At 45.2% G+C, this 132,748-nt stretch overlaps 1 protein-coding gene and 1 long non-coding RNA gene across 4 annotated transcripts; both read left to right on the top strand.

The window, feature by feature from the left end:
• Positions 1–35,827: 35,827 nt before the first annotated feature.
• On the top strand, positions 35,828–82,102 carry LOC127344015 (uncharacterized). 2 transcript variants are annotated; one of them, XR_007877687.2, is made up of 5 exons: positions 35,828–36,016; positions 36,151–36,232; positions 36,314–36,618; positions 36,717–36,800; positions 82,002–82,102. It is a non-coding gene; the product is annotated as an uncharacterized lncRNA (long non-coding RNA). The 2 variants fall into 2 exon arrangements; XR_007877686.2 differs by having other exon boundaries at positions 35,829–36,016; positions 36,314–36,800.
• A 26,547-nt stretch (positions 82,103–108,649) lies between these two features.
• Positions 108,650–111,730, top strand: LOC127338622 (protein SOSEKI 1). Of its 2 annotated transcripts, XM_051364664.2 has the most exons (6): positions 108,652–108,961; positions 109,052–109,121; positions 109,333–109,481; positions 109,595–110,096; positions 110,184–110,306; positions 111,287–111,730. In XM_051364664.2, the coding sequence occupies exons 1-6, from the start codon at positions 108,820–108,822 to the stop codon at positions 111,468–111,470; spliced, it is 1,170 nt and encodes a 389-aa protein (XP_051220624.1). In that variant the 5' UTR covers positions 108,652–108,819; the 3' UTR covers positions 111,471–111,730. The 2 variants fall into 2 exon arrangements, with proteins under 2 accessions (XP_051220623.1, XP_051220624.1); XM_051364663.2 differs by having other exon boundaries at positions 108,650–109,121.
• Positions 111,731–132,748: the final 21,018 nt, after the last annotated feature.

Raw genomic sequence — 132,748 nt, 5'->3', positions numbered from 1 at the left:
TGCTATGGACCCATAGTCCAAGGATGAACTACTCACGCATCAGTCCGGAGGCGGGTGATGCGTGTAGTTGACACGTCCGTTGGGAACCCCAAGAGGAAGGTGTGATGCGCACAGCGGCAAGTTTCCCTCAGTAAGAAACCAAGGTTTAATCGAACCAGTAGGAGTCAAGAAGCACGTTGAAGGTTGATGGCGGCGGGATGTAGTGCGGCGCAACACCAGAGATTCCGGCGCCAACGTGGAACCTGCACAACACAACCAAAGTACTTTGCCCCAACGAAACAGCGAGGTTGTCAATCTCACCGGCTTGCTGTAACAAAGGATTAGATGTATAGTGTGGATGATGATTGTTTGCAGAAAACAGTAGAACAGTATTGCAGTAGATTGTATTTCAGTATAGAGAATTGGACCGGGGTCCACAGTTCACTAGAGGTGCCTCTCCCATAAGATAAACAGCATGTTGGGTGAACAAATTACAGTTGGGCAATTGACAAATAGAGAGGGCATGACCATGCACATACATATTATGATGAGTATAGTGAGATTTAATTGGGCATTACGACAAAGTACATAGACCGCTATCCAGCATGCATCTATGCCTAAAAAGTCCACCTTCAGGTTATCATCCGAACCCCCTCCAGTATTAAGTTGCTAACAACAGACAATTGCATTAAGTATTGCGCGTAATGTAATCAGTGACTACATCCTCAAACATAGCACCAATGTATTATCCCTAGTGGCAACAGCACATCCATAATCTTAGAGGTTCTTGTCACTCCTCCAGATTCACGGAGACATGAACCCACTATCGAGCATAAATACTCCCTCTTGGAGTTACTAGCATCAACTTGGCCAGAGCATCTACTAATAACGGAGAGCATGCAAGATCATAAACAACACATAGACATAACTTTGATAATCAACATAACAAGTATTCTCTATTCATCGGATCCCAACAAACGCAACATATAGAATTACAGATAGATGATCTTGATCATGTTCGGCAGCTCACAAGACCCGACAATTAAGCACAATGGGGAGAAGACAACCATCTAGCTACTGCTATGGACCCATAGTCCAGGGGTAGACTACTCACACATCACTCCGGAGGCGACCATGGCGGCGTAGAGTCCTCCGGGAGATGATTCCCCTCTCCGGCAGGGTGCCGGAGGCGATCTCTGAATCCCCGAGATGGGATTGGCGGCGGCGGCGTCTCTGGAAGGTTTTCCGTATCGTGGCTCTCGGTACTGGGGGTTTCGCGACGGAGGCTTTAAGTAGGCGGAAGGGCAGGTCAGGGGGCCACACGAGGGCCCCACACCACAGGTCGGCGCGGCCAAGGGCCAGGCCGCGCCGCCCTATGGTGTGGCCGCCTCGTGGCCCCACTTCGTCTCCTCTTCGGTCTTCTGGAAGCTTCATGGCAAAATAGGACCCTGGGCGTTGATTTCGTCCAATTCCGAGAATATTTCGTTACTAGGATTTCTGAAACCAAAAACAGCAGAAAACAGCAACTAGCACTTCGGCATCTTGTTAATAGGTTAGTTCCAGAAAATGCACGAATATGACATAAAGTGTGCATAAAACATGTAGATATTATCAATAATGTGGCATGGAACACAAGAAATTATCGATACGTCGGAGACGTATCAGCATCCCCAAGCTTAGTTCTGCTCGTCCCGAGCAGGTAAAACGATAACAAAGATAATTTCTGGAGTTACATGCCATCATAACCTTGATCATACTATTTGTAAAGCATATGTAGTGAATGAAGCGATCAAACAATGTATATGACATGAGTAAACAAGTGAATCATATAGCAAAGACTTTTCATGAATAGTACTTCAAGACAAGCATCAATAAGTCTTGCATAAGAGTTAACTCATAAAGCAATAATTCAAAGTAAAAGCATTGAAGCAACACAAAGGAAGATTAAGTTTCAGCGGTTGCTTTCAACTTGTAACATGTATATATCATGGATATTGTCAACATAGAGTAATATAACAAGTGCAATATGCAAGTATGTAGGAATCAATGCACAGTTCACACAAGTGTTTGCTTCTTGAGGTGGAGAGAAATAGGTGAACTGACTCAACAATGAAAGTAAAAGAATGGTCCTCCATAGAGGAAAAGCATCGATTGCTATATTTGTGCTAGAGCTTTGATTTTGAAAACAAGAAACAATTTTGTCAACGGTAGTAATAAAGCATATGTATCATGTAAATTATATCTTACAAGTTGCAAGCCTCATGCATAGTATACTAATAGTGCCCGCACCTTGTCCTAATTAGCTTGGACTACCGGGATCATCGCAATGCACATGTTTTAACCAAGTGTCACAAAGGGGTACCTCTATGCCGCCTGTACAAAGGTCTAAGGAGAAAGCTCGCATTGGATTTCTCGCTATTGATTATTCTCAACTTAGACATCCATACCGGGACAACATAGACAACAGATAATGGACTCCTCTTTTATGCATAAGCATGTAGCAACAATTAATAATTTTCTCATTTGAGATTGAGGATATATGTCCAAAACTGAAACTTCCACCATGGATCATGGCTTTAGTTAGCGGCCCAATGTTCTTCTCTAACAATATGCATGCTTAACCATAAGGTGGTAGATCACTCTTACTTTAGACAAGACGAGCATGCATAGCAACTCACATGAAATTCAACAAAGAGTAGTTGATGGCGTCCCCAGTGAACATGGTTATCGCACAACAAGCAACTTAATAAGAGATAAAGTGCATAATTACATATTCAATACCACAATAGTTTTTAAGCTATTTGTCCCATGAGCTATATATTGCAAAGGTGAATGATGGAATTTTAAAGGTAGCACTCAAGCAATTTACTTTGGAATGGCGGAGAAATACCATGTAGTAGGTAGGTATGGTGGACACGAATGGCATAGTGGTTGGCTCAAGTATTTTGGATGCATGAGAGGTATTCCCTCTCGATACAAGGTTTAGGCTAGCAAGGCTATTTGAAACAAACACAAGGATGAACCGGTGCAGCAAAACTCACATAAAAGACATATTGTAAACATTATAAGACTCTACACCGTCTTCCTTGTTGTTCAAACTCAATACTAGAAATTATCTAGACCTTAGAGAGACCAAATATGCAAACCAAATTTTAGCATGCTCTATGTATTTCTTCATTAATGGGTGCAAAGCATATGATGCAAGAGCTTAAGCATGAACACAACAATTGGCAAGTATCACATTATCCAAGACATTATAGCAATTTACTACATGTATCATTTTCCAATTCCAACCATATAACAATTTAACGAAGAAGAAACTTCGCCATGAATACTATGAGTAGAGCCTAAGGACATACTTGTCCATATGCTACAGCGGAGCGTGTCTCTCTCCCATACAGTGAATGCTAGGATCCATTTTATTCAAACAAAACAAAAACAAAAACAAACCGACGCTCCAAGAAAAGCACATAAGATGTGATGGAATAAAAATATAGTTTCAGGGGAGGAACCTGATAATGTTGTCGATGAAGAAGGGGATGCCTTGGGCATCCCCAAGCTTAGACGCTTGAGTCTTCTTGATATATGCAGGGGTGAACCACCGGGGCATCCCCAAGCTTAGAGCTTTCACTCTCCTTGATCATATTGCATCATACTCCTCTCTTGATCCTTGAAAACTTCCTCCACACCAAACTCAAAACAACTCATTAGAGAGTTAGTGGACAATAAAAATTAACATGTTCAGAGGTGACACAATCATTCTTAGCACTTCTGGACATTGCATAAAGCTACTGGACATTAATGGATCAAAGAAATTCATCCAACATAGCAAAAGAGGCAATGCGAAATAAAAGGCAGAATCTGTCAAAACAGAACAGTTAGTATTGACGAATTTTATCGAGGCACCAGACTTGCTCAAATGAAAATGCTCAAATTGAATGAAAGTTGCGTACATATCTGAGGATTACTCACGTAAATTGGCATAATTTTCTGAGTTACCTACAGAGAAAACAGCCCAGATTCGTGACAGCAAAGAAATCTGTTTCTGCGCAGTAATCCAAATCTAGTATGAACTTTACTATCAACGACTTTACTTGGCACAACAAAACACTAAACTAAGATAAGGAGAGTTTGTTACAGTAGTAAACAACTTCCAAGACACAAAATAAAAACAAAGTACTGTAGGTAAAAACATGGGTTGTCTCCCATAAGCGCTTTTCTTTAACGCCTTTCAGCTAGGCGCAGAAAGTGTGTATCAAGTATTATCAAGAGACGAAGTGTCAACATCATAATTTGTTCTAATAATAGAATCAAAAGGTAACTTCATTCTCTTTCTAGGGAAGTGTTCCATACCTTTCTTGAGAGGAAAATTGATATTTAATATTACCTTCCTTCATATCAATGATAGCACCAACGGTTCGAAGAAAAGGTCTTCCCAATATAATGGGACAAGATGCATTGCATTCAATATCCAAGACAACAAAATCAACGGGGACAAGGTTATTGTTAACGGTAATGCGAACATTATCAACTTTCCCCAAAGGTTTCTTTGTAGAATGATCAGCAAGATTAACATCCAAATAACAATTTTTCAGCGGTGGCAAGTCAAGCATATTATAGATTTTCTTAGGCATAACAGAAATACTTGCACCAAGATCACATAAAGCATTACAATCAAAATCTTTGATCTTCATCTTAATGATGGGCTCCCAACCATCCTCTAGCTTTCTAGGAATAGAGGCTTCGCGTTCTAGTTTCTCTTCTCTAGCTTTTATGAGAGCATTTGTAATATGTTGCGTGAAAGCCAAATTTATAGCACTAGCATTAGGACTTTTAGCAAGTTTTTGTAAGAACTTTATAACTTCAGAGATGTGGCAATCATCAAAATTCTAACCATTATAATCTAAATCAATGGGATCATCATCCCCAATGTTGGAAAAAAATTCAGCAGTTTTATCACAAGCAATTTCAGCAGTTTTAGCAGTTTCAGGCAGTTTTGTACGCTTTGCACTAGGAGTAGAAACATTGCCAACACCAATTATTTTACCATTAATAGTAGGAGGTGCAGCAACATGTGAAGAATCAACATTACTTGTGGTGGTAATAGTCCAAACTTTAGCTACATTTTTCTCTTTAGCTACTTTTTCATTTTCTTCTCTATCCCACCTAGCACGCAATTCAGCCATTAATCTTATATTCTCATTAATTCTAACTTGGATGGCATTTGCTGTAGTAACAATTTTATTTTCAATATCCCTATTAGGCATAACTTTCGATTTCAAAAGATCAACATCAGAAGCAAGACTATCAACCTTAGAAGCGAGAATATCAATTTTATTGAGTTTTTCCTCAACAGATTTGTTAAAGGCAGTTTGTGTACTAATAAATTCTTTAAGCATAGCTTCAAGTCCAGGGGGTGTGTTCCTATTATTGTTGTAAGAATTCCCATAAGAATTACCATAGCCGTTGCCATTATTATAAGGATATGGCCTATAGTTATTACTAGAATTGTTCCGATAAGCATTGTTGTTGAAATTATTATTTTTAATGAAGTTTACATCAACATGTTCTTCTTGTGCAACCAATGAAGCTAACGGAACATTATTAGGATCAACATTAGTCCTATCATTCACAAGCATAGACATAATAGCATTAATCTTATCACTCAAGGAAGAGGTTTCTTCGACAGAATTTACCTTCTTACCTTGTGGAGCTCTTTCCGTGTGCCATTCAGAGTAATTGATCATCATATTATCAAGAAGCTTTGTTGCTTCACCAAGAGTGATGGACATAAAGGTACCTCCAGCAGCTGAATCCAATAAATTCCGCGAAGAAAAATTTAGTTCTGCATAGAAGGTTTGGATGATCATCCAAGTAGTCAGTCCATGGGTTGGGCAATTTTTAACCAAAGATTTCATTCTTTCCGATGCTTGTGCAACATGCTCAGTATCTAATTGTTTAAAATTCATTATGCTACTTCTCAAAGATATAATTTTAGAAGGGGGATAATATCTACCAATAAAAGCATCCTTGCATTTAGTCCAGGAATCAATACTATTCTTAGGCAGAGATAGCAACCAATCTTTAGCTCTTCCTCTTAATGAGAAAGGGAACAATTTTAATTTTATAATGTCACCATCTACATCTTTATATTTTTGCATTTCACATAGTTCAACAAAATTATTAAGATGGGCAGCAGCATCATCAGAACTAACACCAGAAAATTGCTCTCGCATAACAAGATTCAGTAAAGCAGGTTTAATTTCAAAGAATTCTGCTGTAGTAGCAGGTGGAGCAATAGGTGTGCATAAGAAATCATTATTATTTGTGGTTGTGAAGTCACACAACTTAGTATTTTCAGGGGTGGCCATTTTAGCAGTAGTAAATAAAGCAAACTAGATAAAGTAAATGCGAGTAACTAATTTTTTTGTGTTTTTGATATAGTAAACCAGATAGCAAATAAAGTAAAACTAGCAACTAATTTTTTTGTATTTTGATTTAGTGCAGCAAACAAAGTAGTAAATAAAATAAAGCAAGACAAAAACAAAGTAAAGAGATTGGGAAGTGGAGACTCCCCTTGCAGCGTGTCTTGATCTCCCCGGCAACGGCGCCAGAAATTTGCTTGATGCGTGTAGTTGACACGTCCGTTGGGAACCCCAAGAGGAAGGTGTGATGCGCACAGCGGCAAGTTTCCCTCAGTAAGAAACCAAGGTTTAATCGAACCAGTAGGAGTCAAGAAGCACGTTGAAGGTTGATGGCGGCGGGTTGTAGTGCGGCGCAACACCAGAGATTCCGGCGCCAACGTGGAACCTGCACAACACAACCAAAGTACTTTGCCCCAACGAAACAGCGAGGTTGTCAATCTCACCGGCTTGCTGTAACAAAGGATTAGATGTATAGTGTGGATGATGATTGTTTGCAGAAAACAGTAGAACAGTATTGCAGTAGATTGTATTTCAGTATAGAGAATTGGACCGGGGTCCACAGTTCACTAGAGGTGCCTCTCCCATAAGATAAACAGCATGTTGGGTGAACAAATTACAGTTGGGCAATTGATAAATAGAGAGGGCATGACCATGCACATACATATTATGATGAGTATAGTGAGATTTAATTGGGCATTACGACAAAGTACATAGACCGCTATCCAGCATGCATCTATGCATAAAAAGTCCACCTTCAGGTTATCATCCGAACCCCCTCCAGTATTAAGTTGCTAACAACAGAAAATTGCATTAAGTATTGCGCGTAATGTAATCAGTGACTACATCCTCGAACATAGCACCAATGTTTTATCCCTAGTGGCAACAACACATCCATAATCTTAGAGGTTCTTGTCACTCCTCCAGATTCACGGAGACATGAACCCACTATCGAGCATAAATACTCCCTCTTGGAGTTACTAGCATCAACTTGGCCAGAGCATCTACTAATAACGGAGAGCATGCAAGATCATAAACAACACATAGACATAACTTTGATAATCAACTTAACAAGTATTCTCTATTCATCGGATCCCAACAAACGCAACATACAGAATTACAGATAGATGATCTTGATCATGTTCGGCAGCTCACAAGACCCGACAATTAAGCACAATGGGGAGAAGACAACCATCTAGCTACTGCTATGGACCCATAGTCCAGGGGTAAACTACTCACACATCACTCTGGAGGCGACTATGGCGGCGTAGAGTCCTCCGGGAGATGATTCCCCTCTCCGGTAGGGTGCCGGAGGCGATCTCCTGAATCCCCCGAGATGGGATTGGCGACGGCGGCGTCTCTGGAAGGTTTTCCGTATCGTGGCTCTCGGTACTGGGGGTTTCGCGACGGAGGCTTTAAGTAGGCGGAAGGGCAGGTCATGGGGCCACACGAGGGCCCCACACCACAGGTCGGCGCGGTCAAGGGCCAGGCCGCGCCGCCCTATGGTGTGGCCGCCTCGTGGCCCCACTTCGTCTCCTCTTCGGTCTTCTGGAAGCTTCGTGGCAAAATAGGACCCTGGGCGTTGATTTCGTCCAATTCCGAGAATATTTCTGTAGGATAACGTTGCATAGAAAACAAAAAATTTCCTACGGCGAACACGCAATCCAAGCCAAGATGCAATCTAGAAGACGGTAGCAACGAGGGGGTATCGAGTCTCACCCTTGAAGAGATTCCAAAGCCTACAAGATGAGGCTCTTGTTGCTGCGGTAGACGATCACTTGCCGCTTGCAAAAGCGCGTAGAAGATCTTGATCACGATCGGTTCCGGCGCCACGAACGGGCAGCACCTCCGTACTCGGTCACACGTTCGGTTGTTGATGAAGACGACGTCCACCTCCCCGTTCCAGCGGGCAGCGGAAGTAGTAGCTCCTCTTGAATCCGACAGCACGACGGCGTGGTGTCGGTGGCGGTGTGATACGTCTCCGACGTATCGATAATTTCTTATGTTCCATGCCACATTATTGATGTTATCTACATGTTTTATGCACACTTTATGTCATATTCGTGCATTTTCTGGAACTAACCTATTAACAAGATGCCGAAGTGCCGATTCTGTTTTCTGCTGTTTTTGGTTTCAGAAATCCTAGTAAGGAAATATTCTCGGAATTGGACGAAATCAAAGCCCAGGGGCCTATTTTCTCACGAAGCTTCCAGAAGTCCGAAGGAGAGACGAAGAGGGGCCACGGAGGGGCCACACCCTAGGGCGGCTAGGCCCCCCCCTTGGCCGCGCGGCCCTGTGGTGTGGGGCCCCCGTGCCGCCTCTTGACCTGCCCTTTCGCCTATAAAAAGTCTCCGTGACGAAAACCCCAGTACCGAGAACCACGATACGGAAAACCTTCCAGAGACGCCGCCGCCGCCGATCCCATCTCGGGGGATCCAGGAGATCGCCTCCGGCACCCTGCCGGAGAGGGGAATCATCTCCCGGAGGACTCTACGCCGCCATGGTCGCCTCCGGTGTGATGTGTGAGTAGTCTACCCCTGGACTATGGGTCCATAGCAGTAGCTAGATGGTTGTCTTCTCCCCATTGTGCTATCATTGTCGGATCTTGTGAGCTGCCTAACATGATCAAGATCATCTATCTGTAATTCTATATGTTGCGTTTGTTGGGATCCGATGAATAGAGAATACTTGTTATGTTGATTATCAAAGCTATGCTTATGTGTTGTTTATGATCTTGCATGCTCTCCGTTATTAGTAGATGCTCTGGCCAAGTTGATGCTAGTAACTCCAAGAGGGAGTATTTATGCTCGATAGTGGGTTCATGCGTCTGTGAATCTGGAGGAGTGACAAGAACCACTAAGGTTATGGATGTGCTGTTGCCACTAGGGATAAAACATTAGTGCTATGTTCAAGGATGTAGTCACTAGTTACATTACGCGCAATACTTAATGCAATTGTCTGTTGTTAGCAACTTAATACTGGAGGGGGTTCGGATGATAACTCGAAGGTGGACTTTTTAGGCATCGATGCACTTGGATGACGGTCTATGTACTTTGTCGTAATGCCCAATTAAATCTCACTATACTCATCATGATATGTATGTGCATGGTCATGCTCTCTTTATTTGTCAATTGCCCAACTGTAATTTGTTCACCCAACATGCTGTTCGTCTTATGGGAGAGACACCTCTAGTGAACTGTGGACCCCGGTCCAATTCTCTTTACCGAAATACAATCTACTGCAATATCGTTTCATCGTTTTCTGCAAACAATCATCTTCCACACAATACTTGCGGTTAATCCTTTGTTACAGCAAGCCGGTGAGATTGACAACCTCACTGTTTCGTTGGGGCTAAGTACTGTGTTAGTGTTGTGCAGGTTCCACGCTGGCGCCGGAATCTGGTGTGTTGCGCAGCACTACATCCCGCCGCCATCAACCTTCAACGTGCTTCTTGGCTCCTCCTGGTTCGATAAACCTTGGTTTCTTTCTGAGGGAAAACTTGCTGCTGTGCGCATCATACCTTCCTCTTGGGGTTCCCAACGAACGTGTGAGTTACACGCCATCAAGCATATTTTCTCGGCGCTCGTTGCCGGGAGATCAAGACACGCTGCAAGGGGAGTCTCCACTTCTCAATCTCTTTACTTTGTTTTTGTCTTGCTTAGTTTTATTTACTACTTTGTTTGCTGCACTAAATCAAAATACAAAAAAATTAGTTGCTAGTTTTACTTTATTTGTTATCTTGTTTGCTATATCAAAAACACAAAAAATTAGTTTACTTGCATTTACTTTATCTAGTTTGCTTTATTTACTGTTGCTAAAATGGCCAACGCTGAAAACACTAAGTTGTGTGACTTCACAACCACAAATAATAATGATTTCTTATGCACACCTATTGCTCCACCTGCTACTACAGCAGAATTCTTTGAAATTAAACCTGCTTTACTGAATCTTGTTATGCGAGAGCAATTTTCTGGTGTTAGTTCTGATGATGCTGCTGCCCATCTTAATAATTTTGTTGAACTATGTGAAATGCAAAAATATAAAGATGTAGATGGTGATATTATTAAACTAAAATTGTTCCCTTTCTCATTAAGAGGAAGAGCTAAAGATTGGTTGCTATCTCTGCCTAAAAATAGTATTGATTCATGGACTAAATGCAAGGATGCTTTTATTGGTAGATATTATCCCCCTGCTAAAATTATATCTTTGAGGAGTAGCATAATGAATTTTAAACAATTAGATACTGAACATGTTGCTCAAGCTTGGGAAAGAATGAAATCTCTTGTTAAAAATTGCCCAACTCATGGACTGACTACTTGGATGATCATCCAAACCTTCTATGCAGGACTAAATTTTTCTTCACGGAATTTATTGGATTCAGCTGCTGGAGGTACCTTTATGTCCATCACTCTTGGTGAAGCAACAAAGCTTCTTGATAATATGATGATCAACTACTCTGAATGGCACACGGAAAGAGCTCCACAAGGTAAGAAGGTAAATTCTGAAGAAACCTCTTCCTTGAGTGACAAGATCGATGCTATTATGTCTATGCTTGTGAATGATAGGACTAATATTGATCCTAATAATGTTCCATTAGCTTCATTGGTTGCACAAGAAGAACATGTTTATGTAAACTTCATTAAAAATAATAATTTCAACAACAATGCTTACCTAACAATTCTAGTAACAACTATAGGCCATATCCTTATAATAATGACAACGGCTATGGTAATTCTTATGGGAATTCTTACAACAATAATAGGAGTTCACCCCCTGGACTTGAAGCCATGCTTAAGGAATTTATTAGTACACAAACTGCTTTTAACAAATCTGTTGAAGAAAAGCTTGGGAAAATTGATATACTTGCTTCTAAAGTTGATAGTCTTGTCCTGATGTTGATCTTTTGAAATCGAAAGTTATGACTAATGAGAATCATCATAATAAAATTACTACTACAGCAAATGCCATTCAAGTTAGAATTAATGAGAATATAAGATTAATGGCTGAATCCATGCTAGGTGGGATAGAGAAGAAAATGAAAAACTAGCTAAAGAGAAGAATATAGCTAAAGTTTGGACTATTACCACCACTAGTAATGCTAATGCTACACATGTTGCTGCACCTCCTACTCATACTAATAAAAGAATTGGTGTTAGCAATGTTTCCACTTCGAATGCAAAGCGAAAAACTGTCTGAAACTGCTAAAATCACTGAAACTGCCTCGTGATAAAGCTGCTGAAATTTTTTCCAACATTGGGGATGATGATCCCATTGCTTTAGATTATAATGGTTTGAATTTTGATGATTGCCACATCTCTGAAGTTATAAAGTTCTTGCAAAAACTTGCTAAAAGTCCTAATGCTAGTGCTATAAATTTGGCTTTCACGCATCATATTACAAATGCTCTCATAAAAGCTAGAGAAGAGAAACTAGAGCGTGAAGCCTCTATTCCTAAAAAGTTAGAGGATGGTTGGGAGCCCATCATTAAGATGAAGATTAAAGATTTTGATTGTAATGCTTTATGTGATCTTGGTGCAAGTATCTCTGTTATGCCTAAGAAAATTTATAATATGCTTGACTTGCCACCGCTGAAAAATTGTTATTTGGATGTTAATCTTGCTGATCATTCTACAAAGAAACCTTTGGGTAAAGTTTATAATGTTCGCATTACCATTAACAATAACCTGGTTCCCGTTGATTTTGTTGTCTTGGATATTGATTGCAATGCATCTTGTCCCATTATATTGGGAAGACCTTTTCTTCGAACTGTTGGTGCTATCATTGATATGAAGGAAGGTAATATAAAATATCAATTTCCTCTCAAGAAAGGTATGGAACACTTCCCTAGAAAGAGAATGAAGGTACCTTTTGATTCTATTATGAGAACAAATTATGATGTTGACACTTCATCTCTTGATAATACTTGATACACACTTTCTGCGCCTAGCTGAAAGGCGTTAAAGAAAAGCGCTTATGGGAGACAACCCATATTTTTACCTACAGTACTTTGTTTTTATTTTGTGTCTTGGAAGTTGTTTACTACTGTAGCAACCTCTCATTATCTTAGTTTTGTGTTTTGTTGTGCCAAGTTAAGCCGTTGATAGAAAAGTAAGTACTAGATTTGGATTACTGCACAGTTCCAGATTTCTTTGCTGTCACGAATCTGGGTCCACCTCCCTGTAGGTAACTTAGAAAATTAAGCCAATTTACGTGCATGATCCTCAGATATGTACGCAACTTTCATTCAATTTGAGAATTTTCATTTGAGCAAGTCTGGTGCCATTTTAAAATTCGTCAATACGAACTGTTCTGTTTTGACAGATTCTGCCTTTTATTTCGCATTGCCTCTTTCGCTATGTTGGATGAATTTCTTTGATCCACTAATGTCCAGTAGCATTATGCAATGTCCAGAAGTGTTAAGAATGATTGTGTCACCTCTGAATATGTCAATTTATATTGTGCACTAACCCTCTAATGAGTTGTTTCGAGTTTGGTGTGGAGGAAGTTTTCAAGGATCAAGAGAGGAGTATGATGCAACATGATCAAGGAGAGTGAAAGCTCTAAGCTTGGGGATGCACCCGGTGGTTCACCCCTGCATATATCAAGAAGACTCAAGCGTCTAAGCTTGGGGATGCCCAAGGCATCCCCTTCTTCATCGACAACATTATCAGGTTCCTCCCCTGAAACTATATTTTTATTCCATCACATCTTATGTGCTTTTTTTCTTGGAGCGTCGGTTTGTTTTTGTTTTTTGTTTTGTTTGAATAAAATGGATCCTAGCATTCACTTTATGGGAGAGATACACGCTCCGCTGTAGCATATGGACAAGTATGTCCTTGGTTTCTACTCATAGTATTCATGGCGAAGTTTCTCCTTCGTTAAATTGTTATATGGTTGGAATTGGAAAATGATACATGTAGTAATTGCTATAAATGTCTTGGGTAATGTGATACTTGGCAATTGTTGTGCTCATGATTAAGCTCATGCATCATATGCTTTGCACCCATTAATGAAGAAATACATAGAGCATGCTAAAATTTGGTTTGCATATTTGGTTTCTCTAAGGTCTAGATAATTTCTAGTATTGAGTTTGAACAACAAGGAAGACGGTGTAGAGTCTTATAATGTTTTCAATATGTCTTTTATGTGAGTTTTGCTGCACCGGTTCATCCTTGTGTTTGTTTCAAATAAGCCTTGCTAGCCTAAACCTTGTATCGAGAGGGAATACTTCTCATGCATCCAAAATACTTGAGCCAACCACTATGCCATTTGTGTCCACCATACCTACCTACTACATGGTATTTTCCGCCATTCCAAAGTAAATTGCTTGAGTGCTACCTTTAAACAATTCAAAATTTATCACCTCTGATTTGTGTCAATGTTTTATAGCTCATGAGGAAGTATGTGGTGTTTATCTTTCAATCTTGTTGGGCAACTTTCACCAATGGACTAGTGGCTTCATCCGCTTATCCAATAATTTTGCAAAAAGAGCTGGCAATGGGATTCCCAGTCCCAAATTAATTAACAAAAATAGACACTCCTCCATGGTATGTGATTGTTGGACGGCACCCGAAGGATTCGGTTAGCCATGGCTTGTGTAAGCAAAGGTTGGGAGGAGTGTCATCATAATAAAACTAAAATAAAAAGGCACTCCTTCATGGTATGAGATTGTTGGCAGGCACCCGAGGATTCGGTTAGCCATGGTTTGTGAAAGAAAGGTTGGAAGGAGTGCCACCCAAAATAAAATAAAATGGGAGCCGCTCTTTGAAGGTTTGTCTGGCAAGGGGGTTAGAGTACCCGCTACCATTCGTTGACAACAACATACACCTCTCAAAACTTTATTTTTATGCTCTCTTTATGTTTTCAAAATCAAAGCTCTAGCACAAATATAGCAATCGATGCTTTTCCTCTATGGAGGACCATTCTTTTACTTTCGGTGTTGAGTCAGCTTCACCTATTTCTCTCCACCTCAAGAAGCAAACACTTGTGTGAACTATGCATTGATTCCTACATACTTGCTTATTGCACTTATTATATTACTCTATGTTGACAATATCCATGAGATATACATGTTACAAGTTGAAAGCAACCGCTGAAACTTAATCTTCTTTTGTGTTGCTTCAATACCTTTACTTTGAATTATTGCTTTATGAGTTAACTCTTATGCAAGACTTATTGATGCTTGTCTTGAAGTGCTATTCATGAAAAGTCTTTGCTATATGATTCACTTGTTTACTCATGTCATATACATTGTTTTGATCGCTGCATTCACTACATATGCTTTACAAATAGTATGATCAAGATTATGATGGCATGTCACTCCAGAAATTATCTGTGTTATCGTTTTACCTGCTCGGGACGAACAGAACTAAGCTTGGGGATGCTGATACGTCTCCGACGTATCGATAATTTCTTATGTTCCATGCCACATTATTGATGTTATCTACATGTTTTATGCACACTTTATGTCATATTCGTGCATTTTCTGGAACTAACCTATTAACAAGATGCCGAAGTGCCGCTGTCAAGTCATTGCTGTTTTGGTTTCAGAAATCCTAGTAAGGAAATATTCTCGGAATTGGACGAAATCAAAGCCCAGGGCCTATTTTCTCACGAAGCTTCCGTAAGTCCGAAGGAGAGACGAAGAGGGGCCACGGAGGGGCCACACCCTAGGCGGCGCGGCCCCCCCTTGGCCGCGCGGCCCCGTGGTGTGGGGCCCCGTGCCGCCTCTTGACCTGCCCTTTCGCCTATAAAAAGTCTCCGTGACGAAAACCCCAGTACCGAGAACCACGATACGGAAAACCTTCCAGACGCCGCCGCCGCCGATCCCATCTCGGGATCCAGGAGATCGCCTCGGCACCCGCCGGAGAGGGGAATCATCTCCCGGAGGACTCTACGCCGCCATGGTCGCCTCCGGTGTGATGTGTGAGTAGTCTACCCCTGGACTATGGGTCCATAGCAATAGCTAGATGGTTGTCTTCTCCCCATTGTGCTATCATTGTCGGATCTTGTGAGCTGCCTAACATGATCAAGATCATCTATCTGTAATTCTATATGTTGCGTTTGTTGGGATCCGATGAATAGAGAATACTTGTTATGTTGATTATCAAAGCTATGCTTATGTGTTGTTTATGATCTTGCATGCTCTCCGTTATTAGTAGATGCTCTGGCCAAGTTGATGCTAGTAACTCCAAGAGGGAGTATTTATGCTCGATAGTGGGTTCATGCCTCTGTGAATCTGGAGGAGTGACAAGAACCACTAAGGTTATGGATGTGCTGTTGCCACTAGGGATAAAACATTAGTGCTATGTTCAAGGATGTAGTCACTAGTTACATTACGCGCAATACTTAATGCAATTGTCTGTTGTTAGCAACTTAATACTGGAGGGGGTTCGGATGATAACCTGAAGGTGGACTTTTTAGGCATAGATGCAGTTGGATGACGGTCTATGTACTTTGTCGTAATGCCCAATTAAATCTCACTATACTCATCATGATATGTATGTGCATGGTCATGCTCTCTTTATTTGTCAATTGCCCAACTGTAATTTGTTCACCCAACATGCTGTTCGTCTTATGGGAGAGACACCTCTAGTGAACTGTGGACCCCGGTCCAATTCTCTTTACCAAATACAATCATCGCAATCTGTTCTACTGTTTTCTGCAAACAATCATCTTCCACACAATACGGTTAATCCTTTGTTACAGCAAGCCGGTGAGATTGACAACCTCACTGTTTCGTTGGGGCAAAGTACTTTGGTTGTGTTGTGCAGGTTCCACGTTGGCGCCGGAATCTCTGGTGTTGCGCCGCACTACATCCCGCCGCCATCAACCTTCAACGTGCTTCTTGGCTCCTCCTGGTTCGATAAACCTTGGTTTCTTTCTGAGGGAAAACTTGCTGCTGTGCGCATCATACCTTCCTCTTGGGGTTCCCAACGAACGTGAGAGTTACACGCCATCACGGTGAAGAAGTCCGGCGGAGCTTCGCTAAGCTACGCGGGAGATATGGAGGAGAGGGGGGCGGCTAGGGTTTGGGAGGGGGTGGCCGGCCACTTCAATGGGGCGGCCAGCTTGTGGTCTTGGGGTGGCCGGCCCCCTCCCTTGGCCCCTCATTATATAGGTGGATCCCCAAGTGTTGGTGTCCAAGTCTTCGAATAAGACCCGAACCAAAACCTTCCATAAGAGGGGAAACCTAGCCCAACTAGGACTCCCACCAAAAGGTGGGATTTCCACCTCCCATGTGGGGGGTGGCCGGCCCCCTATGGAGGAGTCCACTTGGGACTCCTCCCCATCTAGGGTTGGCCGGCCATGGAGGTGGAGTCCCATGTGGACTCCACCTTCCTTGGTGGTTTCTTCCGGACTTTTCTAGAACCTTCTAGAACCTTCCATAGAACCTTCCGCGACATTTTATTTCACATAAAATGACATCCTATATATGAATCTTATTCTCCGGACCATTCCGGAACTCCTCGTGATGTCCGGGATCTCATCCGGGACTCCGAACAAATATTCGAACTCCATTCCATATTCAAGTACTACCATTTCAACATCCAACTTTAAGTGTGTCACCCTACGGTTCGTGAACTATGCGGACATGGTTGAGTACTCACTCCGACCAATAACCAATAGCGGGATCTGGAGATCCATAATGGCTCCCACATATTCAACGATGACTTTAGTGATCGAATGAACCATTCACATACATTACCAATTCCCTTTGTCTCGCGATATTTTACTTATCCGAGGTTTGATCTTCGGTATCACTCTATACCTTGTTCAACCTCGTCTCCTGACAAGTACTCTTTACTCGTACCGTGGTATGTGGTCTCTTATGAACTCATTTATATGCTTGCAAGACATTAGACGACATTCCACCGAGAGGGCCCAGAGTATATCTATCCGTCATCGGGATGGACAAATCCCACTGTTGATCCATATGCCTCAACTCATACTTTCCGGATACTTAATCCCACCTTTATAGCCACCCATTTACGCAGTGGTGTTTGGTGTAATCAAAGTACCTTTCCGGTATAAGTGATTTACATGATCTCATGGTCATAAGGACTAGGTAACTATGTATCGAAAGCTTATAGCAAATAACTTAATGACGAGATCTTATGCTACGCTTAATTGGGTGTGTCCATTACATCATTCATACAATGACATAACCTTGTTATTAATAACATCCAATGTTCATGATTATGAAACTAATCATCCATTAATCAACAAGCTAGTTTAAGAGGCATACTAGGGATTTCTTGTTTGTCTACATATCACACATGTACTAATGTTTCAGTTAATACAATTCTAGCATGATATATAAACATTTATCATAAACATAAAGATATAAATAATAACCACTTTATTATTGCCTCTAGGGCATATCTCCTTCAGTCTCCCACTTGCACTAGAGTCAATAATCTAGATTACATTGTAATATACCTAACACCCATGGCATTCTGGTGTTGGTCATGCTTTGCCCTAGGGAGAGCTTTAGTCAACGGATCTGCTACATTCGGATCGGTGTGTACTTTGCAAATCTTTACTTCTCCATCTTCGATGTACTCGCGAATCGAGTGGTAACGCAGCTTGATATGCTTCAGCCTCTTGTGTGACCTTGGCTCTTGTGCATTGGCGATGGCACCCATGTTATCACAAGAAATGATTAATGGGTCCAATGCACTAGGAACCACACCGAGCTCTACAATGAACCTCTTCATCCATACCGCTTCGATGAAGCCTCCAAGCCGCTATGTACTCGATTCTGTTGAAGACTTCGCCACCGTGCACCGCTTCGAGCTTGCCCAGCTTATCGCAGCACCATTCAATATAAACACGTACCTGCATTGTGACTTAGAGTCATCAGGATCAGTGTTCCAACTTGCATCGGTGTAACCGTTTACAACGAGCTCTTGGTCACCTCCATAACAAAGAAACATATCCTTAGTTCTTTTCAAGTACTTCAGGATATTCTTGATCGCTGTCCAGTGTTCCATTCCTGGATCACTTTGATATCTGCTAGTCAAACTAACAGCATGTGCTATATCCGGTCTAGTACATAGCATGGCATACATGATAGATCCTACTGCCGAGGCATAGGGGATATTACTCATCCTTTCTCTTTCTTCTGCCGTAGCCGGTCCTTGAGTCTTACTCAATACCTTGCCTGGTAACATAGGTAAGAACCCTTTCTTACTTTCGTCCATTCTAAACTTCTTTAGAATCTTGTCCAGATATGTACTCTGTGATAGCCCTATTAGGCATCTTGATCTATCTCTATAAATCTTGATGCCTAATATATACGATGCTTCACCAAGGTCTTTCATTGAAAAACTATTATTCAAATAACCCTTAACACTGCTTAATAGTTCTATATCATTCCCGATCAATAATATGTCATCTACATATAATATCAGGAATGCTACAGAGCTCCCACTCACTTTCTTGTAAATACAGGCCTCTCCATGACACTGTATAAACCCGAAGTCTTTGATCACCTTATCAAAGCGTCGGTTCCAACTTCTTGATGCTTGCTTCAGTCCATAGATTGAACGCTGAAGTTTGCATACTTTGTCAGCATTTTTAGGATCGACAAAACCTTTGGGTTGTACCATATACAACTCTTCCTCAATGTCTCCATTAAGGAACGCCGTTTTGACATCCATCTGCCAAATCTCATAATCGAAAAATGCAGCTATTGCTAACAAAATCCTCACAGATTTTAGCTTCGCTACGGGTGAGAAAGTCTCATCGTAGTCAACTCCTTGAATTTGTCGGAAACCCTTTGCGACAAGTCGAGCTTTATAGACAGTAATATTACCATCAAGATCTCTGTTTTTCTCTTGAAGATCCATTTATTCTCGACAGCCTTTCGGCTATCAGGTAAGTCTACCAAAGTCCATACTTTGTTATCATACATGGATCCTATTTCGGATTTCATGGCTTCTTGCCATTTGTTGGAATCTGGGCTCATCATCGCTTCTTCATATGTCGCAGGGTCCTCATCATTGTTATCCACAATCATGACATTTAGACAAGGATCATACCAATCAGGAGTGGCACGTTCCCTTGTCGATCTGCGAGGTTCAGTAGTTTCCTCGTTCGAAGTTTTATGATCATTATCATTAGCTTCCTCTGTTGCCGGTTGATACGTCTCCGACGTATCGATAATTTCTTATGTTCCATGCCACATTATTGATGTTATCTACATGTTTTATGCACACTTTATGTCATATTCGTGCATTTTCTGGAACTAACCTATTAACAAGATGCCGAAGTGCCAGTTGCTGTTTTCTGCTGTTTTTGGTTTCAGAAATCCTAGTAAGGAAATATTCTCGGAATTGGACGAAATCAAAGCCCAGGGGCCTATTTTCTCACGAAGCTTCCAGAAGTCCGAAGGAGAGACGAAGAGGGGCCACGGAGGGGCCACACCCTAGGGCGGCGCGGCCCCCCCCTTGGCCGCGCGGCCCTGTGGTGTGGGACCCCCGTGCCGCCTCTTGACCTGCCCTTTCGCCTATAAAAAGTCTCCGTGATGAAAACCCCAGTACCGAGAACCACGATACGGAAAACCTTCCAGAGACGCCGCCGCCGCCGATCCCATCTCGGGGGATCCAGGAGATCGCCTCCGGCACCCTGCCGGAGAGGGGAATCATCTCCCGGAGGACTCTACGCCGCCATGGTCGCCTCCGGTGTGATGTGTGAGTAGTCTACCCCTGGACTATGGGTCCATAGCAGTAGCTAGATGGTTGTCTTCTCCCCATTGTGCTATCATTGTCGGATCTTGTGAGCTGCCTAACATGATCAAGATCATCTATCTGTAATTCTATATGTTGCGTTTGTTGGGATCCGATGAATAGAGAATACTTGTTATGTTGATTATCAAAACTATGCTTATGTGTTGTTTATGATCTTGCATGCTCTCCGTTATTAGTAGATGCTCTGGCCAAGTTGATGCTAGTAACTCCAAGAGGGAGTATTTATGCTCGATAGTGGGTTCATGCCTCTGTGAATCTGGAGGAGTGACAAGAACCACTAAGGTTATGGATGTGCTGTTGCCACTAGGGATAAAACATTAGTGCTATGTTCAAGGATGTAGTCACTAGTTACATTACGCACAATACTTAATGCAATTGTCTGTTGTTAGCAACTTAATACCGGAGGGGTTCGGATGATAACCCGAAGGTGGACTTTTTAGGCATAGATGCAGTTGGATGACGGTCTATGTACTTTGTCGTAATGCCCAATTAAATCTCACTATACTCATCATGATATGTATGTGCATGGTCATGCTCTCTTTATTTGTCAATTGCCCAACTGTAATTTGTTCACCCAACATGTTGTTCGTCTTATGGGAGAGACACCTCTAGTGAACTGTGGACCCCGGTCCAATTCTCTTTACTGAAATACAATCTACTGCAATACTGTTCTACTGTTTTCTGCAAACAATCATCTTCCACACAATACGGTTAATCCTTTGTTACAGCAAGCCGGTGAGATTGACAACCTCACTGTTTCGTTGGGGCAAAGTACTTTGGTTGTGTTGTGCAGGTTCCACGTTGGCGCCGGAATCCCTGGTGTTGCGCCGCACTACATCCCGCCGCCATCAACCTTCAACGTGCTTCTTGGCTCCTCCTGGTTCGATAAACCTTGGTTTCTTTCTCGAGGAAAACTTGCTGCTGTGCGCATCATACCTTCCTCTTGGGGTTGCCCAACGAACGTGTGAAATACACGCCATCAAGCATATTTTCTGGCGCCGTTGCCGGGGAGATCAAGACACGCTGCAAGGGGAGTCTCCACTTCTCAATCTCTTTACTTTGTTTTTGTCTTGCTTAGTTTTATTTACTACTTTGTTTGCTGCACTAAATCAAAATACAAAAAAAATTAGTTGCTAGTTTTACTTTACTTGTTATCTTGTTTACTATATCAAAAACACAAAAAAAATTAGTTTACTTGCATTTACTTTACTTATTTCATCATGTTTCCTTTTAATTTTACCACAAAAGACATACCGGTAGGACGTGGGTCTATAGTTGGGAGAAATAATATAGAAGAATTTTTCAATCATGTTAGTACTATTGAAAATTTTGAAGATAGACACTTGGTAGACCTTGCGCCTACTTATGAAATTGCTGCTGCACATTTAGTTCGCTTGTTGGAAACTAAATTTGTTAATCTTAATCCTATAATCCAACACATGTTCTTCACACTTGGCGATATGGAAGAAGGGGAAAAGAAAGATTTTGTATTAGAAACCCTTCTTAGAGAATTTGGTGGTTTAGCAAGAGAAGCTAGAAAGGTGTTTGCTAAATTCAATATGCTTGGTTCTCCTACTAATTTTGTTAGTCTCCTTGAAAAGATGGATATGGATAGAATAAGATTCACTAATAATATTGATGATAGAGGGGAGATCAAAGCACCAATACCATGTAAGCTCCTGGCTATGAATGATGCACTAGAAAATAACTATGCTTGGCTAGTTCCTGAAAATTTGTTTGATGAGAATAGCACGCCTAAGACTAATGAAAAGGGAGATGCTGAAACTTATGTATCCAATATACTATGCCTAGTTGAGAAAACCCCACACCCCGCTGTAGAAGTACCACCCTTCGATAATACTTGATACACACTTTCTGCGCCTAGCTGAAAGGCGTTAAAGAAAAGCGCTTATGGGAGACAACCCATGTTTTTACCTACAGTACTTTGTTTTTATTTTGTGTCTTGGAAGTTGTTTACTACTGTAGCAACCTCTCCTTATCTTAGTTTTGTGTTTTGTTGTGCCAAGTTAAGCCGTTGATAGAAAAGTAAGTACTAGATTTGGATTACTGCACAGTTCCAGATTTCTTTGCTGTCACGAATCTGGGTCCACCTCCCTGTAGGTAACTCAGAAAATTAAGCCAATTTACGTGCATGATCCTCAGATATGTACGCAACTTTCATTCAATTTGAGCATTTTCATTTGAGCAAGTCTGGTGCCATTTTAAAATTCGTCAATACGAACTGTTCTGTTTTGACAGATTCTGCCTTTTATTTCGCATTGCCTCTTTCGCTATGTTGGATGAATTTCTTTGATCCACTAATGTCCAGTAGCATTATGCAATGTCCAGAAGTGTTAAGAATGATTGTGTCACCTCTGAATATGTCAATTTATATTGTGCACTAACCCTCTAATGAGTTGTTTCGAGTTTGGTGTGGAGGAAGTTTTCAAGGATCAAGAGAGGAGTATGATGCAACATGATCAAGGAGAGTGAAAGCTCTAAGCTTGGGGATGCACCCGGTGGTTCACCCCTGCATATATCAAGAAGACTCAAGCGTCTAAGCTTGGGGATGCCCAAGGCATCCCCTTCTTCATCGACAACATTATCAGGTTCCTCCCCTGAAACTATATTTTTATTCCATCACATCTTATGTGCTTTTTCTTCGAGCGTCGGTTTATTTTTTGTTTTGTTTGAATAAAATGGATCCTAGCATTCACTTTATGGGAGAGAGACACGCTCCGCTGTAGCATATGGACAAGTATGTCCTTGGTTTCTACTCATAGTATTCATGGCGAAGTTTCTCCTTCGTTAAATTGTTATATGGTTGGAATTGGAAAATGATACATGTAGTAATTACTATAAATGTCTTGGGTAATGTGATACTTGGCAATTGTTGTGCTCATGATTAAGCTCTTGCATCATATGCTTTGCACCCATTAATGAAGAAATACATAGAGCATGCTAAAATTTGGTTTGCATATTTGGTTTCTCTAAGGTCTAGATAATTTCTAGTATTGAGTTTGAACAACAAGGAAGACGGTGTAGAGTCTTATAATGTTTTCAATATGTCTTTTATGTGAGTTTTGCTGCACCGGTTCATCCTTGTGTTTGTTTCAAATAAGCCTTGCTAGCCTAAACCTTGTATCGAGAGGGAATACTTCTCATGCATCCAAAATACTTGAGCCAACCACTATGCCATTTGTGTCCATTATACCTACCTACTACATGGTATTTTCCGCCATTCCAAAGTAAATTGCTTGAGTGCTACCTTTAAACAATTCAAAATTTATCACCTCTGATTTGTGTCAATGTTTTATAGCTCATGAGGAAGTATGTGGTGTTTATCTTTCAATCTTGTTGGGCAACTTTCACCAATGGACTAGTGGCTTCATCCGCTTATCCAATAATTTTGCAAAAAGAGCTGGCAATGGGATTCCCAGTCCCAAATTAATTAACAAAAATAGACACTCCTCCATGGTATGTGATTGTTGGACGGCACCCGAAGGATTCGGTTAGCCATGGCTTGTGTAAGCAAAGGTTGGGAGGAGTGTCATCATAATAAAACTAAAATAAAAAGGCACTCCTTCATGGTATGAGATTGTTGGCAGGCACCCGAGGATTCGGTTAGCCATGGTTTGTGAAAGAAAGGTTGGAAGGAGTGCCACCCAAAATAAAATAAAATGGGAGCCGCTCTTTGAAGGTTTGTCTGGCAAGGGGGTTAGAGTACCCGCTACCATTCGTTGACAACAACATACACCTCTCAAAACTTTATTTTTATGCTCTCTTTATGTTTTCAAAATCAAAGCTCTAGCACAAATATAGCAATCGATGCTTTTCCTCTATGGAGGACCATTCTTTTACTTTCAATGTTGAGTCAGTTCACCTATTTCTCTCCACCTCAAGAAGCAAACACTTGTGTGAACTATGCATTGATTCCTACATACTTGCTTATTGCACTTATTATATTACTCTATGTTGACAATATCCATGAGATATACATGTTACAAGTTGAAAGCAACCGCTGAAACTTAATCTTCTTTTGTGTTGCTTCAATACCTTTACTTTGAATTATTGCTTTATGAGTTAACTCTTATGCAAGACTTATTGATGCTTGTCTTGAAGTGCTATTCATGAAAAGTCTTTGCTATATGATTCACTTGTTTACTCATGTCATATACATTGTTTTGATCGCTGCATTCACTACATATGCTTTACAAATAGTATGATCAAGATTATGATGGCATGTCACTCCAGAAATTATCTCGTGTTATCGTTTTACCTGCTCGGGACGAGCGTAACTAAGCTTGGGGATGCTGATACGTCTCCGACGTATCGATAATTTCTTATGTTCCATGCCACATTATTGATGTTATCTACATGTTTTATGCACACTTTATGTCATATTCGTGCATTTTCTGGAACTAACCTATTAACAAGATGCCGAAGTGCCAGTTGCTGTTTTCTGCTGTTTTTGGTTTCAGAAATCCTAGTAAGGAAATATTCTCGGAATTGGACGAAATCAAAGCCCAGGGGCCTATTTTCTCACGAAGCTTCCGTAAGTCCGAAGGAGAGACGAAGAGGGGCCACGGAGGGGCCACACCCTAGGGCGGCGCGGCCCCCTTGGCCGCGCGGCCCGTGGTGTGGGGCCCCGTGCCGCCTCTTGACCTGCCCTTTTCGCCTATAAAAAGTCTCCGTGACGAAAACCCCGCATCGAGAACCACGATACGGAAAACCTTCCAGAGACGCCGCCGCCGCCGATCCCATCTCGGGGATCCAGAGATCGCCTCCGGCACCCTGCCGGAGAGGGGAATCATCTCCCGGAGGACTCTACGCCGCCATGGTCGCCTCCGGTGTGATGTGTGAGTAGTCTACCCCTGGACTATGGGTCCATAGCAGTAGCTAGATGGTTGTCTTCTCCCCATTGTGCTATCATTGTCGGATCTTGTGAGCTGCCTAACATGATCAAGATCATCTATCTGTAATTCTATATGTTGCGTTTGTTGGGATCCGATGAATAGAGAATACTTGTTATGTTGATTATCAAAGCTATGCTTATGTGTTGTTTATGATCTTGCATGCTCTCCGTTATTAGTAGATGCTCTGGCCAAGTTGATGCTAGTAACTCCAAGAGGGAGTATTTATGCTCGATAGTGGGTTCATGCCTCTGTGAATCTGGAGGAGTGACAAGAACCACTAAGGTTATGGATGTGCTGTTGCCACTAGGGATAAAACATTAGTGCTATATTCAAGGATGTAGTCACTAGTTACATTACGCACAATACTTAATGCAATTGTCTGTTGTTAGCAACTTAATACTGGAGGGGGTTCGGATGATAACCTGAAGGTGGACTTTTTAGGCATAGATGCAGTTGGATGACGGTCTATGTACTTTGTCGTAATGCCCAATTAAATCTCACTATACTCATCATGATATGTATGTGCATGGTCATGCTCTCTTTATTTGTCAATTGCCCAACTGTAATTTGTTCACCCAACATGCTGTTCGTCTTATGGGAGAGACACCTCTAGTGAACTGTGGACCCCGGTCCAATTCTCTTTACTGAAATACAATCTCTTGCAATCGTTTCTACCTGTTTTTCTCGCAAACAATCATCTTCCACACAATACGGTTAATCCTTTGTTACAGCAAGCCGGTGAGATTGACAACCTCACTGTTTCGTTGGGGCAAAGTACTTTGGTTGTGTTGTGCAGGTTCCACGTTGGCGCCGGAATCTCTGGTGTTGCGCCGCACTACATCCCGCCGCCATCAACCTTCAACGTGCTTCTTGGCTCCTCCTGGTTCGATAAACCTTGGTTTCTTTCTGAGGGAAAACTTGCTGCTGTGCGCATCATACCTTCCTCTTGGGGTTGCCCAACGAACGTGTGAAATACACGCCATCACCGGTGTAGGCGGTACAGGTACAATTTCCGGTACTGCGCTACTCTGATCAACGAGTATAGATTCATCAATCTCATCGAGTTCTACTTTTCTTCCAGTCACTTCTTTAGTGAGAAATTCTTTCTCAAGAAAGGTTCCGTTCTTAGCAACAAAGATTTTGCCTTCGGATCTGTGATAGAAAGTGTACCCTATAGTTTCCTTAGGGTATCCTATGAAGACGCATTTCTCCGCTTTGGGTTCTAGCTTGTCCGGTTGTAACTTCTTTACATAGGCTTCGCAACCCCAAACTTTCAGGAACGACAGCTTAGGTTTCTTATTAAACCATAATTCATACGGTGTCGTTTCTACGGATTTTGATGGTGCTCTATTTAAAGTGAATGCGGCTGTCTCTAATGCATAACTCCAAAATGATAACGGCAAATCAGTAAGAGACATCATACTACGAACCATATCTAAGAGAGTTCGATTACGACGTTCGGACACACCGTTTCGTTGAGGTGTTCCCGGCGGTGTCAATTGTGAAAGTATTCCGCATTTCTTTAAATGCATGCCAAACTCATAACTCAGATATTCACCTCCACGATCAGATCGTAGAAATTTGATCTTCTTGTTACGTTGATTTTCTACTTCACTTTGAAATTCCTTAAACTTCTCGAAAGTTTCGGATTTATGTTTCATGAAATAGATATACCCATATCTACTCAGATCATCTCGTGAAGGTTAGAACATAACGATAACCACCGCGCGATGCTACACTCATTGGTCCACATACATCGGTATGTATGATTTCCAATAAGTCTCAGAGCTCGCTCCATCATACCGTAAAATGGAGTCTTTGTCATTTTTCCCATTAGACATGCTTCGCATCTATCAAGTGACTCAAAGTCAAGTGATTCAAGTAATCCATCAAGATGGAGTTTCTTCATGCGTTTCACTCCAATATGACCAAGACGACAGTGCCACATATAAGTAGAATTATCATTTAGTTTAATTCGCTTAGCATCAATGTTATGTATATGCGTATCACTACTATCGAGATCTAACAGAAATAAGCCATTCTTTTGTGGTGCTCGACCATAAAAGATATTATTCATAAAAATAGAACAACCATTATTCTCAGACTTGAATGAATAACCGTCTTGCATTAAACAAGATCCAGATATAATGTTCATGCTCAACGCGGGTACAAAATAACAATTATTTAGGCTTAAAACTAATCCCGAAGGTAGATGTAGAGGAAGTGTGCCGACAGCGATCACATCGACTTTGGATCCATTTCCAACGCGCATCGTCACTTCATCTTTCAGTAGTCTTCGTTTATTCTTTAGTTCCTGTTTCGAGTTACGTATATGAGCAACCGAACCAGATCAAATACCTGTGTACTAGAACGAGAACCATGAGATAAACATCTATAACATGTATATCAGATATACCTTCTTTCTTCTTCTTGACAAGGCCGCTCTTCAGATCAGCCAGATACTTGGAGCAATTACGCTTCCAGTGTCCCTTCTCCTTGCGATAATAGCACTCAGCATCGTGCTTAGGGCCGTTCTTAGGTTTCATAGGAGGCGTGGCAGCTTTCTTGCCACCCTTCTTGAATTTTCCCTTAGACTTGCCTCTGTTTCTTGAAACTGGTGGTCTTGTTGACCATCAACACTTGGTGCTCTTTCTTGATCTCAATCTCAGCAGCTTTTAGCATGCCAAAGAGTTCAGGTAACTCCTTGTTCATGTTCTGCATATTGTAGTTCATCACAAAGTTCTTGTAACTTGGTGGCAGTGATTGAAGGACACGATTAATCCCCAGTCTGTTAGGAATCACTATTCCCAAGTCACTGAGTTTCTTCGCATGCCCGGTCATGGCGAGCATGTGCTCACTAACGGAGCTGCCTTCTTCCATCATACAGCTGAAGAAATGTTTCGATGCTTCATAGCATTCCACAGCCGCATGAGTCTCGAATATAGCTTTCAGCTTATTCATCAACTCATGAGGATCGTGGTGCTCAAAACGTTTTTGAAGATCGGATTCCGCATCGCACAGATGGCACACCGAACTTGAGAGTACCGAAGTTTTCCGAGTCGCGTAAACAGCTTTTACTTCATCGGATTCATCTTCTGCAGAGGGTCACCTAGCGGTGCATCAAGCACAAATTGCAGATTTCCGCCGTAGAGGAAGATCCTCACATGACGGAACCAATCGGTGAAGTTGCTACCGTTGCTCTTAAGTTTCTCTTTCTCTAGGAACTGATTAAAATTGATTGGGGACGCCATCTCTACAACATATATTTGCAATAGTTTAGACTAAGTTTATGACAAATTGAGTTCAAATTTTAATTCAACATAATTAAAAATCTAGGTGAACTCCCACTCAAAACAATATCCCTCGCATTGTCTTAGTGATCACACGAACCAAATCCACCGCACCTAAGCCCGATCATCACGAGAAAAGGTGTGACTTCAATGGCGAACACTCAAAGTGTTCATCATATCAACCATATGATTCATGCTCTACCTTTCGGTATCACGTGTTCCGAGACCATGTCTGTACATGCTAGGCTCGTCAAGGCCACCTTAGTATCCGCATGTGCAAACTGTCTTGCACCCGTTGTATGCACTTGTTGATTCTATCACACCCGATCATCACGAGATGCTTCGAAACGACAAGTCTTGGCAACGGTGCTACTAAGGATGAACACTTTATTATCTTGAGATTTTAGTGAGGGATCATCTTATAATGCTACCGTCGCGATCTAAGCAAAATAAGATGCATAAAAAGGATTAACATCACATGCAGTTCATATGTGATATGATATGGCCCTTTTGTCTTTGCGCCTTTGATCTTCATCTCCAAAGCACGGACATGATCTCCATCATCTTCGGGCATGATCTCCATCATCGTCGGCGTAGCGTCAAGGTCAATGGCGCCGTCTTCATGATTGTCCTCCATGTAGCAACTATTACAATTACTTTGAAATACTACTCAACATGAAATTTAAAGACAACCATAAGGCTCCTGCCGGTTGCCACAATACAATAATGATCATCTCATACATATTCATCATCACATTATGGCCATATCACATCACCAAACCCTGCAAAAACAAGTTAGACGTCTCTAATTTGGTTTGCATATTTTACGTGGTTTAGGGTTTTCGAGAGAGATCTAATCTACCTACGAACATGAACCACAACGTTGATACTAATGTTTTCAATAGAAGAGTAAATTGAATCTTTACTACAGTAGGAGAGACAGACATCCGCAAAGCCTCTTATGCAATACAAGTTGCATGTCGAACGAGGAACAAGTCTCATGAACGCGGTCATGTAAAGTTAGTCCGAGCCGCTTCATCCCACTATGCCATAAAGATGCAAAGTACTCAAACTAAAGATAACAAGAGCATCAACGCCCACAAACCATTGTGTTCTACTCATGCAACCATCTATGCATAGACACGGCTCTGATACCACTGTAGGATAACGTTGCATAGAAAACAAAAAATTTCCTACGGCGAACACGCAATCCAAGCCAAGATGCAATCTAGAAGACGGTAGCAACGAGGGGGTATCGAGTCTCACCCTTGAAGAGATTCCAAAGCCTACAAGATGAGGCTCTTGTTGCTGCGGTAGACGATCACTTGCCGCTTGCAAAAGCGCGTAGAAGATCTTGATCACGATCGGTTCCGGCGCCACGAACGGGCAGCACCTCCGTACTCGGTCACACGTTCGGTTGTTGATGAAGACGACGTCCACCTCCCGTTCCAGCGGGCAGCGGAAGTAGTAGCTCCTCTTGAATCCGACAGCACGACGGCGTGGTGTCGGTGGCGGTGAAGAAGTCCGGCGGAGCTTCGCTAAGCTACGCGGGAGATATGGAGGAGAGGGGGGCGGCTAGGGTTTGGGAGGGGGTGGCCGGCCACTTCAATGGGGCGGCCAGCTTGTGGTCTTGGGGTGGCCGGCCCCCTCCCTTGGCCCCTCATTATATAGGTGGATCCCCAAGTGTTGGTGTCCAAGTCTTCGAATAAGACCCGAACCAAAACCTTCCATAAGAGGGGAAACCTAGCCCAACTAGGACTCCCACCAAAAGGTGGGATTTCCACCTCCCATGTGGGGGGTGGCCGGCCCCCTATGGAGGAGTCCACTTGGGACTCCTCCCCATCGAGGGTTGGCCGGCCATGGAGGTGGAGTCCCATGTGGACTCCACCTTCCTTGGTGGTTTCTTCCGGACTTTTCTAGAACCTTCTAGAACCTTCCATAGAACCTTCCGCGACATTTTATTTCACATAAAATGACATCCTATATATGAATCTTATTCTCCGGACCATTCCGGAACTCCTCGTGATGTCCGGGATCTCATCCGGGACTCCGAACAAATATTCGAACTCCATTCCATATTCAAGTACTACCATTTCAACATCCAACTTTAAGTGTGTCACCCTACGGTTCGTGAACTATGCGGACATGGTTGAGTACTCACTCCGACCAATAACCAATAGCGGGATCTGGAGATCCATAATGGCTCCCACATATTCAACGATGACTTTAGTGATCGAATGAACCATTCACATACATTACCAATTCCCTTTGTCTCGCGATATTTTACTTGTCCGAGGTTTGATCTTCGGTATCACTCTATACCTTGTTCAACCTCGTCTCCTGACAAGTACTCTTTACTCGTACCGTGGTATGTGGTCTCTTATGAACTCATTCATATGCTTGCAAGACATTAGACGACATTCCACCGAGAGGGCCCAGAGTATATCTATCCGTCATCGGGATGGACAAATCCCACTGTTGATCCATATGCCTCAACTCATACTTTCCGGATACTTAATCCCACCTTTATAGCCACCCATTTACGCAGTGGTGTTTGGTGTAATCAAAGTACCTTTCCGGTATAAGTGATTTACATGATCTCATGGTCATAAGGACTAGGTAACTATGTATCAAAAGCTTATAGCAAATAACTTAATGACGAGATCTTATGCTACGCTTAATTGGGTGTGCCCATTACATCATTCATACAATGACATAACCTTGTTATTAATAACATCCAATGTTCATGATTATGAAACTAATCATCCATTAATCAACAAGCTAGTTTAAGAGGCATACTAGGGATTTCTTGTTTGTCTACATATCACACATGTACTAATGTTTCGGTTAATACAATTCTAGCATGATATATAAACATTTATCATAAACATAAAGATATAAATAATAACCACTTTATTATTGCCTCTAGGGCATATCTCCTTCAATTTCGTTACTAGGATTTCTGAAACCAAAAACAGCAGAAAACAGCAACTGGCACTTCGGCATCTTGTTAATAGGTTAGTTCCAGAAAATGCACGAATATGACATAAAGTGTGCATAAAACATGTAGATATTATCAATAATGTGGCATGGAACACAAGAAATTATCGATACGTCGGAGACGTATCAGCGGGCATGGTGATGTAGAGTCCTCCGGGTGATGATTCCCCTCTCCGGCAGGGTGCCGGAGGCGATCTCCTGAATCCCCCGAGATGGGATTGGCGGCGGCGGCGTCTCTGGAACTTTTCTCGTATCGTGGCTCTCGGTAATAGGGTTTTCGCGACGGAGAGAATATATAGGCGAAGGGGGAGAGTCGGGGGACGCTCGAGGGGCCCACCCCATAGGGCGGCGCGGCCAGGGGTGGGGCCGCGCCCCCCTATGGTGTGGCCGCCTCGACGCCCCTCTTCGTCTCCTCTTCGGACTTCTGGAGGCTCCGTGGAAAATAAGACCGTGGGCTTTTGTTTCGTCCAATTTCGAGAATACTTCCTGTGTAGGATTTCTGAAACCAAAAACAGCAGAAAACAGGAACTGGCGCTTCGGCATCTTGTTAATAGGTTAGTGCCGGAAAATGCATAAAAATGATATAAAGTGTATATAAAACATGTGAGTATTGTCATAAAACTAGCATGGAACATAAGAAATTATAGATACGTTTGAGACGTATCACGGCGCCCCGCGTGTGCCGCTCCTTCCTCGACCATCTCCTGCCAGTTGTGTGGCGAGGTGCTGCCAGGGGTAGGCCGGTGGTGCTACTGGCGGTGCATGGTGGTGCTGCAATAGTGCACGCTGCGGACAAGGTGGCACGGCAGTGCTACAAGCCGGGGCGGAAGGAGTTTTGCTAACAAGGTGGTACTCCTCTGATTCGTCAGGAGTTTTGCTGCCTTAGACTTGTGTTGTTGCTACCTGTGGATACCGATTTTGCTATCTGAGGTCTCCAGCATTGCTACCGGGAGAGGGAAAATTTTTGCTACCGGCGGAGGCCTACTTTGCTCCCCTAGGCGTAGGGCGTTGCTACTAGCGGCTTTTGGTTTTGCTATCTTGGGCGGATGGAGTTGCTGCAAGCCTACAACCTCAGACGGCGCTGTTGTCTGCTACAGGCGAGGTCTTCGTTGATGTCTTATAGGATTTGCAACATATGAATAAACAAATTTGCTACAATTTATTTGCGGTTTTGCTACATGTGCACAATATGTTTGCTAGGGGTATATGGCGAGATGTCCGGTGAGTTCTCCGGCAAGTTCCCCCTTGATGTCTCCGACGATATCTTTTTTCGCTACAATAGCATATTTTGTTTGCTACAAGCTTTCCGGCGAGGTCTCCGGCGAGTCTCCGGTGTGTGTCCGGCGAGCTCAGCCTTTTTTGTTTTATTTTTGTGGGTGAACCATTTTTTGCTACACTGAAGCAAGATCGAGATTTTTTGCTACCTGGCAGCAAAAAGGACACGTGTCAGCATGGGAACCCGGGGGCTGGGAAATCAAATCCCCCGGGGGACGTCTAGCACTATCCAAAAAAGAAAAGGAGAATCAAGTTTGTGAAACGGTTAGTTTGTCACAGTCAGAAGAAGGCCCACCCAACCATAATAAAAGAAAAAACTAGGAGCGGTCTTAAACCCTAAATCTTCAAAATGAAATTGAAATGCTTCAATTTGATAATGGTGCCAAGGAAATACCGATGAAAGAATTATTCATTGAATCATTCAGTTCTATCAATTTGCGAGTTCAATAAAAAAAAGGCGGGGATATACAAGGCCTTCCCCGCATTTGGCTTGACAAATTATTTTTTTAGGGTTGTATCTAAGGTTTTGCATTTAAGGATTTTGGCCTCATACTTGCATAAATTTCTTTTACATATGATTATGTGCAAAATTCGTATGGTAGCTAAGATAAAACATTGTTATTTTCTGATACTGTATAAAGAAACAAGAATTGGGAGAGGCCAACAAACCAAAACTCACTAAATTCCTAAAGAAGGTAATCAATGTACCTTTACCTCTACAAGGTGATTGAGGATTAGAGGAAAAGATTGAACATTTTAAAGTAAATGAAGATCATATTGAGTGTTCAAATTTTAGCACACGGAGCAATCAAGTTGCCAACCATTGTATTTTTGATCGACATTGGATGGCAATTGACACGCTGGGCCATTGCCACGTGGCAATTTCTAGATATGTATACGCTCCATAGAACGTCCCTCCATATATATCGGAGTCCAAACATTGCAATTACAAGTTAGATGTATACACACACACGCACAAGAGTTTGCCTAAAAAAGCAAGAACCTGTTTTACAGAATAGTATTTTAAGGTTTTTTTAATAAATAAAATGTCATTTGCATACTGAAGGCAATAATGCCTCCATAAGTGGCAAAAGAATGAGAAACTCGAATTAGATCATGGCATCTGAGAGCATGTCTAACATGCCCCTTATAACCCACCCACCCCGTAAAATTCCGGCGAGATACGGGGCAGGTGCGGTTTGGGCCGTCTAGCAGGCCCCGTATTCGGGCCGCCCCGTTTCGGCGGAATACGGGGCCCAGGAAATCGGACCCGCCGCCCCCTACTTATACTGGGCGCAGGTGCGAGTGAGGGGTTAACCCCTCACTCGCAACCCTAGCTCCGCCGTGCGCCGCCGCCTCCTCCATCCTGCTCCGGCGAGAAATTCCTCGCTCCCCCGCGCCGCATTCCACCCCATCACCGGCATGGACTCCCGCCGCCGCAGTACCGCCTCGCCGGTGAGCGGATCGAAGTGATCCCGCTCGCCGGACAACGTGGAGGATGCCTGGCGGCTTCAATGCAAAAGATCCGCCGCCGGGAGCCGCCGCGCGGCCTGCAAGTACGACGTCGGCGTGTTCGTCCCGTCGAAGCTCCGTGACTTCACGCGGGGCGGCCGCTGGTACCACGAGGACCCGCCGCTCAAAACGATGAGCGGCCCCAAGTTCGAGGCGTGGCGCGCCGAGTGGGAGCGCCAACGCCGGGTGGCCGAGGCATGGAGGGCGACCATCGGGAGCACCAGCGGCGGAGGTGCTCCGCTCGCCGGCGAGGAGGAGGAGGAAGACGAGGACCAGGACCCCGCCTTCTTGAAGGCGATTGAAGAGTCCCTCAAGGACGCCGACGAGAGGAAGAGGGCGGAGGAGGAAGATAGGGCGGCGGCCATCGCCGCCGTGAAGGAGGCGGAGGCGCGGGAGGCGGAGGCGGAGGCCGACGGGTTCATCATCGACCTCTCCGACTAGAAGTCGCGATCCATGATCGCGCATTTTGTATGTAGGTATGTCGATTCCTATGTATGATCGACAAACTATGAATGAACTAGTTTCCCGGGGTTTTAAATTTACAAATATACGGGGTCAAATACGGGGTCTACTAGACGGAGCGGTGTATCTACGAGCATTTTTTTTATACGGGGCGAAAAAGCGACGAAATACGGGGCAGAAAAATAAGGCGCCTGCTAGACATGCTCTGATAACATTTTTATTCTACATAGATCCGTTTTGCTGTTGAGGCCACACGACTTGATGTTGTCTCCAGAATCCGATTCATCTTAGTTTATCCGACGAGTCAAATTCCGGTGCATTCTGAACAAAGAGATGGCGTTGATTTTGATTTTATGTTTGGCAAAATTGATGAGTTCCTAACAGGTTTTGAGCTACCTTCTCTAGCCCAGAGAACTCTGCCGGCCAGAAAATTCCGGTGGTTATCTGAACTCTTTTGTTGGTTCTGAAAAAAAGAAATTCTTAAGTTGATTTAGGCATTTAGTTCTTGTGCACGGCAAATCGCACTATATGCACCACGCGTCACTCCAATGTGGCCCTATGTCATACTCACTGAGAACTCTACAAAACGGTGATCTGGCCGGCATCAATCGTGTGAAAGAAACAAAGAATCCAGCATCTGCATGCTGATCGTAGCTCATTCAGAGGTTCAGATGACAGGATGAGGCAGTAGCTCTCACGAGAGCCAAATGTGTGCTGCCACGAATCCGTCGATCCATTTCTGGTGTTTTCACCGGATCATTCACCTCGTCTCGCCAATCCACATCTCTGAATTCTCGAGGAATCCCTAGCTTTACTTACCTCTCGCGAAGAAGATTCACACGTACTGCAAATTAAAGATTCGCACGTGACAAACCTACTTCGAGCAGCAGCACTTATCTCCACAAGTCTCCAATTAGTATTCGTTCTAGGCTAATTTTTTTTCCTTTTTGTACAGTTTTTTTTTTCGGCAGCAGTCCTGGCCACAGCAAACAGGTTACAGTATGTGAATGATCTTTCATTATTTCCTTGAAGCTAAAGATAGGAATAATGATGCCAAAGGTCAAAAAGTGGGCAAAGAGATAACGATGAGCTTTATTCGTTTCCTGCTGCAACCTTGGATCGATGAGCTGCTGACAGCGGCGCGAGCAGAATGTTTTAGATGCTTTAAGCACCACGTAAATTGTAATCCGCGGCAATATAGCAAACTACTCGATCTGCGCTTTGCAGCCGCTATTTATACTCTCCCCGGCTCAAGACTGCGCCATCTTCTCCTCCATGGGATATAGCACAGCCATCTGAACTCTTTTTGTCTCCATTTTAAGATAGACACCATCTGAACTTGAACTCGGAGTCAGTGACCAGCATGAGTGATCGCAGGTATGGGTACTCGTACCCGCAAAACCAAGGTAACCGCAGTTTGCGCATAACTACAGTTTCCCACGCATGACAGAGACACGAAAGATACATGTCTCTGTGCTTTCCTTGCATTGCACTCCTTTTTTTCTGCTCATGTGTGGAATGGGAACACCCGTATACGCAGGGTACTACAACGGACCGCCGGTGATGGCGCCGCCGCAGTACGCCCCGCCACCGAGACGGCAGACGGGCTTCCTCGAAGGATGGTAACTATTAAAAGGAGCATCATCACATTTCACTCCTCTGCGCTCTATTCTTGTTATTTACATGCGTGCTGTTTTTATTAGCCTTGCCGCTCTGTGCTGCTGCTGCCTCGTCGACGAGTGCTGCTGCGACCCATCCATCATATTCGTGACCTGACCTCGCGCCAGATGGCGGCCGACGAGCGATCCGGCCTGAGCTATATGCCTATACATGTGTACTGTGTACATGAATGAGTGAGTATATGTGTGTTTGTCTTTCGTTGTTGTACGTTTTCAGCCTATGTATGCATCACAGTAGAGAAAAAGTCAAGCAACGGCAGTTGCGCACAGGGTCTCCAGGACGACGAAGAACTAGACAGATGCTCACCAGCCCATGGCCTGATCCGATAGTAGGTGGTGTTGTTGACTGCTTGCACTACACATCTACATATGCTGTGCACTATATAGCTAGTTGCGTAGTCTCTAATCTGCAATAATGAATACACAGGACGATAAGTCTGTATATGCTGTACTACAAATAAGACGATGCAGTGTCTGTCTACAAATAAGATGAGGCGAAAGAGAAGTTCATGTTGAAATATTGGGCCCATTTTTAGTGGCCCAAATTAGGTTTCAGTTTTTCCTATAAATCTCAAAGCCCACATAGTGGCAGCCTTGTGAGTTAGAGTCCAAGTTGGTGGCAGCTCACTAGGGAGTGGCAAGAGGTGGGAAGTTTAGTCCCACATGGAAAGTTGGGAGGAAGTTAGACCACCTTATTATAAGGTGGGTTGTTTCACCACTAGTAAGTGAGTGAGAATAGGAGTGCTACACGCGCTCGTCTCGTCTCGTCTCGACGCGCCGCGCTCGTGGTGAGTGGATTGAGCCTCGAGCCGAGACTTTCCTTACTTTTTGCAGCTCAGGAAAACGAACAGAGTCCTAGACGGACGCGTTTCCCGAGCCTACATAACCGCAGAAACACATCATATATACGAGTTAGGGTTTCCACCTCTCTCTGCTTGCGCCGCCATCGTAGCTTACTCCATCCCGCGCGCCGACGTGCATCGGCGAACGGGAGAGCAGGTCTCCGAAACCGCTCGTCCTTGCGATCCTGTACGGGAGAGGGCGAATTAGGTTTTTGGGAAGCGCTCTGCGCGACTGCTCAACCTCTTCATCACGGGTCGCCTTCCGTCCAAGTCGGGCGGTGCTGCCTACCGTCGTCTTCAACGCCGTCTACTTCGACCCGTCGTCCCCGTCGTCAACAACGTTGTCATCAACAACGTTACTGCCGCGACATCATCTGCTACACCTCCACCGCCACCTCCACCAGATCGGTACGTGCGACATATCTCGATCTGTTTAGCGATGGATGCTTTACCGTTTGCGCTGCTGCTACTCATGTTGATTAATGCATCTAGTATGTTTGAGTTTCACATGTTGCTAGTTGCTGCCATCATGTTTTATATTCTGGAATTAATCATGAAAATTGTGCCTAATTATTCAACAATCCAAAAACCTAATTGTAGGCAATTTCCTGAGTTAACTATGGCTGGTTTTTTCGATGCACTGAGGCCGGATAAGTTTACCGGTGTGCACTTTAAGAGGTGGCAGTATAAGGCCATGCTCTGGCTTACTCATCTGAAAGTGTTCGATGTTGCTAAGGGTTTACCTGAAGGAACTATATCTGACCAAGATCAGAACAAGTTCAAGGAAAACAATACTCTCTTCGTCGGATGCGTTCTAAGTATTCTTGCTGATCGTCTGTGTGATGTGTACATGCACATAACAGATGGTAAAGAGCTCTGGGATGCACTGAATGCTAAGTTCGGTGCAACCGATGCAGGCAGTGAACTGTACATCATGGAGAGCTTCCATGACATCAGGATGGTTAACAACCGTTCTGTAGTCGAACAAGCTCATGAGATACAGTGCATTGCGAAAGAGCTTGAACTCCTTAAGTGTGCCTTACCTGACAAGTTTGTGGCTGGATGCATCATCGCTAAGTTGCCCCCTTCATGGAGGAACTTTGCCACAACTCTCAAACACAAGAGACAGGAGATATCAGTTGAAAATCTGATAGCATCTCTTGATGTTGAGGAGAAAGCTCGGGCTAAGGATAATACTGAGAAAGGAGAGGGTCAGTCTAGCGCCAACATGGTGCAGAAGAAACCCTACAGCAAGAACAAAGGGAATAACAAGCCCTCCTTCAATAAGCCTATGAAGACTACAACCTTCAAGAAGAAGAAGATGATAAACAAAGCAGATCTGAGCTGCTTTACATGTGGAGAGACTGGCCACTTTTCTAAGGACTGTCCAGAGAGGGCAGACCGCAAGAAAAAGGCGAGGCAAGTCAACACGGTGACCGCTAGCAATGCTGATGGGTACGGTAATCTCTTTACTGTTCTTTCGGTATTTCAATCTCCATGTTGGTGGATTGATACAGGTGCTAATGTTCATGTGTGTGCTGACATATCCATGTTCACTTCTTACCAGGTCGCCCGGGATTCTTCCGTCTTGATGGGGAATGGGTCACATGCTTCTGTTCGTGGTGTTGGCACGGTAGATCTGAAGTTCACTTCGGGGAAGATCGTGCAGCTGAGGAACGTGCAGCATGTCCCTACTATGAACAAGAATCTCGTTAGCGGCTCCCTTCTATGCAGAGATGGGTTTAAGGTTGTTTTAGAGTCGAATAAAGTAGTTGTTTCCAAGTTTGGACAATTTATTGGTAAAGGCTATGAGTGCGGAGGCTTGTTCCGCTTTTCGCTTTCTGATTTCAGTAATAAGTCTGTGAACCATATATGTGGCAATGTTAGTGATGATACCAGTGTTTGGCATTCTCGTTTATGTCACATTAATTTTGGTTTAATGTCTCGGCTATCCAGTTTAAGTTTAATTCCGAATTTCACCATTGCCAAAGGTTCTAAGTGCCATAGTTGTGTGCAATCAAAGCAACCTCGGAAGCCTCACAAGGCGGCCGAGGAGAGAAACTTGGCACCTCTAGAACTCATACATTCTGATCTATGCGAGATGAATGGTGTGTTGACAAAAGGTGGAAAGAGATATTTCATGACATTGATTGATGATGCGACTAGATTTTGCTATGTTTATTTGTTGCGAACTAAAGATGAAGCTTTAGACTACTTTAAAATTTATAAGGCTGAAGTTGAAAATCAACTAGAGAGAAAGATCAAGCGTCTTAGGTCGGATCGTGATGGCGAATATTTTCCTAAAATCTTTGATGAATTCTGTGAGGAACATGGCATTATTCATGAGAGGACGCCTCCCTATTCACCCCAATCAAACGGGGTTGCCGAGAGGAAAAACCGCACGCTGACTGACTTGGTGAATTCCATGTTAGCTACTGCTAGTTTATCAAAGGCATGGTGGGGGGAGGTTTTGTTGACTTCATGTCATGTCCTGAATAGAGTTCCTAACAAGAATAAAGATAAAACCCCTTACGAGGAGTGGGCTGGGAGAAAACCATCACTTTCGTATTTGCGCACATGGGGATGTTTGGCGAAAGTCAATATTCCAATTACTAAGAAGCGCAAACTTGGACCAAAGACAGTGGATTGTATCTTTCTAGGTTATGCTCCTCGGAGTGTAGGATATAGATTTTTAGTAGTTCAATCCGAGGTACCTGATATGCATGTTGATACTATTATGGAATCTCGTGATGCAACATTTTTTGAGAATATGTTTCCTATGAAAGATATGCATAACATTGCTAGAATTTCTACTGAGATAATTCCTGAGTCCAGTACATCTAATGAGTATTTTGAACAATCACATGAGAATGTTACTGAGAAGGATGACAATGAAGCTCCTAAACGGAGCAAGAGACGAAGGATTGAAAAATCCTTTGGTGATGATTTCATTGTGTACCTTGTGGATGATACTCCCACGTCCATTGCAGAGGCATATGCATCTCCAGATGCAGATGACTGGAAAGAAGCTGTCCATAACGAGATGGACTCGATCCTTTCTAATGGAACTTGGGAGCTATCAGAACGACCCCATGGATGCAAGCCTGTGGGCTGCAAATGGGTGTTCAAGAAGAAGCTAAGACCTGATGGTACTATTGAAAAGTACAAGGCGCGGCTTGTAGCGAAAGGCTACACACAGAGAGAAGGCGAAGATTACTTGACACCTATTCAATTGCCGCTAGACTTACCACCATTCGAGTACTACTATCCATGGCTGCCTCCTATGGTCTTATCGTTCATCAAATGGACGTAAAGACAGCTTTCCTTAATGGAGAGTTGGAAGAGGAAATCTATATGGATCAGCCTGATGGGTTTGTAGTAAAAGGTGAAGAAAGAAAGGTGTGCAAGTTGCTGAAATCTTTATATGGCCTGAAACAAGCACCTAAGCAATGGCATGAGAAGTTTGACAGAACTTTAACTTCTGTAGGCTTTGTTGTCAATGAGGCTGACAAGTGTGTTTACTATCGCTATGGTGGGGGCGAAGGTGTTATACTATGTTTGTATGTGGATGATATTCTGATCTTTGGTACAAACATGAGAGTAATATACGAGGTCAAGTCTTTCTTGTCAAAGAGTTTTGATATGAAAGATCTGGGAGAAGCTGATGTGATTCTGAACATCAAGCTGATTAAGAACGAGAGTGGGATTACTCTAACGCAATCCCATTATGTTGAGAAGATTTTGAGCCGGTTCGGCTATATTGATAGCAAGTCTTCTCCAACACCTTCTGATCCCAGTGTGACACTACGCAAGAACCGGAGGATTGCCATAGATCAATTGAGATATTCTCAGATCGTTGGCTCACTCATGTACTTAGCGAGCGCGACTAGACCCGACATCTCTTTTGCTGTTAGCAAGTTGAGTAGGTTCATGTCAAACCCGGGTACTGATCATTGGCATGCACTTGATAGGGTCATGCGCTACCTATGTGGTACAATGAGTTATGGGATTCACTATTCAGGGCACCCAGCTGTGCTTGAAGGATATAGTGATTCGAATTGGATCTCAGATGTAGCTGATCTGTATGCCACAAGTGGGTATGTATTTACCTTTGGAGGTGGCGCAGTATCATGGAGATCTTGCAAGCAAACCATATTGACGAGTGTCGTCGTGGTGAACAGACAGATGCCATGGGATGGCTTATGTTGGGGCCGAATGTGCGCTAGAGGATTCGGGGGAGGGTTTTCGATTAGATTGGACGAACTTCCGGATGCTTTCATCAAGAACACAACCAAAGGCCGCAATACAAGAAGAAACACACAAGGAAGAACTCTGCTCTAGATCTTTCTCTTTATTGATCTCCACAGGATAAAAGTTTTTGGATACAAGGTTTCTCTCCTATTGCGTATCGTACATGCCCGTGTAATGGGCTACCCCCTCTCCTTATATAAGGGAGAGGTGGCTTACAGAGCAAGGAACCCTAATGGCATCTTTGACTAGACAAACTACTTTTACAAAGTAACTTTAATCATAAACAGCGACGCCGGCTTCTTTAATCAGGGAGGCTGACGTCCTGCGGCTGCTTTTGGCGTCACCCTCCTCTTTGGTGTCAGGGCCTCGTTTAAAGCTACTTTGCTTAGCTCATCTTTGTCCTCTAGCTCTGAAGAGAATCTTTGACCAGTCTTGCCTACGTGTTACAGTGCAGCTTGTACCGCTACCCCGGTAGCTTCTTAGCCGGTTCCGGTATACCCCTCCTGGGATACCGGTATGTTTTACTATCGGAACATTATCATCCGGAATAATCTTTGAACCGGTACTTTGACGGCCCAAACCATCCGGTTTGGCATGCCTTTGGCATACCGGGGGTCATCCCCCCAACATTAGTCCCCGAAGCTGGTATAGTCCGGTGGATCCTATCCAACGGACCATGCCAGGTTCTATTTTCTCAAGGTACCGGTTTAAACCTTCCGGTTTCCATTTAGACTCATCCGGCTCCTTGCCGAACCCACTTAGCTGAACAACCATCATCGAACATCTCCGGCTTCTTTCTGCCAGTTCCTTGGTCTTTAATGCTTGTCTCGACGAAGTCCAGAATACCTCGAAACTTGTGCCTGTCAGAGACATGCGCACTGTACCTGGCGCGCCATCATCGGGCTTCAAATCCTTCGTCTCCCTCGCGCAGTTAATGTGGCGCACCGGATCCATGTGACCCTTCCGGAACTTGGGCCGCCGATTCCGGCTATGACGACAATGACTGTGTTGTGCTTGAGGTATTTACGTCACTTGCGTTATCTTGTGCTTTCTTTGTGGCGCCGGTTTCAGCTGACCGGTAACCCCCGGTGCTAGAGCACGTGACTCCCATCGATGCTGAAGTAGGAGATCCCCCGGCCTCCAGAGTGCGTAAGGCTCCGGCTTCCGATGCCGGCAGCAGCGATGCTCCGGCTGCCAAGTGCTGGAAGGTATCGAGTTCCGTTCCCTCAGGCCGGAAGGGGAAGAAACAGATGGCGGTCTCCTCCGGGTAAACCTCATCACCACAGCCTTCCGGTTTAGTGGTGCCATCGCATGTTTGTGTCTCGGGGCAACTGAAAGTTGCGCACTGGTGGTTCTTCCCTCATGACCCGGGGGCCAAAGCACTTTGGGCTTGGTGGTCCCTCGGACTTGATCACTTCGGACAGATACACCCCGTCTAGCCTGTGCCTCGCATCCCAGTCTGGCAGGCATCTTTCTCCGACACGCTCCCCCAATGGGTTCCGGTAAGCTCGTTCCATTCCGGAATCGGCTTCATCATACCGGTTTGGCACTGCGACATTACGCCTTGCGTACCTTGGCGGCCTTTCGTCACCGGCATACGCCGCTCTGGATGCGCGATAACTTTGCCCGGTCTTGCCTCTTCCGGCATCATTTTTTCCGGCATAGCCATTTTCGGCCTACCTCGCCCCTTGGCTTTTCCTACCGGCATCATGTTGCCCGGCGTGTTGCTTTCCGGCCAGAACCGGATCATACACAGTCATCTGCTATGCATTTGCATCTTTTTCTTTTCTTCTGTCCGGATGAGGGGACGAGGCCTGCCCGTGCGACTTGCTTTCGGCATCCCTTGCCGAACGCATGGATTGAGATGCCGCTTTGTTATTGCGTGCCATCTCTGCATTTGTGCCTCAATTGTATCAAGTAGCTCTTTTACCCTAGCCTGCTGTTTCATCCGAAGCTGGTGCGGGTCAGCGGTATCAGTCGATGGGCCGTACCAGGTTCACTCAAACTCCATACCAGATTAGTTACTCCGGTATCTATTTTTACCACTCCGAACATCGTCTGCGTTTTTCCAACGCAGGACCGCACCTACCCGGAACATTCATAACTTATCTGGTATCTTATGCCGGTTTTCACATGAAATCCGATGTATATACTCACAGTCCCCGAGTTTTGGGTTAAGCACGCAGTGCTTGGCACGAAACTTGTCAAAAAATCAGCATAGCCAGTCCCCGAGTTTCGGGTTAAGCACACAGTACTTGGCGCGAAACCTGCCAAGAAACCGGCATAGCCAGTCCCCGAGTTTCGGGTTAAGCACGCAGTACTTGGCGCGAAACTTGCCAATGGTTAGCTCTTGTTATCATCTCCTTCTTTTACCGACATCTTTTTACCATCTTGGCATGTTTGACATTTTGCCCTCTTGGGCTTGCCACATACCGGTGTATAGCCTTCTTGGCGTATACCGGATTGAAATTTTGCCATCTTGGCATGTTTGACATTTTGCCCTCTTGGGCTTGTCACATACCGGTGTATAGCCTTCTTGGCGTATACCGGATTGAAATTTTGCCATCTTGGCACGTTTGACATTTTGCCCTCTTGGGCTTGTCACATACCGGTGTATAGCCTTCTTGGCGTACACCGGATTGAAATTTTGCCATCTTGGCACGTTTGACATTTTGCCCTCTTGGGCTTGTCACATACCGGTGTATAGCCTTCTTGGCGTATACCGGATTGAAATTTTGCCATCTTGGCACGTTTGACATTTTGCCCTCTTGGGCTTGTCATATACCGGTGTATAGCCTTCTTGGCGTATACCGGATTGAAATTTTGTCATCTTGGCACGTTTGACATTTTGCCCTCTTGGGCTTGTCATATACCGGTGTATAGCCTTCTTGGCGTATACCGGATTGAAATTTTGCCATCTTGGCACGTTTGACATTTTGCCCTCTTGGGCTTGTCACATACCGGTGTATAGCCTTCTTGGCGTACACCGGATTGAAATTTTGCCATCTTGGCACGTTTGACATTTTACCCTCTTGGGTTTGTCACATACCGGTGTATAGCCTTCTTGGCGTACACCGGATTGAAATTTTTGCCATCTTGGCACGTTTGACATTTTTCCCTCTTGGGCTTATCATATACCGGTGTATAGCCTTCTTGGCGTATACCGGATTGAAATTTTGCCATCTTGGCACGTTTGACATTTTGCCCTCTTGGGCTTGTCACATACCGGTGTATAGCCTTCTTGGCGTACACCGGATTGAAATTTTTGCCATCTTGGCACGTTTGACATTTTTCCCTCTTGGGCTTGTCATATACCGGTGTATACCCTTCTTGGCGTATACCGGATTGAAATTTTGCCATCTTGGCACATTTGACATTTTGCCCTCTTGGGCTTGTCACATACCGGTGTATAGCCTTCTTTGCGTATACCGGAATAAACAGCAATCTGGGATATTAGATGGTGCCATGATAAACGGCGATCTGAGAGTTTGGATGATGCCATGATAAACGGCGATCTGAGAGTTTGGATGATGCCATGATAAACGACGATCTGAGAGTTCGGATGATGCCATGATAAACAGCGATCTGAGAGTTTGGATGATGCCATGATAAACGGCGATCTGAGAGTTTGGATGATGCCATGATAAACAGCGATCTGAGAGTTTGGATGATGCCATGATAAACGGTGATGTGAGACAAACTGTATGATGTCAATATATATGATGAGCTAAGAAGGTTAACGATAGCAATGAATTCTCATCCGAAAATAGTTGTGCCTAAAGACAAGGTTAGTCAATGCATATACATCACAAATACTTAACCTTAGTAGCAACTCTACGCATATGAATGTCGGCTCGGCTTCGTTCGAGCCAAGCTGCCCCTGAGCAAGCCCCAGAAACACCTGCTACTGCCATCCAAGCCCCGGATAGCTCATTTCCACTTTACCTGTGAAAACTCTGTTCCTGTCTCATGACAAATAATCTTGTGAAATTTCCCCCGGTATGCCGTGGTGAGAAGATGTAAGATACAATTTAAGACTCTTTGGTTGTGTTGAACTGAAGTAGCTTTTAGGTTTGCATGCTTGACTCTTAAGCTTATTATGCTAAACCGGTAGTCTTGGTTTGTTTGACACCTTTCAGTTCGTTCTGCTTTTTTATCTTGCACGGTGAACACTCCGGATTCATTCCCGAGTTCAATCCGATGCACGCTTGGTTCTTTTGCTTTGGCTCTACCTACCTCTCTGGGTTTTTTGGCGTATGAGTCACAAAGTTCTTTTGCCAAGTAAGCACTTTCTTGAACTTAGAAATAATTCGAGATTTTTCACAAAAAAAAACGGTATAACCGGGGTTAATTAGATTTTCCGGATTGTTTGTTCCCATTTCCTCTTTTCGTGGTTCGCGTGCTTAGTTCCTACCGGTTTATCTTGCTTGCCATGAAGCCGGGTTTCGGACAGCAGCAAAGTCGAAGACTCCGGTAGGTTTAGCATGCTACTATACCGGAAAAAGAAGATGTCCAACAATCAAACCGGTATACTGAGAAAAGAAACACATTGCATGCGATTCCGGTAGAGGCAGTCCCCGAGATTCATTCGAGGTGTCGGCATATTACTGATAGCAAATAAGGTACGCAAAAGAACTCCTTACATTACCGGGGTTGATAGCGATGGGCGTGGCTAACGAGCTCATGGCGGCCTGCAGTAGGGTTGCCGCCGGTGGCGCGGTAGAGGTGCCGGGGTGACCCCGTAGGGCTCCGTTGGAGGCTTTGCCATGCGCCCAAACTTGGCGGGCCCAGCACCCTCCTCAGCTGCCGCTTCGCCAACACCTCCTGCGCCGACCATCATAACCTCGACGCTGCCGGCTGCGCGGTTGGAGCGCAGCCCGCGAGTTGGTGAAGATCTTGGCGGGTCTGGCGCCACCAGTACCGGCGAGAGGTACTGGCGCTCCAGGACGGTGCCGAGGTAGACGCGGTGGCTGCCAAGCTCCATGACACGGCCGTTCTTGGGAAACTTACCGCCATTGGCGAAGCAGCCCGTGTTATCGTTGATGAAGTCCATGGAGAAAACACGGTCGACAAGCGCGGTGACGACACGCTCGCCGGCGATGGTGAGGAGGCCCGCCCGAATATGAACTCCAGCAAGCACAGCTGCTGGCCCCACGGTGGGCGCCAACTGTCGTCGTGGTGAATGTACGCATGCCATGGGATGGCTTATGTTGGGGCCGAATGTGCGCTAGAGGATTCGGGGGAGGGTTTTCGATTAGATTGGACGAACTTCCGGATGCTTTCATCAAGAACACAACCAAAGGCCGCAATACAAGAAGAAACACACAAGGAAGAACTCTGCTCTAGATCTTTCTCTTTATTGATCTCCACAGGATAAAAGTTTTTGGATACAAGGTTTCTCTCCTATTGCGTATCGTACATGCCCGTGTAATGGGCTACCCCCTCTCCTTATATAAGGGAGAGGTGGCTTACAGAGCAAGGAACCCTAATGGCATCTTTGACTAGACAAACTACTTTTACAAAGTAACTTTAATCATAAACAGCGGCGCCGGCTTCTTTAATCAGGGAGGCTGACGTCCTGCGGCTGCTTTTGGCGTCACCCTCCTCTTTGGTGTCAAGGCCTCGTTTAAAGCTACTTTGCTTAGCTCATCTTTGTCCTCTAGCTTTGAAGAGAATCTTTGACCAGTCTTGCCTACGTGTTACTGTGCAGCTTGTACCGCTACCCCGGTAGCTTCTTAGTCGGTTCCGGTATACCCCTCCTGGGATACCGGTATGTTTTACTATCGGAACATTATCATCCGGAATAATCTTTGAACCGGTACTTTGACGGCCCAAACCATCCGGTTTGGCATGCCTTTGGCATACCGGGGGTCATCCCCCCAACATTAGTCCCCGAAGCTGGTATAGTCCGGTGGATCTTATCCAACGTACCATGCCAGGTTCTATTTTCTCAAGGTACCGGTTTAAACCTTCCTGTTTCCATTTAGACTCATCCGGCTCCTTGCCGAACCCACTTAGCTGAACAACCATCATCGAACATCTCCGGCTTCTTTCTGCCGGTTCCTTGGTCTTTAATGCTTGTCTCGACGAAGTCCAGAATACCCCGAAACTTGTGCCTGTCAGAGACATGCGCACTGTACCTGGCGCGCCATCGTCGGGCTTCAAATCCTTCGTCTCCCTCGCGCAGTTAATGTGGCGCACCGGATCCATGTGACCCTTCCGGAACTTGGGCCGCCGATTCCGGCTATGATGACAACGACTGTGTTGTGCTTGAGGTATTTACGTCACTTGCGTTATCTTGTGCTTTCTTTGTGGCGCCGGTTTCAGCTGACCGGTAACCCCCGGTGCTAGAGCACGTGACTCCCATCGATGCCGAAGTAGGAGATCCCCCGGCCTCCAGAGTGCGTAAGGCTCCGGCTTCCGATGCCGGCAGCAGCGATGCTCCGGCTGCCAAGCGCTGGAAGGTATCGAGTTCCGTTCCCTCAGGCCGGAAGGGGAAGAAACAGATGGCGGTCTCCTCCGGGTAAACCTCATCACCACAGCCTTCCGGTTTAGTGGTGCCATCGCATGTTTGTGTCTCGGGGCAACTGAAAGTTGCGCACTGGTGGTTCTTCCCTCATGACCCGGGGGCCAAAGCACTTTGGGCCTGGTGGTCCCTCGGACTTGATCACTTTGGACAGATACACCCCGTCCAGCCTGTGCCTCGCATCCCAGTCTGGCAGGCATCTTTCTCCGACACGCTCCCCCAATGGGTTCCGGTAAGTGATGCGTGTGGTTGACACGTCCGTTGGGAACCCCAAGAGGAAGGTGTGATGCGCACAGCGGCAAGTTTCCCTCAGTAAGAAACCAAGGTTTAATCGAACCAGTAGGAGTCAAGAAGCACGTTGAAGGTTGATGGCGGCGGGATGTAGTGCGGCGCAACACCAGAGATTCCGGCGCCAACGTGGAACCTGCACAACACAACCAAAGTACTTTGCTCCAACGAAACAGTGAGGTTGTCAGTCTCACCGGCTTGCTGTAACAAAGGATTAACCGTATTGTGTGGAAGATGATTGTTTGCAGAAAACAGTAGAACAAGTATTGCAGTAGATTGTATTTCAGTATAGAGAATTGGACCGAGGTCCACAGTTCACTAGAGGTGTCTCTCCCATAAGATAAACAGCATGTTGGGTGAACAAATTACAGTTGGGCAATTGACAAATAAAGAGGGCATGACCATGCACATACATATCATGATGAGTATAGTGAGATTTAATTGGGCATTACGACAAAGTACATAGACCGCCATCCAGCATGCATCTATGCCTAAAAAGTCCACCTTCAGGTTATCATCCGAACCCCCTCCAGTATTAAGTTGCTAACAACAGACAATTGCATTAAGTATTGCGCGTAATGTAACTAGTAACTACATCCTTGAACATAGCACTAATGTTTTATCCCTAGTGGCAACAGCACATCCACAACCTTAGAACTTTCTGTCACTGTCCCAGATATCAATGGAGGCATGAACCCACTATCGAGCATAAATACTCCCTCTTGGAGTTACAAGCATCTACTTGGCCAGAGCATCTACTAGTAACGGAGAGCATGCAAGATCATAAACAACACATAGACATAACTTTGATAATCAACATAACAAGTATTCTCTATTCATCGGATCCCAACAAACGCAACATATAGAATTACAGATAGATGATCTTGATCATGTTAGGCAGCTCACAAGATCCGACAATGAAGCACAATGGGGAGAAGACAACCATCTAGCTACTGCTATGGACCCATAGTCCAGGGGTAGACTACTCACACATCACTCCGGAGGGGACCATGGCGGCGTAGAGTCCTCCGGGAGATGATTCCCCTCTCCGGCAGGGTGCCGGAGGCGATCTCCTGGATCCCCCGAGATGGGATCGGCGGCGGCGGCGTCTCTGGAAGGTTTTCCGTATCGTGGCTCTCGGTACTGGGGGTTTCGCAACGGAGGCTTTAAGTAGGCGGAAGGGCAGGTCAGGAGGCGGCACGAGGGCCCCACACCACAGGGCCGCGCGGCCAAGGGGGGGGCCGCGCCGCCCTAGGGTCTGGGCACCTCGTGGCCCCACTTCGTCTCCTCTTCGGACTTCTGGAAGCTTCGTGGCAAAATAGGACCCTGGGCGTTGATTTCGTCCAATTCCGAGAATATTTCGTTACTAGGATTTCTGAAACCAAAAACAGCAGAAAACAGCAACTGGCACTTCGGCATCTTGTTAATAGGTTAGTTCCAGAAAATGCACGAATATGACATAAAGTGTGCATAAAACATGTAGATAACATCAATAATGTGGCATGGAACATAAGAAATTATCGATACGTCGGAGACGTATCAGCATCCCCAAGCTTAGTTCTGCTCGTCCCGAGCAGGTAAAACGATAACACAGATAATTTCTGGAGTGACATGCCATCATAACCTTGATCATACTATTTGTAAAGCATATGTAGTGAATGCAGCGATCAAAACAATGTATATGACATGAGTAAACAAGTGAATCATATAGCAAAGACTTTTCATGAATAGCACTTCAAGACAAGCATCAATAAGTCTTGCATAAGAGTTAACTCATAAAGCAATAATTCAAAGTAAAGGCATTGAAGCAACACAAAGGAAGATTAAGTTTCAGCGGTTGCTTTCAACTCATAACATGTATATCTCATGGATATTGTCAACATAGAGTAATATAATAAGTGCAATAAGCAAGTATGTAGGAATCAATGCACAGTTCACACAAGTGTTTGCTTCTTGAGGTGGAGAGAAATAGGTGAACTGACTCAACATAAAAGTAAAAAAGAATGGTCCTCCATAGAGGAAAAGCATCGATTGCTATATTTGTGCTAGAGCTTTGATTTTGAAAACATGAAACAATTTTGTCAACGGTAGTAATAAAGCATATGTATCATGTAAATTATATCTTACAAGTTGCAAGCCTCATGCATAGTGTACGAATAGTGCCCGCACCTTGTCCTAATTAGCTTGGACTACCGGATCATCACAATGCACATGTTTTAACCAAGTGTCACAAAGGGGTACCTCTATGCCGCCTGTACAAAGGTCTAAGGAGAAAGCTCGCATTGGATTTCTCGCTATTGATTATTCTCAACTTAGACATCCATACCGGGACAACATAGACAACAGATAATGGACTCCTCTTTTATGCATAAGCATGTAACAACAACTAATAATTTTCTCATATGAGATTGAGGATGTATGTCCAAAACTGAAACTTCCACCATGGATCATGGCTTTAGTTAGCGGCCCAATGTTCTTCTCTAACAATATGCATGCTTAACCATAAGGTGGTAGATCGCTCTTACTTCAGACAAGACGAACATGCATAGCAACTCACATGAAATTCAACAAAGAGTAGTTGATGGCGTCCCCAGTGAACATGGTTATCGCACAACAAGCAACTTAATAAGAGATAAAGTGCATAATTACATATTCAATACCACAATAGTTTTTAAGCTATTTGTCCCATGAGCTATATATTGCAAAGGTGAATGATGGAATTTTAAAGGTAGCACTCAAGCAATTTACTTTGGAATGGCGGAAAATACCATGTAGTAGGTAGGTATGGTGGACACAAATGGCATAGTGGTTGGCTCAAGTATTTTGGATGCATGAGAAGTATTCCCTCTCGATACAAGGTTTAGGCTAGCAAGGCTTATTTGAAACAAACACAAGGATGAACCGGTGCAGCAAAACTCACATAAAAGACATATTGAAAACATTATAAGACTCTACACCGTCTTCCTTGTTGTTCAAACTCAATACTAGAAATTATCTAGACCTTAGAGAAACCAAATATGCAAACCAAATTTTAGCATGCTCTATGTATTTCTTCATTAATGGGTGCAAAGCATATGATGCAAGAGCTTAAACATGAGCACAACAATTGCCAAGTATCACATTACCCAAGACATTTATAGCAATTACTACATGTATCATTTTCCAATTCCAACCATATAACAATTTAACGAAGAAGAAACTTCGCCAACTATGAGTAGAAACTAAGGACATACTTGTCCATATGCTACAGCGGAGCGTGTCTCTCTCCCATAAAGTGAATGCTAGGATCCATTTTATTCAAACAAAACAAAAACAAAAACAAACCGACGCTCCAAGCAAAGCACATAAGATGTGATGGAATAAAAATATAGTTTCAGGGGAGGAACCTGATAATGTTGTCGATGAAGAAGGGGATGCCTTGGGCATCCCCAAGCTTAGACGCTTGAGTATTCTTGATATATGCAGGGGTGAACCACCGGGGCATCCCCAAGCTTAGAGCTTTCACTCTCCTTGATCATGTTGCATCATACTCCTCTCTTGATCCTTGAAAACTTCCTCCACACCAAACTTAGAACAACTCATTAGAGGGTTAGCGACAATAAAAATTAACATGTTCAGAGGTGACATAATCATTCTTAACACTTCTGGACATTGCATAAAGCTACTGGACATTAATGGATCAAATAAATTCATCCAACATAGCAAAAGAGGCAATGCGAAATAAAAGGCAGAATCTGTCAAAACAGAACAGTTCGTATTGACGAATTTTATCGAGGCACCAGACTTGCTCAAATGAAAATGCTCAAATTGAATGAAAGTTGCGTACATATCTGAGGATCACTCACGTAAATTGGCATAATTTTCTGAGTTACCTACAGGGAAAACAGCCCAGATTCGTGACAGCAAAGAAATCTGTTTCTGCACAGTAATCCAAATCTAGTATGAACTTTTCTATCAACGACTTTACTTGGCACAACAAAACACTAAACTAAGATAAGGAGAGGTTGCCACAGTAGTAAAAAACTTCCAAGACACAAAATAAAAACAAAGTACTGTAGGTAAAAACATGGGTTGTCTCCCATAAGCGCTTTTCTTTAACGCCTTTCAGCTAGGCGCAGAAAGTGTGTATCAAGTATTATCGAAGGGTGGTGCATTCTCAGCGGGGTGTGGAGTTTTCTCAACTATGCATATTATATTAGATACATAAGTTTTAGCATCTCCCTTTTCATTAGTCTTAGGCGTGCTACTCTCATCAAACAAATTTTCAGGAACAAGCCAAGCATAGTTATTTTCTAGTGCATCATTCATAGCTAAGAGTTTACATGGTATTGGTGCTTTGATCTCCCCTCCATCATTAATATTATTAGTGTACTTTATTCTATCCATATCCATCTTTTCAAGGAGACTAACAAAATTGGTATAAGAACCAAGCATATTAAATTTAGCAAAGACCTTTCTAGCCTCTCTTGCTATACCACCAAATTCTCTAAGAAGGGTTTCTAAAACAAAATCTTTCTTTTCCCCTTCTTCCATATCACCAAGTGTGAGAAACATGTGTTGGATTATAGGATTGAGATTAACAAATTTAGTTTCCAATATGCGAACTAAAGCAGCAGCAGCAATTTCATAGGTAGGGGCAAGGTCTACCAAGTGTCTATCCTCAAAATCGTCAACGGTACTGACATGGTTGAAAAATTCCTCTATATTATTTCTCCCAACTATAGACCCACGTCCTACCGGTATGTCTTTCGTGGTAAAATTAAAAGGAAACATGATGAATCAAGTAAAGTAAATGCAAGTAACTATTTTTTTTGTGTTTTTGATATAGCAAACAAGATAGCAAATAAAGTAAAACTAGCAACTAATTTTTTTGTATTTTGATTTAGTGCAGCAAACAAAGTAGTAAATAAAACTAAGCAAGACAAAAACAAAGTAAAGAGATTGAGAAGTGGAGACTCCCCTTGCAGCGTGTCTTGATCTCCCCGGCAACGGCGCCAAAAATTTGCTTGATGCGTGTGGTTGACACGTCCGTTGGGAACCCCAAGAGGAAGGTGTGATTGATACGTCTCCGACGTATCGATAATTTCTTATGTTCCATGCCACATTATTGATGATTTCTACATGTTATATGCACACTTTATGCCATATTCGTGCATTTTCTGGAACTAACCTATTAACAAGATGCCGAAGTGCCAGTTCCTGTTTTCTGCTGTTTTTGGTTTCAGAAATCCTAGTAACGAAATATTCTCGGAATCGGACGAAATCAACGCCCAAGTTCCTATTTTCACCGGAAGCATCCAGAACACCCGGGAAGGACCAGAGGGGGGGCACTGGGCCCCCAGATGATAGGGTGGCGCGGCCCACCCCCTGGCCGCGCCGCCCTATGGTTTCGTCGCCCCTTCGACCCTCTTCGCCTATATAAAGCCCCTGGATCGAAAACCCTGATACGTTCGGCGAAAACCACAGAAACCTTCCAGAGCCGCCGCCATCGCAACGCCAAGATCTGGGGGACAGGAGTCTCTGTTCCGGCACGATGCCGGGACGGGGAATTGCCCCCGGAGCCATCTCCACCGCCGTCTTCACCGCCATCTTCACCGCCATCGCTGCCTCCATGATGAGGAGGGAGTAATCCACCCCCGAGGCTGAGGGCTCCGCTGTAGCTATGTGGTTCATCTCTCTCCCATGTACCTCAATACAATAATCTCATGAGCTGCTTTACATGATTGAGATTCATATGAGTTTGTATCACTACTATCTATGTGCTACTCTAGCAATGTTATTAAAGTAGTTCTATTCCTCCTGCACGTGTGTAAAGGTGACAGTGTGTGCACCGTGTTAGTACTTGGTTTATGCTATGATCATGATCTCTTGTAGATTGCGAAGTTAACTATTGCTATGATAATATTGATGTGATCTATTCCTCCTACATATGCATGAAGGTGACAGTGTGCATGCTATGTTAGTACTTGGTTTAGTCTGTTGATCTATCTTACACTATAAGGTTACTAAAACATGAGCATTATTGTGGAGCTTGTTAACTCCGGCATTGAGGGTTCGTGTAATCCTACGCAATGTGTTCATCATCCAACAAAAGTGTAGAGTATGCATTTATCTATTCTGTTATGTGATCAATGTTGAGAGTGTCCACTAGTGAAAGTGTAATCCCTAGGCCTTGTTCCTAAATACTGCTGCGTTACTACTGCTTGTTTACTGTTTTACTGTGATACTACTGCTGCAATACTACCACCATCAACTACACGCCAGCAAGCTATTTTCTGGCACCGTTGCTACTGCTCATATATATTCATACCAACTGTATTTCACTATCTCTTCGCCGAACTAGTGCACCTATTAGGTGTGTTGGGGACACAAGAGACTTCTTGCTTTGTGGTTGCAGGGTTGCATGAGAGGGATATCTTTGACCTCTTCCTCCCTGAGTTCGATAAACCTTGGGTGATCCACTTAAGGGAAAACTTGCTGCTGTTCTACAAACCTCTGCTCTTGGAGGCCCAACACTGTCTACAGGAAAGGAGGGGGAACGTAGACATCAGTGATGCGCACAGCGGCAAGTTTCCCTCAGTAAGAAACCAAGGTTTAATCGAACCAGTAGGAGTCAAGAAGCACGTTGAAGGTTGATGGCGGCGGGATGTAGTGCGGCGCAACACCAGAGATTCCGGCGCCAACGTGGAACCTGCACAACACAACCAAAGTACTTTGCCCCAACGAAACAAGGAGCTTGTCAATCTCACCGGCTTGCTGTAACAAAGGATTAACCGTATTGTGTGGAAGATGATTGTTTGCAGAAAACAGTAGAACAAGTATTGCAGTAGATTGTATTTCAGTATAGAGAATTGGACCGGGGTCCACAGTTCACTAGAGGTGTCTCTCCCATAAGATAAACAGCATGTTGGGTGAACAAATTATAGTTGGGCAATTGACAAATAAAGAGGGCATGACCATGCACATACATATCATGATGAGTATAGTGAGATTTAATTGGGCATTACGACAAAGTACATAGACCGCCATCCAGCATGCATCTATGCCTAAAAAGTCCACCTTCAGGTTATCATCCGAACCCTCCGTATTAAGTTGCTAACAACAGACAATTGCATTAAGTATTGCGCGTAATGTAACTAGTAACTACATCCTTGAACATAGCACTAATGTTTTATCCCTAGTGGCAACAGCACATCCACAACCTTAGAACTTTCTGTCACTGTCCCAGATATCAATGGAGGCATGAACCCACTATCGAGCATAAATACTCCCTCTTGGAGTTACAAGCATCTACTTGGCCAGAGCATCTACTAGTAACGGAGAGCATGCAAGATCATAAACAACACATAGACATAACTTTGATAATCAACATAACAAGTATTCTCTATTCATCGGATCCCAACAAACGCAACATATAGAATTACAGATAGATGATCTTGATCATGTTAGGCAGCTCACAAGATCCGACAATGAAGCACAATGGGGAGAAGACAACCATCTAGCTACTGCTATGGACCCATAGTCCAGGGGTAGACTACTCACACATCACTCCGGAGGCGACCACGGCGGCGTAGAGTCCTCCGGGAGATGATTCCCCTCTCCGGCAGGGTGCCGGAGGCGATCTCCTGGATCCCCCGAGATGGGATCGGCGGCGGCGGCATCTCTGGAAGGTTTTCCGTATCATGGCTCTCGGTACTGGGGGTTTCGCAACGGAGGCTTTAAGTAGGCGGAAGGGCAGGTCAGGAGGCGGCACGAGGGCCCCACACCACAGGGCCGCGCGGCCAAGGGGGGGCCGCGCCGCCCTAGGGTCTGGGCACCTCGTGGCCCCACTTCGTCTCCTCTTCGGACTTCTGGAAGCTTCGTGGCAAAATAGGACCCTGGGCGTTGATTTCGTCCAATTCCGAGAATATTTCGTTACTAGGATTTCTGAAACCAAAAACAGCAGAAACAAAGAATCGGCACTTCGGCATCTTGTTAATAGGTTAGTTCCAGAAAATGCACGAATATGACATAAAGTGTGCATAAAACATGTAGATAACATCAATAATGTGGCATGGAACATAAGAAATTATCGATACGTTGGAGACGTATCAGTAAGCTCGTTCCATTCCGGAATCGGCTTCATCATACCGGTTTGGCACTGCGACATTACGCCTTGCGTACCTTGGCGGCCTTTCGTCACCGGCATACGCCGCTCTGGATGCGCGATAACTTTGCCCGGTCTTGCCTCTTCCGGCATCATTTTTTCCGGCATAGCCATTTTCGGCCTACCTCGCCCCTTGGCTTTTCCTACCGGCATCATGTTGCCCGGCGTGTTGCTTTCCGGCCAGAACCGGATCATACACAGTCATCTGCTGTGCATTTGCATCTTTTTCTTTTCTTCTGTCCGGATGAGGGGACGAGGCCTGCCCGTGCGACTTGCTTTCGGCATCCCTTGCCGAACGCATGGATTGAGATGCCGCTTTGTTATTGCGTGCCATCTCTGCATTTTGTGCCTCAATTGTATCAAGTAACTCTTTTACCCTAGCCTGCTGTTTCATCCGAAGCTGGTGCGGGTCAGCGGTATCAGTCGATGGGCCGTACCAGGTTCACTCAAACTCCATACCGGATTAGTTACTCCGGTATCTATTTTTACCACTCCGAACATCGTCTGCGTTTTTCCAACGCAGGACCGCACCTACCCGGAACATTCATAACTTATCTGGTATCTTATGCCGGTTTTCACATGAAATCCGATGTATATACTCACAGTCCCCGAGTTTCGGGTTAAGCACGCAGTGCTTGGCACGAAACTTGTCAAAAAATCAGCATAGCCAGTCCCCGAGTTTCGGGTTAAGCACATAGTACTTGGCGCGAAACCTGCCAAGAAACCAGCATAGCCAGTCCCCGAGTTTCGGGTTAAGCACGCAGTACTTGGCGCGAAACTTGCCAATGGTTAGCTCTTGTTATCATCTCCTTCTTTTACCGACATCTTTTTACCATCTTGGCATGTTTGACATTTTGCCCTCTTGGGCTTGCCACATACCGGTGTATAGCCTTCTTGGCGTATACCGGATTGAAATTTTGCCATCTTGGCATGTTTGACATTTTGCCCTCTTGGGCTTGTCACATACCGGTGTATAGCCTTCTTGGCGTATACCGGATTAAAATTTTGCCATCTTGGCACGTTTGACATTTTGCCCTCTTGGGCTTGTCACATACCGGTGGATAGCCTTCTTGGCGTACACCGGATTGAAATTTTGCCATCTTGGCACGTTTGACATTTTGCCCTCTTGGGCTTGTCACATACCGGTGTATAGCCTTCTTGGCGTATACCGGATTGAAATTTTGCCATCTTGGCACGTTTGACATTTTGCCCTCTTGGGCTTGTCATATACCGGTGTATAGCCTTCTTGGCGTATACCGGATTGAAATTTTGCCATCTTGGCACGTTTGACATTTTGCCCTCTTGGGCTTGTCATATACCGGTGTATAGCCTTCTTGGCGTATACCGGATTGAAATTTTGCCATCTTGGCACGTTTGACATTTTGCCCTCTTGGGCTTGTCACATACCGGTGTATAGCCTTCTTGGCGTACACCGGATTGAAATTTTGCCATCTTGGCACGTTTGACATTTTGCCCTCTTGGGTTTGTCACATACCGGTGTATAGCCTTCTTGGCGTACACCGGATTGAAATTTTTGCCATCTTGGCACGTTTGACATTTTTCCCTCTTGGGCTTGTCATATACCGGTGTATAGCCTTCTTGGCGTATACCGGATTGAAATTTTGCCATCTTGGCACGTTTGACATTTTGCCCTCTTGGGCTTGTCACATACCGGTGTATAGCCTTCTTGGCGTACACCGGATTGAAATTTTTGCCATCTTGGCACGTTTGACATTTTTCCCTCTTGGGCTTGTCATATACCGGTGTATAGCCTTCTTGGCGTATACCGGATTGAAATTTTGCCATCTTGGCACATTTGACATTTTGCCCTCTTGGGCTTGTCACATACCGGTGTATAGCCTTCTTTGCGTATACCGGAATAAACAGCAATCTGGGATATTAGATGGTGCCATGATAAACGGCGATCTGAGAGTTTGGATGATGCCATGATAAACGGCGATCTGAGAGTTTGGATGATGCCATGATAAACGACGATCTGAGAGTTTGGATGATGCGATGATAAACGGCGATCTGAGAGTTTGGATGATGCCATGATAAACGTCGATATGAGAGTTTGGATGATGCCATGATAAACGGCGATCTGAGAGTTTGGATGATGCCATGATAAACAGCGATCTGAGAGTTTGGATGATGCCATGATAAACGGTGATGTGAGACAAACTGTATGATGTCAATATATATGATGAGCTAAGAAGGTTAACGATAGCAATGAATTCTCATCCGAAAATAGTTGTGCCTAAAGACAAGGTTAGTCAATGCATATACATCACAAATACTTAACCTTAGTAGCAACTCTACGCATATGAATGTCGGCTCGGCTTCGTTCGAGCCAAGCTGCCCCTGAGCAAGCCCCAGAAACACCTGCTACTACCATCCAAGCCCCGGATAGCTCATTTCCACTTTACCTGTGAAAACTCTGTTCCTGTCTCATGACAAATAATCTTGTGAAATTTCCCCCGGTATGCCGGGGTGAGAAGATGTAAGATACAATTTAAGACTCTTTGGTTGTGTTGAACTGAAGTAGCTTTTAGGTTTGCATGCTTGACTCTTAAGCTTATTATGCTAAACCGGTAGTCTTGGTTTATTTGACACCTTTCAGTTCGTTCTGCTTTTTTATCTTGCACGGTGAACACTCCGGATTCATTCCCGAGTTCAATCCGATGCACGCTTGGTTCTTTTGCTTTGGCTCTGCCTACCTCTCTGGGTTTTTTGGCGTATGAGTCACAAAGTTCTTTTGCCAAGCAAGCACTTTCTTGAGCTTAGAAATAATTCGAGATTTTTCACAAAAAAAACGGTATAACCGGGGTTAATTAGATTTTCCGGATTGTTTGTTCCCATTTCCTCTTTTCGTGGTTCGCGTGCTTAGTTCCTACCGGTTTATCTTGCTTGCCATGAAGCCGGGTTTCGGACAGCAGCAAAGTCGAAGACTCCTGTAGGTTTAGCATGCTACTATACCGGAAAAAGAAGATGTCCAACAATCAAACCGGTATACTGAGAAAAGAAACACATTGCATGCGATTCCGGTAGGCAGTCCCCGAGATTCATTCGAGGTGTCGGCATATTACTGATAGCAAATAAGGTACGCAAAAGAACTCCTTACATTACCGGGGTTGATAGCGATGGGCGTGGCTAACGAGCTCATGGCGGCCTGCAGCAGGGTTGCCGCCGGTGGCGCGGTAGAGGTGCCGGGGTGACCCCGTAGGGCTCCGTTGGAGGCTTTGCCATGCGCCCGAACTTGGCGGGCCCAGCACCCTCCTCAGCTGCCGCTTCGCCAACACCTCCTGCGCCGACCATCATAACCTCGATGCTGCCGGCTGCGCGGTCGGAGCGCAGCCCGCGAGTTGGTGAAGATCTTGGCGGGTCTGGCGCCACCAGTACCGGCGAGAGGTACTGGCGCTCCGGGACGGTGCCGAGGTAGACGCGGTGGCTGCCAAGCTCCATGACACGACCGTTCTTGGGAAACTTACCGCCATTGGCGAAGCAGCCCGTGTTATCGTTGATGAAGTCCATGGAGAAAACACGGTCGACAAGCGCGGTGACGACACGCTCGCCGGCGATGGTGAGGAGGCCCGCCCGAATATGAACTCCAGCAAGCGCAGCTGCTGGCCCCACGGTGGGCGCCAACTGTCATCGTGGTGAACAGACAGATGCCATGGGATGGCTTATGTTGGGGCCGAATGTGCGCTAGAGGATTCGGGGGAGGGTTTTCGATTAGATTGGACGAACTTCCGGATGCTTTCATCAAGAACACAACCAAAGGCCGCAATACAAGAAGAAACACACAAGGAAGAACTCTGCTCTAGATCTTTCTCTTTATTGATCTCCACAGGATAAAAGTTTTTGGATACAAGGTTTCTCTCCTATTGCGTATCGTACATGCCCGTGTAATGGGCTACCCCCTCTCCTTATATAAGGGAGAGGTGGCTTACAGAGCAAGGAACCCTAATGGCATCTTTGACTAGACAAACTACTTTTACAAAGTAACTTTAATCATAAACAGCGGCGCCTGCTTCTTTAATCAGGGAGGCTGACGTCCTGCGGCTGCTTTTGGCGTCACCCTCCTCTTTGGTGTCAGGGCCTCGTTTAAAGCTACTTTGCTTAGCTCATCTTTGTCCTCTAGCTCTGAAGAGAATCTTTGACCAGTCTTGCCTACGTGTTACAGTGCAGCTTGTACCGCTACCCCGGTAGCTTCTTAGCCGGTTTCGGTATACCCCTCCTGGGATACCGGTATGTTTTACTATCGGAACATTATCATCCGGAATAATCTTTGAACCGGTACTTTGACGGCCCAAACCATCCGGTTTGGCATGCCTTTGGCATACCGGGGGTCATCCCCCCAACATTAGTCCCCGAAGCTGGTATAGTCCGGTGGATCCTATCCAACAGACCATGCCAGGTTCTATTTTCTCAAGGTACCGGTTTAAACCTTCCGGTTTCCATTTAGACTCATCCGGCTCCTTGCCGAACCCACTTAGCTGAACAACCATCATCGAACATCTCCGGCTTCTTTCTGCCGGTTCCTTGGTCTTTAATGCTTGTCTCGACGAAGTCCAGAATACCCCGAAACTTGTGCCTGTCAGAGACATGCGCACTGTACCTGGCGCGCCATCGTCGGGCTTCAAATCCTTCGTCTCCCTCGCGCAGTTAATGTGGCGCACCGGATCCATGTGACCCTTCCGGAACTTGGGCCGCCGATTCCGGCTATGACGACAACGACTGTGTTGTGCTTGAGGTATTTACGTCACTTGCGTTATCTTGTGCTTTCTTTGTGGCGCCGGTTTCAGCTGACCGGTAACCCCCGGTGCTAGAGCACGTGACTCCCATCGATGCCGAAGTAGGAGATCCCCCGGCCTCCAGAGTGCGTAAGGCTCCGGCTTCCGATGCCGGCAGCAGCGATGCTCCGGCTGCCAAGCGCTGGAAGGTATCGAGTTCCGTTCCCTCAGGCCGGAAGGGGAAGAAACAGATGGCGGTCTCCTCCGGGTAAACCTCATCACCACAGCCTTCCGGTTTAGTGGTGCCATCGCATGTTTGTGTCTCGGGGCAACTGAAAGTTGCGCACTGGTGGCTCTTCCCTCATGACCCGGGGGCCAAAGCACTTTGGGCCTGGTGGTCCCTCGGACTTGATCACTTCGGACAGATACACCCCGTCCAGCCTGTGCCTCGCATCCTAGTCTGGCAGGCATCTTTCTCCGACACGCTCCCCCAATGGGTTCCGGTAAGCTCGTTCCATTCCGGAATCGGCTTCATCATACCGGTTTGGCACTGCGACATTACGCCTTGCGTACCTTGGCGGCCTTTCGTCACCGGCATACGCCGCTCTGGATGCGCGATAACTTTGCCCGGTCTTGCCTCTTCCGGCATCATTTTTTCCGGCATAGCCATTTTCGGCCTACCTCGCCCCTTGGCTTTTCCTACCGGCATCATGTTGCCCGGCGTGTTGCTTTCCGGCCAGAACCGGATCATACACAGTCATCTCGTCGTGCATTTGCATCTTTTTCTTTTCTTCTGTCCGGATGAGGGGACGAGGCCTGCCCGTGCGACTTGCTTTCGGCATCCCTTGCCGAACGCATGGATTGAGATGCCGCTTTGTTATTGCGTGCCATCTCTGCATTTTGTGCCTCAATTGTATCAAGTAGCTCTTTTACCCTAGCCTGCTGTTTCATCCGAAGCTGGTGCGGGTCAGCGGTATCAGTCGATGGGCCGTACCAGGTTCACTCAAACTCCATACCGGATTAGTTACTCCGGTATCTATTTTTACCACTCCGAACATCGTCTGCGTTTTTCCAACGCAGGACCGCACCTACCCGGAACATTCATAACTTATCTGGTATCTTATGCCGGTTTTCACATGAAATCCGATGTATATACTCACAGTCCCCGAGTTTCGGGTTAAGCACGCAGTGCTTGGCACGAAACTTGTCAAAAAATCAGCATAGCCAGTCCCCGAGTTTCGGGTTAAGCACACAGTACTTGGCGCGAAACCTGCCAAGAAACCGGCATAGCCAGTCCCCGAGTTTCGGGTTAAGCACGCAGTACTTGGCGCGAAACTTGCCAATGGTTAGCTCTTGTTATCATCTCCTTGTTTTACCGACATCTTTTTACCATCTTGGCATGCTTGACATTTTGCCCTCTTGGGCTTGCCACATACCGGTGTATAGCCTTCTTGGCGTATACCGGATTGAAATTTTGCCATCTTGGCATGTTTGACATTTTGCCCTCTTGGGCTTGTCACATACCGGTGTATAGCCTTCTTGGCGTATACCGGATTAAAATTTTGCCATCTTGGCACGTTTGACATTTTGCCCTCTTGGGCTTGTCACATACCGGTGTATAGCCTTCTTGGCGTACACCGGATTGAAATTTTGCCATCTTGGCACGTTTGACATTTTGCCCTCTTGGGCTTGTCACATACCGGTGTATAGCCTTCTTGGCGTATACCGGATTGAAATTTTGCCATCTTGGCACGTTTGACATTTTGCCCTCTTGGGCTTGTCATATACCGGTGTATAGCCTTCTTGGCGTATACCGGATTGAAATTTTGCCATCTTGGCACGTTTGACATTTTGCCCTCTTGGGCTTGTCATATACCGGTGTATAGCCTTCTTGGCGTATACCGGATTGAAATTTTGCCATCTTGGCACGTTTGACATTTTGCCCTCTTGGGCTTGTCACAACCCGGTGTATAGCCTTCTTGGCGTACACCGGATTGAAATTTTACCATCTTGGCACGTTTGACATTTTGTCCTCTTGGGTTTGTCACATACCGGTGTATAGCCTTCTTGGCGTACACCGGATTAAAATTTTTGCCATCTTGGCACGTTTGACATTTTTCCCTCTTGGGCTTGTCATATACCGGTGTATAGCCTTCTTGGCGTATACCGGATTAAAATTTTGCCATCTTGGCACGTTTGACATTTTGCCCTCTTGGGCTTGTCACATACCGGTGTATAGCCTTCTTGGCGTACACCGGATTGAAATTTTTGCCATCTTGGCACGTTTGACATTTTTCCCTCTTGGGCTTGTCATATACCGGTGTATAGCCTTCTTGGCATATACCGGATTGAAATTTTGCCATCTTGGCACGTTTGACATTTTGCCCTCTTGGGCTTGTCACATACCGGTGTATAGCCTTCTTTGCGTATACCGGAATAAACAACAATCTGGGATATTAGATGGTGCCATGATAAACGGCGATCTGAGAGTTTGGATGATGCCATGATAAACGGCGATCTGAGAGTTTGGATGATGCCATGATAAACGGCGATCTGAGAGTTTGGATGATGCCATGATAAACGGCGATCTGAGAGTTTGGATGATGCCATGATAAACGGCGATCTGAGAGTTTGGATGATGCCATGATAAACGGCGATCTGAGAGTTTGGATGATGCCATGATAAACAGCGATCTGAGAGTTTGGATGATGCCATGATAAACGGTGATGTGAGACAAACTGTATGATGTCAATATATATGATGAGCTAAGAAGGTTAACGATAGCAATGAATTCTCATCCGAAAATAGTTGTGCCTAAAGACAAGGTTAGTCAATGCATATACATCACAAATACTTAACCTTAGTAGCAACTCTACGCATATGAATGTCGGCTCGGCTTCGTTCGAGCCAAGCTGCCCCTGAGCAAGCCCCAGAAACACCTGCTACTGCCATCCAAGCCCCGGTTAGCTCATTTCCACTTTACCTGTGAAAACTCTGTTCCTGTCTCATGACAAATAATCTTGTGAAATTTCCCCCGGTATGCCGGGGTGTGAAGATGTAAGATACAATTTAAGACTCTTTGGTTGTGTTGAACTGAAGTAGCTTTTAGGTTTGCATGCTTGACTCTTAAGCTTATTATGCTAAAACGGTAGTCTTGGTTTATTTGACACCTTTCAGTTCGTTCTGCTTTTTTATCTTGCACGGTGAACACTCCGGATTCATTCCCGAGTTCAATCCGATGCACGCTTGGTTCTTTTGCTTTGGCTCTGCCTACCTCTCTGGGTTTTTTGGCGTATGAGTCACAAAGTTCTTTTGCCAAGCAAGCACTTTCTTGAACTTAGAAATAATTCGAGATTTTTCACAAAAAAAAATGGTATAATCGGGGTTAATTAGATTTTCTGGATTGTTTGTTCCCATTTCCTCTTTTCGTGGTTCGCGTGCTTAGTTCCTACCGGTTTATCTTGCTTGCCATGAAGCCGGGTTTCGGACAGCAGCAAAGTCGAAGACTCCGGTAGGTTTAGCATGCTACTATACCGGAAAAAGAAGATGTCCAACAATCAAACCGGTATACTGAGGAAAGAAACACATTGCATGCGATTCCGGTAGAGGCAGTCCCCGAGATTCATTCGAGGTGCCGGCATATTACTGATAGCAAATAAGGTACGCAAAAGAACTCCTTACATTACCGGGGTTGATAGCGATGGGCGTGGCTAACGAGCTCATGGCGGCCTGCAGCAGGGTTGCCGCCGGTGGCGCGGTAGAGGTGTCGGGGTGGCCCCGTAGGGCTCCGTTGGAGGCTTTGCCATGCGCCCAAACTTGGCGGGCCCAGCACCCTCCTCAGCTGCCGCTTCGCCAACACCTCCTGCGCCGACCATCATAACCTCGACGCTGCCGGCTGCGCGGTCGGAGCGCAGCCCGCGAGTTGGTGAAGATCTTGGCGGGTCTGGCGCCACCAGTACCGGCGAGAGGTACTGGCGCTCCGGGACGGTGCCGAGGTAGACGCGGTGGCTGCCAAGCTCCATGACGCGGCCGTTCTTGGGAAACTTACCGCCATTGGCGAAGCAGCCCGTGTTATCGTTGATGAAGTCCATGGAGAAAACACGGTCGACAAGCGCGGTGACGACACGCTCGCCGGCGATGGTGAGGAGGCCCGCCCGAATATGAACTCCAGCAAGCGCAGCTGCTGGCCCCACGGTGGGCGCCAACTGTCGTCGTGGTGAATAGACAGATGCCATGGGATGGCTTATGTTGGGGCCGAATGTGCGCTAGAGGATTCGGGGGAGGGTTTTCGATTAGATTGGACGAACTTCCGGATGCTTTCATCAAGAACACAACCAAAGGCCGCAATACAAGAAGAAACACACAAGGAAGAACTCTGCTCTAGATCTTTCTCTTTATTGATCTCCACAGGATAAAAGTTTTTGGATACAAGGTTTCTCTCCTATTGCGTATCGTACATGCCCGTGTAATGGGCTACCCCCTCTCCTTATATAAGGGAGAGGTGGCTTACAGAGCAAGGAACCCTAATGGCATCTTTGACTAGACAAACTACTTTTACAAAGTAACTTTAATCATAAACAATGCGGCGCTGCTTCTTTAATCAAAGGAGGCTGACGTCCTGCGGCTGCTTTTGGCGTCACCCTCCTCTTTGGTGTCAGGGCCTCGTTTAAAGCTACTTTGCTTAGCTCATCTTTGTCCTCTAGCTCTGAAGAGAATCTTTGACCAGTCTTGCCTACGTGTTACAGTGCAGCTTGTACCGCTACCCCGGTAGCTTCTTAGCCGGTTTCGGTATACCCCTCCTGGGATACCGGTATGTTTTACTATCGGAACATTATCATCCGGAATAATCTTTGAACCGGTACTTTGACGGCCCAAACCATCCGGTTTGGCATGCCTTTGGCATACCGGGGGTCATCCCCCCAACATTAGTCCCCGAAGCTGGTATAGTCCGGTGGATCCTATCCAACAGACCATGCCAGGTTCTATTTTCTCAAGGTACCGGTTTAAACCTTCCGGTTTCCATTTAGACTCATCCGGCTCCTTGCCGAACCCACTTAGCTGAACAACCATCATCGAACATCTCCGGCTTCTTCCTGCCGGTTCCTTGGTCTTTAATGCTTGTCTCGACGAAGTCCAGAATACCCCGAAACTTGTGCCTGTCAGAGACATGCGCACTGTACCTGGCGCGCCATCGTCGGGCTTCAAATCCTTCGTCTCCCTCGCGCAGTTAATGTGGCGCACCGGATCCATGTGACCCTTCCGGAACTTGGGCCGCCGATTCCGGCTATGACGACAACGACTGTGTTGTGCTTGAGGTATTTACGTCACTTGCGTTATCTTGTGCTTTCTTTGTGGCGCCGGTTTCAGCTGACCGGTAACCCCCGGTGCTAGAGCACGTGACTCCCATCGATGCTGAAGTAGGAGATCCCCCGGCCTCCAGAGTGCGTAAGGCTCCGGCTTCCGATGCCGGCAGCAGCGATGCTCCGGCTGCCAAGCGCTGGAAGGTATCGAGTTCCGTTCCCTCAGGCCGGAAGGGGAAGAAATAGATGGCGGTCTCCTCCGGGTAAACCTCATCACCACAGCCTTCCGGTTTAGTGGTGCCATCGCATGTTTGTGTCTCGGGGCAACTGAAAGTTGCGCACTGGTGGTTCTTCCCTCATGACCCGGGGGCCAAAGCACTTTGGGCCTGGTGGTCCCTCGGACTTGATCACTTCGGACAGATACACCCCGTCCAGCCTGTGCCTCGCATCCCAGTCTGGCAGGCATCTTTCTCCGACACGCTCCCCCAATGGGTTCCGGTAAGCTCGTTCCATTCCGGAATCGGCTTCATCATACCGGTTTGGCACTGCGACATTACGCCTTGCGTACCTTGGCGGCCTTTCGTCACCGGCATACGCCGCTCTGGATGCGCGATAACTTTGCCCGGTCTTGCCTCTTCCGGCATCATTTTTTCCGGCATAGCCATTTTCGGCCTACCTCGCCCCTTGGCTTTTCCTACCGGCATCATGTTGCCCGGCGTGTTGCTTTCCGGCCAGAACCGGATCATACACAGTCATCTGCTGTGCATTTGCATCTTTTTCTTTTCTTCTGTCCGGATGAGGGGACGAGGCCTGCCCGTGCGACTTGCTTTCGGCATCCCTTGCCGAACGCATGGATTGAGATGCCGCTTTGTTATTGCGTGCCATCTCTGCATTTTGTGCCTCAATTGTATCAAGTAGCTCTTTTACCCTAGCCTGCTGTTTCATCCGAAGCTGGTGCGGGTCAGCGGTATCAGTCGATGGGCCGTACCAGGTTCACTCAAACTCCATACCGGATTAGTTACTCCGGTATCTATTTTTACCACTCCGAACATCGTCTGCGTTTTTCCAACGCAGGACCGCACCTACCCGGAACATTCATAACTTATCTGGTATCTTATGCCGGTTTTCACATGAAATCCGATGTATATACTCACAGTCCCCGAGTTTCGGGTTAAGCACGCAGTGCTTGGCACAAAACTTGTCAAAAAATCAGCATAGCCAGTCCCCGAGTTTCGGGTTAAGCACACAGTACTTGGCGCGAAACCTGCCAAGAAACCGGCATAGCCAGTCCCCGAGTTTCGGGTTAAGCACGCAGTACTTGGCGCGAAACTTGCCAATGGTTAGCTCTTGTTATCATCTCCTTGTTTTACCGACATCTTTTTACCATCTTGGCATGCTTGACATTTTGCCCTCTTGGGCTTGCCACATACCGGTGTATAGCCTTCTTGGCGTATACCGGATTGAAATTTTGCCATCTTGGCATGTTTGACATTTTGCCCTCTTGGGCTTGTCACATACCGGTGTATAGCCTTCTTGGCGTATACCGGATTAAAATTTTGCCATCTTGGCACGTTTGACATTTTGCCCTCTTGGGCTTGTCACATACCGGTGTATAGCCTTCTTGGCGTACACCGGATTGAAATTTTGCCATCTTGGCACGTTTGACATTTTGCCCTCTTGGGCTTGTCACATACCGGTGTATAGCCTTCTTGGCGTATACCGGATTGAAATTTTGCCATCTTGGCACGTTTGACATTTTGCCCTCTTGGGCTAGTCATATACCGGTGTATAGCCTTCTTGGCGTATACCGGATTGAAATTTTGCCATCTTGGCACGTTTGACATTTTGCCCTCTTGGGCTTGTCATATACCAGTGTATAGCCTTCTTGGCGTATACCGGATTGAAATTTTGCCATCTTGGCACGTTTGACATTTTGCCCTCTTGGGCTTCTCACAACCCGGTGTATAGCCTTCTTGGCGTGCACCGGATTGAAATTTTGCCATCTTGGCACGTTTGACATTTTGTCCTCTTGGGTTTGTCACATACCGGTGTATAGCCTTCTTGGCGTACACCGGATTAAAATTTTTGCCATCTTGGCACGTTTGACATTTTTCCCTCTTGGGCTTGTCATATACCGGTGTATAGCCTTCTTGGCGTATACCGGATTGAAATTTTGCCATCTTGGCACGTTTGACATTTTGCCCTCTTGGGCTTGTCACATACCGGTGTATAGCCTTCTTGGCGTACACCGGATTGAAATTTTTGCCATCTTGGCACGTTTGACATTTTTCCCTCTTGGGCTTGTCATATACCGGTGTATAGCCTTCTTGGCGTATACCGGATTGAAATTTTGCCATCTTGGCACGTTTGACATTTTGCCCTCTTGGGCTTGTCACATACCGGTGTATAGCCTTCTTTGCGTATACCGGAATAAACAACAATCTGGGATATTAGATGGTGCCATGATAAACGGCGATCTGAGAGTTTGGATGATGCCATGATAAACGGCGATCTGAGAGTTTGGATGATGCCATGATAAACGTCGATCTGAGAGTTTGGATGATGCCATGATAAACGGCGATCTGAGAGTTTGGATGATGCCATGATAAACGGCGATCTGAGAGTTTGGATGATGCCATGATAAACAGCGATCTGAGAGTTTGGATGATGCCATGATAAACGGTGATGTGAGACAAACTGTATGATGTCAATATATATGATGAGCTAAGAAGGTTAACGATAGCAATGAATTCTCATCCGAAAATAGTTGTGCCTAAAGACAAGGTTAGTCAATGCATATACATCACAAATACTTAACCTTAGTAGCAACTCTACGCATATGAATGTCGGCTCGGCTTCGTTCGAGCCAAGCTGCCCCTGAGCAAGCCCCAGAAACACCTGCTACTGCCATCCAAGCCCCGGTTAGCTCATTTCCATTTTACCTGTGAAAACTCTGTTCCTGTCTCATGACAAATAATCTTGTGAAATTTCCCCCGGTATGCCGGGGTGTGAAGATGTAAGATACAATTTAAGACTCTTTGGTTGTGTTGAACTGAAGTAGCTTTTAGGTTTGCATGCTTGACTCTTAAGCTTATTATGCTAAAACGGTAGTCTTGGTTTATTTGACACCTTTCAGTTCGTTCTGCTTTTTTATCTTGCACGGTGAACACTCCGGATTCATTCCCGAGTTCAATCCGATGCACGCTTGGTTCTTTTGCTTTGGCTCTGCCTACCTCTCTGGGTTTTTTGGCGTATGAGTCACAAAGTTCTTTTGCCAAGCAAGCACTTTCTTGAACTTAGAAATAATTCGAGATTTTTCACAAAAAAGAAATGGTATAATCGGGGTTAATTAGATTTTCCGGATTGTTTGTTCCCATTTCCTCTTTTCGTGGTTCGCGTGCTTAGTTCCTACCGGTTTATCTTGCTTGCCATGAAGCCGGGTTTCGGACAGCAGCAAAGTCGAAGACTCCGATAGGTTTAGCATGCTACTATACCGGAAAAAGAAGATGTCCAACAATCAAACCGGTATACTGAGGAAAGAAACACATTGCATGCGATTCCGGTAGAGGCAGTCCCCGAGATTCATTCGAGGTGCCGGCATATTACTGATAGCAAATAAGGTACGCAAAAGAACTCCTTACATTACCGGGGTTGATAGCGATGGGCGTGGCTAACGAGCTCATGGCGGCCTGCAGCAGGGTTGCCGCCGGTGGCGCGGTAGAGGTGCCGGGGTGGCCCCGTAGGGCTCCGTTGGAGGCTTTGCCATGCGCCCAAACTTGGCGGGCCCAGCACCCTCCTCAGCTGCCGCTTCGCCAACACCTCCTGCGCCGACCATCATAACCTCGACGCTGCCGGCTGCGCGGTCGGAGCGCAGCCCGCGAGTTGGTGAAGATCTTGGCGGGTGCAGCGCCACCGCACCGGCGAGAGGTACTGGCGCTCCGGGACGGTGCCGAGGTAGACGCGGTGGCTGCCAAGCTCCATGACGCGGCCGTTCTTGGGAAACTTACCGCCATTGGCGAAGCAGCCCGTGTTATCGTTGATGAAGTCCATGGAGAAAACACGGTCGACAAGCGCGGTGACGACACGCTCGCCGGCGATGGTGAGGAGGCCCGCCCGAATATGAACTCCAGCAAGCGCAGCTGCTGGCCCCACGGTGGGCGCCAACTGTCGTCGTGGTGAACAGACAGATGCCATGGGATGGCTTATGTTGGGGCCGAATGTGCGCTAGAGGATTCGGGGGAGGGTTTTCGATTAGATTGGACGAACTTCCGGATGCTTTCATCAAGAACACAACCAAAGGCCGCAATACAAGAAGAAACACACAAGGAAGAACTCTGCTCTAGATGTTTCTCTTTATTGATCTCCACAGGATAAAAGTTTTTGGATACAAGGTTTCTCTCCTATTGCGTATCGTACATGCCCGTGTAATGGGCTACCCCCTCTCCTTATATAAGGGAGAGGTGGCTTACAGAGCAAGGAACCCTAATGGCATCTTTGACTAGACAAACTACTTTTACAAAGTAACTTTAATCATAAACAGCGGCGCCGGCTTCTTTAATCAGGGAGGCTGACGTCCTGCGGCAGCTTTTGGCGTCACCCTCCTCTTTGGTGTCAGGGCCTCGTTTAAAGCTACTTTGCTTAGCTCATCTTTGTCCTCTAGCTCTGAAGAGAATCTTTGACCAGTCTTGCCTACGTGTTACAGTGCAGCTTGTACCGCTACCCCGGTAGCTTCTTAGCCGGTTCCAGTATACCCCTCCTGGGATACCGGTATGTTTTACTATCGGAACATTATCATCCGGAATAATCTTTGAACCGGTACTTTGACGGCCCAAACCATCCGGTTTGGCATGCCTGTGGCATACCGGGGGTCATCCCCCCAGCAACGAGGTCAACTATGGAAGCAGAACTTACTGGTTTAGACACAACCACTGTTGAATCAGAATGGTTGCGTGAGCTCTTGATGGACTTGCCTGTGGTTGAAAAACCTGTTCCGGCAATCCTTTTGAATTGTGACAATCAAACTGTAATTGTCAAAGTGAACAATTCTAAGGATAACGCGAAGTCATCAAGACACGTCAAGAGACGTTTGAAGTCTGTCAGGAAATTGCGAAACTCCGGAGTAATAACTGTTACATATATTCAAACAGACAAAAACCTGGCAGATCCCTTTACAAAGGGACTATCACGTAATGTGATAGAAAGTGCATCGAGGGAATGGGTTTGAGACCCGTTGATGTTACACCATAGTGGTAACCCAACCTTTGTGATCGGAGATCCCGTGAATTAGGACATGGGAAGAACAAACTAGTGGTTTAATTGAGGAGAGTATTATGTAACCCTCTCTATGTGAAGATGCACAACTCTCAATTGTTGTAAGGCAGGTTGGCAACAAGCCTTAATGTGTTTATGTTGGCTATATTAGCAAAGATGTTGTCCTACAAAGCATTCTTGAAATAACACACCTATATGAGTCTGATTGTTAAACGTCGCAATCTATGAGATTTGGGTGATCTCTAGTAAACTCATGAAGAGACCACGAAGTATGACGCATATGCTTCACCCGCGGGGTAGGCTACTGGCAGCCATGTACTGGTCATGACTTTGAGTGAAACCCTGTTCACGCAAAACTTGCAATTCAAGGCTTAGTCCATTCTTCAAGTGTGAATGGATGTAGCTTAAGGTTCTAGGCGGAAGTTCAACTTAACAGTCTCCGCTGAAACACTGGTATATAAACAAGCAGTGAGTATTGGTAAATCTCTAAATGGGGATTTGAGATCTGGTGGGGGGTTGTTGAAATATTGGGCCCATTTTTAGTGGCCCAAATTAAGTTTCAGTTTTTCCTATAAATCTCAAAGCCCACATAGTGGCAGCCTTGTGAGTTTGAGCCCAAGTTGGTGGCAGCTCACTAGGGAGTGGCAAGAGGTGGGAAGTTTAGTCCCACATGGAAAGTTGGGAGGAAGTTAGACCACCTTATAAGGTGGGTTGTTTCACCACTAGTAAGTGAGTGAGAATAGGAGTGCTACACGCGCGCGCTCCTCCTCCTCCTCGCTCGCTCGTCTCGACTCGACTCGACACGTCACGACGCGACGCGCGCGTGGATTGAGCCTCGAGCCGAGACTTTCCTTACTTTTTGCAGCTCAGGAAAACGAACAGAGTCCTAGACGGACGCGTCACAGTTAGTCGGTTCGGGTCGCTCCCGGATCGTGGGCTATCTGTAACCGACTCGAAACGTTCGTGCGACGTGGGCGTGGCCCACGTTGCCTAGGGTTTCCCGAGCCTATATAATCTCTTGCCCGGCTACCGCAGAAACACATCATATATACGAGTTAGGGTTTCCACCTCTCTCTGCTTGCGCCGCCATCGTAGCTTACTGAAGGAGATATGCCCTAGAGGCAATAATAAAGTGGTTATTATTTATATCTTTATGTTTATGATAAATGTTTATATATCATGCTAGAATTGTATTAACCGAAACATTAGTACATGTGTGATATGTAGACAAACAAGAAGTCCCTAGTATGCCTCTTAAACTAGCTTGTTGATTAATGGATGATTAGTTTCATAATCATGAACATTGGATGTTATTAATAACAAGGTTATGTCATTGTGTGAATGATGTAATGGACACACCCAATTAAGCGTAGCATAAGATCTCGTCATTAAGTTATTTGCTATAAGCTTTCGATACATAGTTACCTAGTCCTTATGACCATGAGATCATGTAAATCACTTATACCGGAAAGGTACTTTGATTACACCAAACACCACTGCATAAATGGGTGGCTATAAAGGTGGGATTAAGTATCCGGAAAGTATGAGTTGAGGCATATGGATCAACAGTGGGATTTGTCCATTCCGATGACGGATAGATATACTCTGGGCCCTCTCGGTGGAATGTCGTCTAATGTCTTGCAAGCATATGAATGAGTTCATAAGAGACCACATACCACGGTACGAGTAAAGAGTACTTGTCAGGAGACGAGGTTGAACAAGGTATAGAGTGATACTGAAGATCAAACCTCGGACAAGTAAAATATCGCGAGACAAAGGGAATTGGTAATGTATGTGAATGGTTCATTCGATCACTAAAGTCATCGTTGAATATGTGGGAGCCATTATGGATCTCCAGATCCCGCTATTGGTTATTGGTCGAAGTGAGTACTCAACCATGTCCACATAGTTCTCGAACCGTAGGGTGACACACTTAAAGTTGGATGTTGAAATGGTAGTACTTGAATTATGGAATGGAGTTCGAATATTTGTTCGGAGTCCCGGATGAGATCCCGGACATCACGAGGAGTTCCGGAATGGTCCGGAGAATAAGATTCATATATAGGATGTCATTTTATGTGAAATAAAATGTCGCGGAAGGTTCTATGGAAGGTTCTAGAAGGTTCTAGAAAAGTCCGGAAGAAACCACCAAGGAAGGTGGAGTCCACAAGGGACTCCACCTCCATGGCCGGCCAGCCCTAGTGGGGGTGGAGTCCCAAGTGGACTCCACCATAGGGGTCCGGGCACCCCCACATGGGAGGTGGGAATCCCACCTTTGGGTGGGAGTCCTAGTTGGGCTAGGTTTCCCCCTCCTATGGAAGGTTTTGGTTTCGGGTCTTATTCGAAGACTTGGACACCAACACTTGGGATCCACCTATATAATGAGGGGCCAAGGGAGGGGGCCGGCCACCCCAAGACCATAGCTTGGCCGCCCCCCTTGAGTGGCCGGCCACCCCCTCCCAAACCCTAGCTTTGCTCCTCCACTTCATATTGCCCGCGTAGCTTAGCGAAGCTCCGCCGGACTTCTACACCGCCACCGACACCACGCCGTCGTGCTGTCGGATTCAAGAGGAGCTACTACTTCCGCTGCCCGCTGGAACGGGAGGTGGACGTCGTCTTCATCAACAACCGAACGTGTGACCGAGTACGGAGGTGCTGCCCGTTCGTGGCGCCGGAACCGATCGTGATCAAGATCTTCTACGCGCTTTGCAAGCGGCAAGTGATCGTCTACCGCAGCAACAAGAGCCTCATCTTGTAGGCTTTGGAATCTCTTCAAGGGTGAGACTCGATACCCCCTCGTTGCTACCGTCTTCTAGATTGCATCTTGGCTTGGATTGCGTGTTCGCGGTAGGAAAATTTTTGTTTTCTATGCAACGTTATCCTAAAGAGGTATCGAGCCGTGTCTATGCATAGATGGTTGCACGAGTAGAACACAATGGTTTGTGGGCGTTGATGCTCTTGTTATCTTTAGTTTGAGTACTTTGCATCTTTATGGCATAGTGGGATGAAGCGGCTCGGACTAACTTTACATGACCGCGTTCATGAGACTTGTTCCTCGTTCGACATGCAACTTGTATTGCATAAGAGGCTTTGCGGGTGTCTGTCTCTCCTACTATAGTAAAGATTCAATTTACTCTTCTATTGAAAACATTAGTATCAACGTTGTGGTTCATGTTCGTAGGTAGATTAGATCTCTCTCGAAAACCCTAAACCACGTAAAATATGCAAACCAAATTAGAGACGTCTAACTTGTTTTTGCAGGGTTTGGTGATGTGATATGGCCATAATGTGATGATGAATATGTATGAGATGATCATTATTGTATTGTGGCAACCGGCAGGAGCCTTATGGTTGTCTTTAAATTTCATGTTGAGTAGTATTTCAAAGTAGTTGTAATAGTTGCTACATGGAGGACAATCATGAAGACGGCGCCATTGACCTTGACGCTACGCCGACGATGATGGAGATCATGCCCGAAGATGATGGAGATCATATCCGTGCCTTGGAGATGAAGATCAAAGGCGCAAGAACAAAAGGGCCATATCATATCACATATGAACTGCATGTGATGTTAATCCTTTTTATGCATCTTATTTTGCTTAGATCGCGACGGTAGCATTATAAGATGATCCCTCACTAAAATCTCAAGATAATAAAGTGTTCATCCTTAGTAGCACCGTTGCCAAGTCTTGTCGTTTCGAAGCACCTCGTGATGATCGGGTGTGATAGATTCAATAAGTACATTTGACGGGTGCAAGACAGTTTTGCACATGCGGATACTAAGGTGGCCTTGACGAGCCTAGCATGTACAGACATGGTCTCGGAACACGTGATACCGAAAGGTAGAGCATGAATCATATGGTTGATATGATGAACACTTTGAGTGTTCGCCATTGAAATCACACCTTTTCTCGTGATGATCGGGTTTAGGTGCGGTGGATTTGGTTCGTGTGATCACTAAGACAATGCGAGGGATATTGTTTTGAGTGGGAGTTCACTTAGTTTTTTAATTATGTTGAATTAAAATTTGAACTCAATTTGTCATAAACTTAGTCTAAACTATTGCAAATATATGTTGTAGAGATGGCGTCCCCAATCAATTTTAATCAGTTCCTAGAGAAAGAGAAACTTAAGAGCAACGGTAGCAACTTCACCGATCGGTTCCGTCATGTGAGGATCTTCCTCTCTGGCGGAAATCTGCAATTTGTGCTTGATGCACCGCTAGGTGACCCTCCTGCAGAAGATGAATCCGATGAAGTAAAAGCTGTTTACGCGACTCGGAAAACTCGGTACTCTCAAGTTCAGTGTGCCATCCTGTGCAGTCTGGAATCCGATCTTCAAAAACGTTTTGAGCACCATGATCCTCATGAGTTGATGAATGAGCTGAAAGCTATATTCGAGACTCATGCAGCCGTGGAATGCTATGAAGCATCGAAACATTTCTTCAGCTGTATGATGGAAGAAGGCAGCTCCGTTAGTGAGCACATGCTCGCCATGACCGGGCATGCGAAGAAACTCAGTGACTTAGGAATAGTGATTCCTAACAGATCGGGATTAATCGTGTCCTTCAATCACTGCCACCAAGTTACAAGAACTTTGTGATGAACTACAATATGCGTAACATGAACAAGGAGTTACCCTGAACTTTTTGGCATGCTAAAAGCTGCTGAGATTGAGATCAAGAAAGAGCACCAAGTGTTGATGGTCAACAAGACCACCAGTTTCAAGAAACAGGCAAGTCTAAGGGAAAATTCAAGAAGGGTGGCAAGAAAGCTGCCACGCCTCCTATGAAACCTAAGAACGGCCCTAAGCCTGATGCTGAGTGCTATTACTGCAAGGAGAAGGGACACTGGAAGCGTAATTGCTCCAAGTATCTGGCTGATCTGAAGAGCGGCCTTGTCAAGAAGAAGAAAGAAGGTATATTTGATATACATGTTATAGATGTTCATTTCACTGGTTCTCGTTCTAGTACCTGGGTATTTGATACTGGTTCGGTTGCTCATATTTGTAACTCGAAACAGAACTAAAGAATAAACGACAAGCGCCGAAAGATGAAGTGACGATGCGCGTTGGAAACGGATCCAAGGTCAATGTGATCGCAGTCGGCACACTTCCTCTACATCTACCTTCGGGATTAGTTTTAAGCCTAAATAATTGCTATTATGCACCTGCGTTGAGCATGAACATTATATCTGGATCTTGTTTAATGCAAGACGGTTATTCATTCAAGTCTGAGAATAATGGTTGTTCTATTTTTATGAATAATATCTTTTATGGTCGAGCACCACAAAAGAATGGCTTATTTCTATTAGATCTCGATAGTAGTGATACGCATATACATAACATTGATGCTAAGCGAATTAAACTTAATGATAATTCTACTTATATGTGGCACTGTCGTCTTGGTCATATTGGAGTGAAACGCATGAAGAAACTCCATACTGATGGATTACTTGAATCACTTGACTTTGAGTCACTTGATAGATGCGAAGCATGTCTAATGGGTAAAATGACAAAGACTCCATTTTCTGTATGATGGAGCGAGCTACTGACTTATTGGAAATCATACATACAGATGTATGTGGACCAATGAGCGTAGCATCGCGCGGTGGTTATCGTTATGTTCTAACCTTCACAGATGATCTGAGTAGATATGGGTATATCTATTTCATGAAACATAAATCCGAAACTTTCGAGAAGTTTAAGGAATTTCAAAGTGAAGTAGAAAATCAACGTAACAAGAAGATCAAATTTCTACGATCTGATCGTGGAGGTGAATATCTGAGTTATGAGTTTGGCATGCATTTAAAGAAATGCGGAATACTTTCACAATTGACACCGCCGGGAACACCTCAACGAAACGGTGTGTCCGAACGTCGTAATCGAACTCTCTTAGATATGGTTCGTAGTATGATGTCTCTTACTGATTTGCCGTTATCATTTTGGAGTTATGCATTAGAGACAGCCGCATTCACTTTAAATAGAGCACCATCAAAATCCGTAGAAACGACACCGTATGAATTATGGTTTAATAAGAAACCTAAGCTGTCGTTCCTGAAAGTTTGGGGTTGCGAAGCCTATGTAAAGAAGTTACAACCGGACAAGCTGGAACCCAAAGCGGGAAATGCGTCTTCATAGGATACCCTAAGGAAACTATAGGGTACACTTTCTATCACAGATCCGAAGGCAAAATCTTTGTTGCTAAGAACGGAACCTTTCTTGAGAAAGAATTTCTCACTAAAGAAGTGACTGGAAGAAAAGTAGAACTCGATGAGATTGATGAATCTATACTCGTTGATCAGAGTAGCGCAGTACCGGAAGTTGTACCTGTACCGCCTACACCGGCAACAGAGGAAGCTAATGATAATGATCATGAAACTTCGAACGAGGAAACTACTGAACCTCGCAGATCGACAAGGGAACGTGCCACTCCTGATTGGTATGATCCTTGTCTAAATGTCATGATTGTGGATAACAATGATGAGGACCCTGCGACGTATGAAGAAGCGATGATGAGCCCAGATTCCAACAAATGGCAAGAAGCCATGAAATCCGAAATGGGATCCATGTATGATAACAAAGTATGGACTTTGGTAGACTTACCTGATAGCCGAAAGGCTGTCGAGAATAAATGGATCTTCAAGAGAAAAACAGATGCTGATGGTAATATTACTGTCTATAAAGCTCGACTTGTCGCAAAGGGTTTCCGACAAATTCAAGGAGTTGACTACGATGAGACTTTCTCACCTGTAGCGAAGCTAAAATCTGTGAGGATTTTGTTAGCAATAGCTGCATTTTTCGATTATGAGATTTGGCAGATGGATGTCAAAACGGCGTTCCTTAATGGAGACATTGAGGAAGAGTTGTATATGGTACAACCCAAAGGTTTTGTCGATCCTAAAAATGCTGACAAAGTATGCAAACTTCAGCGTTCAATCTATGGACTGAAGCAAGCATCAAGAAGTTGGAACCGACGCTTTGATAAGGTGATCAAAGACTTCGGGTTTATACAAAGGTCATGGAGAGGCCTGTATTTACAAGAAAGTGAGTGGGAGCTCTGTAGCATTCCTGATATTATATGTAGATGACATATTATTGATCGGGAATGATATAGAACTATTAAGCAGTGTTAAGGGATATTTGAATAATAGTTTTTCAATGAAAGACCTTGGTGAAGCATCATATATATTAGGCATCAAGATTTATAGAGATAGATCAAGACGCCTAATAGGGCTATCACAGAGTACATATCTGGACAAGATTCTAAAGAAGTTTAGAATGGACGAAAGTAAGAAAGGGTTCTTACCTATGTTACCATGCAAGGTATTGAGTAAAACTCAAGGACCGGCTACGGCAGAAGAAAGAGAAAGGATGAGTAACATCCCCTATGCTTCGGCAGTAGGCTCTATTATGTATGCCATGCTATGTACAAGACCGGATATAGCACATGCTGTTAGTTTGACTAGCAGATATCAAAGTGATCCAGGAATGGAACACTGGACAGCGGTCAAGAATATCCTGAAGTACTTGAAAAGAACTAAGGATATGTTTCTTTGTTATGGAGGTGACCAAGAGCTCGTTGTAACAAGTTACACCGATGCAAGTTGGAACACTGATCCTGATGACTCTAAGTCACAATCTGGGTACGTGTTTATATTGAATGGTGCTGCGTAAGCTGGGCAAGCTCGAAGCAGGCACGGTGGCGAAGTCTTCAACAGAATCGTAGTACATAGCGGCTTCAGAGGCTTCATCAGAAGCGGTATGGATGAAGAGGTTCATTGTAGAGCTCGGTGTGGTTCCTAGTGCATTGGACCCATTAATCATTTACTGTGATAACATGGGTGCCATCGCCAATGCACAAGAGCCAAGGTCACACAAGAGGCTGAAGCATATCAAGCTGCGTTACCACTCGATTCGCGAGTACATCGAAGATGGAGAAGTAAAGATTTGCAAAGTACACACTGATCTGAATGTAGCAGATCCGTTGACTAAAGCTCTCCCTAGGGCAAAGCATGACCAACACCAAAATGCCATGGGTGTTAGGTATATTACAATGTAATCTAGATTATTGACTCTAGTGCAAGTGGGAGATCGAAGGAGATATGCCCTAGAGGCAATAATAAAGTGGTTATTATTTATATCTTTATGTTTATGATAAATGTTTATATATCATGCTAGAATTGTATTAACCGAAACATTAGTACATGTGTGATATGTAGACAAACAAGAAGTCCCTAGTATGCCTCTTAAACTAGCTTGTTGATTAATGGATGATTAGTTTCATAATCATGAACATTGGATGTTATTAATAACAAGGTTATGTCATTGTGTGAATGATGTAATGGACACACCCAATTAAGCGTAGCATAAGATCTCGTCATTAAGTTATTTGCTATAAGCTTTCGATACATAGTTACCTAGTCCTTATGACCATGAGATCATGTAAATCACTTATACCGGAAAGGTACTTTGATTACACCAAACACCACTGCATAAATGGGTGGCTATAAAGGTGGGATTAAGTATCCGGAAAGTATGAGTTGAGGCATATGGATCAACAGTGGGATTTGTCCATTCCGATGACGGATAGATATACTCTGGGCCCTCTCGGTGGAATGTCGTCTAATGTCTTGCAAGCATATGAATGAGTTCATAAGAGACCACATACCACGGTACGAGTAAAGAGTACTTGTCAGAGACGAGGTTGAACAAGGTATAGAGTGATACGAAGATCAAACCTCGGACAAGTAAAATATCGCGAGACAAAGGGAATTGGTAATGTATGTGAATGGTTCATTCGATCACTAAAGTCATCGTTGAATATGTGGGAGCCATTATGGATCTCCAGATCCCGCTATTGGTTATTGGTCGAAGTGAGTACTCAACCATGTCCACATAGTTCTCGAACCGTAGGGTGACACACTTAAAGTTGGATGTTGAAATGGTAGTACTTGAATTATGGAATGGAGTTCGAATATTTGTTCGGAGTCCCGGATGAGATCCCGGACATCACGAGGAGTTCCGGAATGGTCCGGAGAATAAGATTCATATATAGGATGTCATTTTATGTGAAATAAAATGTCGCGGAAGGTTCTATGGAAGGTTCTAGAAGGTTCTAGAAAAGTCCGGAAGAAACCACCAAGGAAGGTGGAGTCCACAAGGGACTCCACCTCCATGGCCGGCCAGCCCTAGTGGGGGTGGAGTCCCAAGTTGACTCCAGCATATGGGGCCGGCCAACCCCCACAAGGCATGTGGAAATCCCACCTTTGGGTGTGAGTCCTAGTTGGTCTAGTTTTCCCCCTCCTATGGAAGGTTTTGGTTTAGGGTCTTATTCGAAGACTTGGACACCAACACTTGGGATCCACCTATATAATGAGGGGCCAAGGGAGGGGGCCGGCCACCCCAAGACCATAGCTTGGCCGCCCCCCTTGAGTGGCCGGCCACCCCCTCCCAAACCCTAGCTTTGCTCCTCCACTTCATATTGCCCGCGTAGCTTAGCGAAGCTCCGCCGGACTTCTACACCGCCACCGACACCACGCCGTCGTGCTGTCGGATTCAAGAGGAGCTACTACTTCCGCTGCCCGCTGGAACGGGGAGGTGGACGTCGTCTTCATCAACAACCGAACGTGTGACCGAGTACGGAGGTGCTGCCCGTTCGTGGCGCCGGAACCGATCGTGATCAAGATCTTCTACGCGCTTTTGCAAGCGGCAAGTGATCGTCTACCGCAGCAACAAGAGCCTCATCTTGTAGGCTTTGGAATCTCTTCAAGGGTGAGACTCGATACCCCCTCGTTGCTACCGTCTTCTAGATTGCATCTTGGCTTGGATTGCGTGTTCGCGGTAGGAAAATTTTTGTTTTCTATGCAACGTTATCCTACACTTACTCCATCCCGCGCGCCGACGTGCATCGGAGAACGGGAGAGCAGGTCTCCGAAACCGCTCGTCCTTGCGATCCTGTACGGGAGAGGGCGAATTAGGTTTTTGGGAAGCGCTCTGCGCGACTGCTCAACCTCTTCATCACGGGTCGCCTTCCGTCCAAGTCGGGCGGTGCTGCCTACCGTCATCTTCAACGCCGTCTACTTCGACCCGTCGTCCCCTTCGTCAACAACGTTGTCATCAACAACGTTACTGCCGCGACATCATCTGCTACACCTCCACCGCCACCTCCACCAGATCGGTACGTGCGACATATCTCGATCTGTTTAGCGATGGATGCTTTACCGTTTGCGCTGCTGCTACTCATGTTGATTAATGCATCTAGTATGTTTGAGTTTCACATGTTGCTAGTTGCTGCCATCATGTTTTATATTCTGGAATTAATCATGGAAATTGTGCCTAATTATTCAACAGTTCAGTACTGTTATGTTCGGGCAGTTCCTATCTCGACCTGTACTGCTCTCCCATATGGGATACTTCGAACCTTGATTTCTACGAAAACAACATAAGAGCATCTCCAATCGCGTCCCCCAAAGCGTCTCCCAAACCGCGCCGGATTGAGCGTTTGGGGGACGTGTTTTGTTCGTGCCGCCTTTGGGGGACGTCGCTCCCCAGCCGCGTCCCCCAAACGCCGCCCCCAAATATTTAAATTACTTTTTTTAACACATAAACCATTTATCAAATGTAGCATATGAATAAAAATGTTTGCGAGGATTGTTTTCAAATTAAATTACAACAAACAATAAAACAAGTAATCAAATATAATAAATAGGGCTAGATGCTACATCAAGGTGCCACAGTATTTCCTTTGATCCTCCAGAAATGCTCAACGAGATCAGCTTGAAGTTGCTCATGCACATTGTTGTCACGGATCTCTGCATGCATGGCGAGAAAATCAGCAAAATCTGCAGGCAACTCATGATCAACCTCCGCAAGAGGGCCTTGACACTCATAGGGACCAACATGTGACCTAACATGATTCTTGCGGTCATCCTCGATGATCATGTTGTGCATGATCACACAAGCCTGCATCACCTCCCACATTTGGTCGTGAGACCAGCTTAGAGCAGGGTACTGGACAATGGCAAATTATGCTTGAAGCACACCAAATGCCCGCTCGACATCCTTCCTGCAAGCCTCCTGTCGTGTAGCAAAGTGGGAATTCTTCAGACCTGATGGATTCGAGATTGTTTTGACAAAAGTGGCCCATTTTGGATATATACCATCGGCTAGATAATAGCCTTTGGTATATTGGTGGCCATTGATCTCATAGTTGCATGGTGGAGCATGCCCTTCCACTAGTCTGCTGAACACCGGAGACCGCTGCAACACGTTGATGTCATTGTGTGATCCCGCCATGCCAAAGAAAGAATGCCAAATCCACAGGTCATAATCTGCCACAGCTTCAAGCACCACACTGCAATATCCATGACGGCCTTTGTATATACCTTGCCAAGCAAACGGGCAGTTCTTCCATGCCCAGTGCATGCAATCGATGCTTCCAAGCATTCCAGGAAATCCTCTGGCAGCATTTTGTGCCATGATCCTTGCAGTCTCTTCCTCAGTTGGCCCTCTCAAGTAGTATTTGCCAAACTTTCCCACCACAGCTCGGCAAAACTTGTACATGCACTCAATGGCAGTAGACTCACTCATGCGAAGGTAGTCGTCCTGTGTATCGGCAGGTGCTCCGTATGCAAGCATCCTCATGGCGGCGGTGCACTTCTGAATCGACGAGAACCCGAGGACGCCTACAGCGTCGAGCTTGAGCTTGAAGTAGGGGTCGAACTCTCGAACGCCGTGGAGGATATTCATGAACAGCCCCTTGCTCATCCTGTACCGGCGCCGAAAATTGTCGGCATGTGTTGCATCGTCGGCGAAGTAGTCGTTGTGCAGCATGGCATGCCCCTCCATCCTCTGCCGGGGCTTCGACTTCCTTCTTCCCGGCCTTGATCCTCCGCGGCGCGGCCTCTTCCTCTTCTCCGCCTCAGCGTCAAGCATGTCCTGGAGGGACGCGATGATCAGCAAATGCTCCCGCACGTCGTCGTCGAAGGCTTGCTCGTCCTCCAGCAGCAGGGCAACCATCTCATTGTCGCTGTCCATGGCTAAAGCAAAATCAATGGTTAAAATTGCGCCGAGGCAGACGACGGAACAAACAGCGGCCAATCGCGCCTACCTGGCGAGTCGTCGAGCACCTTCTGTGCGCGGAGGTGGGGCGGATTTGACGGCGCGTTCTGGGACGCGCTGGCAACGCGGCGGCGGTGCCACGACCGGCGGGAGCCCTAGCCACGACAACGGTGCCGACTCTCAGCAGAGGTCAGACGCCCAAACGGCCGGGAAATCCAGCGGCGGCGGTGGGGTGGGAGGCGCGGGAAGGAAGGAGCGACGAGAAAAGAGGCGCGAACCAACGGTTTATGCAAATAGTCGCCGACATGTGGGAGCCCGCCTCGCTTTTCGTTGTGTCCGGCGTCCCCGGTGCGTCCCCTGTGGGACGGGGACGGGCTCGGGGCGCCGGACACCGTATGGGGACGCGCCGGACAAAAATGGGCTTTGGGGGACGCGACTGGAACGCATTTTCTATCCGGCGCGTCCCAAATCCCTAGGGACCCTTTGGGGGACGCGACTGGAGATGCTCTAATCAAACAAAAATCCTCTCGAGGAAACGAGCATACATAGGAATGTATGAAGAAAACAAAAGAGCAGCGCGTGATGTAGGCAGAACACATGTCACTCCAGAACACAGCGTGATGTAGCCTAACGAACCTGCAGGAAGCTAAGAGGCAGGCCAGGCCAGTCTAGGACCAGGGGACGGACTCGGGAGTGTAGGGCGGCGGAGCCGGAGAAATCTGTGGCAGGAACCGAGATCGATGTTTTCGTTTCTCCAGGAGAATGGTGGCGCCGAATCAATCGGCGGTGGTCCACCGCGCGAGAGGCTGTGCAGCGGCGGTGTGTGGGCGTGGACAACGAGCAGGTAGCCGTGTGTATGCGCTGCGTTCAGGTGGGGCGCCGATCGGCGTCGAGAAGCCTCGTCTCCTCGAGGGTCCAGTCTCTCTAGGATTGAGTACGTGCGCAGTAGATTGGCGGCGAGTGGCAACCGCAAGAGCCGTGCCGACGAACGCTGCTCCTTCGGTAAAGAGTCAGAGCTAGAATCTCGCCCTAGGCGAGCTGCCGATTCACTAGGGTATTGGGCCGTTCTGTTGCTCCTTGGTTTTTCTTCTTGCAAATTTAAGAAGTTGTATTCCCCTCGAAAAAAAAAGTTTTATTAACTACTCGACCGGATTACAATTACTCAATAGAGTGTCACCAAGAAAACTTTGGTTTTAATTAATCCACACGCATCTCCTCGGTTTGAGTTGTTTGGTCTTCACCTCTTCTATCTCGGCAGAGGTGTAGAGCTATTTTCTTGACCCCGTGACGGCTGGTCTCAATGTCCTAACACTGGACCATTTGGTGATTCAAGCAAAAGTCTTTCAACCTACGTCTATCGTATCTTAATAGTGTTATCAAATCGGGGCCAAAATCCAAAACATACATGAATCCTTTTTTTTTTCTCAAACATCAACAACAAAAATCGACCAAATCGCAGAAATTCGTCTGCCACACAACTTTCACACATCCTTTGTCGGTGCTGGGAACACCACCGGGGTGACGATAGGGTGGGGAGGGCCTTATTCAAACTTTAGGATGTCGTTGTCGCCTCACCACCCCAAACAAGACACACGAAAAACCTAAAACAAGAAACGGGGACCCTCTTGCCGATGATAGCCCAGGGTCCGCCTCTGAAGAACCCCTTTTCCATTCATAGAGAGATCTAATCATCGAATCAACTACAAAAAGTCCATCATGGACCAAGATCCAATGATCAAAAAGAAAATGTGACTTCTAGATTAAGGATAGTAAATAAAATATGAACCGGAAAAAATCGTATACCGAAACGACTTCTGGCATTACCAGAGGGATCAGAATTACATTCGTAGGCCGAAAATTTTTCTGGGTAGATCGCACTATTGGAAGCAAATGGAAAAGGAACACCGAGCGGAATCAAAGAAACTAGCGGACTAATCACTGATACAAATATGTGACATCACCAAAGCCTACTTTGTTCTATCGCTCTCCTCATGGTGCTCCTTGCTTGCGGAGCAGCATACCCAAAAAATCTCATATGTGGATTCGAATCACTGAAGGATTTCAAGGTCAGGCTACTACAAGATATTTAGAAAATTAAGACACCTTGAAGGCCTCAAAGCTATCGGAGGCAGGGGCAGACCGACGGTAGCGCATGCGAATGGGATAGAAACCCTAGCCACATAGGGATCTTTTTTCTAATCTCTCCTCTTGTACCTGAGAACATCATTTCTCATTTTGTCATTGATAAAAAACATAACAAACAACCTTATTATTTAATAGAAATTTACACGCATATGTCCAAGTCAAGATCTATGTGGGCGATCCTTGCAAAGATTTTATAAAACTCACAAATGCCTCATTGCCAAGACCTAAATGTGTGTGCACCAAGAACTAATATTTATATTTTAAATTATTTACCATGGATCCCCAAAGAGGATTATTGTAAGAGCAAGATCCATATCCCGTGTTTTGTGTGTTTGATAACAACACTCGAACAATTCTAACCGTGCACAAAGTTTGTCATTGATAGGTTTGCAGGTTGCACGGTACCCTCGCCGAACACATTATGATCAGAAGACCGAAGCGTAGTTCTTAGGCTTTCTGGTTTTATGTGTGTGTCGCGAGGTAACATGGTAGGAGAGGAAAAGAGGAAAAGCTGTTTTAGCCATAGCGGTACTACCGGTACCAGGAGCGGTAGTACCGCTACCCCTACTGGTACCGCCCGAGATACCGCTCTGAGGATTGCACACGCAAATGTCCCACAGAACACGTTGCGGTACCTTTACGGTACCATGAGCGGTAGTACCGCTTGAGAGCGGTAGTACCGCCCACGGTACCGCTCAAGTACCGTAACGCGTTACGGTCGTGCCGCTGTGGTACCGCTTTGGTACCGCTTCGAGTCCAGTAAGCTCTGGACCCTGTTGCGGTACCTCGAGCGGTACCGCAAGCGATAGTACCGCGGTGTGTCCACGTGGACAAGTTCAGTGGGGATTCGAACTCAGAGCGGTAGTACCGCTTCCAGAAGCGGTAGTACCGCTTAGGCAAAAACAGCAGCTAACGGTTGGATTTGCAGGGACCTATATAAAGGCCCCTTCTTCTCCAGCCCGATTTAGCTCTTCTCTCTCTCTCCTCCATTGTTGCTGAGCTCAAAATTGAGGGTATCTCCTCATCCACCCAACCAATCTTGCTCATACTTTGAGAGGTGGTGGAGGAGACCCGATCTATCATTCTACCGAGAGAAAGTTCACCAAGTCGTGGTACTCCTTAGTGGATCTTGGTGGTAGGGTTCCTTTGGTGGAGCATTGGAAGAGTTCCTTTGGTGGAGCACTGGAAGAGTTCCTTGGTGGAGCATTGGAAGGGTTCCTTTGGTGGAGCATTGGAGATGGGTTCCTATGATGGAGCATTGGAGATGTGCAGCTATGGAGTCTAGCTTGGTGATGTACTAGCTCCATAGGGTGTTGGAAGCATCCTTGTGTGTGGAGCTCGCCCCAACCTTGTGAAGGAATCACTGCCTCGACCGGTGCCTTAGTGAAAGAGGGAGAGCACCTCCGTGGAGCTCTCTCGAGGAAGAAGGTGAGGCCTTCCTTCGTGGTCTGGCCGTCTAGTCTCTTGTGTGAGACTAGCACCTCCTCAACGCAGACGTACTTCCTGTTGTGGAAGGAACTGCGGTAAACAAACCTCGCCTCGCCTCCGCGCCCTCCGGTTGTCTCGCTCCTTACTCTTACTATCTTGTTGATTCCTTTACTTGTTGCACATATCCTAGCATCGTTGTAGGAACACCGCTATTGCTAAAGTTATCACCTTTACCTTCCGTTGCGCTAAAATTGAAAAAGGTTAAAACTTGCCGTAGCGCCATTCACCCCCCCTCTTGTTCGCTACGATCCATTCAAGTGGTATCAGAGCAACGTTTTCTTGCTCGGGCTTTACCGCCTAAGAAATGGCCGAACAAGAGGTGGTTGTGAATGGAGTCCTTCCCCGTGAGCAATCATCTCCATCATCAAGTGCCGATAATACTCCGGCTACTTTGGATGACCTCAAGAAATTGGAGTCATCCATTGTATCACAATTGAAGGCTATGATGATGGAGTTGATTAATCCAAAATCAAACCCCATCATAGATACTAAGAGTGGTGTCAATGTTTCCCCACCACAAGTTAACCCTTTTCCTTGTGTTGAGATTGTTGAGCAATCAACAAATTCACATCGGGAAAAGGATCTTGAGGATGTTGACACCTCATCAAAAGGGAAGGATGTATCTCCACCAAGTGATTATGCCATAAATGTTCCAATACCCATGCCTTGCATCTCAACTCATGGTCCACCACCATTACTTGAATCTAATAGCTTTGGTGATTGGAAACTCTTAATGCGTTCTCATGTGCGCAGCACCTCTACCAAGCTTTGGCGTATCATTGAAGAAGGATATTCACCATAAGACCCAATGAACTTGACAAGAAGGGAAGTGGTGGATCATCTACTCAACGCCATCGCCATCGACATGATTCACTTGGCCATTTCTCCCAAGGACCGCGCTCATATCCACTCGCTCAAGACCGCCAAGGAAGCTTGGGACGAACTTGACAAGCTCTTCCTTGGAAATGGGAGTATCCAATGCTCTCATTTTAGTGAAGTGATGGCCAACGACTTTGTCGTGATAGAGGGAGAATCGCCCGAAGAGATGTACCGGCGCCTTATTGCTCTCGCCATACAAATGCAAGATCTTGGAGCGACTTTTGTGGATGACCTTTGGATCGAGAAAAAGTTATACAATGCTCTCCTTCCTTGGAGTGGAAACAAGAAACGAAACTCAAGACCAAGGAACTCTTGCTTCAATTGTCGCGACAAAAGTCACTTTGCTGCGGATTGTCTCTACAAGAGAAGGGACTTAAATGGTGGATACCTCATTCGTAAGAGAAAGTTTAGACCTCTTCCCAAAGGGCTCTCCAAGCTACCCCCCAACAATGACGTCACCAAGATCTCCTCCACCGAGAAGCGTAGAACTAACATGCTTGGAGATGAAGACAATATGGTGGAAAATGAAGGGCTTGAAAAGAAGAAGGAATTGGAGCTTATCTCTCTCATCCAAGCTTATGAGGAAGAAGTGTGCATGCGTATGACTCTTGAAGCTAGTGCTCTTATTCTTGAAGACTTCAACAATTCTCTCATCTCCCAACTCATCAAGGACCGAGATTATGCTCTTGGTTGGTTGGACAAGCTCAAGACAAAGAAGGATTATCTTGAAGAAGATCATGAATGGTCAATTGAGGATGTTGCAACCTTTGCCAAGAAGAAAGAAGATGACGATCCTAATTCATGTTGTGACAAGCTTCTTGACGAAGTATGCTTCTTGAGAAAACACAATGCAAAACTCTTGGATGTCATTTCAACTCAAGAGGAGGCCTTAGATGAGTACTATCACTTGAGTAAAAAGAAAGTGCAATGTTGTGATCATGAAGAAGAGATTGCCACTCTAAAGAAATACAAGGCCAAGCTAGTCGAAGTGAATGAGAGGCAAAATGAATCCTTGTTGGAGTGGATCCGTTTGAGCAAAGGAAAGGTCACTTGTTGTAACCATGAGGATGAAATTGCTTATCTTAAGAGAAGCAAGGACAAACTCTTGGTGATCAAGCTTATGCAAGATGAAGCCATAGAAGAATACAAGCGCTCAAGCAAGGATTACATTTGTCGTAATCATGAGGACGACATTGCCGCTTTGGAGAGACACACGCATTCACTCTTGAGAAGGAATTCTCTTCTTGAGGAAGCTCTATTGGATCGAGAAGATGAAGCTAACAACTTGAGGTCCGAGATTGAGAGTCTCCAAATTCAAATCCAATTTTTGGAAGGAGTCATTGAATCCCACGAGGACTTATGCAATGAAGGAGAAGTGGCAATTATGCCAAAGAAGATTGAGAGAGGAAGAAGGATCAATGAAGCAAAGAATGTGAAGATAGGGCCCATTGAAAAATGGGCTCCTATTTCCAACTCTTGATCCATGAAGGGCCTTGATTTCGGAGATGCTTATTGGGTGGTTATCTTGAAGCCACAAGTCTTATGTCCGGAAGCAAGGAATTCTTTGTTGTCATCAAGTCCTTATATCTATCTCTCTCATGACGACGACACAAGCAAGCTTAAAGGTATAGGAGCCTTGACAAGGTGGTGACCAAGTCCTACCTTGTCAAGACTCTTACATATGTACTCTTTGTTCATTGCTCTACACTCTTGGGTCTTTGTACCTACTATTATGAACATGTAGTGGTCCTCTTGTGGAGCTAGTCTCTTCAAGAGGCCACGGCCTAGGACTAATGGAATTTGCTTCTTTGTGTAGAGATTGTGTTTTGTAGGAATTGTGTTGAAAGAAATGAACCATGATGAAGTTTCTCAAACAATTTCAATACAAATTCTATGACATAATTCTTGCAAGAAGAAGCGACAATGGAACGGAGTTTGTTCTCAAGATCTTGGATATCTTCATTGGCAAAGAAGGAATCCACCTTTTGCTCCAAGCCATACCCTTACCCTAACCTCATAGGGTTGCCGGAAGTGAGAAACAAACCTAAGAAGACACTCAAGCATGATGATGAAGTATGAGTCTATTGTGAGGTTTGTGGTATTGAGTGATGAGACATCTCAATGGATATGATAGTTCTTTGGAGGAGGCGAAGTGCTTCTTGTGAGAAAGGAGATGCAATTCCCCCGATTACCATAGGAAGGATGAGTGTTGGCACTCTTCGATCTCAAAAGCTACCTTCTATGAGTACCGGGGAAGGACGAAGTTCCACCTATGTGGAACCATCTACACCACAAGGCCAAGTCTTTTCCATTGGACAACCAAGTGCTAGGTCACCTCTTCCACAACCTCAAGTTCGGCATCAACAACAATGAGGTCAAGGCAAGGACCCAAATCATGATGGAGATCAAGGAACTTCACAAGAACCTATCCTTTTGATCGATTCTCGCCGGGGTGCTAAAGCGTCAAGACTCTCTCATAATTCAAGCAAAGAACAAGACATACTCAAGAGCAAGATATGATCGGATTCAACGGTATAGCAATCCCAAGTATCAATTCTTCCTGAATGTGCCCAACAAGACAATGGACTCACTCTCTATCGATTATCGTCAAGGTTTGCCTCTCTACCTTTGTGCTTCTCATCCGGACATTGTGTCATAAGTGGATACCTATACCACTCTTGTGCCATATGTCTAGATGTAAAGCACGCATGAACATAGGGGGAGTGCGGTTTAAATTTATTGAGCTATCCCTCCCCCCATGATGCACAAAGAAACCCAAAGCATATGCCATTCGTCAATCAAGTGACTATGAGCTTCATGTTGAGTTGTAGTCGTGAGTCCTATGTCTCTACGCGACCTCACACTACCAAACTCTTACACGGTGGCTTCGGCCACTAAACCTCCTCCTCGAGGAGTTTGTATTCCGTTTTGTTTTCTCTTCTTGTTTTTGTTTTTTGTTTCTTCTTTTCTCTTTGTTTCTTCACGGGAGATTCACCCAAGCTTGGTTTTTCTTGATTTGACTCTTGCAAGCTTGGTTGGGTAGTACCTTAACAGTTCCGTCATCTAATCCTAAGCCATCATCTATCTCTTGAGCCAACTCAGTCTAAAAGCACAGGTCGACACCAAAATCTGAGAGTGTTTGAGTTTGGAAGCCGGTACTACCGCTTCTCAGGCCGGTACTACCGCTCTGGGGCAGTTATCTAACGAAACTGAATATTATCCCCAGACCGGTACTACCGCCCTGAGTACCAGTATGTACTGGTAAGCGGTACTACCGCTTTTACGAGCGGTAGTACCGCTTGCATCTTTTGACTAGAGGTACCGGGCAGGTCGTTTTTTCCCCAAACCACCACAAATCCCCTGCCCACCTCGAAGCAAAGGAGCTCCCAACCTCAAGACCTCGAGGAGATCGGGCCCGATCTCCTTTTCCAGCCGCCGCCGGCCAAATCTCCTTCGTGGAGAAGCTTCCCCACCTCCTTCTTCGCCATGTCCTCCGGTATGAACCCTAATTTCTCTCTCTAGGGTGTGTTGAACTCCCTAGATGCATAGGCTAGGGTTTGATGGAGATGTATGGTGGAGAAGCTCTCTTGGAAGCTCTACATGTGCGGGGATACTAGGTAGAAACAATGTGTGACACTAGGGTTGATTTTGCCATGACCTCTTTTTCGATCTAGATGTGCTGAGTTTACGAGCGGTACTACCGGTCAAAGCGGCACTACCGGATTGAAATTGCGGTACTACCGCTCTGTCTAGAGTCACCAATGTTGCTTGTTAGTGCCCTCCTTGATCCTTAATTTCTCGGCTTGTGCACTTATCCCCTATTCCCTCCCAAATCTTTGCTATTCACAGGAGCACCTAAGACCCGTGGTGGCAAGGTCAAGCCATCCTCTCGTCGTCATCGAGATGAAGAGCAAGAGGAGATCATGCCGACAAGGAACACCAAGCGACAGAGAGGGAAGCAACAGCGGGGGCAAGGGGACCTCAAAGATCAATGCTTGATGTCAAGAAAGGCCAGTTCTTGGAAGTGCGGGGGGCCAATCCTTATTTGCTGCCGAGAAATGCTCGTCAATGCCCCAATCCTTATTTTCATCATGTCAATCAAGAGAGGATCTACAATGAGGTCTATGGGGCCAAAGAGTTCAAGTGTTTCCCCCACTCCATCAGCATGGACAAGCTCAACTCCGACCTCGACTACTTCGGAGAAGCACTAGAGATATGTGATGAACAAGGACTTATACCTCTGATGACCTTCTCTTACGATTTCTCCAGGGAGGTGATTTGCCAATTCTATGCCACGGTTGTCTTTCTTGAGGATGAAGGAGGCTATCGCACCTTAAAGTGGATGACAAGGGAGCATGTGATGGAGGCCTCATGGCAAGACTTTGCTAGAAGCATTGGTTATGAGCTCCCCGAAGACGACTCAAACACATTCCGCATTCATCTCCAAGCCAAGCCAATGGCCAAGGAGAAAATGGCCGATCTCTACATTCGAGGGAGGATGTTTTGTGGAAGCACCAAAGGCCTTCTACCTGTCTATGACATCATGAACCGTATCTACCGCAGCACCATCAACCCCAAGCATACCAACCACGATGAGGTGCATGGGTTCCTTGTGAATCTCCTTGTGCGCACACATGAGTTGAGGGGCCGCGGCAAGCAATTGGACGTCATGGATTACATTTGGCATGAGATGCGTGATTGTGCTTTCCTTCGCAAGCTTCCTCAATACGCTCCTTATCTCATGAGGCTCGTTTGTCTCAAGTGGGATCAAGAGGGCTGTGGAGATCTCCTTCAACAATGCCGCCCCAACGTCACCATCCACAAGGAGAAGAGCCCGCTTGTTAAGGACCATGACCTTCCAAGGTTTGGCAAGGGAGCTCCCAAGGACAAGGATGAAGATGAAGCCGATAGCGACGACTCCGACTATGTGCCCAACTCCATCAAGACCAAGGGCCTCTTCGCCAAGCTCACCGCTCGCCTCAAGAAGTCCTTTTGCTTCAAGAGGGATCTTGAAGATCGGATGTATCAAGCTCATCACGACAACAAGAAGATCCGCCAACGCCAAAAGGACATGATGAGGCACTGATACGTCTCCGACGTATCAATAATTTCTTATGTTTCATGCCACATTATTGATGATATCTACATGTTTTATGCACACTTTATGTCATATTCGTGCATTTTCTGGAACTAACCTATTAACAAGATGCCGAAGTGCCAGTTCCTGTTTTCTGCTGTTTTTGGTTTCAGAAATCCTAGTAACGAAATATTCTCGGAATCGGACGAAATCAACGCCCAGGTTCCTATTTTGCCCGGAAGCATCCAGAACACACGAGAACCGCCAGAGAGGGGGCACAGGGCCACCAAACCCTAGGCCAGCGCGGCCAAGGGGGGGCCCGCGCCCCCCTATAGTGTGGGCCCCCCAGAAGTCCACCGACCTTGCCCTTCCGCCTATTTAAAGCCTCCGTCGCGAAAACCCTGATACGTTCGACGAAACCAGAGAAAACCTTCCAGAGCCGCCGACATCGCGAAGCCAAGATCTGGGGGACAGGAGTCTCTGTTCCGGCACGCCGCCGGGACGGGGAAGTGCCCCCGGAAGGCTCCTCCATCGACACCACCGCCATCTCCATCACCGCTGCTGTCTCCCATGAGGAGGGAGTAGTTCTCCATCGAGGCTCGGGGCTGTACCGGTAGCTATGTGGTTCATCTCTCTCCTATGTACTTCAATACAATAATCCCATGAGCTGCCTTACATGATTGAGATTCATATGATGATGCTTGTAATCTAGATGTCGTTATGCTAGTCAAGTGAATTTTACTTATGTGATCTCCGGAGACTCCTTGTCCCACGTGTGTAAAGGTGACAGTGTGTGCACCGTGTGGGTCTCTTAGGCTATATTTCACAGAATACTTATTCACTGTTATGAATGGCATAGTGAAGTGCTTATTTATATCTCTTTATGATTGCAATATGTTTTGTATCACAATTTATCTATGTGCTACTCTAGTGATGTTATTAAAGTAGTTTTATTCCTCCTGCACGGTGTAATGGTGACAGTGTGTGCATCCGTGTTAGTACTTGGCGTAGGCTATGATTATGATCTCTTGTAGATTATGAAGTTAACTATTGCTATGATAGTATTGATGTGATCTATGCCTCCTTTCTTAGCATGAAGGTGACAGTGTGCATGCTACGTTAGTACTTGGTTTAGTCGTATTGATCTTTCATGCACTCTAAGGTTATTTAAATATGAACATTGAATTGTGGAGCTTGTTAACTCCAGCATTGAGGGTTCGTGTAATCCTACGCAATGTGTTCATCATCCAACAAGAGTGTAGAGTATGCATTTATCTATTCTGTTATGTGATCAATGTTGAGAGTGTCCACTAGTGAAAGTATGATCCCTAGGCCTTGTTCCTAAATACTGTTATCGCTGCTTGTTTACTGTTTTACTGCGTTACTACTGCTGCGTTACTACTGCTTGTTTACTGTCCTGGGCAAAGCACTTTTCTGGTGCCGTTGCTACTGCTCATACTTATTCATACCACCTGTATTTCACTATCTCTTCGCTGAACTAGTGCACCTATTAGGTGTGTTGGGGACACAAGAGACTTCTTGCTTTGTGGTTGCAGGGTTGCATGAGAGGGATATCTTTGACCTCTTCCTCCCTGAGTTCGATAAACCTTGGGTGATCCACTTAAGGGAAACTTGCTGCTGTTCTACAAACCTCTGCTCTTGGAGGCCCAACACTGTCTACAGGAAAAGGAGGGGGCGTAGACATCAAGCTATTTTCTGGCGCCGTTGCCGGGGAGGAAGGTAAAAGGTACTCACACTCCGGATCTCGGCTACTAAGCTATTTTCTGGCGCCGTTGCCGGGGAGGAAAGGTAAAATGCACTCATACTTCGGTTCCAGGTAACAGTACTCTTCTGGCGCCATTGTGTTTGTGCTCGAAGCTATTTCCTTTAGATCCTGCAATTGCAACTTTTTGTTTCTTGTTTTACACTAGTTAGGCATAATGGAAAACAACAAAAATATGAGAGATCTTTATGAACTTTATCTTGAATTAGGACATCATGTGTTTGAAGAGAGAATTAAAAAACCCATGGAACTTTATATGCATGCTAATGGGAATGTTATTACTATGAATACTTTGAACACTATTGTTGTTAATGCTATGGAAAATTCTAAGCTTGGGGAAGCTGGCTTTGATGAGCATGATCTTTTTAGTCCCCCAAGAATTGAGGAGAAAATTTTCTTTGATGATACTTTGCCTCCTATTTATGATGATTATAATGATAGTAGTCTTTTGTTGCCACCTACTATGGAGAGTGAATTTGATTATGATTACAATATGCCTCTTATATTTGATGATAATAATAATGATAGCTACTTTGTTGAATTTGCTCCCACTACAACTAATAAAATTGATTATGCTTATGTGGAGAGTAATAATTTTATGCATGAGACTCATGATAAGAATGCTTTATGTGATAGTTATATTGTTGAGTTTGCTCATGACACTACTGAAAGTTATTATGAGAGAGGAAAATATGGTTGCAAAAATTTTCATGTTACTAAAACACCTCTCTATGTGCTGAAATTTTTGAAGCTACACTTGTTTTATCTTCCTATGCTTGTTACTTTGCTCTTAATGAACTTGTTTATTTACAAGATTCCTATGCATAGGAAGCATGTTAGACTTAAATGTGTTTCTAATTTGCCTCTTGATGCTCTCTTTTGCTTCAAATACAATTTCTTGCGAGTGCATCATTAAAACAGCTGAGCCCATCTTAATGGCTATAAAAGAAAGAACTTCTTGGGAGATAACCCATGTGTTTATTTTGCTACAGTACCTCTATTTTATATTTGTGTCTTGGAAGTTGTTTACTACTGTAGCAACCTCTCCTTATCTTAGTTTTGTGTTTTGTTGTGCCAAGTAAAGTCTTTGATAGAAAAGTTCATACTAGATTTGGATTACTGCGCAGAAACAGATTTCTTTGCTGTCACGAATCTGGGCAAAATTCTCTGTAGATAACTCAGAAAATTATGCCAATTTACGTGAGTGATCCTCAGATATGTACGCAACTTTCATTTAATTTGAGCATTTTCATTTGAGCAAGTCTGGTGCCTCGATAAAATTCGTCAATACGAACTGTTCTGTTTTGACAGATTCTGCCTTTTATTTCGCATTGCCTCTTTTGCTATGTTGGATGAATTTCTTTGATCCATTAATGTCCAGTAGCTTTATGCAATGTCCAGAAGTGTTAAGAATGATTGTATCACCTCTGAACATGTTAATTTTTATTGTCCACTAACCCTCTAATGAGTTGTTTCGAGTTTGGTGTGGAGGAAGTTTTCAAGGATCAACAGAGGAGTATGATGCAATATGATCAAGGAGAGTGAAAGCTCTAAGCTTGGGGATGCCCCGGTGGTTCACCCCTGCATATTCTAAGAAGACTCAAGCGTCTAAGCTTGGGGATGCCCAAGGCATCCCCTTCTTCATCGACAACATTATCAGGTTCCTCCCCTGAAACTATATTTTTATTCCATCACATCTTATGTGCTTTGCTTGGAGCGTCGGTTTGTTTTTGTTTTTTGTTTTGTTTGAATAAAATGGATACTAGCATTCACTGTATGGGAGAGAGACACGCTCCGCTGTAGCATATGGACAAGTATGTCCTTAGGCTCTACTCATAGTATTCATGGCGAAGTTTCTTCTTCGTTAAATTGTTATATGGTTGGAATTGGAAAATGATACATGTAGTAATTGCTATAATGTCTTGGATAATGTGATACTTGGCAATTGTTGTGCTCATGTTTAAGCTCTTGCATCATATACTTTGCACCCATTAATGAAGAAATACATAGAGCATGCTAAAATTTGGTTTGCATAATTGGTCTCTCTAAGGTCTAGATAATTTCTAGTATTAAGTTTGAACAACAAGGAAGACGGTGTAGAGTCTTATAATGTTTTCAATATGTCTTTTATGTGAGTTTTGCTGCGCCGTTCATCCTTGTGTTTGTTTCAAATAACCTTGCTAGCCTAAACCTTGTATCGAGAGGGAATACTTCTCATGCATCCAAAATCCTTGAGCCAACCACTATGCCATTTGTGTCCACCATACCTACCTACTACATGGTATTTCTCCGCCATTCCAAAGTAAATTGCTTGAGTGCTACCTTTAAATTTCTATTCTCCACCTTTACAATATATAGCTCATGGGACAAATAGCTTAAAAACTATTGTGGTATTGAATATGTACTTATGCACTTTATCTCTTATTAAGTTGCTCGTTGTGCGATAACCATGTTCACTGGGGATGCCATCAACTACCTTTTGTTGAATTTCATGTGAGTTGCTATGCATGTTCGTCTTGTCTGAAGTAAGAGCGATCTACCACCTTAATGGTTGGAGCATGCATATTGTTAGAGAAGAACATTGGGCCGCTAACTAAAGCCATGAATCATGGTGGAAGTTTCAGTTTTGGACATATATCCTCAATCTCATATGAGAACACTAATTGTTGCCACATGCTTATGCATTAAAGAGGAGTCCATTATCTGTTGTCCATGTTGTCCCGGTATGGATGTCTAAGTTGAGAATAATCAAAAGCGAGAAATCCAAAATGCGAGCTTTCTCCTTAGACCTTTGTACAGGCGGCATGGAGGTACCCCATTGTGACACTTGGTTAAAACATGTGTATTGCGATGATCCGGTAGTCCAAGCTAATTAGGACAAGGTGCGGGCACTATTAGTATACTATGCATGAGGCTTGCAATTTGTAAGATATAATTTACATAACTCATATGCTTTATTACTACCGTTGACAAAATTGTTTCATGTTTTCAAAATAAAAGCTCTAGCACAAATATAGCAATCGATGCTTTCCTCTTTGAAGGACCATTCTTTTTACTTTTATGTTGAGTCAGTTCACCTATTTCTCTCCACCTCAAGAAGCAAACACTTGTGTGAACTGTGCATTGATTCCTACATACTTGCATATTGCACTTATTATATTACTCTATGTTGACAATTATCCATGAGATATACATGTTATAAGTTGAAAGCAACCGCTGAAACTTAATCTTCCTTTGTGTTGCTCAATACCTTTACTTTGATTTATCGCTTTATGAGTTAACTCTTATGCAAGACTTATTGATGCTTGTCTTGAAGTGCTATTCATGAAAAGTCTTTGCTTTATGATTCACTTGTTTACTCATGTCACTACCATTGTCTTGGATTGCTGCATTCATTACATGTGTTTACAATAGTATGATCAAGTTTATGATGGCATGTCACTCCAGAAATTATCTTTGTTTATCGTTTACCTGCTCGGGACGAGCAGGAACTAAGCTTGGGGATGCTGATACGTCTCCGACGTATCGATAATTTCTTATGTTCCATGCCACATTATTGATGATATCTACATGTTTTATGCACACTTTATGTCATATTCGTGCATTTTCTGGAACTAACCTATTAACAAGATGCCGAAGTGCCAGTTGCTGTTTTCTGCTGTTTTTGGTTTCAGAAATCCTAGTAACGAAATATTCTCGGAATCGGACGAAATCAACGCCCAGGTTCCTATTTTGCCCGGAAGCATCCAGAACACACGAGAACCGCCAGAGAGGGGGCACAGGGCCACCAAACCCTAGGCCGGCGCGGCCAAGGGGCGGCCCGCGCCCCCCTATAGTGTGGGCCCCCCAGAAGTCCACCGACCTTGCCCTTCCGCCTATTTAAAGCCTCCGTTGCGAAAACCCTGATACGTTCGACGAAACCAGAGAAAACCTTCCAGAGCCGCCGCCATCGCGAAGCCAAGATCTGGGGGACAGGAGTCTCTGTTCCGGCACGCCGCCGGGACGGGGAAGTGCCCCCGGAAGGCTCCTCCATCGACACCACCGCCATCTCCACCACCGCTGCTGTCTCCCATGAGGAGGGAGTAGTTCTCCATCGAGGCTCGGGGCTGTACCGGTAGCTATGTGGTTCATCTCTCTCCTATGTACTTCAATACAATAATCTCATGAGCTGCCTTACATGATTGAGATTCATATGATGATGCTTGTAATCTAGATGTCGTTATGCTAGTCAAGTGAATTTTACTTATGTGATCTCCGGAGACTCCTTGTCCCACGTGTGTAAAGGTGACAGTGTGTGCACCGTGTGGGTCTCTTAGGCTATATTTCACAGAATACTTATTCACTGTTATGAATGGCATAGTGAAGTGCTTATTTATATCTCTTTATGATTGCAATATGTTTTGTATCACAATTTATCTATGTGCTACTCTAGTGATGTTATTAAAGTAGTTTTATTCCTCCTGCACGGTGTAATGGTGACAGTGTGTGCATCCGTGTTAGTACTTGGCGTAGGCTATGATTATGATCTCTTGTAGATTATGAAGTTAACTATTGCTATGATAGTATTGATGTGATCTATGCCTCCTTTCTTAGCATGAAGGTGACAGTGTGCATGCTACGTTAGTACTTGGTTTAGTCGTATTGATCTTTCATGCACTCTAAGGTTATTTAAATATGAATATTGAATTGTGGAGCTTGTTAACTCCGGCATTGAGGGTTCGTGTAATCCTACGCAATGTGTTCATCATCCAACAAGAGTGTAGAGTATGCATTTATCTATTCTGTTATGTGATCAATGTTGAGAGTGTCCACTAGTGAAAGTATGATCCCTAGGCCTTGTTCCTAAATACTGTTATCGCTGCTTGTTTCTTTGTTTCTTTGCGTTACTACTGCTGCGTTACTACTGCTTGTTTACTGTCCTGGGCAAAGCACTTTTCTGGTGTCGTTGCTACTGCTCATACTTATTCATACCACCTGTATTTCACTATCTCTTCGCCGAACTAGTGCACCTATTAGGTGTGTTGGGGACACAAGAGACTTCTTGCTTTGTGGTTGCAGGGTTGCATGAGAGGGATATCTTTGACCTCTTCCTCCCTGAGTTCGATAAACCTTGGGTGATCCACTTAAGGGAAACTTGCTGCTGTTCTACAAACCTCTGCTCTTGGAGGCCCAACACTGTCTACAGGAAAAGGAGGGGGCGTAGACATCAAGCTATTTTCTGGCGCCATTGCCGGGGAGGAAAGGTAAAAGGTACTCACACTCCGGATCTCAGCTACTAGGCACATGCAACTCCCGGTCTCCGAGGGCTCCGAGGACAACATCACTCCTCCCGGCGAGTGGAAGTCGAAGCTCGTTTGGTCAAGCTCCGAGGAATCCATCCCTGAGCCACCTCGTGGCAAGGGCCTTGACCAAGAAGAAGATGATGATGAAGGCGAGTATGACGAGGAGGAGGAAGTCGAGGATGAGGGTGATGAGAACGAGGATGACGATGACGAGGATGATGATGACGAGTGATCCCCTTGGGGCGTTAGTATGCTCCTTCTCCCTTTTTGGTGTCTCGATGCCAAAGGGGGAGAAGTTGATCTATTAGGACGGGAATTTGCATGGGGATGCCAAGGGCTTGGTGGCTTCATTTTGGTTCTTTCGGCCTTGGCATCAAACCTTTCCCCTAGTTATTTGGAACTTTATTCGTATCTGTGTTTGCTACTCTATTTGTGGATCTCCCGATCCCCCCGTTTGTATTAAGACTTAATCGTTCGTAGCTTAATGGTCTTCATTATTTATCCTTTGATTGGCTACATCATTCCTATGGAGGCTCTTATTATTATGAGTTTGGGTTTTCTCAAGGCAAAGGTATGAAAAGATTCACCCAACTCCCCTATATGCAAATATACTTGCCTCCATAGTGTACTTGTGCTACATGATCTTGACATATATTCTTCTTAGCACTTGTGCTTGGTTTGTAGAATCTAGGGGGAGTTTCTCTCTAGGATGTGTGTATGTGTATACCAATGCATATTCTAAATATGCACACATCTAGGGGGAGCTTCATCTACCTTTGCAAACCAAATACCGTATCATAATATCCTATGAATTATTGCAAATTCGTGTGTTGTCATCAAACACCAAAAAGGGGGAGATTGTAAGAGCAAGATCCATATCCCGTGTTTTGTGTGTTTGATAACAACACTCGAACAATTCTAACCGTGCACAAAGTTTGTCATTGATAGGTTTGCAGGTTGCACGGTACCCTCGCCGAACACATTATGATCAGAAGACCGAAGCGTAGTTCTTAGGCTTTCTGGTTTTGTGTGTGTGTCGCGAGGTAACATGGTAGGAGAGGAAAAGAGGAAAAGCTGTTTTAGCCATAGCGGTACTACCGGTACCAGGAGCGGTAGTACCGCTACCCCTACTGGTACCGCCCGAGATACCGCTCTGAGGATTGCACACGCAAATGTCCCACAGAACACGTTGTGGTACCTTTACGGTACCATGAGCGGTAGTACCGCTTGAGAGCGGTAGTACCGCCCACGGTACCGCTCAAGTACCGTAACGTGTTACGGTCGTGCCGCTGTGGTACCGCTTCGGTACCGCTTCGAGTCCAATAAGCTCTGGACCCTGTTGCGGTACCCCGAGCGGTAGTACCGCGGTGTGTCCACGTGGACAAGTTCAGTGGGGATTCGAACTCAGAGCGGTAGTACCGCTTCCAGATGCGGTAGTACCGCTTAGGCAAAAACAGCAGCTAACGGTTGGATTTGGAGGGACCTATATAAAGGCCCCTTCTTCTCCAGCCCGATTTAGCTCTTCTCTCTCTCTCCTCCATTGTTGCTGAGCTCAAAATTAAGGGGATCTCCTCATCCACCCAACCAATCTTGCTCATACTTTGAGAGGTGGTGGAGGAGATCGCGATCTATCATTCTACCGAGAGAAAGTTCACCAATTCGTGGTACTCCTTAGTGGATCTTGGTGGTAGGGTTCCTTTGGTGGAACATTGGAAGAGTTCCTTTGGTGGAGCACTGGAAGAGTTCCTTTGGTGGAGCACTGGAAGAGTTCCTTGGTGGAGCATTGGAAGGGTTCCTTTGGTGGAGCATTGGAGATGGGTTCCTATGGTGGAGCATTGGAGATGTGCAGCTATGGAGTCTAGCTTGGTGATGTACTAGCTCTATAGGGTGTTGGGAGCATCCTTGTGTGTAGAGCTCGCCCCAACCTTGTGAAGGAATCACCGCCTCGACCGGTGCCTTAGTGGAAGAGGGAGAGCACCTCCGTGGAGCTCTCTCGAGGAAGAAGGTGAGGCCTTCCTTCGTGGTGTGGCCGTCTAGTCTCTTGTGTGAGACTAGCACCTCCTCAACGCACACGTACTTCCTGTTGTGGAAGGAACTGCGGTAAACAAACCTCGCCTCGCCTCCGCGCCCTCCGGTTGTCTCGCTCCTTACTCTTACTATCTTGTTGATTCCTTTACTTGTTGCACATATCCTAGCATCGTTGTAGGAACACCGCTATTGCTAAAGTTATCACCTTTACCTTCCGTTGCGCTAAAATTGAAAAAGGTTAAAACTTGCCGTAGCGCCATTCACCCCCCCTCTTGTTCGCTACGATCAATTCAATTATGCGTGTGGTCAGGATTTCACATTAGTTGCCCTCAGAGACAAGCACACAATTTCAGACAAGATTTCAGAATTGTCCCAAACAATTAGGCTCCTAGGTTCTTACTTTGCGAATAGGCCAAATGTGATATATTCAGGTCCACCAACCCTTAGGGTTTAGGGTTTAGAACAATAACACATAAGTCGTCGTAGCAAATCAACACTCTCTGCATCCTGAACTCACCATCGACAAGCCATGAGAGAAAATGATGTTGCCTCTGGACCACCGAACCACGTCGGAGCAAGGAAAACATTGTTGGCGTGACAATCAGGAAGTCTCCTATCAGAGTCATGCCACTGATAGTGATCTGCGAAACAAATTACGCCCCAAAGAACAAAGCGACGAATATGGCTAGACAACCACCCCAAATACGAACACCTGACCTCACTAGCTATGCGACAAAGTTGAACCTTGCCAAACCTCATGGTTAGAGAAGAAATCATCACCCCAAGACACGAAAACTAACTCCAAAACATGTAGACAAAACTAGATCCATAAATCCAGAATAGTTGCGATCAAACGACTCGTTGTCCTCCCTAATTCCACCGACGAGACCATAGACGAGGAATCGAGGAAACTTTTATTCTTAATCTGGATAGCATCGCAATGGCAACCATAACAATGCCGCTAGTTGACCAAAGCTCAACCCTATGTGCTACACAAATCTGGGGTCATTGCACCCCCGCCGAGGCGACGGGACATGGCCCATCACTCTGCTGGCTGGGAACGAAGGTGATGGCGTGATTTTTTCGCATGAGATGACGGCTATGTTAGACTGATGTATCTTTGCTTTTGGCATGTTTTTTTTTTTACTTTGTTTACTTGGTAGGTTTCGTAGTTGGATTTTTTACGCTTATATTTTCTGCTAGCCACGGAGTTGAATATGCATTGGGTGCATCATAAATGTCTATATCCTGTGCACATAGTTGCCCTCCGATTCACTTTGTTTTATGTTTTTAGATTCGTGTTAACATTAGGTTTCATTATGTTTCGAAAATCTAGAATGTAATGATTCGCGATGAAACATAACGTTCTCATGCACGGGATAATCGCTGCTCTCGTGGGTGAGAAAACATAGCCCGAATATACGATACAGATAGAAAACAAATGAGAAAATCCACCACCGGCAGGAACACTACGCTACTCGTACAACCTAGCTCCTTTTATTTTTGCAGTCGCTTCAACTGAGTACTTGCCAGGGTTCCTATGGAGTTGTTTAAAAGACGAAAGCGACGGTACAGTAGACCGTAAAGCTGTTGCAACCGTCGGTATCGACATGTACGTACCAACAAGTTAGGTTAGCCGAAAAAAAAAAAAAAGAAACACAAAGTCCGAATGAGGAAACATTATAGAAAACGAAATCAGATTTTTTGTTTGCTGGAAATGCGTGCGTACCGTGGCAAGCCTGCGAGGAATATAGAAATGGTACTTTGTGCGTCGAGCGCTAAGCGGCCAAAACTTTCCTCTAGCCCTGCCGAATGGTTCATCTTTGGTTTAATTTGACCAGCGACAAATGGCAGGTTTATGACCAAGTAAGAATCTTAAAACTATCATCTCAAAAAGAAGAATCTTCCAAAAACAGCCGGCAGCAGAGGCCAGAGCTCAGTAGATGAAGCAGTATTGCTGCGCAGTTGGCTGGCTGGCTAGTAATTTCTTTGGAATTTGGAGAAGGTAACTCATGCAGCTTTCTATTAAATGGTGTTGGCCTGCTGAGACCATTGTGATCTTGCTGAACTTAACTAACATAAGGTCATCTGGAGCTTACAATGTTTGGACCATCTGGAGGTCAAGCAACAGCGGCAGTAGATAACGGACGGCCCGCCCTGAAGAGGCTGCAGGTGCTGCACCTCACTGACTCCCATTGAAATTCTGTCTACCAATTTGGCCATGGCGATTTATCTTAGTACTGTTAACATTTATAAAAAAACAATATTACTACTACTATTATTTTCTGTGTGTCAAAATATAAGATGTTGAACTACGTTTTTCTACTGTTGTTTGGTTTCCGAAAATGTCCCCAACTCTTCCCACACTCACTCTTGCTTGTTCTTCCTCGCTTGCTCGTACTCTTCCCACGCCGCCACCTTACTACTATCTCCACTATCTCTGCCGTTTCATAATATAATTTGTTTTAGCAAACTATTCTAGCTTGCTAAAACAGTTTATATTATCAAACGGAGTAATATACTACTCGATCCATCTGATCCATATTACCTGCCGTTAAGATGAATTGATCTATAATTAAAATATATCTATATACATCTGTATTAGCGTAAGTACTAATATGAATTGGACGGCGTACTACACCTTCTATCCTGAACTAGACGTGGTCGATTTGTCTTGGTGGATGTATACAAAATTACGTCTAGATACATATATATTTAGGATAATTTGGGACAAGTAATTTTGGACTGAGTACTAATTCCATAACATTGAGTATTGAAAATCCAACTTTAATTATCAGTACCTGCCAAAGAAATACTGTAGTACATTAGGAATGTAGCACGGTCTCAAATGGCGATTATTAATTCGTTGCCATAGCGACCTAGGAGGTGGGCCATCACATCGATCACCGGAAACCTCTGCATATAAATACCAGTTTACCCCATCCGCACAAAAAACATCCCCAGATTGTATAATCCCCGGTCGCAAGAGGTCCCGAGCCTAAACTATCTTTTTGAGGATGAACAGTGGGTTTCCCCACTGTGTATTTTTTTTTTTTTTTTATTCATATTGTAAAAAAGTCCAACAAAAACTAAACAACAAAAACAAAGGTGCTAGAGAAGAGCACCTAAGAAAACATAAAAAAGAAAACAAAAACCTCAACTAAAGAGGTTCACCCAGTCTGCAAACCCTGCATGAGACTTCTTTTTTGCCTTGAAAACCAGGAGAGCCAGCTCCTCCTTGAATAACTTCTTGCATCTATATATACTGGGATTAATATCCTTGAAGAGAAAATCATTTCTAGTTCGCCAGATTGCCCAACAGCCAAGGATAATGATGTCCAAAGCAAATGACTTCCCAAGAGCAATAGAGAGAGAGCCAATAACCTCTATATGATAAGATGACAGCCCTGAGTACTGAGGCAAATTCCATCCCGGGCAGATATAATGCCAGCACATGAGAGCAAAAGGACAAGTGAAGAACAAATGAGTTCTTGATTCTGGGTGTAAAGATCCACACATGGCACAAGAATAGTCTGGCAGAAAAAAATTCTTTCTTTGCAACAGTTGTCTTGTATTTAACCTGTCTTGCAATAACAGCCAGAAGAAAACCTTATGCTTAGAATGACAGCACGTCTTCCAGAGCTTCTTGATCTCAGAACACACTAAATGCTGACCAACAAAGTGCTTATATGCCTTAGATACTTTGAAATTAGAGGTACTGCCAAAAACCTCCCAAGAATCAGGATCTGGGCTATCAGGAAGATTAATCAAGACATCCTGAAGGGTTTGTAACTGGTCAAAAGCCTCAGTAGACAAAGGCAGATGAAAGAGCTCTGATAGATTCTCCAAGTTCTTTGCCTGATGGATTGAAATACCATCATTAACTGTAAAGGAGTACAGATGTGGAAGTTGCAAATGCAGAGGCACAGTATTCCAGGAATCTGACCAGAGCAGCACAGTTGATCCTACTCCAACAGAGCACTTAGCCAAATTCTTAAAGTCTGATAGACTCTTTAGGCAATCTCTCCACCAAAAGGAGATATCTCTGAACCTAGATGGAGGCAATGCATTAGCATAGTAAACTTCCCACAGAAGCTTCACCCAAGGCAGATTTACTTTATTGTAGAATTTATGCAAATGCTTTATAAGCAAGCAGTTATTCTGAGAGGATAAATTCACCACTCCTAGCCCTCCTTGAGTCTTAGGTTTACACACCATTTCCCATGCAGCCAAAGGTTGGCCATGCTCCTCTAAATCCTTTCTTCTCCAAAGACAATGCCTTCTATATTTATCAAATTCCTTAATAACCCATTGATATAATCTGAGCGTACTCATATAAAAAGTTGGCAGAGAGGATAGCACAGAATTCACCAATCTCAGTTTATCACCATAACTGAGGTACATTGAGCAGGCAGAGAGCCTTCTCTGGGCAGTCTGAAGGAGAGGCATAAAGAACTCTTTTGCAGGCTTGGTTGTACTTAAGGGCAGCCCAAGATATGTAAAAGGCAAAGAGCCTTTTTGACATTGAAGGGTCTGCATAAGAATCTGCAACCTTTCCTCAGAAATATTGATGGGAATCAAATTTGATTTACCATAATTGACTTTCAGTCCTGTGGCATTGCCAAATGCAATCAAAAGCTCCTTCAGAAACACCAATTGTTCCTCATCAGCAGGTAAGATAAGGAGAGTGTCATCAGCATACTGAATGGTTGGGAAATCCAAAGAAGAAGATAAAGGCAGAGGCCTAGATAAAAACCCATCTCTCATGGCCTTATTGACAATAGTCTGAAGGAAATCAGCAGCTAGCACAAAGAGAAGAGGGGAAAGGGGGTCCCCTTGCCTAACTCCTCTTTTACAGTGAAACAAAGAACCAGGTACTCCATTAAGAAGGACTGCAGAAGTAGCTGAATTCAGAATCAATCTTATCCACTGACACCATTTATGTCCAAAACCCTTGTGCTCCAGAACCTGCATAATGAAGCTGTGCTCCACCTTGTCAAAAGCCTTCTCAAAATCCAATTTGAGAATAACCAATTCCTTCCTTGATTTGTGACATTGGTGAAGATACTCATAGGCCCAAGAAAGACAATCCTGTATAGTTCTTGATTTGATAAAGCCATACTGATTTTCATGGATAAGCTGCATGATCACACTCTGCAGCCTATTTGCTAGAAGCTTAGTCAGCAGCTTGAGAGTACAATTAAGGAGAGAAATTGGCCTATAGTCATTGGTGGTAGTAGCATCTTGTTTTTTAGGCACAAGGGTGATAAAACAATTATTGATACTCTCAAGACAAAGATCACCCTGATGAAACTGATTACATAGATCATAAAAGTCCTTCTTTATCACTGGCCAACACTTTCTTAAAAATTCAGCATTAAAACCATCAGGCCCAGGGGACTTGTTGTTAGGGAACTCCTTGACCACATCATCTATTTCCTTAGGTGAAAAAGGTTCCTCCAAAAAAGAGAGATCCACAGAGGAAGCAAGCAAACTAGGCATATCAAAGGTATTTGTAGTTGGAGCAGACTGGCCCAATCTTTCTTTATAAGAATCCAACAGCAATTTTGCCTTACTCTCATGAGAGGAAGCAATAGTACCATCAAAGCCTGTCAAAGAGGCAATATGATTTTTTCTCTTTTGAACAGTAGCTATAGAATGAAAGAATTTAGAAATGGAATCACCCAAAGTAACCCATTTGATTTTTCCTCTCTGCTTCCAATAAGCCAGCTGCTGCTTTAAGAGATGTGCCAGATGCTCTTTGAGGGAAACTCTAAGATCCACTTCAGAAAGGATCAGGGGTCTGAAATTCTCTACTGAGTCCAAAAGAGCAATGACAGAATTACAGTCCTCAATTTCTCCCTTGAGTGATGAAAGGGTTCTAGCCCATTGCTTCAAAGCTTTCCTTAGAATCTTAAACTTGGCTGTGATTCTTTTAGCAGCATCAGCATAGTGCACAGAATGGGTCCAAGTCTTTTCAACAAGTGGCAGAAAACCCTCTAACTGTAACCATCTATTTTCAAATCTAAAGACCTGGGATTTTGGAATGGAGGTCTGGAAGGAGATGATACAGGGGACATGGTCTGAAGTTGTCATGGCAAGAGGCAAAGCTATAGTGTTTGGGAAGGATGTAGTCCAAGAGAGTGATGTAAAGAACCAGTCCAGCCTTTGCAAAAGAGGAGCAGCCTGCATATTACTCCAAGTAAACTTTCTCCCCTTCAAAGGAACTTCAATCAAACCCGATCGTCAGGCCTGCCTGCGCCTCCATTAGTTAGGCCGACCTCCAACGCCACGCTCACCGTCTCGAGCCACGCACGGGAGCTCTCTCTCTCTCTCGGTTTCTCGAACTGATCGAGCTGAGGCGCGCCGGCCTCGGTGGTATCGCGCTCCTTGTTGCCTTTCGCGTTGTCGTCGTCGACGGGGACGGCGGCATGGACTCGTACAAGGGCGGCGGCGAGGCGAGGCGGGTGATCAACGTGGTGTATTTCCTGAGCCGCGGCGGCAGGACGGACCAGCCGCACCTCTTCCGCGTCAACCTCAGCCACCTCCACCGCGCCGGCGTGCGCCTCCGCGGTACGTATACCCACAGCCTCTTCATCTTCTTCGCCAGGCCGATCCATTTCGCAGCAGCTCATTGCAATGGCGTCTTGTGTTCCAATTCAGATGTGAAGAGGTGGCTGTCGGAGGTCCGCGGCAAGGACATGCCGGGCAACTTCTCCTGGTCTTACAAAAGGTAAGCATTTCGGGCAATAATTTCTCGCCCGCCCTTGATTGACGTTTCATTTCCGGCAACGTCTTAGTATATCCTCCCATTAATCGATTGATTGATTGCCTGATGACTTTCCATTCCCTGCCGCGATTAAACCCGTACAGCTTCGTTTCCGTAATATGCTCTCCTTCCGTTAATACTAGATTCCTGCCATTAATAATGGATTGCTGAGCAGGAAGTACAAGTCTGGATACGTATGGCAGGACCTGCTGGACGATGACCTCATCACCCCCATCTCCGACGACGAGTACGTGCTCAAGGGCTGCGACGTGCGGCGAACCCCTCCTCCAGCCGTCGCGGTCGCGCCGAAGCCTTCCTCCTTAGGTGTGACTGCCTGTGTCGATATGATTTGTTTTTTGGTCATTGTTTCGTCTGTGATTTCGATCGACGACGAGATTAACAAGCATTTCTACTCCTACAAATTGTGGTTCTTGCAGACGAGAAGAAACTGAACCGCAAGGGAAGTTGGGAGCGGAAGCAGGTGGAGGAGGTGATCCAGGTGCAGGTGACGCGGGACTACGACGAGGGCTCCCCGAAGCCGCCGCCGCCGATCGACCAGGGCTCTCCCGTCGGCGCCGACGGCGATCGGGCTCCTTTCAGGATCGTTCTGCCGCAGGACCTTCTGCAGCCAAAGCAGCGCCGGCAGCGAGAAGCGGCGGTGAGAAGCACAACCAAAGCCACCGACCAGCAGCAGGCGTTGGTGTTGGCGGCGCGGCCAGCGGCGGCGGCAATGGGCGGCGAGAAGCAGCAGCGCCCGGCGGTGGGGAGCGCGCGGAGGGTGCGCGTGGCGCAGGTGCTCCACAGCATCCTGACGTGCGGCGCGGCCGACGGCGTCGACGACGCCGCGCACCGGCCCGTCGTCCCGCGGCAGCGCATCGACGACGACGACGGCTGGCAGCGCACGCCCTTCTGCCCCGGCATGGACGGCTGCGGCATCAGGTGAGCACATACACGATCACACGATCCGATTACATTATTTTGATGGTTTCCAGGTTGGATTAAACAAGTTCTTTGGCGACGTGACAGCATGAGCAGGAAGGTGAAGCTGCAGCGAGGCGGAGGCGGGAAAGACGGCAAGGCGAAGCGGGACGGCGGGAGGCGAGACCGCGTCGCTGCCGCTCACAAGCCGGCAACTCTGCCGCGTTGCTCGTAAGCGCCTCCTGCTCGTTTCTCTCAACTGAATCTCTGTAGACTCGCTACTCTTCTCTCTCAGCTGATTAGTTAGTTACGTAGTAGTTAGTAGATTACTCTGTCGGCTCTTTGTTAGTTACTGCTTCTGACCGGTTCGTGTGCTAACTCGTCGGTTAAGTCCGGTGCCTGGGCTCTGGGTCTGCGCGAACGTGCCCGCTAGCGACGGCTATGGGACGGTGGCTCCTACTAGTTTCGAATGCCTGTTGTTTTTAACGACTGAGCCGTAAGAAGGCTTGAGAAGTCACTCAAGTATTTATCATCTGTAAATGATTACGTACGTATGATAGATTTAGTCGGAAATTGACATCGTCCTAACTATGAACGAAGCCGTGTATAGAAGTTGAAGATGAAAAGTTGAATTGCAAGAGTGTTTAGATGACGGGTCCGCTTAGCAAACACTTGTATGAGATTGACTTCATCCACATTTGAAAATAAAATTTCAGTTGCAAACATAGGGCAACTGAAAAAAGTATCAGTTACAATCATCATGGTGCAATAACTGAAAGTTTTCAGTTTAAATAAATAAAAAGTTCAACTGCAACAATTGTGCAATTGAAAAAAAAATCTGCTAGTGCAATGTGATATGCTTGTTTATCATCGATCTGTTATAGCTGTTGGGGCTCTTTCTTCTAGTAATGGTCCGCTTAGCAATCATTCAAATGAGATACGTCATCCACATTTGAAACGGAAATTTCAGTTGCAGCCATATTGCAACTGAAAAATATCAGTTGTGCTCATTGTGCAACTGGAAAATTGCAATTTGAAAAAAAAAGGCACAACCAGTGCGTAATTAGAAAAAATCAATGTCATGCTTGTTTATCATCGAGCTGTTAGGGCTCTTTCTTCATCCTTTCTTTTGCTCGAACAATTATCTGATTTTTCTAGCCGTTGAAGACTTGCCATGCAAGTTCTGCACTAACATGTTCAACAACTTGTAGGCAATGCGGGAAGGGGTTCAAGCCGCAGGAGCTGCACTCGCACATGCAGTCGTGCAGGGGCTTGAGGGAGAGGATGAGGAGCAGCGCGCGCATGAGCGTCGACAGGAGCCAGAGCTCCACCGCCAAGGCCGACCACTCCTCCACGGATCGACCACACACTGTCTTCCTCCTCACCGAGTCGTGAACTCGTGATCCGACCGATGTTGAGATGTAAATGTGGGTCTGCGGGTGCTTGCGATTGACCTTGGAATCGTTTCGCTTAATTGGAAGTGGAAATACAACGGCGGTGTTGTGGATTCTGAATTGGCAGCCTGCTTCGTTCGTGGATGATTAGTGTGGATCATCGATTTGCCCATCGATCTTTCACTGATTATTATGGGCAGTGTATATTTACTGGCGGTGCAGTCCATGAAGGACCTAGAAAAGGTGGCATACTCGTGGATACCTGTGACATTTGCATGTGCTGATGTTTTTTTTTCCTGTGTAATTCGTCCCTTGTAGGCCTTACTGACATACGATACGAGGCATGTTGCCACCTGAAAGCATTTTCTTAAAAATGTCATGATTGTTCCTCAAAAATATGAAACTATCTAGCTGAAGAAGGGCATGTCATTAGAGCAACTCTAGCAGATCGCCATATCGGCCTGGATACGCGGCAGCGGGCTGATATGGGGGTTTCTGCCGTTTTTTGGGCCAGACCAGACCCGCATCGGTGGTCTGGCCAGAAAATGTATCCAGGCCGCAGTCCAAACCGCCAAAACACCAGCATATATAGCGGTCGGCGAGGCGGATGGGGGCCAAACCCCATCCGCTTGTCCGCCTCTCCGCCTCCCACCGACGTTAAATCGCCGCCACTCCGGCGAGCAATCGACGCGGCGGCGTGTAGATCGAGCGACCCCACCTCCCGCCGGCGACGATGGTGGTAGGGCACGGGGGCGGCCAGATAGGCCGTGGCGGACGCTCCACCGAGTGCGGTGGGAGCTCTGTAGGGATTCGTAGCATAGAAAACAAAAATTTCCTACCACAAGAACGAATAACAAGCCAAGATCTAATCTAGTAGATGGTAGCAACGAGGTGAAGATCAACATACCCTCGAAGATCGCTAAGCGTTAACGAGATAAATATCGTGGTGGATGTAGTCGATCACTTGCCGCTTTAAAAAGCGCGTAGAAGATCTTGACGGTGCCACAATCGGGCAGCACCTCCGCACTCGGTCACACGTACGGTGTTGATGACGATGTTCTTCTCCCCGTTCCAGTGGGCAGCAGATGTAGTAGATCCTCCTCGAAATCCCGCCAGCACGACGACATGGTGACGGTGGTGGTGGAGATCTCCGGCAGCGCTTCGCCGTAAGCACCGCGAGAGAAATAGGAGGAGGGAGTAGCTAGGGTTTGGGAGAGGGGGGCACTTGGGGCGCCGGCCTGGGAGCCCCTTGGTGGTGCGGCTGGATTGGTGTGTTCATCCCCCTCCCGCTCCTCTGTATATAGGTGGAAAACCGGGTTCCCCAAAAACCACTTTGGAGTCGAACTCCCAAACTTACCAAAATTGGAAACCTAGATGGAAAGGGATTTCTCCCTTTCCTTCTTCTATGGCCAGCCAACAAGGTGGAGTCAAACCTTCCCACGTGGTGGGTTGGCTAGGGCTGCTAGAGTCCCCCCTGACATAGGCATCCCCAATGGGCCTGCCGAAGAAGGTACCCGGGGTTTACTGGAGGCCCACGACCCGAAGATTTATGTAGTTTGGAAAGATAGAATTGTATTAGGAATATTAACTTGTAAATATCGCGGGACGGTTCAGAAACCCTCCCGGACTCTGTAACTTGTACACTATGAAACCCCCGGCTCCGCCTCCTATATAAGGGGGAGTTGAGGGACAAAGAGAGGATCGATTCATTGTTTTACGCAACCCTAGCTTTCATAGTAGTCGAGTACTTTTCCGGCTGAAACCTTCGAGATCTACTTGCCCTCTACTTCCAACTAAACCCTAGTCTACAACCCGTAGGCATTGATAAGTTAATACTTTATCAATTGGCGCCGTCTGTGGGAATTAGAGGCGACAAGGTTCTGATCTTGATGGCACGTTCGACATCATCAACATCTTCGGTAGCAAGCAACGTGATGGATCGAGGTAAACAGATCGAAACCGCTTTAGTCGATTTTGTTCCTCACCCACCCTCCCGTATGGATGCATATGCGTATCTGGAGGAGCCCATGGATATGGCGTTCGGAAAGTTCCACTTCCGCGTCGGGAAGGAAGGATCTCATCGTCTCGCAAGATCGGATTCGGCGAGATCGGATGCAGCTGGGTCCGGTTCATCGGGATCGATTTCATCGTTCGAATCTGGCGATGAAGAGATTTCGTCGGCAATCTCCACCAAGCTTGCATCAAGCGGTGAACTCATCAAGATCTTCAGCAACATATCCGTCGGGTCGTTTGCGGACTCAAATATAAGCAGCGATTCCGATAGCATCGACGCTTTCGATTTCATCGACATGTCCATTATTGTTGGAGAGGTCTTCACCGATCTATATGACGGTGTCACCAATCCTGACAACGATCAAAGTTCAAAATATCATCAAATATATGCAATAGGGGATACAAGTCGCCCACAAGAGGAGACGTCGGAAAAATTCGATGACGCAGGGAATCCATATGTCGACCCCGCGGATCTTACGCGAGGTTTGGGAACCAAATATATTGAACTTGAAACACGAGAGATGGTACAATTTCCGCAAACAGTGTGGGACAGAGTCGCAAGAGCCATTGATGGCACAGAGCCAATGACTGTAACGACGACAGCTCAAGAGTTACATGCATATCAATATAAACTCGCCCGTACTAGGCGGGAGCTCGAAAAACAGAAAATTGAGCTGGATAAGAGGCAAGCCGCGACTTCCGCGTCAAGCAGGCGAAGGGCGGAGTTGAGCCAACAATCAGGGACTTCCGGAGATAATCACAGAGCAGCACGAAACATAGCAAGATCTCGGCTACAAAATATACCTGAGGCTGAAAGGGAGAACTTGATCCAGAACCTCGACATGTCTTTCATGTCGATCGACACGAGAGGGAACATTATCCCAAAAACTCCGGAAGCAGGATATATGGCGACACATGCCTTCATCCTAGCGAATAGGCCACCTGCAGGAGATCCGAGAGAGGCATTGTATAGCATGGCTTTGGCAGGAGTAGGAGTCATGGGCACTGCGTTTGCAAGTACAAGCACACCTCCCGAAGGTGCCGCAAGACAAAATAGTCCACGACCTACAGGGGCAGTCCAACAACCCCCAAGAACGTCGGCTAGAGATACAGTGGTGCAGACACGGGTTGACAGGACGCGACAAGAAAGGAGAGAACATCGGCAATCACCTGATGTAGATGACGAAGATCTGTGTGGGCTCCCCTGCTTCACTCGACGAGTCCGTAAAACGCGAGTACCGTCAGATTTCAAGTTGCCTGATAGTTATAAGAAATTCGACGGATTGCAAGATCCCGAGGATTGGCTAGTTGATTACCTGGAGACAGTAAAATTGACGGGTGGAACTAAGGCGACAGCTATGCAAAGTATCCAGGTGCATCTAAGTGGCGCAGCTCGATCATGGATCAAGAAGTTACCATCTGGATCTATCGACAGTTGGGAAACCTTCGAGGAAGAAACCCGCGTGCAAGAAACCCGCGTGAATAGAGGAGTTGAGAGCCTGTCGACAGAAGTATGACGAGTCGATGAGAGCGTACATACAGAGGTGGAATATTATCAAAAACTCGGCAGAAAATGTATCTGACGAGAGAGCGATAGATGCTTTTGTCGCTGGGATCCGAAGGAAGGACTTCATCGAGGAACTCGGAAGGACTAATCCAAAGACAATAACAGCACTCATGGAGATAGCTAATCGTTGGGCAGATGGAGAGGACGCTGTCAACAACAAGCGACACAGGTCGCCAGAGGAGGATCGTAACAGAAACTTCCAAAAGAGACGACGTTTTCCTCGTCAGTATTCAGATCACAACGGTCCCGGCCAAATATCGGCCGGCTTCCGCGGAAATAGTGAAGGAAACAATCGAGATGATTATCAAAAGAGCGGCGAGCAGCGGGATGGTCCCCGCCAAAATAGGCAAAACAATGGTCCAAGGTTCCAGAGGCAGTACATATCTCCCGAAGATATGATGAACGGGCCATGCCAAATGCACTTTTATCTCGACAACAATGGAAAGAGGCAGTCAGGACACTTGCAGAAAGATTGCCGAACTTTTTAGGCGTTGAACAGAATTGCAGGGCATGCCAACGCACAGGCAGCAAACAGATACCCTCAGGGGCCAAGGAGCGAGGTTCACCTTCCGCCTCCTCCCGCAATCACGGACGAAAATCGACATCAGCTCAGAATAGCGGCAGCACCACACCCACCCCCATATATCGACACCCATGCCAACGGCGCGGTCTCGATGATTCAGAAGGCTAGGCCATCCAACAGAGCTCAGAAAGTAATTTCGCGACAAGTTTTCATGGCAGAGAAAATGCCTCCACCAACAATAGAGTATTTAAATTGGTCGGGACAGGACATCGGCTTCACCATAGCGGATCACCCGCAGCAAGTTCCTCGACCAGGGTAGTCAGCCTTAATCTTACCTGCAGTGATTGCGGGATTCGACGTGTCGAGAGTATTTATAGATGGCGGCAGCAGTCTAAACCTTATGTACGCAGATACATTGAGAAAGATGAACATATCCTTGGCGAACTTAAAACCAACGGATACATGTTTCCATGGTATCACACCAGACAAGCCAAGTTATCCATTGGGGAGGATCAATCTCAACGTGCAGTTTGGAACTCGAGAGAATTACAGAATCGAGAGGCTGAAATTTGAGGTCGTGGATTTTCCATCACAGTACCATGCTTTATTGGGACGACCTGCGTACGCCAGGTTCATGGCAGTACCCCACTACACATACTTGTTGTGGAGGCTCCCAAAACCCAAGGGACCAATTTGATGAAGAAACCTCAAAAAAGGCAGTAGAAGATGATATGGACGAACTTGACGAAGCTCGAGATGAAGTACTATCCAGAGTCGCCAAATATCAGCAAGATATGAAAAATTATCACAGTCGATGATTGCGACCAAGATCTTTCCAGGTGGGCGACTTAGTTCTTCGGCTCACGCAAAACAGCCATGAAAAGCTCGAGTCGTCGTGGCTAGGCCCTTACATCGTCACCGAGGTCATCGAAGGAGGAGCATACAGGATAAAGGACAAGAAGACAGGGATTGCCGAGCCAAATCCCTGGAACGTGGTGCAACTTAGGCGTTTTTACGCCTAAGTCAAGATATATATGTAAACATACAATGTACTGAAACGCCCGCGAGTTTTCAGACGCACTCTTTTCCTTTCAGGGCACCGAGTGGGGCTGGAAGGTTTTTAATGAGGCGGACTCGCGGTGCTGCAATATAATAAAGATACTGGAGATATACATCCTTTTTCTTCGACAGGCTCGGGGGCTCATACCCGCAAATATAATATACACTCAATAAAATTTATTTGCCTTGGTCTAAAAAACCTCGCAAACACAAATAAAAATATAGACATTAGCCACCGAAACACTCGGGGGCTAGAGAAGAGAAAAATACATATCCTTTGTCTTACAATATATATACATCAAGTTACAAATTCTTTCGACAAAATAAGCTATCTACCGAAGAAATAATTCTAGTGGTGACCTAATATATCATCAATGTTTATTCTATCTTCTTCGGCAGAGGCACCCAGAAAATCGGCGTAATGGCCATCTGCAAAAAAGTCTGCATCCATCCGAAGAAGGTCACCAATTATCTCTTCAGCTACTGGGGTAACCACTGCATCGATTTTATCGACACCTCTCCGCCGTCGCTTCAGCTTGGTATGGACAGTTTCAACCACCTTTTTCATATCGAGTTTTGAGTGGTAGATCTGAAGCATAATAAGGGCAAACCTGGCGCCAGCTACCAGTTGAGCTCTTACAAAACCGTGGATTTTTTGTGTGAGTCCTTAAATTTGTCCATCAGCTCAGGAATGGTCTTAGGTTGAACATTTCGAGGAAATATGGAGTTGTAAACCATGGACAGTGTTTTGGTACAAAATTCAAGGAACTCATGAACTTGGCAGGAGCGGTCCTGAAATCTGACGATTTGTCGGGTACGTTAAGGGGTAGCCCAAAAAAGGGAGCCATGGTCCAGTGCCAGATTAACAAGGAAATTTGACCTGGTGTCCACCCGTTGATCTTCGGCAGCGGCGTCCAAAAAGGGACCTATTTCGCGACAGTACACGAGTTACAAAGCAGAAAACAAGCAAAAAACAGAGGAAGTTTAGGCTTAAGAAGTATACCTGCCATTTCCAAACTTGCTTCAGTCATCAACTCGAGCATAAAATTTTCTCGGGAGGTAGCCTGCGTAGCTTCAGCGATTGCAGCTTCTTTTGAAGCTATAGCTTCTTGAGCCTGCTGTAGCGCAACTTTCTCCCTCTCCGACGACTTTCGAGATTGTTCCATTATCAAGAGTGCCTGTTTCTTTATTGATTGAAGCTGTTGGCGGAGTTCTTTCAAGTCATGTGCTGGATTCATACCCAAAGAATCTTCAACGAACTCGACATCAGCTGGTATTTCCTTCGAACAAGAGGAAGTGGGCAAAGCATCGGAAAGATGAGGAGTTGGAGTATAGTTGTCAAATACCAACTGGAAAAGAGAATATCGACATCAATCATCGCATAAAAATAGACTACCATTAATTTTCAATATATTTACATGGTTCTTACAAAAGGTCGGATCCTAGTGAACCAATCATACGCTGTCGCAAGCTACATCTATGGCGACAGTCGTCAAAAGAAAGAAAAAGGAGAAACAAGATAGGCAGGGCAATCTACTTGACCTCCGGTTTGGCGGAACTAGAGGAAGGCGTTGGTTTGTATCCAAGGAAGGCGAGGATTTTCTTCGAGCTCGGCTTGGCGGCCTTGATCAAAGATTGCCATTTCTTCGTCTCCATACTCTTCGCATCACCAACCTTGGCCCAATCGACGTGTTGTTGGCTCTCGGCAACCAAATCAATGGTGCCTTCAACGCTAATCTTCAGGTTCTCTTGCCGAAGAGCTAGCCCAAGGTCTTCCTTCGGAATGAAGCGCTTGGCAAGCGCAGCAAAAGTGTTGGGCTCATCAGTTTTCGGGAAGAAGTAGGGGAAGAGCCGAGAAAAGGCCGCCTTGGCATCAGAAACGCTTTGGCGCACTTCATCTCCATAAACTTCGAGGAGAGAAAGGGCGTCAAGGAGATGGTCATCTTCTGGCTTTTCAAGCCCGTATTCCTGGCAGGTTTTCCCTGCTGGAGAAAAGTTTCGAGTTATCAATAAATATACATAAAAATAGTGCTAAAGTCAACTCGAAGAAAATGGGCGATACTTACTGACAAAACGTCGGTTTTGCGACTCCAGGCGCGCGGCGATGGTAGCTTCGCGACCAAGCTGTTGAGCTGTGCGCTCACTTAAAGCATTTTCAGCATCATGAAGCCTCTTTCGAAGACTTTCAACTGAGGCAGATTCAAGCTCCGTTTTTCTCGAGCTTTTTCGCTCTTAGCCAGCTCGAGAGCAAGATCATCGGCGCGCTTATTGGCTTTGGCGAGAGCCTCTGGTAAAACACAGCAATAAAGTTACAAACAAGTTGTGAAGAAAAGAATTATCTAACAAGAAAGAGAGAAGAGAAGTACCTTTTAAACTATTCGCATGGTCGCGGTACCCAAAAAATTGAGTACCAAGACGAATAAATTGTTGCATTAGAGGCTGAGAAAACAAAAAAAGGGATAAGAAAGTCAGAGGAAAAGAAGTTCGACAGCAGTAGAAGAAGGTGGTAAAAGATACTTACATCATCCAGAGCGGAAGTCGATGAACTCCCGGGCAGAAGGTTTGATCCTTCGTCAGGTTCAGTCCTTGCTCTCTTTGGCGAAGAGGCACGGGGGCTGCCGGGAGGAGTCAAGTCCCCTATATCTCACCGAGGGGGCGAGGTTTCTTCGGTAGCACGGCGAGTGTCGGACAGCACCAGAGTATGTGACGTGCTCGTGAGAGCAGTTACATTAATGGGCTCTTCTTCCTCGTCACCACTATTGTGTCAAAAGATAGTATAAGAAGACTCAGGAAAAGCAATATAGTACAAAAATACAAGGCGAAGTAAAACTTACGAGCTAACAAGAGCATCCTCGTAAGGGTTGAAAGATTTTTTCTCTTTTTCGCGAGAAGTCTCCTGGATAGGAGATTCCCCTGCTTTGGAGGTGCCGGAATCTTCGAGATCATCCCTTTTCCTCTTATTCTTCGGGGAAACAGCTGAAGGGAGTGAACGCGAAGACTCGGAAGCCTCAGTTTCAACTTCTTTTTCAGAGGAAGCCGCGGGTTTGCGAGAAACCGCGGTTTCGCTCGCAGGTTGAGAAGGAACCTGGGTGTCTTCAGTAATGACTGCGCGTTCTTCGACATCTCCATTTTCGGGAAGGAGAGGAAGAGGCGATGTAGTCTTATGGTTCTGGACAAAATAGTAATGTGTCGACAGGAAACTGTATCAATTAGCAGCAGTCGAAGAGATAGCAGCCAAAAAAGTGAAGAACGAACAAGCAAACGATAAAGATAGATTACCTGGGGGAGCGCGTTGGTGGCGCTATATGGTTTCACACGGCAAGACGACGGGACGGGGTCTTTTGTTGCTGAGCGAAGAGATTTTTCGGACAAGTTTTTCTAAGTCCTTGACCGATAAATCTACCGACAGGCGATCCACATCCTTGTCGCCAGCATATATCGAGAGGGGGTTTTTGCGAGCCTGCAGAGGCTGCACCCTAATCCTAAGGAAATGTGCCGTGATTTGGATACCCGACAACTCTTGTCCGCGGGTATTCTGAAGCTCGTGGATGCGTGTCATCAGCGCCTCTGTCGCCGATTTTTCTTCGTCGCTAGCCTCTGCATCCCAGGAGCGGCGGCGAAAGATTTTTTCGTTGCCGTTGAAAGGGGGAATGTTGTGTTCCAGCGAGTCGGCGCTTTCCTCGCGGATATACAACCATTTTTTGTGCCACCCTTGAACCGAGTCAGGGAATTTGACGTCAAAATACTTGACATCAGGGCGGACGCAGATAACAACACCACCTATGTTATAGGCGATGTTGTGGGAGCCATTACGGCGGAGGAGGAAGATGCGTTTCCATAGAGCCCAGTTAGGTTGGACTCCAAGGAAAGATTCGCAGAGAGTGATGAAAATAGAGATGTGGAGGATGGAATTGGGAGTAAGATGGTGAAGTTGCAGCCCATACACAAAAAGCAAACCACGCAGAAAATCGTGGATGGGTGCAGAGAGACCACGGATAAGATGGTCAACAAAACTAACCCGATACTCAATGGGAGGCGTCAGGTAGCTCTCCTCGCTGGGGAAGCGCAGTGCGTCAGTCTTCTTGCTTATTCCAAGCTTCTTCAGCAGGTTAATGTCCTGCGCGGAGATCTTGGATCTCTCCCACTCCGTGTTCCCCAGATCTGGCGCCGCCATCTTTGTTTCGGGGGTGTTGTGCCTTGAAAGTCTTGGCCGCGGCGGCATCAACAATGGCGTCGAAGAAGTGGCGCAGTACGCGAGCGCTGGAGTTGTGTTGGAGGCAATGGAGATTGGAGAAGAGGAGATATGAGCAATGGTGCGGCGAAGAGGATTAAACGAGGAAGAAGACGAGTATTTATAGCGGGTTCAGTCAAAACATCGCACCGTCGGATGCTCTATGAATGGACTTGATGCTTTACACGTGGATCAAAGGGTAAAACGGTATTTTGGCCACGATGAAACTGGACAGGCGCTACAGCGCGCGTGCCAGAAAAAGTGGAGGACGTGTGTCCCCCACTTGCGTAACGTGTCAACAGGTCGCAGATTTTGGGCCCGCCGGTCAGTGAAGGGACAGCTCTCGCATCTTTCCAATACAGTGATCGTGGCTATCGTCAGCACTGATGTCATTTTACCAATGAAAACTTCGGCTGGAATTTTGTGAAAAGTGGTGACAGTAAAAGATGATTGGTAATCTCGACAGCCTTTGACCAAATACAAGTTTTTGTTCAAATGCTCGGGGGCTACTTTATAAAATTTTTTTGAGAAATTTGATGGAGATGGTTCGGAAGGGGACATTTCAAAATATAGCGACAGAGAGAAATTGGAGCCTACAACCAAGAATAAATCCTCGACTGTAGCCTCGAGGGCTACTCCCATCGGGAGCGCTGTTCGCGCACCCGATAAATATGAACAGAAGCATATAATATGACAATATAGTGGCAAAGATGCTAAAAAGGTGAGACTACAACCAAGTACAAGCACTTGGCTGTAGCCTCGAGGGCTACTCCCATCGGGAACGCTGTTCGCGTGCCCGATGAAATTTGAATAAGTCCTGGGGAGCATATTCTGAGTTATCAAAATAACTCTTCATATACTCCCATCGGGAGGTTATGTTAAAAACAATATAAGTCATCCGTTGACTCGAACAAATGTGCTACTCCAGCAGCCGGAAAACGCACCCGACAATATATTCTCAGAGCACCTCAGTCGCGAGAAAATCTCTGAATGCCGCAAAACTCTGCGAAGGTAAGTCCCCGGGATCTGTCCTGTGCGGCGTGGCACCGCCTCTGACGGCGCTTTGCTACTTTTTCCGTATCAATAGATGCGAAGAAAAATCCTAACGGACGTGTTAGGTACCCGATAAAACATGACTGGGATTCGGCATATGGTAAGACCTTAAGCGGCACATGTCGAATTACGCCAGTATCCCGAGATCATGTCCAGGGACGTGATCTTGAAGTAGGTTTTGGTGGATTGCTACGAGAGCATTTAACTGGTACCTGACCCGTCAGAAGAACCAGCCCCAATTACTGTTATCCCTGTACAATGTACAATTCCTTTATAAAAATTTATCGACTTGCAGAAGTTATATGCAGATTGTAGAGTTGCAGATTTTCCCTGATTCTGCGATTCAAGCAAAATCTCGGGGGCTACTGACATAGGCATCCCCAATGGGCCTGCCGAAGAAGGTACCCGGGGTTTACTGGAGGCCCACGACCCGAAGATTTATGTAGTTTGGAAAGATAGAATTGTATTAGGAATATTAACTTGTAAATATCGCGGGACGGTTCAGAAACCCTCCCGGACTCTGTAACTTGTACACTACGAAACCCTCGGCTCCGCCTCCTATATAAGGGGGAGTTGAGGGACAAAGAGAGGATCGATTCATTGTTTTACGCAACCCTAGCTTTCATAGCAGTCGAGTACTTTTCCGGCTGAAACCTTCGAGATCTACTTGCCCTCTACTTCCAACTAAACCCTAGTCTACAACCCGTAGGCATTGATAAGTTAATACTTTATTACCCCCCCCGGGACTGTACCTGTTATAGTGATTTATTCTGGACGATTCTAGAATCTTCTACAACCTTCCATAAATGCACCGAACCATTCTCAAACTTGGAATGCGACTTCTTATATATGAATCTTATTCTCCGGACCATTCCGGAACTCCTTGTGATGTCCTGGATCCCATCCGAGACTCCGAACAATATTCGAACTCCATTCCATATTTCATATCTACTGAAAACGACATCGAACCTTAAGTGTGTCACCCTACGGTTTGTGAACTATGCAGACATGATCGAGACTCTTCTCCGATCAATAACAAATAGTGGGACCTGGAGAACCATAATAGCTCCCACATGACTTCGTGATCGAATGAACCATTTACATACGATACCGATTCCCTTTGTCCCGCGATATTTTACTTATCCGAAGTTTGATCGTTGGTATCTCTATACCTAGTTCAACCTCATTACCGATAAGTACTATTTACTCGTACCGTGATATATCATCCCTCGTGAGCCAGTCACACGCTTGCAAGCTAGTTGGATGAAATTCCACCGAGGGGGGCCAGAGTATATCTATCCGTCATTTGGATGGACAAATCCCACTATTGATCCATGTCCTTCAACCTATACTTTCCGAACACTTAATGCCACCTTTATAACTACCCATTTACGAAGTAGTGTTTGATGTCATCAAAGCATCCATCCGGTGTAGGTGATTAACATGATCTCATGGTCAAAAGATTAGGTTACTATGTATCTTAAAGCTTGAAGCAAAACAAACTTAATGACTTGATCATATGTTACGCTTACTATGGGTGTATGTCCATCACATCATTCACCTAATGATATGATCTTGTTGTTAATAACATCCAATGTTCATGATCATCTATTAATCAACAAGCTAGTTTAACAAGAGGCTTACTAGGGACTCTTTTATGTTTACAAAACACACAATTATTAATGTTTCCGGTTAATACAATTATAGCATGAGATGTAAACATTTATCATGAAAACTAAGATATAACAATAAACACTTTTATTATTGCCTCTTGGGCATATCTCCAACAGTCTCCCACTTGCACTAGAGTCAATAATCTAGTTTACATTTGTAAAGATCTAACACCTTGGCCTTCTGGTGTTTGTCATGTTTGCTTAAGGGAGAGGTTTCAATCAACGAATCTAACATGCTTAGAAGCGTATGTATTTTGCAATTCATTTGCGTCTCCACCCATCACTCCGTTTTTCAAATGAGTCGGCATTAATCGTATATGTTTGATCTTCTAGTGGAACCTCAATTCCGCGGTCTAAAATATGTTACCAATATTGTCACATACAATATAGCTTCATAGTTCTGACACTACCGGAACTACACCAAGTTCTCAAAGAGCTTCTCGACTCAAACACCCTCGGTCATTGTCAATACAATGATATACTCTGCCTTCGTTTGTAGAATCCGTCACAATATTTAGAACTCATCTAAATCTAGCATAGACTTCGTCTAGCCCATTGTGCTACCTTTTAATGAACACTTAGCCTAATTGAGATTGAAATTCATTTTTATATGTGACCAAACTAATATCGGTGTAACATCTTATAGCGATTTGTTTGTCATACCCCATATAAAACTATACATTTATATCCTTGGGTCTGACAAAGCACTCAGGGGTATTCTTATTGTTGTCCAATGATCATCATATGAATCATTCTAATATATGCTCGTAACACCTTAGAGCATAGGACATATGATTTTGTACATATTATTTGTGATCTAAAATCACTCATGTGTTTTTACTCATTGAGTGTCAAATACACTCAAGTCTTGTTAAATCTCCACATGGAAAAGAACACCTTCTTGATGTTTTCATATTGAACTACTTCAATACTCATTCTATGTACTTTGACTTAAACTTATCATGCACTTCAATCTATCTTCAGAGATCTTGATGCTAAATATGTTTTTAGTCCATATCCTTTCACTGAAGTTAATTTTCTATGAAACCTTTTAATCACATCAAGTACATGATTATCTAATTTATAATCAACGATATGTTATCCACATAAAGTATTATAAGTATGTCTTAGCGCTCCCATTTAATTTCTTGCAAATTCAAGCATCTTCATCATTTACGATGAAATCAAAACTCTTTGATTATTTTATCCGATGAAGATTCCAACTCCGTGATACTCACTTCATCCAGTGAAGTTTGTATGCCTTTCTAGCATTCTACGGACTAGCAAAACTGAAAGAACATGTCTCCATAATTATGTTTTGTGTGTTTGATGACAACATATGTGATGATCTAATGTGGCTTAGTGTGCAGAAAAGATCTACGTTATAGTTTGAAGTGAGAAGTATTAAAAAGGCATAAGCCGTGGATGAAAAGGAAGAAGAAAGGAAGAAGTCTGCAATTTCCAGGCTGGAAATTCTGTTCCGGCCCCCAAAATTTCGTTAAGGACTTAAGGTCCCGAGCCACTAGATGCTCCCCGAAAATTTGCCCGGACATTTGTGTCGGGGGGGGGGGGGGGGGGCGGAAATTCCGGCCCCAACTAACACCGGAATTTCTGGCCCTAAAGTTTTCAACGACTACAATTGGTGGGGAGTATAAATACCCCTTCTTCCAGCTCAAGTTGCTCATTGCTGCACAAGTTCATCCACCATTAGAGCCACCCCAAGAAATACAAGATTCGCTTGATCTCCTCCTCCAACCATCCAAAGCTCTTGATCTTTGGAGAATCGAAGGAGAAGACCCTGATCTACATCTTCACCGAAGCGATTTACATTTCCCCCTCATTAGCTTGAGGTCCCCTTTGCTAGTGTCCCTCTTTGGAAACCCTAGTTGTTTGTGGTTGATTTGTTCTTCTTGTTGTTGTGTTGTTACAGATATTGGGAGCCTCCAATTTGGTTGTGGATGTGTGCCCCAAGAACCTTGTAAAGGCCCGATTTCCGCCTCAGGGAAATCCCTTAGTGGAAGTGGGCAAGGCCTTTGTGGCATTGCTCACAGGAGACCTGAGTGAGGCCTTTGTGGCGTTGGTCTGGCCTTCATGGCGACCATACTCCTCCAAACTTAGAAGTACTTCCCTTTACAAGGAAGGAACTACGGGAATCATATCATCGTCTCTCTGTGTGCTCCACCTCGGTTACCTCTATCCTCTCACCGCCTTTACTACTTGTATCTTGTATTGTTACTTGTACCTTGTCATATAGGTGAATTCACATAGTTGCATATCTAGATAATTTTCCTTTGTGTCAAGCCTAAACTTAAAAATAATTAAAATTTGAGATTACACCTATTCACCCCCTCTAGGTTCATACGATCCTTTCAATTGGTATCAGAGCCTCGGCTCTTATTCGGGCTTTACCCCCTAAGAGTGTATGGCTGAAAAGGGGGATGCTAGTTCGGAGTCCGCAACCATGGAGGACATCAAGGAGTTAAAATCGTCAATCTCCTCGATGAATGACTCCATGGGTGAATTAAGGGAGATGATGATGAGCTTCATGCAAGTCAATAAACCTCCTATCCCTCCCACCACCACTACCGAGGTTGGCACTTGATACGTCTCAAACGTATCTATAATTTCTTATGTTCCATGCTAGTTTTATGACAACACTCACATGTTTTTATATACACTTTACATCATTTTGATGCATTTTCCGGTACTAACCTATTAACAAGATGCCGAAGTGCCAGTTCCTATTTTCTGCTGTTTTTGGTTTCAGAAATCCTACACAGGAAATATTCTCGGAATTGGACGAAACAAAAGCCCACGGTCTTATTTTCCACGGAGCCTTCCAGAACACCGAAGAGGAGGCGAAGAGGGGACGCGAGGCGGCCACACCATAGGGGGCGCGACCCCACCCCTGGCCGCGCCGCCATATGGGGTGGGCCCCTCGGGCGTCCCCCGACTCTGCCCCTTCGCCTATTTATTTTTTTCGTCGCGAAAACCCTAGTACCGAGAGCCACGATACGAGAAAAGTTCCAGAGACACCGCCGCCGTCAACCCTACCTCGGGGGGTTCTGAAGATCGCCTCCGGCACCCTGCTGGAGAGGGGAATCATCACCGGAGGGCTCCACATCAACATGCCCGCCTCCGGACTGATGCGTGAGTAGTTCATCCTTGGACTATGGGTCCATAGCAGTAGCTAGATGGTTGTCTTCTCCTCTTGTGCTATCATGTTTAGATCTTGTGAGCTGCCTATCATGATCAAGATCATCTATTTGTAATGCTACATGTTGCATTTGTTGGGATCCGATGAATATGGAATACTATGTCAAGTTTATTATTGATCTATCATATATGTTATTTATGTTCTTGCATGCTCTCCGTTGCTAGTAGAGGCTCTGGCCAAGTTGATACTTGTGACTCCAAGAGGGAGTATTTATGCTCGATAGTGGGTTCATGCCTCCATTGAATCTGGGACAGTGACAGAAAGTTCTAAGGTTGTGGATGTGCTGTTGCCACTAGGGATAAAACAACAATGCTTTGTCTAAGGATATTTGTATTGATTACATTACGCACAGTACTTAATGCAATTGTCTGTTGTTTGCAACTTAATACTGGAAGGGGTGCGGATGCTAACCCGAAGGTGGACTTTTTAGGCATAGATGCATGCTGGATAGCGGTCTATGTTCTTTGTCGTAATGCCCTAAGTAAATCTCATAGTAGTCATCATGATATGTATATGCATCTCTATTTGTCAATTGCCCAACTGTAATTTGTTCACCCAACATGCTATTTATCTTATTGGAGAGACACCACTAGTGAACTGTGGACCCTGGTCCATTCTTTTACATCTGAAATACAACCTACTGCAATCATTGTTCTCTGTTGTTCTTTGCAAACAAACATCATTCTCCACACCAAACGTTTAATCCTTTGTTTACAGCAAGCCGGTGAGATTGACAACCTCACTGTTAAGTTGGGGCAAAGTATTTTGATTATGTTGTGCAGGTTCCACGTTGGCGCCAGAATCCCTGGTGTTGCGCCGCACTACACTCCTTCACCAACAACCTTCACGTGGCCTTCATCTCCTACTGGTTCGATAACCTTGGTTTCTTACTGAGGGAAAACTTGTTGTTGTACGCATCACACCTTCCTCTTGGGGTTCCCAACGGACGTGTGCTTCACGCGTTATTAGCACTCCTAGTTTGGATAAGACCTCTCTTGGTGCCCCTACGGAGGCCGAAACCAAGGAGGGAGATGGTAGTGGTGAGTCCTCTCTCAAGATAGATCCTAATGCTGCCGGAGTGTACTCGACGGTTGCTCCTCCGCTCGTGTACGTATTCTCCGGATCCTCCCATTCCTCACCCTCGCATAAATCCACGAGGAGATCCACCGTCACTTAATCCTAATGCATTTTCCTCGTGGCAAACCAAGATGAGGTCATATTTAAATTCCTCATGTACGTATTTAACTATGGAGAATTGTTGTGGAAGGCTACAAGCCTCACAATCCGAACGGTTTGTCTCGTAGGGAAGTGGTTGATTGTCAACTCAACGCCACCGCCTTATATATGATTCAACAAGCCGTTAGGGAGGATGATAGACCCTACATCGAGAAGGCTACCACCGCCAAGGATGCTTGGGATATTCTCGCCGTAGCATTTCTTGGAAGCTCAAGCATGAGGCAAAATAAGTTCCAAGACGTTAGCAATAAAGCCGAAGGATTCTACATGGAAGATGGTGAACATCATCGGGATATGTACCGCCGTCACAAGGCTCTTGCTATCTCCTTTCGGGACCTTGGTGCCACTTATGTTGATGATGATTAGATCAAGAGGAAGTACATCAATGCTCTCTTGCCCTTTGAACCGGACGATCTAATGATCCTCAAGAACAAGCACAACTTTGAGCAAATGACCTCCAATGATGTCATGCAATAAATGGATTCTTTCAAGGTTGATTCAAAGATTGCGGTTGATAGTCGTGCCCGGGCAATTGGGATGGAGAAGTGAAAACCTTGCATTGAAGGCACATGTTTGTGTAGAGGATGAGGAAGATTTGAGGAAAACTAAGTACGAAGGGAACTCCGAAGAACTCAAACGTGATCTACATGGTCACATTGCTATTCTCACAAAATCTTTTTGGAGAGACCCTTCCAAGTACAAGTTAAAGGGAAACCAAAGAGGATATTCCAAGGGCCCAAGAGTTAGAACTTGCTACAATTGTGGCAATCAAGATCACTTCATTGCCGAGTGCCCATATGAGAATAGAGAGGATCATGGTGGAAAGCTCATCCTCAAGGACAAGTCAAAGGCCCCTCGCAAGAAGCCATTTGTCAAGAAAAGTGGCTATGCCATTTGCAAGAAGCCATCGAAGTATGTGTTGATCGCCCGTGAGGAGTATTCTTCCGGAGAAGAATAAGATGACAAAGACGACTCAAGAAGTGAGGTGGCCGCCATTTCCATCACCTCCACACCCTCATCATCACTCTTTGAATCCCCCAATGAGGACTCATCCAACAATGCAAGATGTCTTATGGTCAAGACCTCTCAAGTTCTCACTTCCAGAGATGAAGAAGATGTTCACAAAGACACATTAAGTGAAAAGGCCACTAGTGCCTCTACCCCTATGACATCTCTTTTTGAATCTCCCAATGAGAACCTCTCTTTCAACCTCAACAAGTGCCTCATGTCCAAGACTTTCGAGGTAACTATTTCATCCAAACCCACCTCCAAGACTATTGTTTCGGAGTGTGATGTTGAGAGTAAAGATAGAAATTATTAGCTTGGATGGATTTATCTCTAACTTGCAAGGTGAAGCCAAAAAGCATGTACAAGCTCTCTTGGATAGGATTGCACATGATAATGATCTCCTTGACCTCAAGGAGAGATTTGAGAGAGAAAATGCCGATGAGATTGGTGCATTATCTCAAGCTCTTGGGGAAGAGCAAGAGCTTAGAGAAGCTCTAGAGGAAAAGTTGTCTTCTATTGAGGAAATTCACAATGAAACCTTATCCAACCTCACTAAAGAGCATCATCATGCTATTGCCTTATCTAATGTGCTTAAAAAGGAAAAAAGTTGAATTTGGTGTTGGTCATGCTAAACTAACTAAGGAGTTAGAGAAACTTGAAAAGGCTGACAAGGCCCTAGAAAGTGAATTCTCTACCCTTACCAAGTCTCATGAGCAACTTCAAATTCAATTAACAAAAAATGATATGCCTAGTTCTTCTACTTCTTCTTGTGATCATGTAAATGTTATTAAGGAGAACACTAGGTTGAATGCCAAGTTTGCTAAGTCCTTTCCTCACCAAGGTGAGAAAAAAATGGATGATCTTTTGAGCAATCAAAGATCAAACAATGGGAAGGATGGGATTGGATATAAGCCGAACACAAGTAAGAATAAGAAGGCCAAGCCCGCACAAGCAAATGAGAAAAATGTTGTGGGTGGTGATGTCACTAGGGACAATACCACCCATAATAACTTTGCGGGAAAGTATAACCCTCATTATGTGCTATTCCGTGATTACTATGGAGATGTCTATGCTAAATATGTTGGTCCATATGATGGTTATATTGCTTGGTCTATTTGGGTTCCTAAGACCCTTGTTACTAACAAAAGAGGACCCATTGCAAAATGGGGACCTAAAACAAAGACTTGATCACATGTAGGACTATGACGCCTGAGGGTCAAAATGGGTGCTTGATAGTGGATGCACAAGTCATATGACCGGCGGCAAGGACCTCGTGACGGATTTGAAGCCTAAATTGGACATGTGGACCGTTACCTTCGACGACAACTCCAAATCCTAGGTATTGGGTCTTGGCAAGGTTATGGTTGCACACAACATTACTCTTGTGGACGTCATGCTTGTCAAGACTCTTGGTTACAATTTATTGTCCATTCATCCCCTAGGAAAGATGGGTTTCACCGTCTTCATTGATGTTGATATTGTGGTTCTCTTGTGGAGAAAGACTCTAAAAGTCGCTTGATGTCTACGTGTGCTTCTATTCTTGTAGACAGTGTTGGGCCTCCAAGAGCAGAGGTTTGTAGAACAGCAGCAAGTTTCCCTTAAGTGGATCACCCAATGTTTATCGAACTCAGGGAGGAAGAGGTCGAAGATATCCCTCTCAAGCAACCCTGCAATCACGATACAAGAAGTCTCTTGTGTCCCCAACACACCTAATACACTTGTCAGATGTATAGGTGCACTAGTTCTGCGAAGAGATAGTGAAATACAAGTAGTATGTATGTATATGAGTGGTAATAGTAATCTGAATAAAATATGGCAGCGAGTAAACATGCAACAGAACAGTAAATAAGCGGTGTTTGCAGTATTGGAAACAAGGCCTAGGGATCATACTTTCACTAGTGGACACTCTCAACATTGATCACATAATAAATAAGTTCTCTTCCTTTGTGCTACATATACTCTTGTTTGATAATGAACACCATTCGTTGTGTAGGGCTACAAGAGCACCTCAATGCCGGAGTTAACAAGCTCCACAACATTCGGTATTCATGTTTAAGTAACCTTAGAGCATAATAGATCTTTGCAATTTAAACCGAGTACTAACATAGCATACACACTGTCACCTTTACACTATGAAGGGGGAATAGATCACATCAATACTATCATAGTAATAATTAACTCCATAACCTACAAGAGATTATGATCATAACCTACGCCAAGAACTACACGATGCACACACTGTCACCATTACATCATGAAGGAGGAATAGACTACTTTAATAACATCACAAGAGTAGCACATAGACTAATAGTGATACAAAGCTCATCATATGGATCTCAATCATGCAAAGCAATTCATGAGATCATTGTATTGGGGTACAGAGAGAGAGATTAACCACATAGCTACCGGTAGAGCCCTCAGCCTCAGTGGAGAACTACTCCCTCCTCATGGGAGACAGCAGCGGTGATGAAGATGGCGGTGGTGTCGACGGAGATGCCTTCCGGGGGCACTTCCCCATCCCGGCGGCGTGCCGGAACAGAGACTCCTGTCCCCCAGATCTTGGCTTCGCGATGGCGGCGGCTCTGGAAGGTTTCTCGTACCGTGGCTTTTTTCGTCTCGAAGATTTAGGTCAGAAAGGCTTTTATAGGCGGAGAGTCGGAGTCGGAAGGGTTACGGGGGCGCCACACAATAGGGGGGCGCGCCCCCCCTTGGGCCGCGCCGGCCTACTTTCTGGTGGCCCTGTGGCTCTCCTCTGGCCCCACTCCGGTGTTCTGGAAGCTTCGTGCAATTATAAGATGCTGGGCATTGATTTCGTCCAATTCCGAGAATATTTCCTTACTAGGATTTCTGAAACCAAAAACAGCAGAAAACAGGAACTGGCACTTCGGCATCTTGTTAATAGGTTAGTTCCGGAAAACGCATCAAAACGATATAAAGTGTGAACAAAACATGTAGGTATTGTCATAAAACTAGCATGGAACATAAGAAATTATAGATACGTTTGAGACGTATCAAGCATCCCCAAGCTTAGTTCCTACTCGCCCTCGAGTAGGTAAACGATAACAATGATAATTTCTTAAGTGACATGCTACCAACATAATCTTGATCAACATTATTGTAAAGCATATGAGATGAATGCAGCGATTCGAAGCAATGATGAAGACAATGAGTAAACAACTGAATCATATAGTAAAGACTTTTCATGAATAGTACTTTCAAGACAAGCATCAATAAGACTTGCATAACAGTTAACTCATAAGCAATAAATTCTTAGTAGAAGGCATTGAAGCAACACAAAGGATGATTAAGTTTCAGCAATTGCTTTCAACTTGTAACATGTATATCTCATGGATAGTTGTCAACATAAAGCAATATAACAAGTGCAATAAGTAAACATGTAAGAATCAATGCACAGTTGACACAAGTGTTTGCTTCTAAGATAGAAAGAAGTGGGTGAACTGACTCAACAATAAGTAAAAGAATGGCCCTTCGCAGAGGGAAGCAGGGATTAAATCATGTGCTAGAGCTTTTTAAGTTTTGAAATCATATAGAGAGCATAAAAGTAAAGTTTTGAGAGTTGTTTGTTGTTGTCAACGAATGGTAGCGGGAACTCTAACTACCTCGTCAACCAGACTTTCAAGAGCGGCTCCCATGAAGGACGTTATCTCTACCAACAAGGTAGATCATCCCTCTTCTCTT

The sequence above is a fragment of the Lolium perenne genome, chromosome 3, assembly GCF_019359855.2.
Source record: "Lolium perenne isolate Kyuss_39 chromosome 3, Kyuss_2.0, whole genome shotgun sequence".
Classification (NCBI taxonomy): domain Eukaryota; kingdom Viridiplantae; phylum Streptophyta; class Magnoliopsida; order Poales; family Poaceae; genus Lolium; species Lolium perenne.
This window is presented reverse-complemented; position numbering and strand designations above follow the sequence as displayed.

Excerpts from the sequence above, each read along its gene's own strand:
- LOC127338622 (XM_051364663.2), top strand. The coding sequence starts at position 108,820 with ATGGACTCGTACAAGGGCGGCGGCGAGGCGAGGCGGGTGATCAACGTG. Across the intron at positions 110,097-110,183 it reads ATGGACGGCTGCGGCATCAG|CATGAGCAGGAAGGTGAAGC; the intron begins GTGAGCACATAC and ends GCGACGTGACAG. Across the intron at positions 110,307-111,286 it reads GCAACTCTGCCGCGTTGCTC|GCAATGCGGGAAGGGGTTCA; the intron begins GTAAGCGCCTCC and ends AACAACTTGTAG.